General features: G+C 38.1%; 1 protein-coding gene, 1 non-coding gene and 1 pseudogene across 6 annotated transcripts; 1 reads left to right on the top strand and 2 right to left on the bottom strand.

The window, feature by feature from the left end:
- Positions 1-2,707: 2,707 nt before the first annotated feature.
- Positions 2,708-9,019, bottom strand: LOC114089123 (transmembrane protease serine 4 pseudogene; annotated as a pseudogene).
- Positions 5,284-86,645, top strand: Melk (maternal embryonic leucine zipper kinase). Of its 5 annotated transcripts, XM_027931014.2 has the most exons (18): positions 5,284-5,400; positions 12,038-12,133; positions 13,349-13,434; positions 17,134-17,250; positions 20,803-20,946; positions 22,333-22,401; positions 24,864-24,956; positions 29,755-29,853; positions 48,506-48,574; positions 50,315-50,413; positions 59,613-59,699; positions 68,154-68,270; positions 72,241-72,348; positions 73,206-73,437; positions 76,662-76,758; positions 77,737-77,905; positions 82,550-82,653; positions 86,130-86,645. In XM_027931014.2, exons 2-18 carry the CDS (start codon positions 12,076-12,078, stop codon positions 86,305-86,307), a joined length of 1,926 nt encoding a protein of 641 aa, XP_027786815.2. In that variant the 5' UTR covers positions 5,284-5,400; positions 12,038-12,075; the 3' UTR covers positions 86,308-86,645. The 5 variants fall into 5 exon arrangements, with proteins under 5 accessions (XP_027786815.2, XP_071456556.1, XP_071456555.1 ...); XM_071600455.1 differs by lacking the exon at positions 24,864-24,956; XM_071600454.1 differs by lacking the exon at positions 22,333-22,401.
- Positions 16,123-16,224, bottom strand: LOC114089334 (U6 spliceosomal RNA). The gene has a single exon (XR_003582158.1). It is a non-coding gene; the product is annotated as a U6 spliceosomal RNA (small nuclear RNA).
- Positions 86,646-144,179: the final 57,534 nt, after the last annotated feature.

Consider the following 144,179-nt stretch of genomic DNA (forward strand, 5'->3'; position numbering starts at 1 on the left):
CCATCTACTGTAATTTATTTCTCCCCCTTGTTTTTTTTCCCCCTTTCCCCTCACTTCCTCTTGTATGTAATTTTGTATAACCATGAGGGTCTCCTTCCATTTCCATGCAATTTCCCTTCTCTCTCCCTTTCCCTCCCTTTTTAAATTTTTTAAAAATATTTATTTTTAAGTTTTTTTAAGGTGGATACAATATCTTTATTTCATTTTTATGTGTTGCTGAGAATCGAACCTAGTGCCTCACGCATGCTAGGCAAGCACGCTACCACTTGAGCCACATCCCCAGCCCTCTGAGGTATTTTTGATAGCTTATCTTTTTCTTTTCCTTTCCTTTCCTCTTTATTATTTTTTTTTAAAGCCATCTCTTTTTCTACCAGGACTATGATCCCAAACTTAGTTTTGTGTGTCTTTCCTGCTCACTATTGGATTATGTATACAAATCAGGTCATTGTAGACTGAGGTTGGCTTACCTGGATGACCTCAGAAAACACATAGCAAAGCTATAAATGAGGTATTCAGACACAGGACTGCAACCTTTGTTTCTTGTTCCACTGATGACACAGTTACTCATGGCACTGAGATTCATGACATTCATTCTGTCAGCAGAAACACACAGATCTCACTTTGTCTCAGCAGGCCTAGCATACTCCTAGGATGCTGGTGGAATGGTTTTCACTGAAATGTGAATCCAAGCCAGGCATGGTGGTGCATGCCTGTAATCCCAGTGGCGCCCGATGCTGAGGCAGGAGGACCACCAGTTCAAAGCCAGCCTTGGCAATTTAACGAGGCCCTAAGCAACTCAGAGAATTCCTGTCTCTAAAATACAAAAAAGGGCTGGGGATGTGGCTCAGTGGTTAAGTGCTCCTGTGTTCAATTCAATCCTACGAACACGCCCCCCCCCACAAAAAAAAAAAAAAAAAAAGAATAAGATGCAAAATCCTTCATCTCCCTTTCTTAGTCAGCTGCTCTCATAACCATAGCCTGTGCACAAAGCCATTCCTTTCTTGGACACTCTCTATGTTGTGCTCCTCTGCTACTTACCAGCTCTACCTTTTATGCCACACCCCTCCCTGTAGGCTTTTATTTTGCTCCACCTAACTTGCTTTTCCTTCCTTCCTCCTTCCCTCCCTCTCTCTCCCTCCCTCCCTCTCCCTCTCTCTCCCTCTCTCTCTCTCTCCTCCCTCCTTTCTTTCTTTTTTTTAATATTTATTTTTTAGTTGTAGTTGAACACAATATCTTTGTTTTATTTATTTATTTTTATGTGGTGCTGAGGATCGAACCCGGGCCGCGCACATGCTAGGTGAGTGCTCTACCGCTGAGCCACAACCTCAGCCCTCTTTCTTCCTTTCTTCCTCTCTTCCTCTCTCTCTCTTTCACAACCTCAGCCCTCTTTCTTCCTTTCTTCCTCTCTTCCTCTTCCTCTCTTCCTCTCTTTCTTTTGTCTTTCTTTTCCCAGGAATTGAACTCAGGGCCACTAGACCACTGAGCCATATCCCCAGCTCTTTCTCTTACTGCGTTGCTTAGAGTTTTGCTTTTGCTGAGGCTGGCTTTGAACTCGTGATCCTCCTGAGTGGCTGGAATTACAGGGTGTGCCACTGTGCCCGGATAACTTGCTTTTCTACACCGAGACTTCTGAATGTTCTTCTTCCCTTGTCGATGTATTTTTTTTTCTTTCTTTCCTTTTTTTTTTTTTTTTCAAGGCCCAGAGCCAGTACAAAATATTTCAATCCCTTGGGCAGAATTAAATGCTCCCCCTTTTGAGTTCTAAACCTCATGGCTGCATGCACTTGTATATAGCACTACTATTTGGTCCTTTATTAGCATTGGTTATCTATTAGCTCCTGTCTTTGAACTCCTTCAAGCAGAAGAAACATCTCTTTTTTCTGGCATTACCTTGAACAGGACCCGGTTTAGGGTAGACACTGGTGACTGAAGAAAGAATAAATAGCACCAATTACCCTGTGTGAGGGGGCAGACATTCGGATATAGAGATTATGTATGTAAGTACACATTAATTGTTCAAAAAAATGTACTGGATTTTATTATTGCTGCTAATGGTGTTATTATTGATAGAGATGTTACATTTCTAATGGCCTGATCCATCCAGTTCATGACTCTCAAAACAGGGAGCAGTGGAACTGTAATCTAATCTATTTATTTATTTATTTATTTATTTTTACCAAAGATATCATTCTTTAATGACAACAACACTTAGAAGTAACAATAATAACACCTGTAGGTAACAGTAGTCACGCCAAAGGTAGGATGTGCATTTACATTACACCTGGTTTCTTGTTCCGGTGGGCTTGGGAATGGGTGGAGAAAGAGGGCTGGCCAGACCCTCTTCTTCTCCTCTCCAGCCTGGTCATCTGGGTTCTCATGAAAGAACCCTCTTCCATTCAGTAGAGGTGGAAAGTTCCTCCTTAGTGAGCAGTGCCTCTGAGATCTCTGTCCATAGCTGGCTCCGTTCAGCGGGCTGCATCTCTCCCTGGGATTCTGGAAGCACTGGGGATGACTGAGCTAGGGCAGCTGCCTTCCTTCTGGGTGCCTCCGGGGTGTGAGGGTCTTGCAGGAACGGAGGCCGTTTGCTGCTCTAGCAAATGCCAAGGCCATGGGTGGAGAGACGAGCCCCAATATGGGACTTCTGGGGGATCCCCAGTGGGCAGGACTGGAGAGAAGCAGCTCTGAACGCTGCAGAGGGACAGCAGCCTTACATCTCAGACTTCCACACACTGTAGATCCAGTTGAGACAGGCTGTGACCTTGGTGTACACTCCTGGGGTACTTGGGCCCCCACAGCCATGTCCCCAGCTCACAATGCCCACCACCTTCCAGTGGTCAGACTGGTACATCAGGGATCCACCACTATCACCCTGGCAGGTGTCCACACCACCTCCTGGGACGCCTGCACACAGCATCTTCTCAGTGACTTCTCCCTGGTAGGCATCCTCTGCATTGCACCGGGTGTGGTCAATGACCTGGACTGACGCCTGCAGCAGTGTGTCAGACATCTTCCCACCATTCTGCTCCGTAAAGCCCCAGCCGACAACCCAGAATTGGGTGGCTGGAGCAAGCTCCTTATCAAAGAACGGCAGGCAGATGGGCCTGATTGTACCTGAAGCAGTGGGCTGCCGTGAGGATCCACTGGGGATCCTGGATGCTTCCTCCACAGATGTGTTGCTTGTTGTACTGGAGGCTGACCTGCCAAGGCCAAGAATCCACCTAACCTCTTTATTGTTCATATGAGGATAGCCCCTAGAGGGTAGGGCTCTTCTTTCAGGTCTCAAAGCTCAGAGCTCCTAACTCCTGGCACTGGGTTGTTTTCTCTTGCTTATAATTGTCTTTAACTTAGTGATATTCAAACTGTTTTGGATATATACACTCAAAACAATCTTGAAAAATTTTAAGTAGATGTGTAAAATTTTTTCATCATAATTTTGAATAGTTGCAAAGGATGTAATTTATTGCAATTTTTTTAAAAAATGGGATTATTATAAACATTTTCAAAAAAGCTTTTTTTTTTTTTTTGTACTGGAAATTGAACTCAGGAGCACTTTACCACTGAGCTACATCCCCCATCCTTTTAATTTTAATTTTTAAAAATTGAGACAGGGTCTTGCTAAGTTGCTGAGGGCCTTGCTGAATTTCTGAGGCTGGGTTTGAATTTGCAATCTTCCTGCCTCAGCCTCCTGAGTCAATGGGATTATAGGCATGTGCCACCATATACAGTATATTGTAAATATTTTCAAATGTAGGTGTGTAACATCACTCATTTAAAGGTATGTAAGAAGTTGGAAATATTTGAATGATTTGATACCTACTGTCATCTATTGAAAAAAGATCACTGTACAATACACAGCCTCTTATTTTGCAGTGCTGCAGACTGAAGCTAGCGACTCACCCAAGGGTTCTATCGCTGAGCTACATCCCCAGTCTATATACTTTTTTTTTTTTTTTAAGTCAGGCTGTTACTTGCTACATATACTACCTCTTTAACATTCACTTATTTCGCCTTTTTTCTCCTAGTTCATATTTCTATCTCCCAGAATCTTATCTATATCTATATCTATCTATATCTATAAAGAACCTCAGTATGGTATTTAGGCTTCACTAGCCCCATTGTAATCATATGCAACTTTATCTTATTCTTTCTTTTGTGGTGCCAGGAATTGGACTCAGGGCCCAGGGCATCCAGTGGGTAGTAGGCAAGTGCTCTACCATGGAGCTACATCTCCTGGTCCCAAAATGCTATTATTATTATTTTTGCAGCCTGGGTATGAAATCCAGGACAGAATGTTATCTTCATGCAACATTTTTTTTTTTTTGCCTTACAATCCTTTATTCAGCACCCTATTATATTTTATTGTAATAAAAATATATAAATTTAAATTTAATATATTTTTTCTTTCCTGTGGCTATAATTCTTAAATTTTTTCTTTGGTCAGAGGTATCACTACAGTTATAATTTGTCCAGTCCATCAAAAATTATATAAATAATGGGGTGTGCTGGCTAACACCTGTAATTCCAGATACTGGGGAGGCTAAGGCAGGATGATCCCAAGTTCAAAATGGTAATTTAACCAGACCTTGTTCAAAAAAAAAAAAAAAGGCTGTGGGGGTGATTTGGGCTGTGGGGTCTAATTCAGTAGTAGAGACCTTGGCTAACATACCGAGGCCCTGGGCTCAATCCCCAGTACTGGGGGAAAAATTACATAAATAATGACCAAACAGTAAATATATCAGAAAACTACTATTGTGATGCTGGGTTGGTGTTTATGGTGGCATACGTTAGCTAATGGACGATTAATTTGGTTCCTGGGGATTTTATTCCTTGTGACAACAGATTTAGTAAGATTCAGGAGAGGAGGGTGGTATACCTGTCTTTTTGGGTGGGAAAACCGCTTTTAGGCAGCGGGAGGACGAAAATGAGAACTGTGACCACTAAGGACTTCTCTGGCAGATCACTTCTAGGGGAGAACTTAAAGAAAGTTAAGTACGTGGTAACTTTGCACGTCAATGCCAATCTGGGAAATCTTCACCCTCCGGAGGGTGCACACTCCAGTCCAAAGAAGAAGAGCTTGAGTCACTCCTCAGCCGTCCACGTTGGGGCGGGGCCAAGCAATTGACGCCCCGACACGTCCGCGAGGCCCCCGCCCCACCGGAATCCCGCGTCCGGCGCGCTCCCGAGAGCTGTGCGCCCCGCCCCTCTGGGACTCGGCGGCGCGCACGCCCCGCCCCTTCCGGCACGGGAGGTTTGATTCCTTTGGCGGGCGGAAGCGACCAGAGCCTGGCGAACGACAACGATTCCTAAGGTCTTCTGGCTCTCGCCGCTTGGCCTCGGACGGCTGGCGGGCTCTTCAGTCCTTCCGTCCGGCCCGACCCCGCCCGGCCCTCCGCTCCTCAGGTCAGTTCTCTCGTCTGTCTTCCGCAGCTGTAGCTGAGGGCCAGGGTCTCGGCTGTGCGGGGCGCGGGGTGTGGCCGGCCCTACCCGGTTCGCTCCCGGCTCCCGGGAGGCGGGAGGAGTTTTCTGGAGACCCACATTACCGGCCTAGTACCCGATGAGATTCTTGGCTCATGTGAACCTCGGTTTCTCCCCGGTGAGGAGAATGATGGAACCGGCTTCACAGGGTTATCTGTGCGTGCCGCCCAGGAGACTGATACATGTGAATTCCCATTCCTGTTTCCTTGACCAAAGCTGTGTCCATGAAAGAAGCTCCAAGAAGGGATTTGCGTTATTTCTTTCCGTACAACTCACTCCAGTGGTGTATTTCCGTTAAAAAAAAAAAAAAGTAAATATGTTGCCACCCCCTTTTCAGAGTCCAGATCCTTCCTCTCCCTTCACCTTAAAGTGGTGGTGTAAAAGGCTTACTAAAAGGGTGCATAGAAGGCTAAAGCAATAAACGCAGCAGCAGGTTACTTCCACCAAGAAGCCTGGGGGTGGGGAGGGCGAGGGGGAAGGGACACTCCCTGGAGAAGGCATCCCAAGAGAATGATCAAGCCCCGGATGAGAAATTGTTCTTGAGTTTCACCTTTGGCATTTCTCTTTGATTAATGTGATAGGGAGAAGGTCAGGGTAACAGTTTTTTAAATAGTTCTTAGTTGTCGATGGACGTTTATTTTATTTATTTATATGTAGTGCTGAGAATTGAACCCAGGGCCTCATTCATGCTAGGCAAGTGTTCCACCCCTGAGCTACAAGCTCAGTTCTCTCTCTCTCTCTCTCTCTTTTTTTTTTGTTTATGTTTTGTTTTCTGTTTTTCATGAGTGTGGGAGAAATCAGAAGAAGCCTCCTTATATCTTCATGGGGCTTGTTTCACCAGTTGATCTCACCATTCTGCATAACTACTATGGTTCTACTTAGATGGGCAGATGTCTCTTTGGTCTCCTCAGAAATCTCTGCAAGAGAGCAGGGCAGGATGCTAATTAACCATATTACAAGGCTGCATTATAAGCCATTCTGTGTTTTCAGTTGGAATTATTCTCATTAGTGTCTCATTAAACTCTCTAGATGTGATATTTGTATTTTGCAGCAGATAAATGTGTTTTTAGCATAGCCCCCAAAATTCTCTTAGTAACTAAACACCCCAATTTGTTGCTGCCCTATACAATTTAACCATAAACCACCTCCTCATTAATTCTAGCCAGAGAAGTTGAGTTCTCAGTTATGTATACCTCCAATTCTTCTATTTATTCACATCTGAAAAGGACATTCAGGTGTCTGATTAGGATCTAGTTTCCTCCTTTATTGTCTACAATGGCAATCTTCCACATTGACTAATAATGTAGTTAGGTTATCCCAATCACAACTCTTTCTGTGTTATATATTCCAGATTCTAGAGGATAACCAGGACACTTAAGAGTATTTAGAATGAGTTCCACATCCACAAAATTTAAAAATCAAGTATAATCTGTTATCAAGGTAGCAAACTACTTCTCGCTCTTGCCGCTTGGCCCCGGATGGCTGTCAGGCTCTTCAGTCCTTCCTCACCTGTAATTTCAGCTACTTGGGAGACTGAGGCAGAAGGATTGTGAGTTAGAGGCTGGCATGAGCAATTTAATGAGACCCTGTCTCAAAAAAATAAAGCTGGGTGCAGTGGCGCAAGCCTGCCCCAGCTACTCAGGAGGCTGAGCCAAGAGGATCATAAGTTTGAAGGCAGCCTTGGCAGGTTAGTGAGACCCTGTCTCAAATTAGAAAGTGTCCAGGCAGGTGGTGTATGCCTGTAATCCCAGCAATTTGAGAGGCTGAGGTAGGAGGATTGTAAATTCAAAGCCAGTCTCAGTAATTTAGTGAGGCCTAAGCAACTTAATGAGTCCCTATCTCAAAAATAAATAAAAATAAAAAAGGGCTATCGATGTGGTTCAGTAGTTAAATGCCCCTGAGAAGTTATGATGCCCTTATATCTCGAATTTGAGGAAGTGAATTCCAACATCATACTACAAATTGCATTTTCTTTCTGAGGGTGACAATTCAAAATAGCCCAGTTCTTTATGTGGAGGGCAGTAGTGGCTCTTAGTACTCTTCCTGAATCCTGCTATTTTCCCTTATCCATTTCCATCTTAATGGTTTTTCAGACTTTGAAATGTGTCAGCCCTGCACTGAGTACCCCAGTACTGCACTAGTTGGGGCTTTGCTCTCCAGTGGATCTGCTAGCTTATTTTTATAGCAGACAACTTTCCACAGATTAATAGTCCAACATTCCTCTATTTCCATTTCCCTGCTCTTTTTCTTTCCCTCATCAGGATCCCATAGATTTTTGAGCTTTGTGTTGACCTTTGGACTTTAACTGCTATAATTGCTTGTTTTAGAAATTCTGAGTCCTGTTTTCACACTTTTTTGGTGATGGGGCTCCACTTTATTTTCATATTTGTCCCATTGACTAATGCTTTTTAAAAGATTTCTGAATTAGTGTTACTATTAAGAGTGTTTCTAATTCTACGCCTTCAGGTGCCCAGTGAGAATTAGTATGTCCTCTGTGATTGTGATTTTTCCGGCAGAAGGAGAGATGTTTCATTTTTTATCACCAATTTTCCCTCAGCACCAGGACCTGACTTTGACTTTGCTTCTTATTCTATTCATGCAGGTTCAGGTAGATTAAAAGTTCAAGCTCCTTATTAAGTTGTTTCAGTGCCATTTCTTCCTGGGAAATGGCTAATACCTTTTAAATGGTGCCCATTTTCTTTTTCCATTTCTTCTTTTACATTGAGCCTAAAATGGTTTTTTTTTTTTTTTTAATGCTGTTTCAATTTTTTTTTTGCTGAGTTTTGTATTTTTTCTCCCAAAGCTTTTCTAGTTTTCTTCAGTGACTTTTTTTTTTTTTTTTTTTTTGTACTAAGGATTGAACCCAGGAGCACTCTACCATGGAGCTACATGCTCAGCCCTATTTTTCATTTTAGTCAGGGTCTTGTTAAGCCGCGTACGGTGTCCCATGCCTGTAATCACAGTGAGTTGGGAGCTGAAGCAGGAGGATAGCAAGTTTGAGGCCAGCCTCAACAATTTGGTGAGGCCCTAAGCAACTTATTGAGACCTTGTCTCAAAATAAAAATAGAAAGGGCGTAGTGCTCTTGTATTCAGTCTCCAGCACCATTAACTCCTCCTAAAACAACAACAACAAAGAAAAATATAAACAGGGTCTTACTTAGTTGCCTTCGCTGGCCTTGAATTGTGATCCTCCTGCCTCACCTTCCTGAGTAGTTGGGGTTATACAGGTATGAGCCACTATACCTGGCTTCACTGGCCAAATGTTTAAAGGCTTTTTACTGATAATAATTTACTTTTTCTCTTCAAGGAAAAGGATTCATGAAATTAGTGCTTTAGACATTTTGAAATAATATTTAAAAAATAATCCTTTGTAATTCTTAGAGTTTTGATAATTTTATTCAGATTTTTCTCTACTTCAATTTAAGAAGATGACCCATCCTTATTCTAATAAGGACCTACCTTATTAATCTGTCTTCCTTTATAAGCTCACCTCACTTCTGAGGTTGAATTTGTACTCTAGGTGTCCCAAATTCATGATGACCATTATTAATGTTTCATAATATGCTGGTAATTCAGCGTTAGATGAGGACAGGCTATAGAGCAGAGAACTTGAAGATAGGGAACATGGTGCTTGCCATCCATCAATTCCAGAACTTAAATGGGTTTGTGAGAGGTTTACCTGTTTATGAAATGAGACTGGCTCTAGAAAGAAATGAACATTAGTACCAACACTCCACCATTGAGAGGGAGTGATCAAGATGCATGGGCTTTGTTCTTTCTAGGTAGAACTCTGTCCCAAGTCCAGTTGGTTGTGCATGTGCTCTCTTAAACTACTGAAGTGTTAGAATGGGTTCCTGGAATCCTGAACCCTGTGCTGGCATAGCTAGTCCACTGCTAGGTCACCAAGGAATGGACCAGGCAAAGTAGGATTTCATCATTAAATGGGCCTTGGCCTCACACCCCTTTGTGAACTCTGGAGCCCCAGTATGTTGTGCAGGACTATGTGGGAAATTCTTTGTAACTGACACAGTGAACTTTCCTTGAGTCCCTGAGATTCCTGCTTGGCTTTCTAGGAGATATGGGGACCTCTCTTGCCATGGTTGGGATCCCAAGGCTTTTTTTTGCCATATCAGCTTTTGGAAAGAAGAGCCCCTTAGAGAAACCATTTCTGTATAGATTTAGAGAGCTTTAACCCCATGTCATATTTATATATAGAATGCTCTATTTTGTAGCACTTAATTTCAAGTCCTAGGATTTGACCAATGTAGCAGCACTTTTAGAAAATTTATTAGCTGTCTACTTTCTAGAAACTTTTTTTATTGAGTTTTTCTTTCCTTCCTGGTTTCCATGAAACTATTCTTCTAATGCTTACTTTTGTTAAGTATTCTTGTCTTGCCTCTTTCTTTTGCCACTCCCAGCTATAGATTTGGTATGAGCCTTTAAACATTTAAACATTTTAAAGATTTGTACCTCTTTTTCCCCCTCCCTCCCATACTGAGGATTGAGCCCAGGAGCACTTTGCCTCTTGTATTGCACATTCCCAGCCCTTTTAATTTTTTTTAATTTATTTTTTATTTGTTCTTTTTAGATACACATGTGGCAGTAGAGTGAATTTTGACATATTATACATACATGGAGTATAACTTATTCTGATTAGGATCCTAGTCTTGTGGTTGTACATGATGTGGAGATTCACTAAAGTGTATTCACATACATACATTGGAAAGTTATTTCTGATTTCTTCTACAGTTTTTCCTATTCCTATCCTTCCTCTCTTCTCTTCATTTCCTTTTGTCTGTTTCCCTTCCCCAACTTGTTGTGTTGTGTGTCAGCAAGCACCCCCTCCCCTGGCTTTTTTTTTTTTTTAGGTACCCGGGATTGAACCCCAGGGGCACTCAGCCACTGAGCCACATTCCCAGCCCTGTTTTGTATTTTATTTAGAGACAGGCTCTCACTGAGTTGTTTAGTGCCTTTGTTGTTGCTGAGGCTGGATTTGAACTGAGATCCTCCTGTCTCAGCCTCTGGAGCCACTGGGATTACAGGCATGTACCACTTAGCAGCAAGCCCTTTTAATTTTATTTTGAGACAAGATCTCCACATGTTGTCCAGTCTGACTTTGAACTTGTGGTCCTCTTGACTCAGTTTCCTGAGGACTACAGGTTTGACTTTCACTTTTAAGTCTTCATAGATGTGATTGATTTTATGTATGGTGTGAGATATAGAGACCAGTGTTCATTTTTCTATAAGCTAACCAATTGTTTAAGCTCCAAATATGCATTTCCATTTGCTTTTACCTCTAATAACAGTCTTTTATTTTTATTTTTTTAATACCAGGGATTGGACCCAGAGGCTTTATACCATGAGCTCCATCCCTTGCCTGTTTTTATTCTTTATTTTGAAACAGGGATTCCATAAATTGCTGAGACTGGCCTTGAACTTTTGAACTGTTGATCCTCCTGTCTCAGCTTTCTGAGTCACTGCTATTACGAGTCTGTGCCGCTGTGCCTGGCCTCAGACAGTTTTTATTCTTTATTTTGAGATAGAGTCTCACTAAGTTGCTGAGGCTGGCTTGAGCTTGTTATCCTCCTGCTGCAGCCTCCTGAGTCCCTGGATTACTGATGTGTGCCACTGTGCCCACAACAATATATTTTTTAAAGTTTTATCTTTTCATGTTTGAGTCTTTTTTTTTTAAATTTTTGCACTGGAGATTGAACCCAGGGGCACTTAACCACTGAGACACATCCCTAGCCAAACCCCCACTTTTTTTTTTTAATATTTATTTTTTAGTTTTAGTTGGATACAATACCTTTATTTAATTTATTTATTTTTATATGATGCTGAGAATTGAACCTAGGGCCTCGCATGTGCTAGGCAAGCACTCTACTGCTGAACCACAACCCCAGCCCCAACCATAGCCCTTTTTTATTTTTTGTTTTGAGACAGGGTCTGGCTAAGTTGCTTAGTGCCTCACCAAATTGCTGAGGGTTGATTGAACTTGTGATCCTTCTGCCTCAGCCTTCTGAGTCATGGGATTACAGGCATGTGCCACTGTGCTGGGTTCATATTTAAATCTTTTTTTTTTTTTTTTTTTGGGTACCAGGGATAGAATCCACTAAGTCACATCCCCAACCCTTTTTTATATTTTATTTAGAGACAGGGTCTTGCTAACCAAGTTGCTGAGTCTTTTTTTTTTTTAAACATAAACCAGTAGTGGTCATTTATTATAATATTAAATATTATATACTGTACATAATTGTACATGCTGTACTTTTTTCTTTTTTTTCTAATGCTGGCTTTTGAATTCACAGTCCTCCTGCTTCAGCCTTTTGAGTCACTGGGATTACAGGTGTGGGCCAATGTGCCTGGCTTATGTTTAAGTCTTCATTTGGAATTGATTTGTATGTGTGGTGTCAGATTGGAATTCAGGATAGTTTTCCCCCTATGGCTAATTGTTTTTTTCAGTATTAATTTTATACCTAAGTCATTCATATTTCAAATTCAAATGGAAGAGATAAACTGGCTCTATTTCCTTTATTGGTCATGTGGTATTTCTGTCTTACAGGTTCTTTTTGTCATTTTGAAAACACTTCCAGGTGGACTATGAAAGATTATGATGAACTTCTCAAATACTATGAATTATATGAAACTATTGGAACAGGTAATTGCTATTTTTTTTTTTCTTGGAGGCAGAGGATAGATCAACTATTTGAGAGTATAGTCTTTTGAGGCTTTTTAGTCTAACTTATGCTGTATTAAAATTTTCTACCTAAGAAAAAGTGGAGCAAGGGTAGAGGAAAGTAGTAGAAGGGCTTTATATTGCAAGGACTTTGACTTGTATCCTAAGTAAGTCATTGGCCAAAAAAAAAAAAAAAAAAAAAAGGGAAAGAAAGAAAAAAAAAATTAAGTCATTGGAGAGTTTTGAGCCAAGGAGTGGTGTGACCTTTGTTTTCAGTGGGTCACTGTGTTTTATGGTGAAAAGATTGTGGGGAAGAGGGAAAGGGCAAAGGCAGAGAGAGGTTAGGAAGCTATTGTAATAATTCAGGTAAGTGACTCTGGCAATGATGGTGATTTAGGTGAGGATGATAGTGACAGTGATGAGGTAGTTATTGAGGTATAACATCGTAAAACATGCGAAGTGCACTGATCTTGATAGGTTGATCAAATATATATATCTATTTATATTCACTCAGGTAAGAGAGACCATTTCTAGTCAGTACCTGCTTTTCCCCCATGTAAACATTAATATTTTTCCTCCACAGTAAACCACTGGGATTTGTTGATGTTTTGGCTGTGGGGTATTATAAAAGAGAGGAAATAAGGATGGTTCCAGGGTTTTGGGCCTGAGAGCACCTGGGAAAATGAAGTTGCTTCTTACTGAAATGGTAAAGAATTTGGAACAGGCTACCAGAAGCTTCTTTTTGGAAGTGTTAATTTGAAGATTGAGAAATCTAAGGAGAAACATTTATTCTGCTTTTGACCCAGTTTTAAAGCATAATTGCTTATCCTCCGAATTTTAAAACTGAGTGGAAGTTTTATATAATTTGTCTTTGGTCTCAGCAACTTTCTATTATGTTCTAGCAATGTTAATTATAAAACAGTTGTAGCTGGATGCAATGGCGCATGCCTGTAATCCCAGTGGCTTGGGAGGCTGAGGCAGGAGGATCACTAGTTCAAAGTCAGCCTCAGCAAAATCGAGGCACTAAGCAACTTAGTGAGACCCTATCTCTACATGAAATACAAAATAGGGCTAGGGATATGGCTCAGTGGTGGAGTGTCCCTGAATTTAATCCTTGGTACAAAAACAAAAAAAGTGAACAGGTGTTTCTGCTTGAGTCCTTGTTTATCTCTTTGTCATAAATTTTCTTGTGCATAGGTGGCTTTGCAAAGGTCAAGCTTGCCTGCCATATCCTCACTGGAGAGATGGTAGCTATAAAAATCATGGATAAAAATGCACTAGGGGTAAGTTTAAAATTGTTCTTTTAATATTCTCCTTGTAGAGCAATTTTGTGATTAAAACCTGAATATCCTAATTACTATTCTTAGAATAATATTTTTATGCCTTTAAAAAATGTATAGAGATCTGTGGTTTTAAAGTAGTCTGGGTGGGTGGGAGGGTTACTTTGTCCTTCAGATTTTAATGTAGGGCGTTTGAACTCTGTAACATTCATTTTTTTTTTTTGGTGGTTGTTTCATAGTCTTTTTTTTTTTTTTTTTTTTGGTGGCACTAGGGATTAAACCCAGGTCCTTGTGCATTTGGGGCAAACACTCTACCAACTGAACTATATCCACAGCACTGTTTCATAGTCTTGGAGGAGTTTCTGAGTATTAATATCTCCCATTTTTACCCTTTCACAATACTCTCACTCACGTTGATATATTTTGTAGTATAGGTGAGTAGATAGATAAGTCTTAGATCCCAGCTTTTTATTCAAAGTGACTTTAGAAGTTATCTAATGAATCCTTTTTTTAATCAGTATTTTTTTCCTTTCTGAGAATGCTTCCAGGTTTGAGTTGTTCATTACCTACTAAAATAGACCATTCAATTTGTGGTTTTGGCTATAATATATATAAAATTATTATTATTTTTATATTGAAGTAAAACCTGTTTCTATTGATGGTCCTTTTTGTGCGTTCTATGCCTTTCTAGTGTTTGAAGTTGTTAGGAGTCTTCATTTTCTAATTCCCTCTACCATCCTTCATGTGGTTTGTTTCTGGATTTAATTTTTGTTTCTAGTCTTCTCCTGAGAGTTAGTGAACTCTAACTAGTCTCTAAGTATATACCTGTGGCTTGCCCTCCCTCCCTCCCTCCCTCCCTCCCTTCCTCCCTCCCTTCCTTCCTTCCTTCCTTCCTTCATACTATTGGGGATTGAACCAGGGGTGCTCCACCACTGAGCTATATTCCCAGACCTCTTTATTATTTATTTTGAGACAAGGTCTGGCTAAGTTGTGCAGGCTGGCTTCAAACTTGGAATCCTTCTGGCCTTAGCCTCCCAAGATGCTGGCTGTTTCTTTTTTTTGAGGATCAATTTTGAAAATTAAGTTTTTTCTCTGACTAAAATCTTTTAAGTATTAGAAAAGAAATTTCTAATTTCAGACTAGCTGGGCATGGTGTTGCATGCCTATAATCTTAGCAGTTTAGGAGTCTAAGGCAGGAAGACCACAAGTTGAAGGCCAGCCTGGGCAACTTAGTGAGACCCTGTCTCAAAATAGAGTAAAAAGGGTTAGGCATGTATCTTAGTGGTACAGTGCTTGCCTACCAGATGCAAGGCCCTGGGTTCCATCCTGGTACTCCCCCCCCCCACCCCACCCCCCCAAAAAAAAAAGTTAAAGAAAAATGACTTTTTCTTTTGGATTGAGTTAGTATTATAATTATTCATAGTTTACACTTTAGTAAACAGTATAAACATTTTAAACCTTGCATGTACTAAGCAAGCACTGAGCTATGTCCCCAGTCCTTTTTAGATTTTATTTTGAGACAGGGTCTCACTAAGTTGCCCAGGCTGGCCTTGAACTTGTAACTCTTCTGCCTCAGCCTATAGGCATATACCCTGTTTGCCCAGCTGTAATATGCTCTTAATTATGAAACATAAAAAATATTTTTTAAATGTTTTCTTATTGTTGGAATGAGACAGGATTTAGCATTCATTAATCATTACCTTATTTTTTATTATTAAGGATATAAGCCATGATTAACATACATAAATAAGTCACAGGAAACTAAGGAGTTTTGATGTAGAAATGTGATTTAATTCTTTGAATTCTCTTCAAGATATATGTTAAAAAATCTGACAATTATTGTTTTTCTTTTTTTAAATTCTGATTTGTTATACATAATGGCAGAATACAATTTATTTCATATTACACATATAGAGTACAATTTTTCAAGACACTGATTGTACACAAAGTATTTTCATACCATTCGTGTCTTATACATGTACTTAGGGTAGTGATGTCTAACTCATTCCATTACCATTCCTATCCTCTTATCCCATCCTTTCTCCTTCCTCTCCTTTGCCCCATTTAAAGTTCCTCCATTCCTCTCATGCTCCTCCTCCAATCGCCATTATGGGTTAGCATCCTCATATCAAAGAAAACATTTGGCCTTTTATTTTTTGGGATTGGCTTGCTTCACTTAGCATTATATTCTCCAATTTCATCTATTTACCTGCAGATGCCATTTTATTTTAATGCTGAGTAATGTTCCAGATAATTTATTTTTAATAATCTGTTGAACAATAATTCAGTCTTCAATCTTTGTTTTTTTTTTTAGTTCTCAATACTATATTCATTAATCTAATAAAAGAACATTAAAACTCATTTTTCTTGGGCTTTTAAACATTGATTACAAATTTAATTTATTCTCTCGAGCAATTTAGATTTTAGTACCCCCCCTCCCCCTCCCTCCCCCCCCCCCCCTTCTCTCTCTCTCTCGTACAAGGGATTGAACCCAGGGGCGCTTAACCCCTGAGCCACATCCCCAGCCCTTTTTCATATTTTATTTAGAGACAGGGTCTTGTCTAGTTGCTAAGGGCCTCACTAAGTTGCTGAAGCTTGCTTTGAACTTGCACTCCTCCTGACTCAGCCTCCCAAACTGCTGGGATTACAAGCATGCACCATTGTGCCCTGCTTGCAATTGATTTTTTTTTTTTAAATATGGAAAGCTTCATGAATTAGCGTGTCATCCTTGTGCATGGGCCATGCTAATTTTCTCTGTACCAATTTTAGTATATGTGCTGCTGAAGCAAGCACTTGTAATTGATTCTTGATCAAGACCTGTTGTCTGGTTACATAATTCTAGATAATTGAATCTTGAGCCCTTGATGATTAGCTTGAGTCCATTTTTTGGAGGGCGGGTACTGGGGATTGAATTCAGAGGCACTTGACCACCGAGGCACATCCCCAACCCTATTTTGTATTTTATTTAGAGACAGGGTTGTGTTGTTTAGTGCCTCACCATTGCTGAGGCTGGCTTTGACCTTACAATCCTCCTGCTTCAGCCTCCCAAACCGCTGGGATTACAGGTGTGTGCACCACGCCTGGCACTTGAGACCATTTTTATAATAAGGTTTTACTTGTTATTTCATGGGATTTCTAGGTTTCTGTCTTTTCAAACATTTCAGCTTGGCTTATCTTTCTCCCTAACCAACTTTTATTTTTTTTGGATCGAACCTACATGTGCAACAACTCCATCCCATTTTGAGATAGGATCTTGCTAAATGACTGAGGCTGGCCTCAAACTTGCAATCTTCCTGCCTCAGCCTCCCAAGTTCCTGGGATTATAGGCCTGCACCACTGAGTGTGGCTCTTGATTGGCATTTTGTTGTTGTTGTTGTTGGTACTGGGTATTTAACCCAGGGGCTCACTGTTGAGCCACATCCCCAGCCTTTTTTATTTTTTTGTTTTAGAGAGGGTCTCGTTAAGTTGCTTAGAGCCTCACTAAGTTGCTGAGGCTGGTCTTGAGCTTGCAAACCTCCTGTTTCAGCCTCCCATGTCATTGGGATTAGAGGTATATGCCACCATGCCTGACCTTTTCTGTTTTTGAGCAGTTTGTTTTAGGGCTTTTGATAGTTTTTCTGTATAGTATTGAAGCTGCTGGTGTAGATACTAGGAACATTTCCTATTAAATTATTGCTCATTTGAAATGATGTTTTGTCACAGAGTGATTTGCCCCGGGTCAAAACAGAGATTGATGCCTTGAAGAATTTGAGACATCAGCATATATGTCAACTCTATCATGTGTTGGAAACAGCCAACAAAATATTCATAGTTCTTGAGGTTAGTAGTATGTTCCAGAGACCTAAAACTTTTGGTCACTTTATCAATAGTTGAGAGAAAATTATGTTTTACCTAAAAGATTAAAATAAATGTTAAGTGGTTTGCCTGTTTGAGTTCTGTCTCTAGTAATTTAGATAATTAAAGTAGGCATATATAACAAATTTATGGTATATGTACTCTCTCTAATATACCCCTAATGAGGTGGTTTAGATTATTGGATAAAATAAGCTAGAATTTGGTCCCAAAGGGAAGGATCCATTTCAGTTCTATATGGTATATTGATTTCCTAGGTCTAATAAATATCTACAAACCTGGTGGCCTAAGATAGTAAAAATTTGTCTTAGGGTTCTGGAGGATTGAGTTCCTCCCAAATCAAGACATGGGCAAGATTGTTTTTTCCTGATTCCTGGTGTTTCCTGGCAATTTTTGGTGTTCTGTGGCTTATGGATACACCAAACCACTCCATTCTGCCTTCATTTTCAAATGGTCTTTTCTCTTTTGTGTGTCAGTGTGTCTCCAAATTTCCCTCTCATAGGAACCCAAGTCATTGGATTAAGGCCCACTCTAATTTAGTATGACTTCTTCTTAATTGGGTTATTTTTACAAATAACTTTACAAATGAGGTCGCATTCATAGGTCCCACATTAGGGCTTGAGCATATCTTTTTTTTGGGGGGGGGCAGTTTAATTCACAGCATATACAGTTTCCAGTCTATGTGTTATGCAAACTAAACTCTTTCAAGTTTTAAACTGCCTTTTGTGGCATTAAACATAGTTTTGAGAACTTGTGTCATTCATCTCTTAGTTTTAGCCAAAGAATGTGTAGCTACACACTGTTTTTACAGATTAACGCTGTTTTAAATACATTTTAAAATTTGTGTTGAAAGTTTTGGACCTAGAGCTATTTTTATTTTACTATAGATCTACCCATATGGTCTGCTATAGTGATTTTAAAATCTTTTTCTTTGGAGGCAGGGTCTTCCTATGTTGCCCAGGCTGTACTCGACTTGAACTCCTATATTCAAACAATCCTTTCTCAATCTCCTGAGTAGCTGGGATTACAGTGCATGCCACCATACCTGGCTGAAATTCCTAAAAAAAATAAATGAAAACTCAAAATATTCATGAACCTTGGACAAAATTTAAAAGGTACAAGAGAATATATGTTAAAAATAAAATCCTCTCTACCCTGTATCCCATTTATCCAATTCCTTTTCCTCTGTGTCATTCCCTATTTTTCTTGTTTCTTATGGATACCTAGAAATATTTTACATATGTATGTGTATGTTTGTGTGTGTCTATGTATGTATAGCCTATGATCACAAACTATAGTACTTTGTACCTTGTGTTTTTCCCCACTTAACATTTTATTTATTTATTTTTTATGGTACTGAGAACTGAACCCAGGCACTCTACCACTGAGCTACATCCTCTGTTCTTTATGAAAATTTTATTTTGAGAGGTCTTGTTAAGACTGACCTTTAACGTGCTGTGTTCCTTCTGCCTCAGCTTCATGAGTAACTGGGATTATAGATGTGGCCACCAGGCTGGGCCCACTTAGCATTTTAGCTTACCAATTATCTATGTACATTCATGGAGATTTTAAATGTTTTTTTCTCTTTGTTGTTATTTTTGTATTTTTAAAAAAAATTTAAAATTTTGGATGCTTTTTCTATTTATTATTTTTTATGGAAAAATATGAAATAGTTTGTTTTCTTCATATAAATCTTATTGGATAGAGTTTTAAAAAATTACTATTGAGGCATAATTACATACTGTAAAATGCACAGTTAGGTATACTGTATATACTTATGTACTTATCACCTGACTCAAGTTATAAAACATCTCCATCATTCTGGAAAGTTTTCTCCAACCTTTTCAAAGTAAATTTTTATAGCAGTACTTGCTCTGCCTTTCCCAGTAACCACTGATTTCTTTCACCATAGATTATTTTTACCTCCTCTAGAACTTAATGTGAATGAATCATATAGTCTGTACTCTTGTGTGTTGTTTATTTTGCTCAGCATAATGCTTTTGCAAGTCACCATATCAATATGTTATACTCTTTTGCACTTTGCTTTTTTAATAATACCTGATATTGTCCCATATTAGTTTGTAAAGAGCTCTCTCTCCTTTTTTAAATTGTTGCTGTGAATTTCATTTCTTCTTTTTAAATTATTGCCACGAATTTCATTTTATAACTGTGACATAATTTATATAGTGCGAGCATTTGGTTGTTGCTATGGTATGAATGTCAGTGTCCCCACCAAATTCTATACTGGAATGTAATCTCCAGTGTGATAGTATTAAGAGGTAGGGCCATAAGGAGGAGGGGTGAGAACTCAATTAGTTCTCCTATAAAAGAAACTTCAGGCAACCTGCTTATTCCCTTCTGCCATGTGAGGACACATAGCTAGTGCCATCTATGAGTAACAAGTCTTCATCATACATAAAATCATCTGGCACTTTGGTCTTTGACTTCCTAGCCTCCAGAACTGTAAGCAATAAATTTCTGTTCTTTATAAGTTATCCAGTGTAAGGTATAATACCATGGATGGGCTAAGACAGTTTGTTTCCAGTTTTCTGCTTTTATAAACAGTTGTTGTTTCAGTGAATGATGTTTAATATGCATCATTGTCAATTTAAGTATATTTGTAGGAACAATTCTTTGAGGAACTGTGAGGTCAAAGGCTATATGCATTTATAATTTTAATTGACATTGCCAATATAAATTTTTTTTCCCAAAATGAAATAAAATTTTAATTGGAAACCGAGTTTACAAAAAGTATTGCTGCTGTAGAGAAAGGATGGAAAGCCTAGAGCTTTGAGCTCTGGAACCTCTTCTCCCCGCAAACACTGAGGTTCCTCTGTGCAACCCGAGTCTTTCTAATGCAGATGGAAAATCACTAGTCTTTGGACAGCAACCAACAATAATTACTGGAGAAATAATTATTGCTGCTTTAAAAAAATTCTTAGATAACTATTGGGCATGGTGGTGCATACCTGTTATCCCAGTGACTTAGGAAGCTGAGGCAGGAGGATTTTAAGTTCACAGCTAGCATTAGCAACTTTGTGAATCCCTATGCAACTTGGAGAGGCCATGTCTCAAAATAAAAAATAAGAAGGGCTGGGGATGTGGCTCAGTGGTAAAGTTCTCCTGAGTTTAATCCCCAGTACCAAAAAGAAAGAAAGAAAGAAAGAAAGAAAAAAAGTAGGTAACTGTAGTAAATGGAAGCATATTAAGATGAGAATGGGTTGTAATTCTTTGCTATAAAAATATAAAACCCTGAGTGAACCTTTTAAAACCACAGTGTAGTTAGTTCTACTTTTGTTTACTGTTAATAAAACTGTTCAAGAAAAGAGTTATTGTTCTCATTCCTGGAATAATTATTGACTTGTTTGATCCTTAGAGTGTATTTTTGAATATGCTCACTCATCTCCCTTGCCTTTAAATTTGAATTAATATCTGACTTCAACATAATTTTTTTAATATTCCTCTGAAGTTATTTCTGTAAGCTATAACAATATCTATTTGACTCTCTTGCTGTTGAAGTACTGCCCAGGAGGAGAGCTGTTTGACTACATAATTTCCCAGGATCGCCTGTCAGAGGAGGAGACCAGAGTGGTTTTCCGTCAGATAGTGTCTGCAGTTGCTTATGTGCACAGCCAGGGTTATGCTCACAGGGACCTCAAACCAGTAAGTGACTGTGACATACTTTCATATTCATCTGAGAGTTCAGCATTATCTAACTGGTGTTTTCGGGCTTCTAGATGTTCTGTTTAAGAATCTATCTAAGCTTTGCTTCTTTTTCTTTATTATTATTATTTTTTAATATTTATTTTTTAGTTGTAGTTGTACCCAATACCTTTGTTTTATTTATTTATTTCTATGTGGTGTTGAGGATCAAACCCAGGGCCTCGCATGCACTAGGCGAGTGCTCTACCCCTGAGCCACAATCCTAGCCCTACTTCTTTTTCTTTTGTTCCAGTCAGAATCTATCCCATTTCTTTTTTCCTCCTTTTGAATTATGGTAGACTGTTTGGATAGATAGCATTTTTTCTATCTGTCATTTATATATCATTGTAAAAGTCCTTGTAATCAGTATTTTATTTCTAACAAAAAAGAGTCATAGAGGGTTTCCATTTTGCTGTTTTTCTAACACTGTGCTCCTTTAATTTAAATCCATCTCCTCAGGAGTTCAATGGAATCAACAGACTCCTTTTTTTTTTTTGGACTGTACTGGGGATTGAACTTGGGGCTCACTACCAGTGAGCTATATCCCTAGCCTTTTTTTAATTTATTTTTTTTTAATTTTAAGACTGGGTCTGGCAAGTTGTGGATGCTTGCCTCGAACTTGGGATCCTCTTGCTTAAACCTTCTACAGACTTGACTTTTTAAGGATTGCGGAATAAAGATGTGAATATTCTTTTTAAGTCTGCAGGCTAGTGGGTGATAGTAAATATGGATTTAAAGGTTCAGGGACTTAGAATTGGTCTGAGAAGATATGGCAGTTTTGTTATCCTTTTTTATCTTTTTATACCCAACTTTTCAATTTGAAAATTACTCTTTAGGTTTAAACTTTCCTTTGGAACAAATTGTGTTTGCTTTTAGTTGGCCCTCAGAGTACCAGTGAGAAATGGTTTATGCTGGTGTGTCCTGTGGTGAAGTGGTATACTTATCAACATTCCTTATCTTTCTCCTTTTATATCTTATTATTTCACTACTTTCCAGTGATTTTTCATCTTATTGTACCCAGGATTTTCAACATTAATAACCTTAAATCATTTTAAGAAATGGCTAAAGGTGGGATGTAATATAAGGAAATAAGAATATAATTATTGCTGAGCATGGTGGCGCATGCCTGTAATCCTAGATGCTTGGGAAGCTGAAGCAGGAGGATCATGAGTTCAAAGCCAGCCTCAGCAGTGGCGAGGTGCTTAGCAATTCAATGAGACCCTGTCTCTAAATAAAATACAAAATAGGGCTGGGGATGTGACTCAGTGGCCGAGTGCCCCTGAGTTCGATCCTGGGTACAAAAAACAAAAAAAGAATATAGTTATCAAAATATCTTTGTTTTCCCAGGAAAATTTATTGTTTGATGAAAATCATAAATTAAAGCTGATTGACTTTGGTCTCTGTGCAAAACCCAAGGTAAGTGCAGAAATAAAAATGCATTTATTTCCTTGTAAATGCACCCCTTAATGTGTTATTGTGCTCTGACTTCCACTTGGTCTTCATTGAGCTTAATTGCCTCCATTGTGAAGAATGTTAAATTTGCCAGTCGTGGTGGCGCATGTTTGTAATCTCAGCAGCTCAGGAGGCTGATACAGGAGCATCGCAAGCTCAAAGCCAGTCTCGGCTATTAAATGAGGCACTAAGCAACTCAATGAGACCCTGTCTCTAAATAAAATACAAAATGGGGCTGGGTTTATGGCTCAGCGGTAGAGCACTTGCCTTGCAAGTGCAAGGCCCTTGGTTCCATCCTCAGACCACATAAAAATAAATAAATAAATAAATAAATAATAAAATACAAAATAGGACTGGGGGTGTGGCTCAGTGGTTGAGTGTCCGGGGAGTTCAATTCCCGGTACCAAAAAAACCCAAAAAGAATGTTAAATTTAATTCCAAGCATCAGTAATTTGTATAAATCCTTTAGATGATTCTAAAATAGGTAGCCAGGATTGACAGCCACTGGTCTAGGTCTAGTGTTGGTCCTGTTGAAGACCCCATGGGTAAGCTGTGAGAGAATTTGTAGCACCAAGGCCACATGAAGTCATTAGCATGAATGCTAAATAGATCATGTGCTTGCAGTTTGAGTGTATTGCCACTAGATGATGCCTTTGTTCATAGGGCTAGGAGTTGAGAATTTGTTATAAACCTATTTGTTATTCAAATGGTTATGTAACTAAGAATTAGTTATATTTCGTGAAAATCCCCTTTCCTTAGGAAAGAAGAAGGAAAATGTCCAGATGAACTTCTATATACCATTAGGTATTTCTCTAATTTGCATTCTGTAGTTAAGCACTGGTATTCTTCAGTATAACTTCTCTTTGAGGTGACTTTGAACTTCCCAGGTTTGCTTTCTGCAGCAGATCTCCTGTGTGGCTGCCTGTTGGAGGTTTCTTCTTGAGTTCTCTAATGATGGTAGTTACAGTCTCTAAAATGAGCTGTCTACACTCATTAAGAATGTCAAAATTGCAGACTTGTCTTGGCCCTTTGTAGTCCCATGATTATTTCCTGTCCCAGTCAGAATTAGCTAGGTGCAAAGGGAAGCAGATTTTGCCCCTTCAGTGGAATGTTTGATTCTTTCTGATCCTCTTCCCTCCCTTGGCTCTTCAGTGACTATCAGTGGAACCTTGTGTTTGGGAAGCAAATGCTAGAAGGTATTATTTTTTTCTAGACATATAAAGATTATACTTTGAACAGATAAGCTTGTTTGAGTCATGATGTCCACAGCAGGCAGTGGGAAATGTTTGTGACAGACTTCATTACCCTTTTTTTTATGGCTGCCACAGATTTGACCTGCATAGAGCCATCTAAGAAAGCGGGGGTGGCCTGGGAGAGAATTGCCTCCATCTTCTGTGAAGAACTCATTTCTGGGCATATTTCATTTATAAATGAGATCTCAGTTTCACAAGTCTTTTGCCAGCTGTAAGACTATAGGAGTTGGGCAGTAACTTCATTTTCATTGTCTTGATATTTCTGTGGGGGAGAGGAGCATGAGCAAATTTCTCAACAGATCTGGGAAGCTAAGTTGGTGATTCTCTTATAACTGAATCTAGAAATAGGTTGTCAAGGCCCTGTGCTACATACAGTTTTGCTTTCTTTCCTCTAAGGAGAAAGAAGCTCTCTGAATTTGTAAGGATTTAATATTGGAGATAGGGGCTGGTAAAGACATGATCATTTCTTTTTGAGTATTTAAGGGTGGGAAGACACAGGGGCTCGGATGTATGCTAGGCTGATTATTGTGCACAGGAATATCTAGGGAAGTATGAACCTGACTTGACTGAGTGAAGGAGAAAAATATTTCATTTGTGTCAGGTGGTAGTGGTATAGGAAATCCAGAGAAGCAGAGAACACATGTGCATATAGACATATATGCAAAGAATATCAGATTGGCTATAGAAGTCTTTTCCTTATTTGGGAAAATTCTTCATTTAACTTCTTTTTGTGTTCAAAGAGTGTTTATCAAGGTTCAATACTCTCTACTTTTTTTTTGGCATTGGGACTGCATCCAGGGGCACTTAACTACTGAGCCACATTCCCAGCCCTTTTAATTTTTCATTTTGAGACAGGGTCTCACTAAATTGCTTAGGGTCTTGTCAAGTTGCTGAGGCTGGCTTTGAATTTGTGATCCTGTCTCAGTCTCCCAAATTGCTGGGATTATAGGCATATGTCACTGTGCCCAGCAAGATTTAATACTGTTTAGGGCTGTAATTAGTAAGTGTTTCACTTAAAAAAAATATTTTTTAGTTGTAGATGAATACAATGCCTTTATTTTATTTATTTGTTTTTATGTGGTGCTGAGGATGGAACCCAGTACTTCTAGGTGAGTGCTCTGCCACTGAGCCACAATCCCAGCCCTAAGTGTTTCATTTTTATCTTATTGACAGGGTAACAAGGATTACCATCTACAGACATGTTGTGGGAGCCTTGCTTATGCAGCACCTGAGTTAATACAAGGCAAATCATATCTTGGATCTGAGGTAATTATTCATTGATTAAATCAGTATAATCAACATATTTATTGGTGATTTATAGTTGAGTGACTCAAGCACTGTGTATTGGGGATATAACAATGAAGTAAGTAATCTTGTTAATCAAAGAGTTTAGTCTGTTTGAGAGTGAGATTTATAAACTAGTAGATGGGATTAATAATTTGTGATAAATATAATAACCTGTAATATACTTTTGAAGGAGGGATATATTTCTGGTGTCCTTATTGTGGTTATTTTTGTATTGAACAATGCCATAGTTTGGACTGGTTCGTCCAACTGGGTAGAGTACAAGGTCAGGATTGCAGCCTTAGTTTTCAGAGAGGCCAATTAGCAGAGAGAAAACCTGTCTTTTGTCCATAATTGACTTTCCAAGGCCAGCAGTCCAGGCTTCACCGGCTTTACAATTGCTACTTCAAGCTCGTTAGTTTTTCCTGTTTTCTGCAGTACTAGTGTTGCTGATGTTAGTATCATAAAGTTTAAAAAAAAAAAAAATTAAGTCATCAATAGCTCAGAAAGTGCTGGGTGGAACAGTCTTCTTTTTTTAAAAATTAAATTTCTTTCTTTTTTAAGGTGTTGATGAGATATTTATTTATTTATTTATTTATGGTTCTGTGAATTGAACCCAGTGCTTCATACTTGGCTAGGCAAGCACTCTACCACTGAGCTACAACCTAGTTCCTGGAACAGTCTTCTTATTTCAGGATTTCAGGACATCTCCAGATCTTTAATATGCTCTTGTGCAATGTGATCCTTTGGGAGGGAAATGTCACAGGTAGCAGCTTGTCCTGATTTTATTTGCTTATGGAATTCACTTTTCATGTGGACTATCTTTTGGAACTACTTTTTCTGCTTTCTTCTCTCATGTAGGCTTTGATACATCTATGAAAATCTTTTCTATTATTTTCTTCATCTTTTAGTTTAACCCCAGACATAAAGAAACTTTTGGGAAATACCAAGTTCTTATTATTTTTTTCTTTTTGTGGTGTTGGGGATTGAACCCAGGGCCTTGCACATGTTAGGCAAGCACTCTACCAACTTAGCTATATCCCCAGCAATACGAGGTTATTTAGTTTGTAACATGAGAAGATGGGAACTAACTTGGTTTTGGCAACTTGATTTTGATATAATCTCAAAGGTATAGTATACGATAAAAATAGCATGAGGAACTTTGATATATTTTTATTCAAATTTACAATTGTTTATTTTTCCCTATTTGCTTTATTTTGTCTTTGTGTATACATATGTATATGCACATATTATTAATTTTCTCAATCATTTGAGAATAAACTGGAAGACAGGTGTGGTGCACACCTATAGTCCCAGAGATTTAGGAAGCTGAGGCAGGTGGATCACAAATTTGAGACCAACAAAAAAAGGCTGAAGATGTAGCTCAGTGGTAGAACACCCTTCAGTTTAATCTCCAGTACTCTGTTTTTGTTTTTTTTTTTAAGTTGTAGAGAGAGATAATACTTTTTTAAAAAAATCTTTAAAAAAATACCTTTATTTTATTTATTTATTTTTATGTGGTGTTGAGGATCAAACCCAGTGCCTCACACGTGCTAGGCAAGTGCTCTACCACTGAGCCACAACCCCAGCCCCAAATCTCCAGTACTCTTAAAAAAAAAAAAAAAAAAAAAAGTAAACTGGAGACATGTCCTCTTTTCACTAATTATGCATATCTTTCCCCAAAGCAAGGCTCTTTTCTTTTTCTTTTTTTTTTATTAGTTGTTCAAAACATTACAAAGCTCTTGACATATCATATTTCATACATTTGATTCAAGTGGGTTATGAACTCCCATTTTTACCACATATACAGATTGCAGAATCACATCAGTTACACATCCACGTTTATACATACTGCCATACTAGTGTCTGTTGTATTTTGCTGCCTTTCCTATCCCCTACTATCCCCCTCCCCTCCCCTCCCCTCCCCTCCCATCTTCTCTCTCAAGGCTCTTTTCTTTTGTAACTGTAATTATAAAAACAAGGGAATTTCATGTGGATGTAATTTATTCAGTTACAGTCTATGTTCAGATGGTGTTTCTTATGTCAATGATGTCCTTTTTAGCTTTATCCCTGCTCTCTGCTCCCCATCCAGGATCACACATGGCGTTTAGTTACTGTATCTCTTTAGTATTCTTTAGTTTGCAATACTTCCTTAGGCTTTTCCTTGAGCTGGTAACTGTGGTCAAGATTTGAACTGAGTGAAGGACTTTTCCATATTTGTCTAATCTCCCAGAAGGAGTGATACTCATAAGCCTAATCTTACAAGATTCTTAGAAGGCTGGTGATAAGGCCTTGCTAGTCTGAATGTGTCTGAGTTTTTTCCTACATAATTTTGTTTTATTTGTCCATATTAGTTGACTTTCCATCCTTCTAAGACAGTGCCTTTAGGACAGTGTACTAAGGAATCATCTGGGGTACTTGTTAAAGCATGCAGAGCTCAGAGCTGTACCCTTGGAAATTTTGGGTTGTTTTTGAAGTTGGGGATTTAAGAATCTTCATTTTAAAATAAGCAGTTTTTTAGGTGTTTCTCATGCTTATGGTCCAGATCATGCTTTTAAGGACATGTTTCAGGGTAATATCTCAAAATTCCTTTAGTAGTATCTCACAGGAAATGGTTTTAAGTCCCTCTTCTAGTTATTTTTTTATTTTTTGGTAATTGATAACTTATAGACTGGATTTGCTTTGGCTTATGATTTTAGTAGATTAATTTATTCTTACATCTAATTTGAAACTGACGGTGCTTTGAATACTTTTTCTGCTTTCTTCTCTCATGTAGGCTTTGATACATCTATGAAAATCTTTTCTATTATTTTCTTCATCTTTTAGTTTAACCCCAGACATAATGTCTCTGTTGACTTCTTACGGTACTTGACAAGGTCATGTTAGCTTACTCTTTCCTGTGTTGCCTCTTTGCTTTGAATGAGTGCCATGCCATCATGCCTCAATTTATAGATTAAATATTTGACAACTCTCTGGCATAAATTGTTAATTTCTGACCTCCTACAACTTGGAATCAAAATCACATGTCAGCTTAAAAGCACATTGTTCACTTGTGGCATCATAATAGAGTCCTAGTAATTTATGTGATTCAGTGAACAGGACAGAATAACCTGGGTTATTCTGGTATAGGTATTATCCAGATGTGTGATGCTGCCTGTTATTTAACTTTATTTCCCTTTTCTTTGTTTTTGTTTTATATTTTATTTTTTTAATATTTATTTTTTAATATTTAATATTTAGGTGGACACAATATCTCCATTTTATTTTTATGTGGTGCTGAGAATTGAACCCAGTGCCTCACGTATGCTAGGTGAGCGCGCTACCACTTGAGCCACATCCCAGGCCTCCCTTTTCTTTATATATATATTTTTTGTGATATTGGGGATTGAACCCAGGGGCACTCTACCACTGAGCTACATCTCCAGCACTTTTTATTTATTTTACTTTTTATTTTTGGACAAGGTCTTGCTAAGTTGTCAAGGCTGGCCTCAAACTTAAAATTCTTCTACTTCAGCCTCTTAAATCACTGGGTCCCCCTTTTTTACTTCTTTAAAAAAAGGCTAGGGTTGTAGCTCAGTGGCAGAGTGCTTGCTTAGCATGTGTGAGGTACTGGGTTAGATCCTTAGCACTACATTTAAAAAAAATAATAAAATAAAGGCATGTTGTCCATCTACAAGTACAAAAAAAAAAAGCCATCCTTCTTATCTCTTAAAATTTTTCTAAGGATCAAATGAGAGTGGGAACTATTACTGGTTGTGTAATACAACTTTTGCTGGTTGTGTCAATACTGATCAAGTCAAATCCTGCTTGAAAATAACAGTTACTGATTAGGGCTCATAGACACATGGATATCTCACATAAAGGTTAAACTCCATCCTTCAAAGACAATGTCATTAAGATATTGGAGATTTATAGGGCTATTTGTGCTGGCAGGCTAGTTTCTAGCCCCTATATTTGAAAAAGTCAATCATTGAATTTTTTAAAAAATAATTAATTTATTCCAATTAGTTATACATGACAGCAGAATGCATTTTGATTCATAGTACATAAATGGAACACACTTTTTCACTTCTGGTTATACATGAAGTAGAGTCACACCATTCGTGCAATCCTACATATACCTAGGGTAATGATGTCCATCTCATTCCACCATCTTTCCTACACCCATACCACCTCCCCTTTGCCCTTTCCAAAGTTCCTCCATTCATCCCATGGGCCCCCCCCTTAATCCCCCATTATGGATCAGCATTCACTTATCAGAGGAAACATTTGGCCTTTGGTGTTTTGGGATTGGCTTACTTCACTTAGCATGATATTAAAATTTCTCTAAATAGTTTTTACTGTGTAACTTAGTCACATTTGTAGATTGCCACGAAATTTTCAGACTTGTTTTGACATCCCCACACCTGTTTACATAATCCTCATATGTAACTGAGATCCTTAGTAGCTCTATAGAATTGTTTTCAGAATCTGAGACCTGGCCTCATTCTTTATCATGCCCAATCCATCCAAGCAAAATAATTTTTTTTTTTTTCCTATTAAGTGTTAGCATATAGCTAAGAGGAAAGTTCCTGGGTGGTCTGCCACTGATTGGGTGACTTTGGACACACCTGCCTTTCTAGACTTCAGGGTTCCAGACTAGAATGAGCAGGTTGAATTGGATGGTCTCTTAGCTCTATTTCAGCTTTTTAAAGATTCTGTGGTTTTATTAAGTATCTTATCATTCTGAAATGTGTTCTATATATTTTTTTTTTGAATGATTTTTTTTTCTTCCTCTTAGGCAGATGTTTGGAGCATGGGCATACTTTTGTATGTACTTATGTGTGGATTTCTACCATTTGATGATGATAATGTCATGGCTTTGTACAAGAAGATTATGGTGAGTATTACAAGGCATAGAATTTCTTTTTTTTTTTTTTTATAAGTTTATTTATTTCTTTATAAGTGGTGCTGAGCATCGAACCCAATGCCTTACTCATGCTAGGCACTTGTGCTCTACCACTGAGCCACAACCTTAGCCCCAAGGCATAGAATTTCAGTGTAAAAGTTTTTTACTTATTATACTTTATGCTTTTGGAATGAAGAAAAAATTCTGGAATTAGGTAGTGATGATAATTTTGTGTTTAAGCCTTTTTGTGTGTGTGTTGCTGGGGATTGAACCTAGGGCTTTGTGCAGGCTAAACACATGCTCTATCACTGAGCTACAATCCCAGCACCCAAAACTTTATGAATATATTAATATCTAGTAAATCATATACTTTAAAAGAATAAGCCAGGTGTGGAGGCATATATCTGTAATCCCAGTTACTTTGGGAGGCTGAGGTAGGAGGATTGCAAGTTTGAGGCCATCTTGTAGCATGTATGGGGCCGTGGGTTCAATCCCCAGAAACCCCGCCCCCCTCAAGTAGAAGTGCTTCAGAAAAGGATGTGGGTGAATGCATTCTGGCAGAGTAGACACTATGAGCAAAGGCATAGGGATGGGAGAAGTATGGGAAGGAATGGTCAGAGATTATTGTGGCTGGACATTGAATCTATACCATCTTTAGGTTAGAAGATTTCTGAATTAACTCTCATTTCTGGAATGTAGTATAGAGTTGAAAGTGGCAGTTGCAGTTGGCTTGTTGCTTAACCCCTAGAAAGAACATCAAGTCTAAGGGCACTGGGTTGTTTAATTTTTCTTTATTTAACTTAATTTTTTCCTATGATCTGTCTTGGAAAAAGTCTTTAAAATTGATTATTAAACTATAGAGAGGAATTTGGGAAGAGGTGGAATCACAGTTGTTCAACTCCTTAAAGGCTGAGGAGCTCTAATTCTGCTGGGTCAACAAAAAAGTAATGATAGCAATAGTGGTGTTACCACCCCTGCCTTGGGGGTTGTGTATGCATTTTTCTCCTTAGTAAGGTGAGATCCATGGGCTTGGGCTGGAAGCCAGTCTCCTGGAGTGTGCTGATGTAGCCAAGACAGCTTGCGTTTTCTCTCACTTTTCTTGAGATTCCTCCAATCCTTGGAAGGTAGCAGTTTTTGCTTTGGTTCCTGCTTGCTGACTATAGCTTTATGGGGAGCATTTGGGGAGCTGGTGGAGGGTTTGAATAGAGAAGTGCTATGATTTGGTTTAGTTTTTAATAGGATTGCACTGGTTGCTGTGTGGATAGACTGTAGGAAGCAAAGAGGAAAATCAGGGTTACTGGGGAAGCAAAGAGGAGAATCAAGATGACTGTTTGGGAGGATATTATAGTGATTCAGAGATGTTAGTAATGGAGATGGCAAGAAATGGATGGATTCTGGATGTCTCTTTTTAAAAAAATTTTTCTGTTAGCATAAAGTAAAATTGGCCTTTTTTTTGAGGTATTGAGTCTATGAATTTTATAGAGTTATGTAATCCCCCATCATAGTCAGAATGTAGAACTGATGTCTTTTGTCTTTTGAAGGTATAACTAACATAATTTGCTGATGTATTGAATGAGTGGAGTAGCCTGAGTGACTAAAAAGTTTGGAGCTGCCATTAACTGAGATGGGGAAGACTTGGTAGAGAGAGGGGATGACCATAATTCAGTTTTGGACATAAAGAATGTTTCTATTTTGTCCAGCTTTTCATATTCGTTGGCATAAGGTTGTTATTTATCCAGCTATAAAACCCATAACCTGGAGGTAACAATGTTAACATATTTATCAGATTTTTATGTTTTTTTTTCAGACTTTAGTCTATACATGTATATGGAATCATATATTTTATCCTTCCCTCCCTCCCTTACTTCCTTTTTTTTTTGTGATACTAAAAATTGAACCCAGGGTCTCAGCTTACTAGGCAAGTACCCTTCCACTGAGCTACACCCATAGCCTTTGTATTTTCTTGTTGGGTTACCTGCTTCCCAGTTTATTTTTGCACAGATGGCAGCATACCCTAAGCATACTGTTTTGCCTCTTGTTTTTCTCTCTTAACAGTGTATTGGAAATCATACCACTTCATATCTAGCGCAGAGCCTCTTCGTTGCTTTTGGGTGGGGGGCAGTATTAGAAATTGGACTCAGGGGTATTGTGCTTGCTAGTTAAGCACTCTACCACTGAGCTACATCCCTATCCCTATTTATTTTATTTAGACAGGGATGGCTTCAAACTTGAAATCTTCCTGCCTTAGCCTCCCAAGTAGCTAGGATTATGGGGATGTACCACCACACCTGGTTCTTCATTCTTTTTAATGACTGCACAGAACAGTATATGTTTGTACCATAATTTATTTAACTGATCCTATGTTAATGGACATTTAAGTAATTTCCCAGTGGTCATTTTGCATATTGTGAACATATCTGTAAGAAAATTGCCAGTTCTCAGTACTGCAAAAACGATAAACCAAAAAAAGAAAGGAAGAAAAAGAAAATTGCTAGAAGAGTTGCTGAGTCAAAGGATATATGATTAGAAATTTTCATACATATTGCCATATTACTTCCATCAAAGTTTTATTGGTTCATACAGTTACCAGCAATAGCAAGATGGTACCAATTTTCTGTACCCCCATCAATATAGTACATCACCTTTTTGCTCTTCATATTTAAGATTATTATTATTTTTTTTTTTTGCTGTGCAGGAATTTTAACTTTTGTATACGTGTGTGCAGTACTGGGGAATTGAACCTAGGGCCTTGCATGGTAGGCAAGAGCTTACCACTACATCCCCAGCCCTCAATTTTTATTTAGTCAAATTTACCAATCTATTTATTTATTTAAATTGTTTTTCTAATTTTCTTTTTTTAATTGATTTTATTTTTTAAAAATACATGACAGTGGAATGCATTATAATTATTATTACATATATAGAGCACAATTTTTCATATCTCTGTATATAAAGACCAATTCATGTCTTCATACATGTACTTTGGATATTGATATTCATCACATTCTACCATCATTGCTAACCCCCTGCCCCCCTCTCTTCCCCTCCCACCCCTCTACCCTATCTAGAGTGCATTTATTCCTCCCATGCTCCCCCACCTACCCTGCGATGAGTCAATCACCTTATATCAGAGAAAACATTCGGCATTTGTTTTTTTGAGATTGGCTAACTTCACTTAGAATTATCTTCTCCACCTTCATCCATGTGTAAAACCCTGAGTTCGATTCCCCAGCACTTTTCCTGCAAATGCCATGATTTTATTCTCTTTTATTGCTGAGTAATATTCCATTGTGTATATATGCCATATTTTTTTAATCCATTCATCAACTGAAGGGCATCTAGGTTGGTTCCACAGTTTAGCTATTGTGAATTGTGCTGCTATATAGTTTACCAATCTTCTATTGTCAAGTTTGGAAAGGCTTTCTGACTTAGGTTACTTTTTAGAGTTTACATGTTTTCTTTTTCTTCTTCTTCTTTTTTTTTTTTTTTTTTTTTTTAATGGTATTGGGTATTAAACCCAGGAGCATTCTACCTCTAAGGTACATCCTTATCACTTCCTCCCCACCCTTTTAAAAAACATTGAGGCAAGATCTTACTAAGTCACTCAAGCTGACTTTGAATTTGCAATATTCTTGCTTTAGCCTCCTGAGTTACTGGGATTACAGGTGTGCACCACTGTACCCAGTTTATTTTAGTGTTTTTATGGTTTCATTTTTTTTTATATTTAAATATTCATCTGGAATTTGCTTTGGTGTAGTTTCTTGACTTTAAACATTTTTTAAGCTAAAAAATTAAAGAAATCCCAGTGACTTAAGAGGCTGAGACAGGAAGATTGCAAGTTCAAGGCCAGCCTTAGCACCTTAGTAAGACCCTGTTTCAAAATAAAAAATAAAAAGGGCTGGGGATGTGGCACAGTGGTAAAGTGCCTTGGGGTTACATCACCAGTACAAAAAAAAAAAAAAAAAAGTTATAGTTTGTTTTCATATTCTAGATTCTGGTATGTATGATTTGAAGCTCCTTATTAATAATGTATGTAAAAATCCTTATTTCAGATAGTCTTGCTAATTTCAAGTTTTGTACACAAACTGTCTTGTCTAATTAGATCTTTTTTTAACCTCCTGCTCTGGATGATGGACTGTACTAAGAGTAAAGGTGTCAGTGCTGTGATAGTTGTTTGCTTGTGCTTGTATTCATAGTCTTATCTTTTTAAGACTTTAATCTGTGGTTTCTCTGCAGGAATCTTCTCTAACCACTTGCTATTTTGTGAGGATTTAGTTTATTTAAACCACATAGTATAATCTGTAAATCCATTTAACTATATTTATATGAAGCAAAGTACTTTACAATACAAAGAGTAGTGAAAGGTGGCACTACTGTGTTCTGTCATGTGTCACTGTTTCATTCAAGGAAGAATGTGCTGTTTCCATTTTCCTTAGGAGTATCTTACTGTAGGTTTTAGAGTGACTAGTGAGGGTTCACACCTCAGTACCTCAAATAAAAGAAAAAAAGATTTCATATATTGTCTGTATTTATACAATTATGTATACATTTTTGGGGGGTTTACATAATCCACACATTTTGTGGACTCTGCCCCCTCCTCCTTTAAAAATTGAAACATTTATTTATTTATTTGCAGTGCTGGGGAATTGAACTCAGGGCTTTACACATGCTAGGCAAGTAAGTGCTCTACCATTGAACTACATCCCCAGCCCACTTGAATGCTTTGTTTTATTTATTTATTTACTTATTTGGTATTGGGAATTGAACCCAAGGATGCTTAACCACATCCCCAGCCCTTTTCATTTTTTATTTTGAGATAGATTCTCATTAAATTGCTTAGGACCTCATTAGATTGCTGAGGCTGACCTTGAACTTGTGATCCTCCTGCCTTAGCCTCCTAAGCCTCTGGAATTACAGGTGCACTCCACCATGCCTGGCTGAATGCTTTCCTTTAAAGATTGCTTTACCTATGGCAGCATGTATAGATCTTTCTTCTTCTTTTTTTTTGTTTTTTGGTGGTGTTGGGTATCCAGGGCCTTGTTTGTGCTAGACAAGCTCTGTACCACTGAGCTACATCCCCAGTTCTTAAAAACATTCTTTATAAAGAAGTAACTAAGCTGGGTACAGTCGGGCATGTCTGTGATTCCAGCCACTCAGGAGGCTGAAGCAGGAGGATTGTGAGTTTCCAAGCCAGACTTAGCAATGATGAGTGCTAAGCAACTCAGTGAGACCCTGTCTCTAAATAAAATACAAAATAGGGCTGGGGATGTTACTCAGTGGTTGAGTGCCCCTGTGTTCAAAACTCGGGGGAAAAAAAATTGCTTCTCCAATATCCTTCTTCTTTCCTAAAATTCATTTACATTTACTCCTTACTTGTTTGCTCCATAATTACATGTGCTCAGTAATACAGCACATTCTCAGCATGTGCGAGACCCCATATTCAATCCCTAGAGCCACCCTACCACCACCCACACACACACACAAAAAAAAACTAAAGTTCCTTTGACTGCTTTCTCCAATATCCTTCTTCTTTCCTAAAATCCATTTACATTTACTCCTTACTTATTTGTTCCATAATTACCATTTTATATTACTGTGGTACATTTGTCACACTTAAGGAACCAATGTGGATATATTACAATTAACTTTGTACTCTGTACTTTGAATTTCATGATTTTTTTTTTTTTAATGTCCTTTTTCTGTTCCAGGATCCTTCCAGAATGCCATATTATAGTTAGTTATCATGCTTCTTTAGTCTCCCTCTGATCTCTGATAGTTTCTGGGAATCCAGTATATATTTTCTCAGCTGATTTATCTGGTTGTCCCGATACTATGCATCAGTAATTTATTGTTTTTCTAATTACTTTAAATGATAATTTGATTATATACTAAATTCCTATAATTCTTCCGTTCTTCTTCTTTTTTTTTTTTTGGTACCAGGGATTGAACCCAGGGGTGCTTAACACTGAGACACATCCCCAGCCCTTTTTTATATTTGGATACTGGGTCTTGCTGAGTTGCTTAGGACTTCACTAAATTGCTGAGGCTGGCTTTGAACTCACAGTCCTCCTGTCTCAACCTCCTGAGCTGCTTAGATTACAGGTGTGGGCCACTGTGTGAGGCTGTACAATTCTTTGTCTTTGCTTTTTTTTTTTTGTGATGGTGGTGGTAGGGTGGCTCTAGGGATTGAATATGGGGTCTCCCACATGCTGAGAATGTGCTGTATTACTGAGCTGTTCCCCCGACCCTTTGGGGTTTTATATTTCATTGCATTTATCTTTTTGTCTCTTCTTATATCTAATTGTTTCAGTTATTGTACCTTTTAAATATTGTTTATTAAATATCTGGTAGAATTAACTTATTCTGTTTTCTCCCCAGATTTTTTCTGCTATAATTGTTTTCCCTGGTGTACTTTTTAAATGGAATGTTTAGAAAGGTAGTAGATCCACAATTTCATTGAATAAAGTCTATTACATGTTAAAAATGGATGGTTTGATAACATATCTTTAGTGTTGATAATGGTGAATGAATGAGCCAGATTTGGAGACCTGGCCTTGGGTGGGTTGTTTTTTTTTTTTTTTGCATTGTATGAGGTTCAAACCCCTTCCAAGGTTCTGTATTCTCATGGCATAGTAATACAGTGCTGTTTGCTGTTTATTACTTGATCTTTTTATTTGTTAATGCCATTTGAATCTATGGGTCTTATTAGTACTTTCTTTTTTTTTTAGACAATTATTGTTACATTATGGTGTATCTATAATGGTGTATTCTACAGATATAAAAATGAATGAGGGGGGTTGGGGTTGTAGCTCAGTAGTAGAGTGCTTGCCTACCACATGTGAAGTGCTGGGTTTGAGCCTCAGCACCACATAAAAATAAATAAATAAAAAGTATTAAAAAAATGAACGAGGGACCTCTTTAGATGTTGATAATGAAATGGTGTCTAAGATACATAAGTGAAAAAGCAAAGAGTAGAGCAGTATGTGTAATGTACCATCAGTTTTGGGTATGGTGGTACATGCCTGTAATCCCAGCTATTTAGGAAGCTCTGACAGGAGGATTTCAAGTTCAAGACCAGTCTCAATGAGATTCTTTCTCAAAGTAAAATTTAAAAAGGGATTGTGATGAAGCTCAGTTTCAGAGTGCTTGCCCCAGCTTGGTTGAGGCCCTGGATTTGATCCCAAGCACCAGAAAAAAAAAGAGGGTATATTCCTCTTATTTGCTGACATATGACAGAAGGTGGTAGATGATGATAATTGCTATTTCCTTTGTAGAGGAAAATTAGAGGAGAGGGATAGAAGGGAGACTTCATTCTATGCCAAAGACTTTTAGATTTTGAAGCATGTAAATGTTTTTCTTCTTGTTTGTCTGGTTACTCTGGCTAGGACTTCCCTTACTATGTTGAATAGAAGAGAATGTGAGCATCCTTGTTTTATATTTCTGATCTTAGAGGAAAAGCATTTAATCATTTCATACTGAGCACAATATTAGCTATGGATTTATAATATGTTGAGGAAGTTTTCTTCTATTCCTAGTTTTTCTAGTGTGTTTATCATGAAAACATGTTGAATTTTGCCAATACTTTTTCATGTGTCAGTTTAGTTGATTGTATTGTTTTTTTCTTTGTTTTGTTCATGTGGTGCATTACATTGATTTTAGCATGCTGAACCATCCTTGTATTCCAGGAACAATGCCACTTGGTCATAGTGTATACTCCTTTTAATATGTTGTTGAAGTTGGTTTGCTAGTGTTGAATTTTAAAAAGTAGAATGATAAAGATTTTAGTGAGTTTGAACGCAAAAAGCTAATGGGGAGAGTAGGAGAGGTGACTTCTGCAGGTCAGGTCTGAGACTTTGTCTATAGGTGTACAGAAATAGAATTCAGTGGGACTGCAAATTGGTGCAGCTAATGTGGAAAGCATTATGGAGATTTCTTGGAAAATTGGGAATGGAACCACCATTTGACCCAGCTATCCCTCTCCTCGGTCTATATCCAAAGGACTGTGTCCCCAGCGTACTGCAGGGACACAGTCATATCAATGTTTATAGCTGCACAATTCACAATAGCTAAACTGTGGAACCAACCCAGATGCCCTACAGTAGATGAATGGATAAAAAAAATGTGGCATATATACACAATGGAATATTACTCAGCAATAAAAAATAATAAAATAATGGTATTTGCAGGTAAATGGATGGATTTAGAGAAGATAATGCTAAGTGAAGTTAGCCAATTCCCCCAAAATAAATGCCGGATGTTTTCTCTTGATATAAGAAGGATGATTCATAGTGGGGTAACGAGGGGGGAGCATGGGAGGAATAGACAAATTCTAGATAGGTCAGAGGGGAAGGGAGGGGGCATGGGGTTAGAAATGATGGTGGAATGTGATGGACATTATTATCCAAAGTACATGTATAAAGACATGAATTGGTGTGAATATACTTTGTATACAACCAGAGATATGAAAAATTTGCACTGTATGTAATAAGAATTGTAATGCATTCTTCTGTCATATATAAATAAAAAAATTTTAAAAAAGTAGAATTCTATGCTTTTTTGAGATGTGCTCAAATCTCTTCTGCCTAGAGCATCTGCACCAGTTTTTTTGTTGTATTTCTTTGTTGTGTTTTCTACTCCCCACCCGCTTTTTTTCCTCCAAAGGGATAGAGCTTTCTGAAGTGGGTATCTTGTTTATCTTTATGTCCCTTTGCACATGGTTGCTCAGGAAATAATAAATTGTTTGCTGGCATGCATATTCTTATTCCATTGTAACAAAAGTAATGCTTAATATTCATGAGCTATTGTTATTTGCCAGGCTGTGCTCTAAGTGAGGCATTTTCTATTATTGTTCCCCATCTATAGTAATTTACTCAGGGTCGTAGAGCTAGTAAGTAGCAGAGCTGGGATTTCAAACCATCTGTTGAAGCTCAACTTCATTCTTTCAGCTCTAGTCAAGCTCAGTGCCCAGTATTGTTTCTCAATTCTAGTTCCTAGTTTCATGAGAATCAGAAGCCTAGAGAAGTGCCTCCGAACCCAAGCTTCTTTTTGTGCCCATGAACTTGGGAGTGCTCCCAGTCATCCCATCTTTTCAGATTTACCTATATTATAAGTTCTCCTAATTCACATTAGTATTATTATGTACCAGCTTTTCTACTCTCTTTAGAATGTCACCCAGTAGAATACTTACTGGTCCTGTTTTTTTTTTTTTTGTATCAGTAGTGTTAAAGTATTGCAATAATCAGGGTCCATGTTTCCAGGGTCCATTCTAGCCCCGAGTAGCTCTAATTTCTTTGACTTCTATTTATTCACATTCTGTTTTTCTTGTTTGTTTCAGCCTAGCATTCTCTTATGTTAAAATTTTGAACTTGATTTTCCTGTCGTGTGGTGACAACTTTCTCTGTGAGCATTGTGCTACTAGTATATTTCTTAAATATTTCTGATCTAAGTTGTTGATTTAAAATACTGAATAAATCTTTCCTTGGTACTTCCCATGGAAGTAGTAGCATCCATCTCCTACTCTCAAAAAAAGGGTCAAGAAGTGTAACTGGCGCCAGTTAGGCTGGTAAGTCAAAAGTAAACATAACTGGTGGAAACCCAGACATATGAACGACAGGGTATGGAGAGATTCAAGGGTTGGATCTTGATGCTTAACAGTGATTATGGGGGAAAAAAAAAGGAAATAAAGCATGTGCTGTCCAGTGGCTTCTAGAAGTTCCTGGTCCATAGTGTCAAGGAGCTGGAATCTTCCTGTGCTGAGATTGCTTATAATGTTTTCGCTTAAGAGTAACAGGGGCTGGGGTTGTGGCTCAATGGTAGAGCTTTCTGAAGTGGGTATCTTGTTTATCTTTATGTCCCTTTGCACATGGTTGCCTCACATGCGCAAGGCCCTGGGTTCGATCCTCAGCACCACATAAAAAATAAATAAGTGAAATAAAGGTATTAAAAAAAATATGTGGACATAGCAACCTAGCAGGCCATCAGAGTCACCAATCACAATGCTAGACTGCACAGTGAAAAAATTGAATATATGGCTCAGCATGCATTTTATTTGTGTTTAAAATAAAAGCATTAAAACTGCAGGGAAAAACAGAAACAAAACCCAAGAACTGAATAGAACAGGACAACCCCTAAGTATTTGGGTATTAGTTTTTAGTCTGTCTCCAATATACCTTGTCAAGATTTTGTAGTCTTATCCCCAGAAAAAAATAAGTGATTCTACTGAAATTGAATTATATTCATGATATTCCTAATTTACTGACTTAAGCTTGAGGTTTGCTGTGTTTTTCCATATCCAAACTTTAAACTGTTATGCTGTTTATTTGTCTTCACTTGTTGTTACTGCAAGTTCATATTTACATGGCAGCCGTGGAATTAATGCTATTAATTATTAATATATTGTTTCCCCAGTGTATTTATTTATTTGAATGCACTAATGGATTCTGAATTAATCCTTTGGGGGTGAGTGCTTACCTTCAAATAATGTGAAACGTTACAACAGTAATGTCCTAATAGTAGATGCTAGATCCAAGTTTTGATATTTTTGGCAAATCCAATATCTTTTGCAGTGGAATGAATGTGGTAGAGAATGTCTAACACTTGTTCAGTAGAGATTTGGCCTTCCTAATTAATATTATTTACTAATACTGTACATTCTTTGTTTCTCCTGCTCTGAATTTCATTTTTTAGTTTTTCATGTATTTGCAAGTTGAAAATTGATTCAAATTAGGACTTTTATGCATTATTGTGGAATTTAATTTCACACATTATAGATTTTGAAATTTATTGTAATCTTGGCTCAGAACTATTGTTCCGAGTCGCAGTGTAATACAGTCTGCTGGTTGAATCTAATTAAGGTGTCGTATCACTTGCATGCAGTATGTATCTTTGCCTAGAATGTTCTAAAATTCCTCACTTGGGAATAACATTTCCCTCCGTTCTTGCCTTGATTGAAAAAAACCAGCAATATTTGACACACTGTATGTAACTCTTGTTTAAGAGGCAGGCTTCATTTATCTTTTGCATTTGTTCACTGTTTTAACCAAAATGCTCAACTGCAAATTCTGGCATGATTACTAACAGATTGAGTATTAATATTATTAATGTCACCTATATTCATTTGCTATCACTGCATTCAAAGACAAGCATGATGTACTCCAGTTCTGGTACAGAAATATTAGAATAGTATAAATAATTTAGTAAATGTAAGTTAAATGGCTGTAAAGTAAAATTGCTGCTGCTATGCGTGTGTGCGTGTGTGTGTGTGTGATTGTGGATCGAACTCGGGGACTCACCAGTGCCAGGCAAATACTCTACTACTGAGCTGCATACCCAGCTCCAAATTGCTTCTTAACAGTTATAATTTATAATTTTAAAGAAAATGGGCAAAAAAATAGGCAAGCTGTCTCTTTATAAGATTATATTTTTATAATAGAGTTACAGAGTTGATTGCAGTACTATGGTTATGTGTTGGAGAGATCGCCTGCCTTTCTTAGAACTATGTGAAAAGTGAACAGTTTTAAGCCTGCTAGAATTCCCAGGATTATCTTGCTTAGCCCACAGATCTTTTTTACCCCCTTCCACTTGGCTTTTACCCGCTGTTGCCCTTGCTCTCATTTGCAAGGTATTCATCCTTTAAATAAAGAAACAAAAATCATCCAAAGACTGTACAGAAACAAGGGTTAAGGGGCACAGCCTTGGTTGACACTGGGCATTTTGTTGAGATGCTCTTCCCCAGCAGAATTGTTCCCTAAGGTTTTTTCTGTTTGGTCTTTGGATATGTATTTTAATATTTAAATAAGTAGCCTTTCTCTTTTTACTTATAGTCTTTCTTGGACCTTCAAGCACAATACGATAGAAGAAGTATCTCTTCTGGTCCTACTTGGCTATTTTTTGCTTAATAACTGTTTCTCAATCTTGGCACTTTTGACTGACTTTTTGTACCAGGTATTCTTTGTTGTGTGTGTGTGGGGGGGACTGTGCTGTGCAGTGTACGATGTTCAACAGTATCTATGACCTTTACTGACTCAATGCCAGTAGTAGCCCCCAAATTGCGGCAATCAAATGTCTCTAGATACTTCCAGATGTGTCTTGTGGGACAAATGAGAACCAGTGTCTTGTAACATTGAACAAGTGATTAATCTCCCTTGCTGAGACTTAGTTTCCTGATTTGTATAATGTGGTTAATAATTCTTGCCTACTCCACAAGATAAAATACATGTGTTTTGTGCATTTTGAAGTGCTGTGTAGAGATAAAATGTTGGGTGAAGTCTGGCAGCAGAACCCAGCTCTGGACTCACTTTTTGATGATAATCCAGTGCAGAGAGTAAAGCTGAGAATGTCAGAGGATGGTGATGAGTCACAGGCCTCATGACTTGCTTGTGGATGGTATTCTGTCCAAACAGGGTAAGTGCGTGGGTGCATTTCAGGAGGTGATGTGACCAGAGCTTGACTGGTTGATACATGTTCCTTACCAGGCAATCCTGAGATTCTGAAGCAGTTGCAGTGAGGTAGAGCCCATTGGGCAGCATATAGCATTCCTCAGAATGGCCTTAGCCTTTTTTACTATACTGACTCTTTCGTCTTTGGCATACATGGCCAACATGCCCATCTTTAGAATACTACTACTCTTTTGAGTATCCCTATCTCCCTCTCCTATTTATTTTGGATTCATTAAACATTTATGGTTTCTTATGTGCAAGGTATATTGTGCTGGGTGCTTTCATATGCATACTCTTTTTATTCCTTTTTAATACTATAAGTGGCATTGCTTTACAGATAGCAACTGTTAGAATTATATAGTATTAGTGGTTGCAACAACAATAATAGAAGAAACTGACTTTCTGAGTTCTTACTGTATACCTGGCACTGTGCTAAGTACTTTATATATATCAAATCATTGAAGCCTAACAACAATTCCAACAATTCTATGCAATATATACTATAATTATACGTTTTATAGATGAGGGAACTGAGGTATAACAAGGTTAAATTGCTCCTCCAAGGTCACATTGCAAGTAAGTGGTAGAGTTTGAATTTGAACATAGGCAATTTGTCTTTGGAGCCTATTCTTTTAGAAACCAGGGTCAAAGAAATTAAATAACTTGTACAAGTTCATGGAGCCAGAAGGTGGCAGAACTGGGATTCACACATAATGCATGGCTCTAATCTGTGTCTGATGCACTAAACCCCACATTTTTTCACTTGTTCTTCCTGCTTCTTTCTGGGTAGAATTGCTAGCGTGGAGGTGGGCGTGGTGGTGCACACCTGTAATCCCAGTGATTTAGGAGGCTGAGACAGGAGGATCATAAGTTTGAGGCCAGCCTTAGCAACTTAGCAAGGCCCTAAACAACTTAACCTGTCTCAAAAAATAAAAGGGTTGGGGATGTGGCTCAGTGGCTAAGCGTCCCTGGGTTCAATCCCTGGTAACTAACACACACACACACACACACACACGCTTGCTAGCATGTGCTAGAGAAGCATAGGGAATCTCTTAAAATGATACTTCAAGAATTCAAAATGGGATGCTAAAAGGCCAAAAAAAAAAAAAGGAACTTGAAATAAGTCTAGTGGATCTTTCTTCATTCAATACTTTTTTGATACTAAAAAGTAATACTTTTTACTTTGATGTAAAAATACATCAGGTTCTGTGGAGTACTTCTACTTTTAGTTAAGAGTACTTTTGTTTTGCATGGTAGTTTCTGAACTTTAAAAAATAATTATTTATATATATATATATATTTAAAAATTTATTTTAGCTGTAGATGGACACAATATCTTTATTTATTTATTTTATGTGGTGCTGAGATTCAAACCCAGTACCTCACACATGCAAGGCAAGTGATCTACCACTGAGCTACAACCCCGGTCCCTAGTTTCTGAACTTTAAGGCATACTATTTCTTTTAATTTGGTGGTTTGGATTATGGGCCTGCTGTTTGGAGCAGATGAGAAAGAGCTGGAACCTGGATCCAGACTTATCCCTGTGGTGGGTAATGCTGGTGGGAGAGAAGTAATGTAAAGCCAAACCCTTATAGATGGTGAATCAGTTTCCTAGGGTTGTTATAACAAAGTACTACAGTGTGGTGGCTTAAAACAAGAAATTTATTCTTGCACAGTGGGGAGTGGGATATTGTTCAGCTCAGCACAGATGGGAACCAGAGAGTAAGCAGCAAATATCACTGCAAGTGGTCACTGTGAGGGAAGACCACCTGGAATACATGGAGGTCTTGACCAGTGAGTGAAGCATGAGGGAGGACACACTAGGAGCAGGCTGCAATCAGAAACTCAGGTAGGCCATGAGCATTTGATCAGAAGGGAGGAGGGTCCTTGTTCCAGGCTGGTCTCTATTCTCTGTGGGACCTTGGTAAGAGCAAGCTGAAATATTTGAGACCAGGCAAATGGGCAGTCTGCCAAGAATGAGAAAAGTCAAGTTCCCAGGGTTGAGATCATGAGAAGCCTTGCTTTCAGGAATAAGGAAAAGCTCAGCTATAAGAGGGGAGCCATCTAGGCCAGGGCCAATAATAGAACAACTGTGACTTAATGCTAAGTCCCAGAGAGTTGGCCCAAGCATCTAAAAATCCCTTCTTGATTTTTGGAATTAGGGATTGAATTCAGGGGCACTTAACCACTGAGATATACCCCAGCCCTTTTTATTTTATTATTTTTAATTTTTAAAATTTGTTTTATTTAGTTATACATGACATTAGAATGCATTTATGCATTTTGAGAGAATATGGTAAGCAAAATAAGCCAATCCGAAAAAACCAAAGGCCGAATGTTTTTTCTGATATGCGAATGTTAATTCACAATGGGAGAGGGCTAGGGAAGAATAGAGTTACTTTATTTTTTATTTTGAGACAGTCTCACTAAGTTGCTTAGGGTCTTGCTAAATTGCTTAGGTCCTCACTAAGTTGCTGAGGCTGGCTTTGAACTTGTGATCCTCATGCCTCAGCCTCCTGAGCTAATGAGATTGCAGACATGAACCACTGTGCCCGACTAAAAATCCCTTTTTTCTAGGGATATGTGTGGAACAGATAGTACTGGGCCTTCACATTGGGGTTCAGATGGCCATATAGGAGTGGCAATAGTAAGAAAAGAATTAGGAACTTCCTCACTGTAGTTCAGAAATCTTTAGTTTCTGACTCTGGCAAGAGTTAAGGCTCCCTGGTAAGAGTGGGCCCTCTGCATCATATTGAGTGCTTTAGATAGAGGGAGGATGAAATTTTTAATATTCAAATGTCATCTATAAAACGAAAGCAGTTCCCTTTCTAAAATATATTTTTTAGGTTAGTTTGTTTACTCTCATCAGAGTTGCTTTGACATTGGCATCTTTTCTGTGTAAGTTTGTTGCTTGTGCTTCTTTGGGACTCAGATTGCTTCTTTGATATGGAAATCCAACCTCCTGTGTGGTCTTAGGACTCTGAATGACCCATACCATCTGTTTCTTTCCTCAGTTGGACTGATTTTTGTAAGAATTATGTCCTAGATAGTTCATGAGAACACAGAAACCAAATGCTGATGTTAATCAGTTGCTTCTCCTATTTAGTGTCCTTTACTTTTTTTAATTTTTAGATATTCATGATAGTAGAGTGTACTTGGACATATACATCCATGGATTATCATTTATTCTAATTAGGATCCCATTTTTATGGTTGAACATAATGTGGATATTGTTTACATTTTTTTGTTTTTGTTTTTTGCTCTTGTCCTTGTTTCTCTGGACTAGGAATTTGTTTTATTAGTTTTGGAGACTTTTGGAGTTTGCCATATATAGTTCTTAGTTCTCAATTGCATCATAAACAATTCATGTTTCTATTCATAAGTTTTTAAAAATTTTTTTATTTTAAACATTTATTTTTTAGTTGTAGTTGGACACGATACCTTTATTTATTTTTATGTGGTGTAGAGGATCGAACCCAGGGCCTCACACATACTAGGTGAGTGCTGTACTGCTGAGCGACAACCCTAGCCCCATTCATAAGTTTTTGTATGCCAGATTATTTGCTTATGATAAATTGCTAGAAGTGAAGTTGCTGGCTCAAGGATATGTAATTTTAAATGCTCCCCCCCCCTTTTAATGCTTTTAATACATATTTCCAAATTACTTTTCAGAAAAGTTCATACTTTCTAGTTGGATATATAATCATTCTTGTTCCTAAACTCTTATGAACGCTGGACAATTTTTTTTTTTTAACAGTTTGTCAGCTTGAAAGCTGGATATAGTGGTGTATGCTTACAGTCTCAGCTACCTGGGAGGCTGAAACAGGAGGGTCATTTGAGCTCAGGGATTTGAGACCAGCCTGGGCAACATAACAAGACCCTGTGTCAAAGAAAGAAATAAAATTTGTCCGTTTGATAGTTTGATAGACAGTAAGTAGATCATATTTTTACTTAAATTGTTATTTATTGTTAGATTAATTGAACATATTTTTTGATTATTCACAATTTAAAAGTTTTTTGGGGGGGATTTTAACTGTGACTATTCTTTGTCCATTTTCTTCTTTTTTAAAAAATATTTTTCTAGTTGTAGATGGTCACAATACCTTTATTTTGCTTATTTATTTTTATGTGGTGCTGAGGATCGAACCCAGTTCCTCACACGTGCGAGGCAAGTGTTCTACCGCTGAGCCACAATCCCAGCCCCTCTTTGTCCATTTTCTTTTGTAATGTATGCTTTTTACCTCATTCCTCCATTTATTTAACAAAATTGAGCCCATGCAAGGGTCAACTACTATTCTAGGTGAACAAAATGGACAAAGTAGACAAAAATTGCTATGATTAAGGAGCTTATATTTGAATGTAGTGAGGCAGAAAATAAATAGAATATAATATGACATGTGGTAATAAGTACAGTAAAGAACATTAGATGTGAAAGGGAGATAGAGGATGTCTATGGGGCTCAAGGGGAGATCTCACTGACATCACTGGCATTCAAGTGGAGACCTGAAGATTAACGTACAGGCTCTGCTAATACCTAGCCAAAGTGTTACAGGCAGAGGGAACAGTGGATACAAAGGCCAGAAGACAAGACTGTTTTCTCTTCAGACTGTAGTTTGGTGATTAAGGGGGAGAATGAGGAGGTAGGTTTGAAAAGTAGCAAGGAGAGTGACTTTGGAGTCAGTATAAGGAATTTGGATTTTGTTCTGAGCAAGTTGGGGATCCATTAGAGAGTTTTAAGTAGTGACGTGACATGACTTAACCCAATGTGTTCAAAGAACACTGGTGGTGGTAAGTGGAGTCTAGACTTTGGGGAACAGTGGTGGAATCTGGGACTATTGCAGTGTGCCAGATGACTTGACTGAGGTTGGTGGTAGAGGGTAAGTAATTCTGGATGCATTTTGAACAGAGCCAGTAGATATTGAGTGTGGTGTGTGAGAGAAAGGGTAACAATGATTCCAAAGTTTTTGGCTTGATAAACTAGTAGAGCACAGTTCCATTAACTGACAGGAGAAATGTGGGAAGAAAATATTTGGTGGTGGTGGTGGTGGTGACATCTTTCTTATTTATGAGATCTTTTAAAATGGTTTTGTATTTTCACTTAATCTGCATGAAATTAATGATGTACTGTCAATGACAGTTCAACCTTAATTTTTCTCAAATAATTATCTTGTTATCCTAACATCACTAAACTTTTTTTTTTTTTTTTTTCTCTTTTGGTGCCATACCAGGGATTGAACCTAGGGTTGCTCTACCACTAAGCCATACTCCCAACCCTTTTTATTTTGAGACAGGATCTTGCTAAGTTGCCAAGGCTGACCTTAAACTTGAGATCATCCTGCCCAGCCTCCTGAGTGGCTAGGATTACAGACATGTGCCACTGCGCCTGGTACATCACTAAACAGTTTGATCTCTTCTGTGAGAAATTATTGTGTTATTTCCTCTGAAAAGGGAAAGAAGGATTCTAACATGTATGAGTGTTTAGCAACCCCTGGTCTTCTCTTTAGTTGATGACATTGTGATCATAATTTCTGAGTACACTGGGTTGTAAATATTTGTCTCCTGAGTCTTTTTCATTTCCCAGAAAAGGTACTTGCTTTAGAAAGTAGCTTTTATCAGTTTGTCTCAATGAGTATAAATTCTTCCTTGTGAAAGATATATGACTTATTTTTAATCACAGTCTCTGTCCTGCTACAAAATACACTTTGCTTTGCTTTTTTGCTATTTTCTTTTTTCTTCCCCTTTCCTTTCTTTCCTGGATTGAACCTAGATGTTAGGTAAGCACTCTATTATTGAACTTATTCCCATCACTCAGATTTATTTTCTATGGCTTCATTACTTTCAACTGATAATTGAGATTATAAACTGCAGTTTGCTTCAGCAATCAAATTGGGTACAATGGTTTACTTGTTGTCTGTGTACTCATACTATGAATTCTCAAGCCCTATAACATTTGCATTTTCTACAGTTACATTCTCTGTGTTCCAGTCCTTTTCTTTCATTTGAATAATTTAGAGGTGATGATGATATTTAATTTGCTGGATTTCCTTCTTTAAGGCAAGAAAATGGATTTCTTATTATTAATAATTTTACTGAATCTCCTAGTTGGGTAAAGTCTTCAAATTTGAAGCTAAACCTATAGTATATCATTACTTTTGAAATTTGGGTCAAGGCTGATTGAAAATAAATGTCTTCTTTGCTTTTTGTAGAGAGGGAAATATGATGTTCCTAAGTGGCTCTCTCCCAGTAGCATTCTGCTTCTTCAACAAATGCTGCAGGTAAACTTTGTTAAAAATAATAAAAGTCTATCATAATTGTTTGATTTAACTTTAAGGTATCTATTTTACTATCACATTTATCATTATCTATTAGCTTTAAGAGGATTCCATCTATCAAATCAACTTTGCAAATGTCCTCCACTAGTCCTGCCCCCTTTCCTTCCTTTCTGTTCTTTTTTAATGGGAGATTGAATCAGCGCCTCTCACATGCTAAGTCAGTGTTCTACCATTGAGCTATACCCCTAGCTGGATCCTTTCTTAATGATGTAACACCTCCACCCCCATTTTTTTGATCTGATATGGTTTTTCTTACTTTTTCTTGAGTGGTTTTTTTTTTTTTTTTTAATCAGCTCTTGTTTCACTTGCTTCCATTGTCTTGTTCCCACCCTTGTATTTTAGATATACAGAACACACTGAGCGAATGCTGGAACAAGATGGTATATAATTGAGGGAGTCCTGTGATCTAGTTCAGTGGTTCTCAAATTTTAGTGTGTGTCAGAATTGCCTGATGGGCTTTTATTTATTTATTTATTTGGGTATTGGGGACTGAACTCAGGGGTACTCGGCCACTGAGCCACATCCCCAGACCTATTTTGTATTTTATTTAGAGACAGGGACTCACTGAGTTGTTCAGTGCCTGCTGAGGCTGGCTTTGAACTTTTGATCCTCCTGCCTCAACCTCCTGAGGCACTGGGATTACAGGTGTGCGCCTCTGTGCCTGGCTTCAATGGGCTTTTAATACATAGCTTACTTGGCCCTATTCTTAGAGTGTCTGATTCAACAGATCTAGGGCCAGGCTGAGAATTTGCATTTCAAACAAACTCTCAGATGATGCTGGTGCTGGTGGTCTTGGGACCATACTTTGAGAACCACTGATTTAGTAGAATGAATCTCCAAGAGTGAAAAATAGGAGTACTGAAGTCTAGGTATCCACCCTACTCATCAAAACCTAAACTGGTGTTGATCTGTAAAATAGGAGTTTTGAGCCTGCCTCACTGCTATGCAGTATTAGAAGGATAAAATGAGATTGCTATGAAACCATTTGAAAACATGAGTATCTTACTAGTGCAATATTTTATTCATTATGTATTCAGGAATATCTTCTACTTTTTCCATCTATTAAGCCATTTCCACCTCTTTTATTCAAAATTTACCTCAGGCTCACCCACCTTGATTAAGTAGGGCCAGACCACCAAATCTCCATAATGAGATTGAAAACGCCTCATCCTTTCTTCTGGACTCCAAAAACTTAATCTTTGTTGATTAATTTTTCTCTCCTCACATTTGAAAATTACAAATGGGAAAGAAAGGTGTGCTTTTCAACTTGTTCTATGTGAATGTAAGCTCATCGGAGGTAGAGATTGCTTATTCAATATGAATGCCCTGCATTGTGACTGCTTGAATATTAAATTGGTGAATATTTTCCGTGAATAGGTTTTCCAGCAAAAGACTATTACATCATACAATAGATTGACTGAACTTCATGAATAATGTCCATACCAATGAAGTTCATGTTTGTTAAACATTTTTCTTCTAAGCCTGTGTTGGTTGCTATAGTTTTCTTGCCCCTATTGCCTTTTTAAAAGAATTTATTCCAAGGCCATTTTAAGGTCTTTGACAGCATTTTTGTGATAATAAAGTTTACATCTGTTCTGGTACATTTTGAGTTCTCAAGAGGAAAGGTGTTCTATGTTCTCTATTTGAAATATTAATCTATAGCTGCTTCTTAATGACCACTAGGTGGACCCAAAGAAACGGATTTCTATGAAAAATCTGTTAAACCATCCCTGGATCATGCAAGATTACAACTGTCCTGTTGAGTGGCAAAGCAAGAATCCTGTAAGTAAAATGAAATCCAATGGAATTTTAAAAAAATATTTGATCTTTGTGTGAATTCAGGATCTACAGTGATGTAATCTAAATACAAATGCAAATGCATTTTGTAGGTTTACTCATGATATTGTTATTTAGGAAACTTATACCTGATAATATGTTTGCTTGATAATCTCTAGTACATTGAATAGTTCCTTAACCTGGGCCACATATGAGAATCACTTGGGACCTTAAAATAAAACAATACCTACTCTGCACCCAAGAACACTTAATGAGTATTTTTAAAAGCTTCCCAGTGTTTCTCATGTGTAGTCAGGATTAATGCTCTGGGAGTACTGGGCAAGTTACTTAATTTTGCTAAACCTATTTATTCATCTGTAGAAAGTAGGTTAAATCAGTTCTACTTCCCCAAGTAGTTATGAGGTTACAATGGTTTTCAAACTTTTTTGTTGGGGACTCTTTTACATCTTAATATTTATTTATTCATTTAAAAGTAACAGTAATAAACCTATCATATACATATAATAATGTAGGTTTTTTTGTGTACTGGAGATTGAATCCAGTGGTTCCTCTCCACTGAGCCACATTTTTTTTTTTTTTTTCAGACAGGATCTCATTAAGTCATTTAGGGTCTTGCTAAGTTGCTGAGGTGAATCTCATACTTGTGATGCTCATGCCTCAGTGTTCTGAGTCACTGGGATTATAAGTATGTGCCACTGAATCTGGCCATGTCACAAATATTTTTATAAAGAAAAGAAGATTGCAAGTTAAGACCAGTCTCAGCAATTTAGTGTGGCCCTTAGCAACTTAATAAGACCCTTTCTCAAATTAAAAAGGGCTCGGTATGTATGTAGCTCATTAGTAAAGCACCCCTGGGTTAAATCCCCAGTGCTCCCTGGCCCCTAAAAAAATTCTTTTTTTTTTTTTTTAGCAAGAGTGGCATGTTTTACATCTTTGCAGTTTTTAAAAAAGTTTGGTTTAAGCAAGGTGCAGTGATGTGCACCTGTAATCCCAGCAGTTTCAGAGGCCAAGGTAGGAGGACTGCAAGTTCAAAACCAAAGCCAGCCTTGATAACTTAATGAGACCCTATTTCAAAGGAAACAAACAAACAACAACAACAGAAATGGGTGGGGATGTGGCTCAGTGGGTTTAATTCCTTGTATCACCAACAACAAAGTCTGGTTTAATAGAAGACACCTGTATAATTGACTCTTTCTGTATTCAGTCTGAATATGTTATTTTGATGAAAGAATACATGAAGAAAATGTAGCCTCATGCAGACATAGTAGGAAAAGAAGAAATATTTTAATAGCCCTTTCAGATATTCTTGATATTCCATTAAAACTTGACAAGTGGTGGTTCCTTCCTTCCTTCCTTCCTTCCTTCCTTCCTTCCTCCCTCCCTCCCTCCCTTCCTCCCCCCCTCCTTCCTCCCTCCCCCCCTCCCTCCCCCCCCTTCCTTCCTCCCCCCCTCCCTCCCCTCCCCTCCCCTCCCTCCCCTCCCTCCCTCCCTCCCTGGAGTTGAACCCAGGGACACTCAACCACCGAGTCACATCCCCAGCCTTTTTTTGTATTTTATTTAGAGACAGGATATTGCTGAGTTGCTTTGTGCCTTGCTAAGTTGCTGGGGCTGGCTTTGAACTCATGATCTTCCTGTCTTGGCCTCTCAAGCTGCTGGGGTTACAGGTGTATACCACTGTGCCCACCTTGGATTTTTAAAGATTAGTTACATGTGCAATCTGAAATATTATTAATGAATTCTTTATACTCTATCCCACAAAATCCACTCATTGGTCCTTTGACTCTTCCCCATATATTGGTCATTTGGGAAATTCTTGTTCACTGAGCTGGGCAGATCTTCCCGATGTTGATACATTTCACTGTACAGTATTTTTAAAAAATCACATTCCAACACTTCAAAAAAAAAATCACATTCCTTAAAAAATCGCTATTAATCTCATCAGAAAAATCTTTAAGTATTGGAAAGCTGTCAAGTTCATGGTGGCAGATACAAGTTTTCCAAAATTGTAATTAAAAAAAAAATCCAAATTATATCATTGGCAATAAATACTGTCAGTTAATTTCCTTGTAGTATCAAATTTATTTTAAATTTGATAAAATGTCTGCTAAGTATCCAAGTATAAATTAATAACAATAGTTTTTCAAATAAAAATAGTGTTCTATGAAAAAAAAAAAAAAAAGACTAATTGAGCTAGTAACAGCCACACAGGTGCTTTTTCCAGACAGCCATCACACTTTTGTGTTCAGAATCACATCATGCATACTTTGTGTTTTATCACACACAATAATAAAAACGTGTACTTGAGGTTGAAACTTAATAGGACTTAATTGTGTTTACTTTTTTGGGGGTGGTGGTGATTGAACCTTGGGCCTCACACATACTAGGTAAATGCTCTACCACTGAGTTACAATTCCAGTCCCTGTCAAGTATTTAATTGAAACTGGCTGTTACTGTAGTATGCTGGTTTTAAATCCTTTGGGAATATACCGAGGCATGGGATATATGGGTCAAATGGTGATTTCATTCCAAATTTTCTGAGGAATCTCCATACTGTGTTCCAGAGTGGTTGCACCAATTTGCAGTCCTACCAGCAATGTATAAGTGTACCTTTTTATATGCCAGCAAATGGATGGATCTGGAGACAATCATGCTAAGTAAAATAAGCCAGTCCCCAAAAGCTAAATGTTAAATATTTTCTGTGATACATGGAAGCTAACCCACAATTAAGGGGGTGGTAGTAAGTGGAATAGGAGTTCAGTAGCTTATACAATGGTGAATGGAGGGAAGGGCAGGGAGGTAGGAAAAGGAAAGACAGTGGAATGAATCTGACATAATTTCCCCATGTACATATATGAAAACAACACAGGGAATCCCACCTTCATGTACATCCGTAAGAATGGGATCCTAACCAGAATAAGATATATTCCTTGCTTGTAAATTGTATCAAAATATATTCTATTGTCATATATAGCCAAAAAGAACAACAACAACAACAAAAAGTTGAAAGCCATTAAAAAAAAGAAAAAAGAGATTCTGGCTTTTTTTTTTTTTTTTCCTGAACTGTGAGTACACAACAAAAAATACAATATCTTAGTACAGTTTGGTGCCACCACACTGATTTTTACTAAGGCACCAGCATTGTTATTCATTATTGCTTTGCTGTTGTACCATCAGTGCAAATGTCAGGACTTTGAAAAATGAAAAAATAGTATTATTATAAAAATAGTTTTGACTTTGGAGACCCTTAGGGTCTACAGATCACACTTTGAAAAACAGTCTAATATATAAGCAGGAGAATTCAAAAAGCATAAAGTGCTATTCATGTTTAAACAATTATTTAAATATTATTCCTATAAAATCTATTTTTAAACAAATGGCATCTTAATCTTGGTATGAAAGAATGTGGATACTTTGTTTTATTTGTTAACTATTGCTACATTAAAAAACAAAAAAACACTTTAAAATCTAGTAGCTTGGGCTGGAGTTGAACTCAGTGGTAGAGAGCTTGCCTCTCATGTGGCCCAGCAAATAGCTGGTCTTTTGAATGAGGCTTAGACCAATCACCCTTGCTAAAATTACCAGATGACTGAAGCCTCATGAGCGAAGCCACACAAAACCAGCGTGAGAACTGCCCAGTTAAACCCATCCCAAATTGCTAGTCCCAAGAATTGTAAATTGATATTATTTTAAACTACTAGATTTTAAAAATTATTTTTAGTTGTAGATGGACACAATATCTTTCTTTTTATGTGGTACCGAGGATCCAACCCAGTGCCTCACATGTGCTAGGTAAGTGCTCTACCACTGCGCAACAACTCCAGCCCATGATATGTTTTTTGATTGAAACAAATGAAGAAAATACAGCCTCGGATACATATATTATAGGAAAAGGGATAAGTATTTTGGAAGTCTTTTTAGATAGTTGGGGATATTCTGATGTTCCACCAAAAGTTCTGTAGTGGAGCAGGACATGCACATAGATCAACAGAATTGTTTATAGGAAAAGGGATAAGTATTTTGGAAGTCTTTTCAGATAGTTGGGGATATTCTGATGTTCCACCAAAAGTTCTGTAGTGGAGCAGGACATGCACATAGATCAACAGAATTGTTTAAAAGTGGTTTCAGACATGTTTGCTTTCTAGAATAATTACATCAATCCCAGTAGCCAACTGGTCTTGGAAAAAATAGACTTTGCTTGGTTCAAGCTCCTTCTCAGTCTTTTCCCCACAATTATCACCATGCAATCTGCACTAAAATCCTTCTTGATTCTCTTTTGGCTCTCAACTCCTAGAATTTCTTTTCTTCATATTCTTCCTGGCCCTCCATGATATCTTTAATAGCAATCAAGCAAACACAACTTAATCCTAGTAATTATCAACACTAAGAGCCTAAGGACTATGCAGGAAAAGAGCCAGCGAAACTGATGTGCTCCTTGTAAGGTAGAGAGTGGGCGGTACAAATGCCTGTGTTCAACCATTGGGGGTCATTGTTTCTCCATGTGTGGAGGGCTTTGCATATCTTCTCAGCCATGATCCTGACTGAATAGGATACACAGAAAAGATACCAAAATGAAGAAAGTCTCTTTCAAAAACCCAAAAGTTTTTTATTTGGTATAAAATAAAATACATAGCTTGGCATGGTGGCGCACACCTATAATTCAAGCTCTTTGGGAGGCTGAGGCCAGAGGATCACAAGTTAGAGGCCAGCATCAGAAACTTAGTGAGATCTTGTCTCAAAATAAAAAATAACCAGGGCTGGGGATGTAGCTCAGTGGTAGAACACCCTTGGGTTCAATCCTCAATACTGGGAAAGAATTTTTAAAAAGTAAAATATATAAAGTTTTGGGTGTTGTCAGAGTACATGGTTTTCCTTACATCTAATTTAATAATTGCCAATATTTGTTAAGTATTTATAATAGTTTTCTATTATAATAAGGGCCACTATAATTAGTAGAATAATTATACAACCCTATAATATAGATACAATTCTTAGAATAATATCTTTAAGAGTCAGGCATTGTGCTAGAGACTTTTTAAAAAAATTTTTTTTGTAACTCATTTAATCCTCACATTAACACTAGCCTTCTGAAGTAAGTATTATTTTTACCTCTATTTTTCAAATGGAGCAACTGAGACACAGAATCATTAAGTAACTTGCCTACACTCAGACAACTAATAAGAACAGAACTAAGATTTGAATCCAGACAGAAGGGCAGTGCCACGGAATCAATCTGATAGGTCAACTGGTTTAAGTTTGGGGCCTGTATCCTCTGCACCTGCATTCTTTGTGACAAGACATGCACACCTGGTCTTTACTAGAGCAGAGTCATAGAGAGGTGGCATTGTGGCATGATAGAAAAAGCCTTGGGCTAGAAATGAAAAAATGTGGTCTTGGGTGATATCAGTAGTCTTCATTTTATCACCTCTAATGTTGGTATTTTGATGTCAATCTCCTATGAATGTTTGGGTCCTGTTTTGCCACTTATAGAGTACTTTTACATGTAGTACCACTTCTCTATTTTGTCTGCTTTCCAGAGCTGTTGCAGGATCAAATGACTTATATACAGAAGAGCTATATGGGATTGTTGTTGCTTTTTGAAATTTTTTTTTTCTTTCAGTGTTGTTTTATCAAGAATAAGTTATAAAAAGTAATTCATATTTACTTGGATATTTAAGGTATACATGCTGTAATAACTCTGTACATGATTTCCTCTTTCTATTTCTATGCACAGATCTAGTACCCAAGTATTGTATCAAATAGAAGTTATATTCAGTTCCATTTTCTTCACTAGTGAACAGGAAATGTAGTAGGCACAGATAATCCAAAATAATTGATTAGATTTTTATATGCATTTTTGTTTTTAACCTAATTCGAATATATGTGGCTGAGAATTCAGAGCACATAAAACAAAGTATAGAGCCCCCTTGGAAAGCCCATCTTGATAAGCCATGGTTTTCGGACCCTTTGTCTTTTCTACCACCCCTTTTATTTTTCCAGTTCAGGAGCCCAGCAGAAAAGATAGCACCTTCTTCTTACCCTTGCTATACAAACCTTGTAGTAAAAGTATAGAGTAGGAGGCTGTGGAGAGGAGAGGATTTTTTTTTAAGGGAGTAACTTAAGATCATGGAGAGAATCCCTAAAGACTTACTTCAACAATGATGACAGGGATAAGAAGATACTAAACTGGGTGTTAAACTGTTTGGGCTTCTGAGGTTGAGATCATTCAAAAGGGAAAATCTACAGTTCTGGGAGCTGCCCAAAGCAACACAATGAAAACTTATTCTTAGCATTTTGAACTTGTATAGTACCACTATTTTAAACCTTTGTAGTCTTCATTTTGACTGTTACACATGAGGTTGTGCTTAAACCAGTCAACAGTGCTAGTTTGTCTTAGTCTATTCAAGTTGCTGTAACAAAATACCATGCATTAGGGATGAAATTTATTTCTCACATTTCTGGAATCTTCGCATTTCAAGATCAAGGTACTAGCTCATTTAGTGTCTGGTAATGGTCTGCATTCTTATTTATAGTTGGTTCCCTTGCACTGTATTCCTCCAAGGTGGAGTGAGGGATCTCTCTCAGGCCTCTTTTATAAGCCCCATTTCCTAATATTGTCACATTGGTTTCAACATATAAATTTTAGGGGGACACAAACATTCAGACCACAGCAAAGTCATTGTCTTTATTGTTTTTCTCTTTTTATGATGGCATGATGATTTTTCTCTTGAACCCATTGTTACTAGTATGTCCTTAAAAAGGGAAAGTCATGCTATTGTTCTGCTTTGTGCTGACCAAACCTCTTTTTTGTTTGGTTTTGAATACCTCATTGTTTTGTTTTAATAATTTTTAGTTGTTGATGGACCTTTATTTTATTCATTTATCTATATGAGGTGCTGAGAATCGAACCCAGTGCCTCACACACGTGAGGAAAGCCGCTCTACTACTGAGCCACAACTCCTGCCCACTGAATACCCATTTTGAAGATTGATGACAACCTGGCATTTGTGGTCTAAAAAAAAGTGGCAGCGGGCTGGGAATGTGGCTCAAGTGGTAGTACGCTCACCTAGCATGCGTGAGGCACTGGGTTCAATTTTCAGCACCACATAAAAATAAAATAAAGATATTGTGTCCACCTAAAACTAAAAAAATAAATATTAAAAAAAAGTGGCAGAATGATAAGTGAAGTTGGGGCTGGGTTGTGGCTCAGCAGTAGAGCGCTGGGCTAGCATGTGCGAGGACCTGGGTTTGATCCTCAGCACCACATAAGAATAAATAAATAATTAAAAAAATGATAAGAGAAGTTAATCATTTAAACAGTGGTTGAAGAAACTGGAAAATAAAAAACTTGCATGACTGGGGATATAGCTCAGTTGGTAGAGTCCTTGCTTCTCATGCACAAGGCCCTGGGTTCAATCCCAGCAACACATACACACACACACACACACACACACACACACACACAAAGACTTGGAGAGGAAAGTTTGCCTATAATAGCAATATTCAAATTTATGAAAGGGTCTTCTAACAAAGACGAAATAAACTATCAGTAAAAACAGTTAACCATTTTGTAAGGGCCTAGTGTGCTTAAATGTTGTACTGGGTACTCCCCATATGTTACATATATTGCAAAGACTGTACCATCTTCCTTTTACAGATGATGAAACTGAGACTTAGAGGTATAATCATGGTCACATAATTATAAAGTGATATCACAATTAAAATCAAAGTTTGTTAAATCACAAAATCTGGGCTGGTTGCCGTGGTGCACTCCTGTAATCGCAGTGGTTTGGGAGGCTGAGGCAGGAGTATCGCTAGTTCAAAGCTAGCCTCAGCAATTTAGTTAGACACTAAGCAACTGAGCAAGACCCTGTCTCTAAATAAAATATAAAAAAGGGCTGGGATGTGGCTTAATGGTACAGTGCCCCTGAATTCAATCCCTGGTACCAAATTAAAAACCCAACAACAGCAAAAGAAAATCTGTTAGCTGTCAGGCTATACCAACTCATAGTGGGTAGTCAAAGGGAGACAGACCTCAGGCAACAGGGAAAAGCTAACCATCTGAATGATTCTGAGTTTCTTGCATAAGAGGACTTGAAGCAGGAAGTAAAACATTGCTTCCTGGGGCTAACATGAAGAGAATGTCTTACTTTGGGAAGGTGAACTTTAAAATTACTTTCCTTAGGCTTCTCTTCAAATGTGATCATTTGAATTCCTTTCTAGGTCCTGCGTTTTTGTTCTCAGTGATCTGATTCAGTTCATTTTTGGCTCTATTTTTGGTGCAGTCCCATGATGCAGGGATCTTAATACTTTGACAATTTCCATCCCTAAGTAAAATGAAATTTATGTAGAAACTCTGATTCATTTCTTTAAAAATTATGGTTTTCTGTATATTCAGCACAGTGGTTACTGTGTAGCATCTATGGCATCATCAAGGGGACTCCTTGGATTGTGTTGATTGAAACATAACCTGAGGTACAATATGCTAGAGGTCTGAGCCACTTTTTAAACACACTGTTGTACCACTGACTTGATGGCTGCTCTTTGATAAAAATGTTAGTGTAGCTTTTACAGTTGGGAAGGGGTACAAGTCTCTTTGCTGCACAAAGACATTTTAACAATTGTTCAATTGACAAGTGGGATAAGAAGAACTGGGAAAGAAACCTATCATCTTGAAATGCTTATTGTTAATTGATTATATCTTAAAAAATTATGAGGAATGTTGGGCTGGGAATGTAGCTCAGAGGTAGAACGCTTTCCTAGCTTGAATGAGTTCCTGGGTTTAGTCCTCAACACTGCAAAACCAAACCAAAACCAAAATCAAACCAAAAAACCAGACTTAAGGAATGTTGATTTTCTTTCTTTTCTACATTTTTTTAAATTGGTTCATTGTAGTCATAATGATGGGATTTGTTGTTTCATATTCATATATGTACACAGTGTAACAGTATAATTTAGCCAGTATCGCTCCCCAGCACTTTCCCCCTCCCTCACTGCCTCAGCAGTGTTGATTTTCTTAAGGAATATGAATGCTGGGCAGTGATGTTGACCCCAAAGTTTGACAGATTCATATTGTTTTTAGCATGTTGGTGTTTGGTCTTATAAAACAATTATGCTGATTTTTAAGTTGGAAAACAAATAATTTGTAATTTCTTGTTAATCAAATTTACAAAATTCTTTTTTGTAGTTTATTCACCTTGATGATGATTGCGTAACTGAACTTTCTGTACATCACAGAAACAACAGGCAAACAATGGAGGATTTAATTTCATTGGTAAGAAATACAGCATGAATTTAAGAATAATATCTTTTGTTTCATTGTTTATCTTATTAGTATATTAAAATAAGATAGCATTTCCAGACCTGTAATTTTGTCATCAATGTAAATATTGTACTTATGTATGGTTTCAATGCAATTTTTTTTTGTCTACATGAATACTCTTTACTTAAGACATTGATTAAAGATACTGATAGGGAATAAATAATTAAGGAACAGAGCAAACTAATCCACAGAGAATTGACAGTTCTTATTTTCACTACTTTAAAGTTCTTAACATAGAAATGTGGTTCTGCTGTAAAAAGTGAGTTAAATACAGCACAGTTTTCTTCTTAACTAAAAAACAACCTGGTAGAAACATAAATACCATGAAATTATCAAGATTTCTGATGTTGCATCATTTAAAAATGTTTTAGATGCTCAATGTCTGGATTTTTCCTGGATTTTTCCCCTAGAGACAGGCATTCACAGTTGTCTTTGAGTGCAATCTAATGTGATAGGCGAGGATCATACCTAGCTTTGCTTGTGTTTCATACTATGTCTTTTGTCACTTATGATTTGTGTTTGTTTTTTCTGTACTCCAACTTGGAAGGTAGAAATTTTAATTAGATTTAAAAAAATTGAATAAAGCTTTACTTAAAGCATAATTCTTTTTAGTGATTAAAAAGAATTATGCTTTAAGTATAATTAAATGAATGATCTAATGAACAAAGACTCTGAGATATGAATGGAAAATCTAAGTATTTACTGTTTCATGGGGAATGCCTTTAGAAGAATGGCAAGAATTGGAAATTGCTGGAAGATATGATGTCTTTATTCTTGTAACAAAGAAAATTTGAAAAAAAAATTATGCCTTTCTCTTTGGGATGATCTTAAATAGAAGACTGTGTTTCCAATACAAAAATTTTCTTTTAAAATTTTAGAAGTTTTGAACACCTACAAGAGTAAAGAAACTTGTGTTAACAATGAGTTTCAATGCACTCATCACCCACTTTCCACAGTTGTTAATGTTTTGCCAGTTTTAACTATATCCCAACCACTTCTCCCTTCACCTTTTCTAGCTGGAATATTTCAGAGAAAATCCCAGATATTGTGTCATTTTATCTAGGAAAAATTTTATGAGATCCACTGATTTTAAAAATCAGAAACTTGAAAGTAACATACTCAGCTAGGACAATGGTGCATGTGTGTAATCTCAGCTGCTCAGGAGGCTGACGAGGGAGGATCACAGTTTTTTTTTAAATTTGTTCTAATTAGTTATACATGACAGTAGAATGCATTTTGACACATCATACATAAATGGAATATAATTCTTATTCGTCTGGTTGCACATGATGCAGAGTTATACAGGTCATGTAATCATATATGCACATGGGGTAATAATGTCTGATTCATTCTATCATTCCTACCCCCAAGCCTCTCCTCTCCTCCCTTCAGTCCCCTCTGTCTAGTCTAAAATACCTTTATCCTCCACCTTATTGTGAATTAGCATTCGTATATAAGAGAAAATATTTGGCCTTTGCTTCTTTGGGATTGACTTATTTTGCTCAGCATAATATTCTCCAGTTCCATCCATTTACTAGCAAATATCATACTTTCATTCTTCTTTAAGGCTGAGTAATATTTCATTGTGTGTATATACCACAGTTTCTTTATTCATTTGTTGAAGGGCATCTAGGTTGGTTCCACAGTTTAGCTATTGTGAATTAAGTTGCTATAAATATTGATATGTCTGTGACACTGTAGTATGCTGATTTTAAGTCCTTTGGGTATAAAACAAGGAATGGGATAGCTGGGTCAAATGGTGGTGTCATTCAAAGTTTTCTGAGGAATCTGCATACTGCTTTCCACAGTGGTTGCACCAATTTGCAGTCCTATCAGCAAGGTATGAGTATGCTTTTTTGCTCACATCCTTGCCAATATTTATTGTTGCTTATATTTTTGATGCTTTCCATTCTGACTGGAGTGAGATGGGATCTCAATGTAGTTTTGATTCACATTTCTCTAATTGCTAGAGATGTTGAACATTTTTTCATATATTTGTTGATTGATTATATTCTGTGAAGTGTGTGTTCAGTTCCTTTGCCCATTTATTGATTGGATTATTTATTTTGGTGATGTTGAGTTTTTTGAGGTTTTTATATATCCTGGAGATTAATGCTCTAGAGGATCAAAAATTTGAGGCCAGCCTGAATAACTTATCAAGACTCTTTCTCAAAATAAAAAGTAAGAATGGCTGGGGATGTAGCTCAGTTTAGAGTGCCCCTGGGTTCAATCTCTAGTACTGCCAAAAAAAGAAAAAAAAAATTTACATGGTATCCTTTATCATAAAATCTCTATATTCCAAACTTAAAAGTAAAACATGAATTAATTGCTTTCCTTACTTCGGTTTAGAAAAGATAATGAAGCATATTAAAGATTATTTTCTGTTGGTATATCTCTCCAAAGATCTTTTTGAGTTGGTGTTGTGGTTCAGTGGTAGAGCACTTGCTCAGCACATTCGAGGTCCTGAGTTCAATCCTCAGTACCACATAAAAATAAATAAATAAATAAATAAAAGGTGTTGTGTCCAACTACAATTGAAAAATAAATGTAAAAAAAAAAAAAAAATCTCAATTATTCTGAAAGTTAAATACGACTGATATTGAGCCTGCAAGTAATAGTTTTTCTTCTTTTATATTTTTATTCTTTTTTAAAAAAGATTTTTAAGTTGTAGATGGACACAAAAAACCTTTATTTATTTGTTTTTTTCCCCCTGTGGTGCTGAGGATTGAAACCAGTGCTTTTCACGTGCTAGACAAGTGCTGTACCACTGAGCTTCAACCCCAGTCTCTATATTTTTATTCTTAAATATATGTTTATTCTCATGTCCAGTTGTAGGGATGACTAGGATACAGGCTGCTCCCTGTAGGTCAGATATTCTCAACCTTGGCTGTATATTGGCATCATCTGGCATCTTTAAAAAAGAATTCTGATTTGCAAGTCCCATCCCCAGAGGTTATACCTCAGTTGGTGTGGGGTATGACCTAGGCAGTGGAATTTTTAAAAAGCTTCTCATATTATTGCATTATGCAGCTAGGAGTTAAGAAACCCTGTTTTAGTTTTTTACTATTCAAAGTGCAATCTAGGACCAGCAACATCAGTACCCCTAGGGTGCTTGTTAGAAATGCAGAATCTCAGGCCCCTGCATAGACCTACTGAATCAGAATCTGTATTTTAATAAAATTCCCAAGTGATTCACATGTACATTAAAACTTAGGAATGTTGGTCTAAGTCAGTCTTTCTTAATCAGGAGTGATTTTTGCCCTCCTCGGGGTATTTGTCAATATTTGAAGACATTCTTAGTTGTAAGAGCTGGGATGTGTGGGTAGAGGCCAAATTAATTAATTAATTAGTGGGTAGAGGCCAGAGATGTTGCTAAACACCCTACAATACACAGTACAGTCTTTTATAATAAAGAATTATCTAGATCAGAAGTTAGTAATACTAAAGCTCAGGTCCCTAGTCTAAGTAATATCAGAGAATTCACATTAGTTTTAGGTATTTTCTAATGTGAAGAGCCCTGAGAAAACCAAATTTGAGATTAGGTATGGCCTATTATAATTGTGGCATCTTGGAAGCTCTGCCTTTACTTTGGGGGCTTATTAGGACACAGAGAGAGTGATACATTGTGATCCATGCTGGTCTGGTACTGCTGATCTTTGTGTAAATACAGAAAAATATTATTCCCAAATATCCATCTCTTGCAGGACTCTCACTTTATATTATGTATGTGAGCACTTCTGAACTGCTTTTTATATGCAGTAGTCAGAATCTCCTGTGATTCATGATTTTGAGCCCCACTGGGATTCTTAACACTGGTGCCTGAGCTTTCCATTTACTACTCTCCTTACTTTCCCCCATTCCTTCAGCAGCAGGTGGCTCTAGATTGTGGGAGCAGCCAGTTATCTGAAAGGGGAAGTTCACTGACAGTCAGGTGTGCATGTGAGAACATGTTCAGACCAAGACAGATCCCTTCCCTCACCTCTGTGATGCAAACACCCTTATGTTTAAAGATTGAGGGTCTCAGGAAGAGGGTCAGGTGAGGGGTAGAGGGCTACTCCTCAATTTATCTAACCCTGCTTCTTTAGCCAGGTGCCTGTGAACTTATTTAACATTTAATTGATGGTTTAAAAAATGTTTTAATTTTCTAGAAATGGAAACTTCTTTCTAATAGGGTAAATTATCACCTTTATACATTTGACTTTCAAAAGAGGGAACTGCCTAAAAGGTAAGGGAGACGTTAGTTGTGTTAGGCTTGTGGATTGACATCACCTGAAAGCATAACTAATGTGTTGATTTATCTGTTATTGAACACAGAACTCCCTTGTGCATTTATCAAAATGGGAAGTATACAGTGGCTCTGCTAAAGAAGTTTATAAAAAGTTTTTTGCTTTTTTTAACTGAGGGAAAAGGGAGTATAGAGAATGGTTGTGTATCTCCTAGGCATGCTTAGGGGAAACCCATCTATCTGGGTGTGGTGGCACACGCCTGAAATCCCAGTGGCTCAGAGTGTTGAGGCAGGAGGATCACAAGTTCCAAGCCAGCCTCAGCAATTTAGTGAGGCCCTAAGCAGCTCAGCAAGGCCCTCTCTCAAAATGAAAAAGGGCTGGTGATGTGGTTCAGTGATGAAATATCCAGTGCCTTGATAAAGTTAGGCCATTGCTGATAAGAAAGTGACCGCTTTTTTCTCATCCATTATCTGTAATCAATTTGCAGCATCTCTTTCAAAAAAAGTTGGCTAGCACACAGGACACAATAGATGTGGGAGATGGGGAAAAATCTTTAATGTAGTTGTGGGAAAGTTGAGGGTGATTATAACTATTTAGTTGTCACCCAATTCCCAGGTACCTTCTCCATGAAGCCTTTTCTGTTCTTCTTTCCCTCTGCCTTATCTGGATGAAAGGTAACATTCTACAATAATTTGTCATTGGTGTTTTATACTTTACCCACTAGATTGGTTGGGCCATCTTGTAAATTTCAGAGCATGTACTATGATTGGGGCCATTTAAAATATTAAATGATAAAACTTATTAATAAAAACAGTTGGTAGTTGACTTATTTAAGTCATGTACTTTGTGAGGGAATGCCACAGCATTAAATACTCAGTACTGACCATTTATGGTGGTGCACACCTTTAATCCCATCACCTTAGGGGCTGAGGCAGGAGGAGGACAGCAAGGTCAAGGGCAGCTTGGATAGCTTGGTAGGGTCTGTCTCAAAAATAAATGAAAAAAGAATAATTAAAAAGTACTGGGGCTATATAGCTCAGCCCATAGAGTGCCCCTGGGTTTTATCCCCAGTACCACAAAAATTAAAAACCTGCATTAACATTAAAAAAAAATTTCAATACTGTTAAAATTTAACACTGTTGTTTGGCAGAGCCTTCTGTCTTACGAGTACATTATTTAGAAAGTTTCAACTAAAAGTGGTGGATTGAGGAGATATGTTTCCACCTAATACATCCTGAATACTCACTAAAGCAACAAAAAGGGATTTTTTAAAAAAGGAGCAAAAAACTCACAAGGACAGGGCTGGGGTTGTGGCTCAGTGGTAGAGCGTGTGTCTTGCACATGTGAGGTGCTGGGTTTGATCCTCAGCACCACATAAAAATAAATAAACAAAATAAGGATATTGTGTCCGTGTATAACTGAAGAAATATTTAAAAAAAAACAATGACAAAGATAATGAAAGAGGAGACAAAGGGATGTCAATAAAATTTTCAAAGTTAAAAAATAGATAAATGGTAACTGATTCAACATTTTAGGGAAAGTGGAAAGCTCAGTGCCTAAAGTGGGAAAAGGCAACAAGCAAATTGATTAGTGCCCAGGAGTTCCAGAAAGGCTCAGGAACCAGAAGTACCCGGAACCTCTGAAGTTAGGAGGTGAGAAGGACTGGAAGCAGATTGATTGAAAGTCTATATTAGGAGCAGTGTGGACCCTAGATCTCTTTCTGTATTTTGTGCTGCATGCAGCCACTTATTCCTCACCCAAGTACCCCCCGCAACAAGGTTGGGGATTTTTACCTCTTGAACCGGACATAGCTCAAGTGGGGGTGATCAACCATTCTAAAACAGATGCATGGACACATAAAGTTTTTATATTGAGCAGCAAACTGCCCTCTCTAAACCCTTTCCCTATTCAACTCTGAGAATGCTGGAACCAGGGTTTTATCTTATTTTCAATGAGGGTGATGAAAATATTGTAAGATTTATCTCTAGGAAACATCCAGGAGGAAAGACTTACTTACCAGTGGTTATGTGTTCAGATTCTTGTTTGTTCACCTTAGAGAAAAGCCCTCAACAGCACTCATCCTACCCATTGAGGCTCTAATCAGCCATGTAATATAATTCTTCACTTTTAAATAGAGACAGATAACCAAAGATCAACAGACATTTGAGGAAAACCTCTAACATGAAAGTCAGAAATCAAAATAAATGGAGTAAGGTAGGTGGGAGGAAGATGAAAAGAAAAGTAAAGATAATCAGAAAAGACATAATACAGGGAATGGGAAAAAATATCTTAAAAATGACAATATTTTCAGAAATGCGAGAAGCTGTTTTATTCTCGAAATAGGAAATAGATAACTAAAAGAAGCAACTTTCAAGTGACAGTTTTTGCAGATCTGAACTATGCCCACAGAAGTGAAAACTGCAGTAGAAATGTTTGAAAATTAAATCATAATGTAGAACCTAAAAACAAAGAGATACAAAAATAGAAGAGAAAGAGTAAGAAATGTCCAATATATAAACAATAGATGTTGCAGGAAGATAAAACAGAAGGAAACGGGAAGAAACCATCAAAGAACTATTGTAGAACTAAAGTATAAAATTTCCAAGGGTGAAGTGGGGATTAACTAGGGCTTGCCATAGTGGATGAAAATAGATCTATACCAGGCCTTTTCTAGTGAACTTTCAGAAAGCTGGGGAAAAAGAGATCTAACAGGTTTTCAGAGACAAAGCAAGAGACTTGGGGATGTGAAAGACTAGATTTTTCAGTAGATATATTAGAATCAAGGGGTCCCTAATATCTTCAAAACCATGAAAATTATTAGCAACCTAGAATTCTATAATTGGTCAAACCAGAATCAAGTATGAGGTTAGAATGCTTTCATGTATTTGACATGCAAGATCTTAAAAAGTTTCTCTCTCTGGCACCCTCAAAGTTACTGAAGAATGGCTTCCATCAAAACAAGAGTGTAAACCAAGAAAGAGGAATACTTAGGACCTAGAAAAGTGGGGGTGCATCTTAGGATAGAGGTGAAAAGTATTCCTAGATTGACAGGTGGTAGGCTGAGTAAGAAGCCAGTTCAGGGTAGAACATGAAATGCAGTTTTTGGGTAGAATGTTTCCAGAAGGGAGGAGACAGGTTAGCAGATGTGCTGTGAACATATTGAGAGGAAGTCTTTAGTGTTGAAACTCCTGGTTAAATTAGAACAATGGACTCTTTAAAAATTTTTAACCACAGAAAAAACAAAGTTTTGTGAAAAGAAGAAACAAACCATAGCACCCTATGCACCCTATGTAGTTTAGCTTCTGGGCTGATACTTCATATGGCCATATTGATTGTTAAAATATCAATAGCGTCTTGGGCCTGGGGTTGTGGCTCAGCGGTAGAGTGCTCGCCCTGCATGTGTGAGGCGCTGGGTTCAATCCTCAGCACCACATAAAAATAAATAAAATAAAGGTATTCTGTCCAACTACAACTTTAAAAAAAATACTAGAGTCTTTATATTCTGATGGGTATAAAAGCAGTACCACAAGTATGCTCCCTGTTACCTTTCTTAAACACCTAGGCACTACTTTCTCTACATCCCACAATTAAAAGGTTAGTAATTGTTATGGCAGGAGTCCCTGGGTACCCTGGTCACTGCTTGGCCTCTTTTCTGATTGGTTGGTGTCAGTGTACCAATTAAATATTTAGAAAATTATCCCTACTTAGTTATGAATAATATTTGTGTACTCATAATGTAAATATTAATCCAACTAAAAATTATGATAAAATTACAATAGGAGGATTCAGAGAGATGTGTATGGAAGGGAATGTCTTATAGTACAGCTAACTTCTTATTTTCCATACTAGGAAATCTATGGATAACATCTGAAGCTGAAAAAGCTTAAAACTATATAAGCAGTTAATTTAGAAATTTAGAATTAATGGCAGAAAAAATAGCTAAGTGTTTAGAAATTGTTCTTCCTGTGAAGTGAAAATTATAAGAGTCTAGAGGTGTGGTATAAAGGATTGCTATTTGTCATTATATGCCTTTGTAAAGCTGTCGACTTTTAAAATCCTGAATGTCTAGATCATTGAGAAAAAAAATTAATAGTGTTTTAGTAGATATTAATAATGTTTTAAATAGAACATTAACAAATAATTTTAGTCATCTAAACAGCTTGATTTCTTTTTCCTCCAGTGGCAATATGATCACCTCACAGCCACTTATCTTCTTCTTCTGGCCAAGAAGGCTCGGGGAAAGCCGGTTCGTTTACGGCTTCCTTTTTCCTGTGGACCTGCTAATGCCACCCCAAAGGTAAATGCTAGAACCTCTCATGTGGATGCTTGCTAGTCTTGCCATGTACTACAACTCTGATGTCAAGGAGCCAAAGATAAATATTTTAAGACATAAACATTTTCAAGAGGAAAATAGGAAGTTTTGAATTTGAATTTTTTAAAAAATATTTTTTAGTTGTCAATGGACCTTTTTTAAAAAAATTATTTATTTATATGCAGTGCTAAGAATCGAACCCAGTGCTTCACACGTGCTAGGCAAGCATCTACCATTGAGCCATAACTCCAGCCCCTAAATTTGAATTCTTAAAGTTTGAATGTTAATGTGGCTTTTTGAAAACCTTCTCCCTCTACCCTTTTTACTCACAAAAGCAACTCATAATTATTGTAGAAATAGATTAGCTAAAAGGAAAATAGAATTGACTTGTAAACCTACTATGTATAGATGACATAGCTAATATTTTACTGTCTCCAATCTTTTCTAGTGTACTTGTTTATATAACTTATGCACACACAAGTCTTTTAGAGGATGTGCAATTGAATTGTAGGAAACAATTTTAAAGATCTGTGAATACAAGGTATATATGGCCCTTGTCAATCATGTGCTACATGATTGTGTCGTATGTCTCAACCAGACCTAATCTGCTTCTCTGCTTCACTCTGTAGTTGGTCTTTTTTTTTTTTTTTTTTAATATTTTTTTAGTTGTCAATGGACCTTTATTTATTTACATGTGGTGCTGAGAACTGAACTCAGTGCGTCACATATGCTAGACAAGTGCTCTACCACTGAGCTACAACTCCAGCTCCTGTAATTGGTCTCTTGACCAAACTCAGAACTAAAAGTATAGTGCAAGTGGCTGTTATGTAAAGAGATCTTTGAAGTGAGATAATCTTATTCCTAGGATGGTGTTCTAGCTATTTTTGGAATTTATTGGGTTGGTGAATACCCCATGCCCAGACAGATCTTTTGTGTGTTGACTCCATGAATCAACCTATCATCCTTCTGTCACAGATTCATTTAGGTCCAGGAGGATACAAAATCATGAGCTTTGCATCTGATTAGGTAATTGCAGAAAGGTATTAGATTCCTCTCTACTTAGGATAATCACTTAGCTAAATTTTAAAATTTATAACACGTCAGTTAAGTTGTCTGAGACATTTTCCTGAGTCATTGGATTTTCTTATATTTGACTTGGCATGATCTCAGTTGAGATACTTAAACATGATTTGTAAAGTATTCAAGTGAAAAATATATGGGAAGATATTTACTCTTATCTTCCATTTACCCTATAATGAACATTTTTTCTAATAATTTCATTATTGGGTTAGTCATTGAGTCAATTTTTATAGCAGATAGACTTGTGTGTGTGTGTGTGTGTGTGTGTGTGTGTGTGTGTGTAGTTGTAGATGGATAGCATGCCTTTTGATTGTTTTTATGTGGTGCTAAAGATTGAACCAAGTGCCTCACACATGCCACGCAAACATTTCTGCCACTAAGCTACAGCCCTATCCCCTCAGATAGAAGTTTTTTTTTTTTTTTTAATTTATTTATTTATTCTAATTTATTATACATGTCAGCAGAATGCATTTCAATTCATAGTACCCATATAGAGCACAATTTTTCATGTCTCTGGTTATACACAAAGTAGAATCACACCATTCATGTCTTCATACATGTACTTAGGGTATTGATGTTCATCTCATTCTACCATCTTTTCTACCCCCATGCCCTCTCCCTTTCCCTCCCTCCTTTTTGCCCTATCTAAAGTCCCTCCATTTCTCCCATGCTTCCCCTGACCCCCATTATGGATCAGCATCCACATATCCCAGAAAACATTCAGCCTTTGGTTTTTTGGGATTGGCTTACTTCACTTAGCATGATATTCTCCAACTCCACCCATATACCTGCAAATACCATGATTTTATTCTCTTTTAACCATAGATAGACCTTTTAATGTCAGGATGTGAAATTGAAATCAAATTTGGGGTCTTTTTTTTGGTTTTCGTTATATTTATTTATTTTTTCTTTAGTATATATGACAGTAGAATCCATTTTGATATAGTTGTACAAGCATGTACATCTTATTCTAATTAGGACCCCATTCGTGTAGATGTACACTTTGGGCCTTCTTCTGATCTTTATTCAAATCATTGAGCCTTGAAGCAAGCCACATGATCTATTTGTACTATTTTCTCCTTTGATAAAATCACCCTTTTCCTCAAAAATTCTGAACTATCAATCAATAGATGGCACATTCAGTGAAACAATAATACAGTCTGATCCAAGATTCATAAAAGATCACACCATCATCAACATTGTTAGCATTTCAGGCCCCATGCTGGATCTTGGGAAACAAATCTATATAAAGTGTGATACTTGCTCTTTAACAGTCAAGTTGAGGTATGATTGATCTATCTATCTGACTATCTGTCACACTCTATTATAGGGCCAGATGGTTGCCCGGTAAGTGGCTAAAGTTATGCTGTAGGGGATTTTGAGAGCAGGAGTGATAACCATGAGAAGTTTTGTGAAAACCATGAAAATGAGTTTGAAACTGGACTCACTTTGACTCAGCTGAGTTTTAAAAAAAGGAAAAGAAGGAGCATAGTAATCAGGATAAGATAAATAGAATTAGCAAAAGCTTAGGCACATCATAATGCTTAATGTATTCTGTTGACAGTAACTAGGCTTGTTTGCTTAAAATCAAAAGTTCAAGTAGGGGAAAAGTAAGAATGAGAGAACAAGAAAGTTGGAAGGGTGGGGAAGAGCTAGAATGCAGAGAGCATGTCAGAGTTTTAGACTTTGTACAATAGGTAATTGAGAACCATCAACTTTTTTTTTAATATAAAGGTTTTTCTTTCTTTCTTTTATTTAAGTTGTTGATGGATCTTTATTTATTTATTTTTTATGTGGTACTGAGGATCGAATCCAGTTCCTCACACATGCTAGGCAAGCATGCTACCACTGAGCCACAACCCCAGCTCAGGAACCATTGATTTTTGAGCAAGGAAGAGATAAGACTATGATTTTGAAAAATTTACCCTGTGATATATAGAATTGTTCAGTCAGGGATGGTATGTGTTTAGTTATTTCCTATTGCAGAACCCATGACGGCCATCATTTATACAATACTGAACTTTCCCCCACTGAGCCTAGACTTAACTTTAGTATTTTCCTCATCTTTGCATTACATGCAGCCAGTTCTAATTGGGCAATTCTGTAGAACTCTGTCACCTGGTTGAAAGGGTGGGGGTGGAAAGATAGTTAGCAAAGCCACATTGTCTGCATAGTTCAGGTATAAGCTTTGTCCTGGAGTAATGGCAGTGGGTCTAGAAAAGAAGGATGAGGTATAATAAATTCAGGTAAACTTACTTGGCCAGATTAGCATGATGAAGGAAAAGGAAGGAGGGAGAAATAAAAAAAATACAATAATACTCCATACTCTTAGACTTTAGGGTGAACGTGGTATACCCTTTGTTTATAAAGGGGAAAGAATGAGGGAAAATACGTTAGATGCTGATGAAAGTGTTAGCACAGAACCCCAAGTGTCATGTCTGTGGGAGATGTGTCATAAGACTAATTTACTCCTGGTAGAAACAGTTAATGTTTTGTATGTTTTTATGTAAAACACCTGAGTTTCAAAAGTCATTTCCTTTCCATCTTCTGCTTTGTCAAAGCTTTTTATTTGTAAATTTACAAACAAGTTGTCTGATATTGTAGTGATTGTGTGATACTGATAAGCTAAGTAAGTAGTATGCCATATAACTTAAGAATGTTCTAAGACACATTGTTTGAGAGTGAAAGAGTCTCCTGAAAATTAAAATAAAAACTTTTGACTTGTTGTTTTTGTATTTGATGGTGAGCTCATCCAAATTCCTATCTTTTATTTGTTTCTGCTTCCAGGACCTTCCTCTGTGCCTGGAACATACTGTTTTAAAAATCAAACAGTGTTGCTATTATCTCTAATTTCTTTTATCTTTTAATTCAATAGTCAAAGAATCTGAGCTTGGAAGATGTGACAAGTGATGAAAATTATGTGGCTGGACTAATAGACTATGAATGGTGTGAAGACAATTTATCAACTCCCCCAACACCACAGGTTAGTAGTTGTTATTACTATTTAAGGCAGAATAGGTCTCAATTATAAAAACACCTAGACTAACATGATGAGATCAAGTGTGTGACTGCAGATTTATTGAATAACAACTGAAAGTATTATTGAGAGATTATTGGAATATTAATGAAAGGGAAGGCAATTATTAGCAAGTTTAAAAAAACCAAGATTGAGCCAGGTGTGGTGGTGAATGCTTATAGTTCTAGTGACTCAGGAGGCTGAGGGAGGAGGATTGTAAGTTTCAGGCCAGCCACAGCAACTTAATGAGCCCCTGACTCAAGATAAAAATTAAAAAGGGATTGGGCTGTATGTAGCTCAGTGGTAAGGCACCTTGTGTTCAATCCCCAGTACCAAAGAAAAAAGAAAAGCCATGACTCCATTTTGTAGCACTATATTCTTCCTTTAAAAAAAAAACTTAAACATAATTTACATGTAGCTAAGTGGTTAAATCCTCCCTTCCTGGTATATAGATCTATGTTACTTGTCAGTAGAACAGACTAAAATAAAATAATCTACATGAATTAAAAAGAACTGGATATACATTTTCAAATTTCCTGGTATTGCCAATAATAACCTTTTTAAAAAAAATTTAAAATTTGTTCTAATTAGTTATATATATGACAGTACAATGCATTTTGACACATTGTACACAAATGGAGCACAGATAACAACCTTTTGATAGTATCTGATGTTTAAAATGTGTGGTACTGAGGTTTGAACGCAGGTAGTATTTAATTTTAATAAAAATAGTGCAAGGTAATTTGGAAGTGATTTAAGCATGCTGCAAAAAAATTGACTTTTCTTTTTCAGTGTGCTTTGTCTGGTAACTTTCTTTTTTCCAGTTTACCAAGCACTGGACAGAATCAAATGATCTGGAGTCTAAATCATTAACTCCAGTATTATGCAAGTCATCTGCAAATAAATTAAAGAACAAAGAGAATGTATATACTCCACAATCTGCTGTAAAGAATGAAGAATGTTTTGTATTTCCTGAGCCAAAGACTCCAGTTAATAAGAACCAGCATAAAAGAGAAGTACTCACAACACCAAATCATTACACTACACCCTCAAAAGGTATGTGCTAAGTGAATTAGGCAATGATCAAAATGTTTCAAATTTCATTGTTCTTACTGTGTTAAACATATATCAGGTCAGAAATTGCTAGCATTGCTGTCAGGAATTTCTAGAAGTCAAGTTGCTTCTTATTATATGCTATTTGTATTATTTGAAATGAAAGCATATTAGTTAACTTATAATCATTCTCAGATAATACTGAGGGTTTTTTTCCCCACATTTAAAATATTGAATCATAGCATCATAGGGTAGCACAGTAGAAAGAGCGAGTTAAAGCTTGTCTAATCCAACTCTCATTTTTTCACATCTTAGAAACCTGACTCAGAGGGCTGAAGTGATTTTCCTAAGGTCATATATTCAGGTTTAGACCTTGCTTGCTTAGTTACTCCCATTTAGAATGACTCAAACCAAAGTCTCTGCAGAACCCTTCTGGATACTCATCTGGATCTCCACATCTGGTTTCTGGTCCTGTTTTCCCTGTTGTTATTACTCGCCAAACACAGTAGATAGGGTAAATCTGTGATGTCCCTCTAGGTATCTAAGTCTGTGTCTAGTAATCACAACTCTCATTGCCCTTGGTTTTCTCTTTAGTTTAAATATCACCAGTTATTTAAACGGTTTCCCTTAACCCTTTGGTTACTGGCCTCAGCTGGATATATTCTACTTTTGTCAATGTGCCTGTTAAGATATGGTACTTAGGACAAAAACCCAATTTTCTAGGGTTACTAAGAAAATTAAACAAGATAAGACAGTCTTACCAAGATAAGGTAGTAAGTGTCATAACAGCAGACTCAGTCATGTTTATTATAGCTGCGCATAGTATGTAGTAGGGTCATATTTGCCAAATGAAGGAATAAATTAGGGCCTAAATGAATTTTATTTACCTTGATCCAGTCCATGTTTCTTTTAAAATGACACCTAAGCTTTATTAGCCTTATTTGTACTTATAACCTAGTACAAAAAAACTTTAAGAATTAGAGTCTTTGTTTTATTTTAAAATCCTGGGAACTCAAATTCTGAAGCATTGCCTTGTGAACTGCTGCTAAACTGCTTTTTACCATTGTGCTTCTAGTTTGGTAATGGAGTTGATAACCAGTTTCAGTGGTCAATCTATTATCCATAAAGATGTTATGGAAGACTTTGCCTGATTATTTGCTAGAAGTCCCATTATTGTGTTAATGGCATTTTTATTTCATCAATTCAAGTCCCAAAAATGTGAGGCCAGTTTTGTGTGATGAGTGTTTTTGTTTGGCTTCCTGTGTTACAAGGGTTCAATGTGATAACAGCTACATGTAGTAGGATCCCAAGGTTGCTATGATTTTATCTTTTTCCAATGAGGTATCTCATTCCTCTGTTATTTCTCTCAATATAACTATAGTGTCCTTTATGAGTCATAGATTGGTCAGGGAAATAAGATGAACCTTAGCTCACCTTATTTTATTAGTGGATTTTTAAAAAACCTGTTGACAATATGATCTTTACCATTATTGATACTTTTTATGTAACTGAAGGTTTTTAAATGTGAATGGTTTGAAATTTATTATCTTTTTAAGTGTCATCAGTTAACGTATCTTGTCCCTGTGAGATTGTGTTGGTCAAAAAGCTTTTATTAGCTGTTTTTCTTTAAATGTAAGAGCTGCCTAAGAGGGAAAGTGGCTGAAGCTATAATTGATAGCTTCCATTAGTGTATTTTATTTTTGCTGTGAGTTATTTTTGACACAAACATTAATTTCATTTTTGTGATTCCTGCACAATCCAGTCAGTGAGAGTTTTCAGAGGACAGCTATGTGTAGTAGCAGATACTTTCAGAACACAAAAATGAAAATTATTTTCATGGGTACTTCTGATTGCTCTTATTTTCTTCTTATTGTGGAACTAGAGAAAATAAAGCTTAATATTTATAAATAAAATCAAGCCTACAATCTCTCTTGAAAAACTTGATATCATATCTTTGTTATTATAAAGTAAATATTATTTCTAAAAGGTATAAAACTCTTAGATCATGAATGAAAAGTTAACTATTTAGTAGTAACCAGATTTGTTACTGAAAAATTGATACAAACTATCTGAGATTCAAATACCCTAAATAAAGTAAAGCACAAAATTCAGGAATTGGGAAATATAAAAAATAATGGATCTCATATTTCTTTTTTTTTTAAGTTTATTTAATTTATTTATTTTTATGTGGTGCTGAGGATTGAACCCAGTATCTTACATGTGCTAGGCAAACACTCTACCATTGAACTACAACCCCAGCCCTCATATTTCTTTAATAATTTTTATCAAGCATTTTCAGGGGACTGATCACTTTGCCTAACAGAAGTTGAGTAGGGCTGGGAATGGAATTAACACCTTATAATGCTACATCAATTATGGCATAAACTGGGGCCCTTGAATGAATATAAATTGATTTTTATTTGTAGAAGGAAGAATTATTAATCATGAAATTTATATTTGAATGATCTTTTAGATGTATCATAATAATATCATAAAATGTATGGCCTCAGTTTGCAGGAAAGAAAAGAAGAGCCACACATCAAAGACAAAATGATTTTGTTTTTATTATAAAACACATGGATATACTTCCTTTAAAAATTTGATCTGGGGCTGGAGATGTGGCTCAAGCGGTAGCGCGCTCGCCTGGCGTGCGTGCGGCCCGGGTTCCATCCTCAGCACCACATACAAAGATGTTGTGTCCGCCGAGAACTAAAAAATAAATAAATATTAAAAAAAAAAAATTTGATCTGGGGGGCTGGGGTTGTAGCTCAGCAGTAGAGTGCTTACCTAGCATGTACAAGGCCCTGGGTTCGATCCTCAGCACCACATGAAAATAAATAAATAAAATAAAAGGCATTGTATTAAACTACAACTAAAATATAAATATGTTTTAAAAAATTGAGCTGCGTGCAGTGGCAGTATACCTGTAATTCCAGCAATTCAGTAAGCTGAGCCAGATGGATTTCAAGTTTGAGGCCAGCCTTAGGTATTTAGCGAGACCCTGTCTTAAAACAAAAAAGACTGGGGTTTAAGACTGTGGTTGTAGCTTAGTGGAAAGCACCTCTGTGTTTAATCCCTAGTACAAAAAAACTTTAAGAATTAGAGTCTTTAACATCATTGGGTAAATAGTAACAATATTTCAAGTCAATAGGTAATATATACAGTATTGGTAGAAATTTTGGAACCATAGTACATCATCTACATATGGTTTTTGTTTTTTCTAATAGCTAGAAACCAGTATCTGAAAGAAACCCCAGTTAAAACACCAGGAAATTCAGCAGGAAGAGACAAGTTAATGACAAGTGTCATTAGCCCTGAGAGGCGGTAGGTATTCAGTTTTTCAGACTCTGAGATTTTTTGCTATATGTAATGAGATTTCTCTTTTTATCTTTGATAACTTTAATTAAGGGGAATCATGACATATATGTTCTATAGCAATGTCTGCAAGATGATGGTCTGTGACCATTACCAGAGCTGTTGGCTCTACCTTCTTCATGAAGTGGAATTATAACTGATTAGCAGTGGGACTGGCACCGTTTCTTAAAGTACAGATGGGAAGACAATGGCCCTGCCTCCAGCTATCTAGAGTTCCCTCTCTGAGGCCCATCTTTCCTTGCTCATCTGCCAGTAGAGCATAGGTATCTACTCACAACAGCTTCCCCCAGATAGTAGAGATACTAACTGGGTATTTGAAAGAAAACCCACCACTGTAGGATGAAATATTCTGCAACAATAAGGGCCGCTGTCTTTTATAACTTTTTAAAAAGCATGATACATTTTGGTGGACAGTTACAGTGATTAGAACGTGTAAATGACACTGTAGAATTATTACTAATTTTCTTGATGTGCTAATGATATTGTGGTTATGTAAGACAATGTTCTTATGGAAATGTATACTGAAATGTTTCAGAGTGAAGTGTCATGGTATCTTCAGATATCTCAGCAAATATTCACATACATTTAATGTATTTATACACATTGAAGAAAACCAATGTGATAAAATACTAACAGTTGTTGAAACTAGGAGGACATATAGGTGTTTGTTGTATTATTATTCCCATTTTTTAGTATATTTGACATTATTAAAAAGGGGGGGGTGTAGTTTTGTCAACTAGCACTTGCTTGGGGTGAGGGGACTGACTCCTCTCCAGTGGGATATGGCTTTAGTTCCCCCGAGGATGAGATGATCTGGCCCAGGCACACCTGATTGAGGCACTCCAGTGTGTGTAAAGGGACACAACAGGGCCTGTAAGGGCCCAGCAGGCGGGGAGCCCAATGCTACTTGTACTTTGTTTTTTTAAGGTGCCGCTCAGTGGAACTAGATCTTAACCAGGCACATATGGAGGATACTCCAAAAAGAAAAGGAACCAAAGTGTTTGGGAGCCTTGAAAGGGGGTTGGATAAGGTCATCACTGTGCTTACCAGGAGCAAAAGGAAGGGCACTGCCAAAGATGGGCCAAGAAGGCTAAAGGTAAGTGTATTGGAATTCTCTAATATAGATTTCAGAAGATGACTGCTTTTTGTTGTTATTCTTTTTTTATTTTTATTTTATTTTTTTGTAGTTGTAGATGGACAGCATGCCTTTATTTTACTTATTTTTGTATGTGGTGTTAAGGATTGGACCCAGTGTCTCATACATGCTAGCCAAGTGCTCTGCCACTGAACCCCAGCCCCAGCCCTGTTATTGTTTGTTTTTAAGAAAAATACTGAATGAACTGATTGGTGTTTTTTATTTACTTATTCTTTCCCCTGAATTTTGGAGCACTTACTATATGCATTTTCCTATGCAGTGGACTTTGGGAATGTAGAGGTAAATCACATAAATTCTTTCAAAGAGCACATGACTATAATTCAAATATTAAAGATCAGATGGAGGGATTAATCATCAAGGCAACATGGAGGGGGGAGGTGTGGGGAATGAAGAGCTGCCTTAAGGGTGGGGGCTGGAGCTTAATTGTTGTATCTCTGGCACATAGAAGAGTCCCTGCCACATAGGTACCTTGGCAGGCCCTCACAAAATATTAGCATGTGTGAGAAGTTGATTTAAACTTTGAATGTCAGGTGTGTGAGGAAAATAATGAGGAACAGGCTGGGAAGGAAGGCCAGGAGGTCCTAAAGGGCCTGGCTGCCGCAGTCTGGCTGGGCACAAAATCACGAGCCACTCAAGCAGGAACAAACTTTATTTCTGAAACTCCTGCCAATGCCATGCACGCTCCCGGGAAATATGCCGAACCACACACCTGGTGTTCTCCAAAGCCACACTACTCCAACAGGAAAATCCCTCCTCCGGAAATCCCTCCTACCGCACTTCCCCAACCAATGGGAACTCTCCGGGAGTCCCGCTAGAGCTCCAAAGTAGCAGGCCAAGGTGGACAGCAGGGGTCTAATATCCAATTGAATGCAGATCTTAACATAATCATATCATCTCAATGGCTTGCTGGCATCACCTTTCAACCAAAAATGCCATGCATCATTCCTAGTTGGCTATGGCTCTCAGCACCTGGCTAAGAGGTTTGGATCCTTTTTTGATAGAAGTGTCTGCCTTAAAATGGGTTAATCTGTCAGTAGTATGAACAATATATTTAGTAGGGAAGGAAAGGAAAAATAAACTGTTAGTAGATATAAAATGCTTCTTCTTGGATTCTCTCTGAGCATTCATTCAAACATCCAATGAATGGTGTTTCTATTGGGTGGAAGGGAAGAAGTTAGTTTAGAGGTAAAGGGATGAATAAGACACAGCTCATTCCCTTGTGGAACCCATAGAGCGGCAATGAAAACAAACTAGAACACTGCTCTGACACCCTGGGTTCAGTGCTGTAATAACTATAAGTTCCAAGAGGGTGGGACCCAAAGGAGGGATGATAGTTCTTGTGATTTGGGGACTGGGTCTGTGTTTAGTTTTTGTACCAAGACTCTGAGTAATTTTGCATGGTCTAGGAAAATGCTGAGCAGTTGCTCAGAAAGGTGCTTGTGAAGAAAATGTTCTGTGGTCCCATTTATGCCCTGCCTCAAAATGGAAGATGGGACTTGCCAATTAGTATTGGTTGTTATCTTGTTGAATTGATAGTACACTGGGAAATTTTATGTAATGTATGGCTATTTATTCACTATACGTATTTTATTCTTTTATTCTGAGATTTCTTTATTTGGAGACAGGCAGTATTTCAAATTCTAACATTGGGATTAAGAAAAACGTGAAATAAGTAAAATTAAAGAAAGTTATCCAACTACAGGTATTATTGAGAAGCTAAGCAGATATCAAATATTAACGGGTAATATTCTAAAACTTTACCTATGTATATTGTTTGGAACCTCACTGCATTTTTCAAAAAAAACTGCTGTGGTGTAAATTGGTGTTTCAGGTAGTCTCTGAGCACTTCCCCCATGTAGAAGAAAAACCATGAAGATTGGAGATCAGGAGACCTGGGTTCTAGCACAAGTTTTATATTGTATAGTTTGGACAAGTACTTTTATCCTGATTTCTTTAGTTTCTTCATTTGTGTAATCTGGAGATAATGCCTACCCTGGCAACCTCATAGAGCTGAACTGTACAAACAAGCTGTACAATTGGATATGGCATTGCACATGGAATGCTTTATTAGTATAACATATCATTCCAATGTTAGGGATTTTTATCATTGTTGAGCATTTTAACCCCAGTATAGCAGAACCATAGTCTTAATTAGCACAAACCGAAGATCTGAAGCTTGATATAACTTTGCATTTTTGAGTCTTTTTAATGCTGTAAGTTTTTGAAGGCCTGAAGGACTGGCTTTAGGAAATCTCATTTTTTTCTACTAACTTCTTATATTAAAAAAATAAACTTATAGAAAGGTTCTAAGAATAGTAGAACAATTAGTTTTTTTTTTTTTTTTTTTGTGGGGGGGGGGTGCACCAGGGATTGAGCTCAGGGTCATTCAACCATTGAACTGCATCACCAACCCTATTTTGTGTATTTTATTTAGAGACAGGGTTTCACTGAGTTGTTTAGTGCCTCGATTTTGCTGATCCTGCTGTCTCAGCCTCCTGAGCCACTGGGATTATAGGTGTGCACCCTACCCTAATTTTAGTTTTTAAGATAGCAAGTCATATGCAGTTAAAGCCACTTTTAGGAAGCAATCTATTAAAAAAAAATCTCAAATTTAAAGAGATAAATTAGGATTATTCTTTATTTTATGAAAGCAATAAATTGTGATTTGGAAATGTGTGATTTATTATCATCTTAACAGAACTAATTTAGTTTGATGATGAGCCTTTGATTGGAAGCTAAGAGATAGATGGTCCCATCCTGATTGTGCTGCTTATTCCCTTTGTAATTTGAAGCTGAGGTTCCCAAACTCCAACCATTTAACACTTGCCTTCACAACATTTGCTTATTGACATATCCTCTGTACTATTTTTGATCTGATATTTTGTTTATGGTGATCCTCTTTTAAAAAATAGATTTATATAGGTATTATTGACATATAATAAGCTGTACATATCTGAAAAGTACAATTAATATGCTTTGGCATTATATTTATATATGCTTGTAAACTTAACACAATCGAAACAACTACCTTTTTTATTTTTATTTTTAAATTTTTTATAGTTTTTTAAAAAATCTTTTATTGATTTTATTGTCTTCAATAAAATAATAAAATAATAAATTTTAATTTATTATTTTAATAAAATAATAAAATTTAAATTTATTTAAAAGAAGACTGTTATTTGTTTTTGTTAATTTTTATAGATAAGATTGAAACAAATATGTAAATATTAAAGTAAAAATATTTTTTCATGTGCCATCTGGAGTTTTCTTGGATATCTCCAGTGATAATTTATACCCCACTATGGAAAACTCTACCTTAAATTTACATTCTTTCTTTGGGGCACATAGGTCTTAATTTTGAAAATTAAGGAAGCTGGTTCTTTTCTACCTCAGCACTTTGTTATTTATAAAAGTAACTCAAATCTCAAAAAGACATAGAAAATATGATTTTGGCAGTAAGAGAACTACTAGGAATGTGCAGTTTTTGTTCTTTTCCAATACCTAGTAAACAGAGCCTATCATGTGATAAGTATCCAATATATCAAAAAATAGTTGTTTGCTTATTTATTTATTTATTTTTTTGTGGTACTAGGGATTGAACCAAGGGATGTTCTACCAGACCTGCATCCCAGCTCAGTCTTGCTAAGTTGCCCACTTGTTAGGTGTGCACCACTGCACCTGACTCTAGTAAATAGTTGTTGAATAAGTAGTTATATGGATATCAATTATGAATGAATATCTTAGAATTATGATCTCAGTCAATGAGGAACAAAAATAACATTACTTTTTTAAAGGAGTACCTATTATATTCATTTCCTTATTGAATTGTCATAGAATCAGCTCCTAGAATTCTGTAATAATCTTTTTAAAAAAATTTTTTTTAGTTGTAGTTGGACACAATACCTTTATTTTTGTTTTTATTTTTATGTGATGCTGAGGATCGAACCCAGCGCCTTGCGCATGCTAGGTGACTACTCTACCCCTGAACCACAATCCCAGCCCCCTATTATATAGTCTTTGAATATTCCAGAAAGAATTAAGGAACCATCCAACTGTATACAAGCAAACTTTCTAGGGCATTTGTTTCATATTCCCACAGTTTACATTTTAGGACTATTAATGTCTTTATCTTGATATGAGAAGGTAGAATTAGGTACAGCTTAAACAGGTAAGTTGAGGCTATTAAATATTTATGTCTTAAAAAATATTGATTAGGTCTGGCATGGTGGTGAATGGGCTATTGAGGTTCCTGATACAGGACTGCAAATTTGAGGTCAGTCTCAGAAACAGTGAAACCTCCTTGGGGGACGGGAAGGAGGGAGGAGGATGAAATTGGCAGGATAGTAAGATGGAAGTATAGAGTGGAATAACTTGGATGAAGTTCCTAATAAACATTGTTTCTCCAAGCTTCCCTAGCACCATCTTAATAGAATTAACCGAGTTCGCTGTCAATTCTTTCAGTATTTTTCTTGAAATATTTCTGCTTGAAAAGATGTTATATTGAGGAATTTTGGATCTCTAGATCAGATAGGATGGTCTTTGGGCTTATGTAAAGGTTTACTTCTTGTTCCTTTTTTTTTATAGCTTCACTATAATGTGACTACAACCAGATTAGTGAATCCTGATCAACTCTTGAATGAAATAATGTCTATTCTTCCAAAGAAGCATGTTGACTATGTACAAAAGGGGTAAGAAGCAAAATTAGAGACTGTTGCATTTATTACTCTGTATTGGACTTTAAAGAATGTGAGTTGATTCTTTTCCCATCTTACCATTTAAAAAAATTTTTTTCCCATCATTTTTTGAAAAGCTTTTATGGTAGTATCATTGTTCATAATTTATTCTCTTCTATTTGAGATATTAAGCACCCCCTCTTTTTTTAAGCATTTTAAAATTTTTTGATAGTTTTAAATGGAATTACCGCATGGATGCAAACACAATGGTCTTGATCATTAACCTGCTCAAAAACTGGAGAAAGTTGAAAGCTACTAATATCTTCCCAGTTTCGGGTGCCTTTCTAACTTCCCGCTGGAATGGAGTAAGGAAGGTCATCATCAGTTCAGAATACCTGTTAAAATTTGTCCTTCTAGGGCTGGGGATGTGGCTCAAGCGGTAGCACGCTCGTCAGGCATGCGTGCAGCCCGGGTTCGATCCTCAGCACCACATACCAACAAAGATGTTGTGTCTGCCGATAACTTAAAAAAAAAAATTTGTCCTTCTAACAGGGAGCGGGCAAATTTGAATGGCCGGAGCAGGCCCCATTAAGCATAATTTGTTAAAATTCCCCGGTAAGGGCTGGGGTTGTGGCTCAGCGGTAGAGCGCTCGCCTCGCATGTGCGAGACCCTGGGTTCAATCCTCAGCACCACATACAAAAATAAACAAATGAAATAAAGGTATTGTGTCCAACTACAACTAAAAAATAAATATTAAAAAAAAAAAATTTCCCTGGTAATTCCTCACTTCATTGTCTGACTCCCCTCTCTCAGACTGGACCCTTCCGTGGGCCTTTCCCTGTCGCCATCTTGACTCTCCCTCCTTTTTATATATATTTTATTTTTTAGTTGTAGTTGGACACAATACCTTTATTTTATTTATTTATTTTTATGTGGTGCTGAGGATCCAACCCAGGGCCTTCCACATGCTAGGCAAGTGCTCTACCGCTGAGCCACAACCCCAGCCCATAAGCACCCCTTTTGAAGTTAAACTTTTATCTTGGAATGAGAATATCTGAACTACCAGTTTTCTTTTAAATCCTGTTTTCCTTTGATTCTTTATTCTGCAACAATATTTATAGATATTTATAGTGTGTATAAATTTTAATGTAAATGAATTAGACACTTTGAATAAATCAAAGATTTATAGAGAATCCTTCTTTTTGTGACTGGCTATCTCATAGTACTGGGTTTTCAGTACTTCAAACTTAAACTTTTTTCTTGCTTTTGAGTACTCTGACTCCTTGATGACAGTCTCATGGTCCAAACAGCCAGACCTTTTCTGCTTATCCAAGATCTTCATATTTCTAAGCAATTTCCACTAATTTATGTCTCTAAAATGTTTTTTTTAAAGTGACTAAGTAGATTCACTGCATTTGTTTTGCATCATCAAGACAAATTTGGCTCACAGGATCACATTTCAGTCCATGGTCATCTGGCTCCATTGCTTTGGGCCTGAGGCAAGGCAGAATATCATGGGAAGGGCACGGGAGAGGGAAGTAACTCACCTCATGGAAGCCAGGAAGCAGAGAGAGGAGAACAAGACGTAGTCTTCAAGGGCATGCCCCCAAAGACTAACTCCCATCCAGGTCTCACCTCCTATAGTTTCTACCGCCTCCTAATAATTCCATGAAATTGTCCTCAGAGCCCTCATGATTCAATCACTTCCCAAAACCCTATTACCTCTGAATATTGCTGCATTGTGGACAAAGCCTTCAAAGTATGATCCTTTGGGGGATACTCCAATCCCAAATATAACAGCTGTTAAAAGATTTAACAAAAATGTGTAAATAGAATAGTTAGTAAAGAGTAAGATTTTAAGAGACTTTTTTTTTTTTTTCTCCCAAACATAACTTTACTTGTTTCTGTTTGCAAATGCTGACAAACATTACTAATGTGAACCTGGGTTTTCTTCTTTTGGCCTCTTTAGAACACATCTCTCTAACTTACTCTGTTCTCTTCATGCTTAGGGGCATATCTGTGATTCCAGAACTTCTGACTGAGTCTCTGTCACAAGGCTTTGGTTGATCATTGCTTCAGCATGTGATCTGATGTTAATCATTACTTTGTCTTCCTAACTTCCTGAGCAACCACATGGGTCTCTTCCCTGACCCTTTCTTTGTTTTTCAACATCTTTGTGACAAAGTAGAAAGAAAAGTTTTTTCATTGTTGTGATATTGTAATCTCTGCCATATTACATTATTATCTTTTTCCAGTTAAGATAAATTGCTTTTAAACCAAATCATTTTATGCTTCATCTTTTTATCAAGAACCTTAACTATAGGGTGCTCCTTTTGGCATTTCTGATATTGACTTCTTATTTATTTTTATTTGTTTGTCTGCTTATTTTTAAGTGATCAAGCAACTTTCCCAAAACACTTGACTAACATAACTAGTAGGACAAAGAATGATGATAATTTGTGAAACCTCATAAAACATAACAGATTAAAAAACAAAACAGTGCCCAGTTATAGCTTTTAAATATTTAGGGAACCTAAATTTAAAATTAGTCCTTGTTTTTATTGGAAATTAGATAAAACTCTAAAATCAATGTAATTTAAACATAGTGTTGTTTATATGAATTCACTTTATGTAACTTTTCAAGATCATTTCTTTTTTAAAAAATATTTATTTTTTAGTTATAGATGGACACATATCTTTATTTTTATGTGGTGCTGAGGATCGAACTTAGTGCCTCACGCATGCTAGGCAAGCGCTCTACCTCTGAGCCACATCCCCAGCCCCAAGATAATTTCTGTTTCTTAAGATGAATTTAAAGCTTCACTTAACTTAAACTGGGCCTTTCTGTGAGGGCAGGTAATGTGGCAGTTCTAACTATAAGTGCTCTATGTTTCAATTGTGGGGATGTATCATATCCTTAGACTTTCTTTTGCTTTCCTTTCTGCTATAAAATATTATAATGATCATTACCTCTTACTACCATTAGAAAATCCTCTAAAATACATGTTCTGTTGGGTTGGTGGCTTCTGCTTCATTTATAAGAAAGAAAGAACTGTCTAACAAGGTGCAACTACATAAAATATTTTTAATCTTCCTTGTACTTTTCTTTGTTGGGAACATTGTGGAAATGTCCTAATGTTCCTGGATTATACTGCTGAAAGGATTACATGGAGAATGCCAGATTTCCTGAGCATGAATGGCATGCATAGCTATGAAAGAAGGGCTTTTCTTTGGAGCAAGGGAGAATTCTGGTAAAGCCTTTTCATCCTTTTCTATCTTGGATTTTCCTTTAGCTTCTGGGAAAACACCAGTCATACTCTATCACTAAAGCATACCTAGGCCTTTTGGAAACCATAAGCAGTAATACATTGCCTAACGTGGAATAATGGCTTATTTCCCCACCAGCCTTTTAGAAGCTTAGAAATCTCTTGTATTATCCAAAATAGTCATGATTTTCCTACTAATTGGTATCTTATCTTGTTTTTCACAGCTATACACTGAAGTGTCAAACACAGTCAGATTTTGGCAAAGTGACAATGCAGTTTGAATTAGAAGTGTGCCAGCTACAAAAACCTGATGTGGTGGGCATCCGGAGGCAGCGGCTTAAGGGTGATGCCTGGGTTTACAAGAGATTAGTGGAAGATATTCTGTCTAGCTGCAAGGTGTAATTGAATGGTTTCCATCCTGCTTTGACAAATGTGGGTGTGATACATAGAGACTGATGTGATTGGTTTGAATTTAAAGTCCATTGGAATTACCAACTCATTTCTAAAGAGCTATCTTAAAGACTAATATAATGCCTTTTTGTTTTTAAGAAAAAGGTATAATTTTGTGGATGAATCCAAGGCAAGTCTGTCATTATCTGTTACTGTCTTTTTTAATCATGCGATGTGTATATTAATAAGTATTGACTTTTCTTGATTCACTTTCATATGTGAATGTAAGCTTTTACCTGTCCCTTTTAATGTGTAATTTCTTTCTGAAATAAAACTGTTCGTTAATATAACAGACTTTTCTTCTTTATATTTTATTTTGATCCAAATAAAATCTCTAATGGTTTCCTGACTATTAAGTAGAGACTGTTTGAGTGTGTTTTATCTGTTATCAAACATGCCTTGGGCAGAAAAACAGATAAGAATTCATTTGCATAATTTTTTTCCTGTCTCTTATTTAAGTAGGATTTATTGAAATCGTTAACTAAGTCACAGCTGTGGTTACCAGAGTTAAACAACATATTTAATATGTTGAATAAAAGAGTATTGACTTTAGTAAGTATGTTCAGTCAACAATGGTAAATATCTAAACTATGAACCACCATGAAATGTTACTTTATGGTAATTTCCCTAAGTCTCAATGTTGGCCCCAAATTTGTATTTTTATTTCATTTTATTGGTCTCTAAAGGCCAGAACTCAAGTTACATTTGTATAGATTTTACCAATTACACTAGTTGGAGAAAAATTAATACTATTTCGGATCAGTAGCGATTGAGTGTTTTGTCATGTATTTATTTAGTAATCATTTAATAGGTGCTTCTAAGCATTGAGTCCTGGAGCTTAAGATGATACTGTCTTGTAAACTTAGGGAGTTCAAACTCTACTATCGGGGGCAGATGTGTAGACCAGTATTTATAGCATAGAGGAGATTATCTGAAGGTAGGAAAGATTTCTTGAAACAGCATTTGTGGGGCTGGTGTAGTAGCTCAGTGGTAGAATGCTTGCCTAGCACATGTGAGGCATTGGGTTTGATCCTCAGCACCATATAAAAAAACAGACACAATACCTTTATTTTATTTATCTTCAACTAAAAATATTAAAAAAGAAAGAAAGAATGAATGAATCAGCTTTTGTTCTTGAAGAATATATAGGAGTTTACCACAAAGGGAAGAGTGGAGTATGCCGTTCTTGATGGTGAAAAGAGTATGTGTAAAGGCATGAAATTATAAAATTGAATTAAATGTTTAGAATCAGAAAGTGGTGCAGGGAGGAACAGTAGGAGATGAGGACAGAAAGTATAACTCATAAAGGAATTACAATACTCTATAAACTTAAGTTTTTTTTGTCAGGGGAGAGCCATTTAAATAATAAAGGGAGGTTTAAGTTTTTCATATTAGCTTTATTGAGAGATAATTTACATATTGGAACATTGGCTTCTTTAAAATGTGTACAGTTCAGTGGTTTTTTAGTATATTCATAGTTGTACAACTATTATCACAATTTAATTATGTAACATTTATCCTAAAAAAGAAACCACTGGTGATGGTCAGTCTCCTTTTCCCATCCCTCAGCACTGGCAACCACTAATTTATATTCTGTCTCTAAAGATTCACTATTCTTGACATTTCATGTAAATAGAGCCATACATGTATTGCCCCTGGAGTCTGATGCATATTGGGGAGATTGAACCCAGGGGTGCTTTACCAAGTCCTTTTACTTATTATTTTGAGACAGGGACTCAAAATATGATGGTCTTGCTAAATTGCAAAGGCTGATTTTGAATTTGCAATTCTCCTACCTTGGCCTCCTGAGTTGCTGGGATTATAGTATGTGCCACCTCACTCAGCTGGCTTTTTCTCTTGACATGAGGTATTCAAGATTTATCATGTAGTCATATTAGTACTTCATTCCATTTTGTAGCTGAATAATATTTCATTATATGGATATATCATATTTTACCCACTTATCAGCTGAAGGATATTAAGTTGTTTACACCTTCTTGTTATAAATAATGTTGGTGTGAACATTTGTGTATTTTTTTGTGTAGACATGTTTTCAGTTCTCTTGTTTATGTATCTAGAAGTGAAATTCCTGGGTCATTTAGCATTTTAGGGAACTATCGTATTGTTTTCAAGTCCATTTTACAATTTTATTTATTTATATCTATTTTTTTATACATGTATTCTTTTTTTGCATTACAATTCTTAATACACATATATACCACAGTTTTTCATTTCTCTGTTTGTATATAAGGTATGTTGACACCAAATTCAAATCTTAATACATATATTTTGTATAATGATGACCATCACATTCCCTCATCCTTGCTAATCCCCTTCCCCATCCCTTTCCCTCCCACCACTCTTCCCTATCTAGAAATAATCTTCCTCCCATGCTCTCCTTCCCTACCCCACTTTGAGTCACCCCCCTTATGCCAGAGAAAACATTCGGCATTTGTTTTTTTTGGGGATTGGCTAACTTCACTTAGCATAATCTTCTCTAACGCCATCGATTTACCTGCAAATACCATGATTTTGTTCTTTTTTATTGCTGAGTAATATTCCATTGTGTATAAACGCCACATTTTTTTTTTTATCAATTCTTCCGCTGAAGGACATCTAGGTTGGTTCCACAGTTTAGCTATTATGAATTGTGCTGCTATAAACATTGATGTGGCTGTGTCCCTGTAGTATGCTGTTTTTAGGTCCTTTGGTATAGTTCGAGAAGAGGAATAGTTGGGTCAAATGGTGGTTCCATTCCCAGCTTTCCAAGGAATCTCCATACTGCTTTCCAAATTGACTGCACCAATTTGCAGTCCCACCAGCAATGTATGAATGTACCTTTTTCCCCACATCCTTGCCAACACTTGTGGTTGTTTGTCTTCATAGTAGCTGCCATTCTTACTGGAGTGAGATGGTTATCTTAGAGTAGTTTTGATTTGCATTTCTCTGATTGCTAGAGATGATGAGCATGTTTTCATATATTTGTTGATTGATTGTATATCCTCTTCTGAGAAGTGTCTGTTCAGGTCCTTGGCCCATTTATTGATTGGATTATTTGTGGGTTTTTTTGTGTTTTGTTTGTTTGTTTGTTTTTGGTGCTTAGCTTATTGAGTTCTTTATATACCCTAGAGAGTGCTCTATCCGATGTGTGACGGGTAAAAATTTGCTCTCAGGATGTAGGCTCCCTGTTCACCTCACAGATCCTTCCTTCCTTCCTTCCTTCCTTCCTTCCTTCCTTCCTTCCTTCCTTCCTTCCTTCCTTCCGTCCGTCCGTCAATGGACATTTATTTATTTATATGTGATGCTGAGGATCAAACCCAGTGCCTCTCACATTCTAGACAAGCATGCTACTGCTGAGCCACAGCCTCAGACCCACAGATTATTTCTTTTGCTGAGAAAAAAACTTTTTAGTTTGAATCCATCCCATTTGTTGATTCTTGGTTTTAATTCTTGTACTATAAGCATCTTATTAAGGAAGTTGGGGCCTAGCCCCACGTGATGAAGATTAGGGCCTACTTTTTCTTATTACACGCAGAGTCTCTGGTTTAATCCCTAGATCCTTGATCCATTTTGAGTTAACTTTTGTGCATGGTGAGAGATAGGGATTCAATTTCATTTGTTGCATATGTATTTCCAGTTTTCCCCACACCATTTGTTGAAGATGCTATCTTTTCTCCAGTGCATGCTTTTGGCACCTTCGTCTAATATAAGATAGTTGTAATTTTGTGGGTTAGTCTCTGTGTCCTCTATTCTGTACCATTGGTCTACCAGCCTGTTTTGGTGCCAGTACCATGCTGTTTTTGTTACTATTGCTCTGTAGTATAGTTTAAGGTCTGGTATAGTGATACCACCTGTTTCACCCTTCCTGCTTAGAATTGCTTTAGCTATTCTGGGTCTCTTATTTTTCCAGGTAAATTTCATGATTGCTTTTTCTATTTTTATGAGGAATGCCATTGGGATTTTGATCAGAATTGCATTGAATCTGTACTGTGCTTTTGGTAGTATGGTCATTTTGATAATATTAATTCTGCCTATCCATGAGCAAGGTAGATCTTTCCATCTTCTAAGGTCTTCTTCAATTTCTCTCTTTAGGGTTCTGTAGTTTTCATTGTATAGATCTTTCACCTCTTTTGTTAAATTGATTCCCAAGTATTTTATTTTATTTTTTTGAGGATATTGTGAATGGGGTAGTTTTCCTCTTCAGAGGATTTGTCACTGATATACAGAAATGCCTTTGATTTATGGGTGTTGATTTTATATCCTGCCACTTTGCTGAATTCATTTACTAGTTCTAGAAAACTAGTAAATGAATTCAGCAAAGGTATAGAATCATATCATCAGCAAATAGTGCTAGTTTAAGTTCTTCTTTTCCTATAGTTATTCCTTTAATTTCTTTCCTCTAATTGCTCTGGCCAGTGTTACAAGAACTATGTTGAATAGAAGTGAGAGAGCATCCCTGTCTTGTTCCCGGATTTTAGAGGGAATGCCTTCAGTTTTTTTCCTTTTAGAATGATGTTGGCCTGAGGCTTAGCACAGATAGCCTTTACAATGTTGAGATAAGTTCCTGTTATCCCTAGTTTTTCTAGTGTTTTGAACATAAAGGGGCACTGTATTTTGTCAAATGCTTTTCTGCATCTATCGAGATGATCACTTGGTTCTTATCTTTAAGTCTATTGATATGATGAATTACATTTATTGATTTCCTTATGTTGAACCAACCTTGCATCCCTGGGATGAATCCCATTTGATCATGGTGCATCTTTTTGATATGTTTTTGTATTCGATTTGCCAGAATTTTATTGAAGATTTTTGCATCTATGTTCATTAGAGATATTGTTCTGAAGTTTTCTTTCTTTGAAGTGTCTTTGTCTGGTTTTGGAATCAGGGTGATATTGGCCTCTTTTTCTATTTCCTGAAATAGATTGAAGAGTATTGGTATTAGTTCTTCTTTACAGGTCTTGTAAAACTCGGTTGTATATCCATCCGGTCCTGGGCTTTTCTTGGTTGGTAATCTTTTGATGACTTCTTCTATTTCTTCACTTGATATTGGTCTGTTTAAGTTGTGTATATCTTTCTGATTCAATCTGGGCAGGTCATATGACTTTAGGAATTTATCGATGCCTTCACTATCTTCTATTTTATTAGAGTATAAGGTTTCAAAATAATTTCTAATTATCTTCTGTATTTCTGTAGTGTCTGTTGTGATACTGCCTTTTTCATTACACGTCATTTTACCATTTTATAATCCCACTAGCGATGTATCAGAATGCTCATTTTTCCACATTTCCTCCAACCCTTGCTGTAATGTTTTTTAAAATTTTAGCCATTCTAGAGGGTTTGATTTACTTTTACCTAATGATTAAACATCTTTTCATGTGCTTATTGGCCATTGGTATTTTTTTTTTTTTTTGAAGAAATGTTTATTCAGATCCGTTGCCTATTTTTAATTGGATTGTTTTTATTATTGTGTTGTAAGAGTTTTTTAAATAATCTAGATATAAGTCCTTTGTTAACTATATGATGATACATATGACAATGATATGATAGTAAATATATGCAAATATTTTTCCCTTTCTGTGAGTTTTAATTTTTTTCTATTTTTAGTTTTTTTAACTTTCTTGAGAATATATTTTGAGGAACAAAAGTTTTAATTTTCTGAAGTCTAAATTGTCAATTTTTTTGTAAGATACAAGATAAGGATCACTTTTAACTATAGAATATGACACAATCTGAAACACCTCATAATTTTTTTAACCATGAACATAATGCAAGCAAGTACACATAATGTAAGCACTTATACATTACTAGCTCATTTGGGCTTTGATTTGCATTTCCTTAATGACTTTGGAATATATCTCTGTTAATAGACAGACAAAATATTTATATATAAATATTTATATATAAATATTCATGTATTTACTATAAGTGATTCTGTTTTTTTTTAAAAAAAATCTATTTCATAATTGTAACATTTAAATTGGAGTTTTAAACTTTACTTTAAAATATATTTTAGGGGAGATCAGGCTTACTGATGTAATTCACCTTTTTAAAGTACATATTTTGATAAATCTATGTAGTTATGTAATTATCACCCTGTAGTTGAGATTAGAATATATATATATTCTATATGTATAATGTGTGTGTGTGTGTGTTTGTGTATAGTAGTTGGACACAATATCTTTATTTTATTTATTTTTACGTGGTACTAAGGATTGAACCCAGTGCCTCACATGTGCTAGGCTAGCTACCACTGAGCCACAACCTCAGCCCTGAGATTAGAACATTTCTATCATCCCCAAAAGTTTGATCTTGCTCTTTAGTCAGTCTTTCTGCTTCCCATTCCCTGGCAATTGCTGACCTTTCCTTTTCTACAGTTTTGTTTTGTCCAGGGTGTTACATAGATAGAATCAGTCACTGTGTGGAATGTTTGTGTATAGCTTCTTTCACTTAATATGATGATTTTGAAATTTATTTATGTGGTTGCCTATCTATGTTAAAAGCTCATGGTTTTTTTGTTGTGAATAATAGTCCATCAGTTGAATAATACCAGTTGAATATTCCTAATCTGATAATCTAGAATGTTCCAAAATTTGAAACTCTGGCAACATAGTAAGTGCTCACAATAGTTTAGATTTCACAGTCTGGGAATGTTGGTCAGTGTACTTGCCTATTTTTGTGAGACCTTGGATTCTGTCAGTACAGAAAAAAAAAAAATCCCCTTCCCCACCCCAGAGCATTTCAGGTTTTAGATTTTTTTTAAAAATTAGGATACTTTTTTTTTTCCAGGATACTTTTTTTTAACTTGTAGATGGACAGCATGCCTTTATTTTGTTTGTTTGTTTATTTATTTATTTATTTTTATGTAGTGCTGAGGATTGAACCTAGTGCCTCACACATGCTTGGCAAGTGCTCTGTCACTGAGCTACAGGCCTGGCCCCATAAATTAGGATACTTAACCTATAAAATCTATGTGCATATCCCCCCCCCCAAAAAAAAAAAAAACAAAAACTAAAAATCTGAAACATTTCTGGACCCAAGTGTTTCAGATAAAGGATTCTCAACCTATTCCAAAATATGTTTACCCACTTACCAGGTGAAGGACTTCTGAGTTTCCATTTTGGGACTTTTAGGAAAAAAGCTGCTGTAATCATATATGTGCAGGTTTTGTTATATGTATGTTTTCATTTCATTTGGGTAAATATCTGGGAATGGAATTGCTTAATCCTGTGGTCAGTGTATAATTGTATAGGAAACTATCAAAAATTACTTGAACATAAGAGAAATAATACACATATTGAACCATTGTTTATAATAGGAAAAAAATCATAAATTAACCAAACATGCATCAACATGGTACTAGTTTAAAGGAATTTTGACAGTGGTGTGTTATCTAGCTGTGAAAAAGAATCAGAAAGATTTTTACTGATGAGACATAATTTATGATAGATTATTTAATGAGAAGAACAAGGAGAATAATGTCCATAGTATACTTGCATTTATTTTTTAAAGGGATGAAAGACTATAAGATGCATACATATATAGTAAAAAATATAAACGCCAATATAAATGACTGTATACATGTGATTGTTTGCATGAATAGAGCTGAGGCAAAAGAAACCAATAATATTGGTTGCTTTACAGGAGCAGAATTGTGTTTTGGGGACATAGAGATGAGAAAGTTTTTGAGGAAGAAAAGTTTATTTTGGCACATGGTTTCAGTTTGTGGTCAGCTGGCTCCATTCTCTGGGTCCAAAGTGAGGCAGAACATCATAGTAAAAAGATGTAGTGGAGGAAAGATATTCAGCTCATGGTAACCATGAAGCAGGGAGAGGTAAAAGTGCTAGGTACAAAATAAAAACCCCAGAGGCACACCCCCAATGATCAGTGACCTATTTCTTCCAGTCATGCCCTTCCTGCCAACAATTACTGCCCAGTACAGTAGTCCTTTCAAACTATTAATCCACCAAATGTATTAATCCACTGTTAGGTCACAGTTGTCATAATCTTATAATTTCACCCTGATTATTGCTTCTTTGTCTCCTGAGCTTTTGGGGAGCATCACATATCAACACTAACATTTTTTCCCTGACCTCCAAAAGCTCATGCCCATCTTATAATGCAAAATACATTTAGCCCTTTTCCATGGGCCCCTGCAATCAACAGTTCCAGCTTTGTCCAAAGGTCCAGGTCCAAAGTCTCATCTGAGACTCAAGACTCAAGGCTATGAGACCCTGTGTAAAGATTAAAAACAAGTTACATACATCCAATACATAATGGCACAGAATAAGCATTTCCATTCCAGAAGTAAGAAGTAGGGCTATGGAAAGAAAGACCAAAACCCAGCTGGGCAAAGTCCTATAGTTCCATGTCCAGCATCTGGGATGCATGGTGATGAGATGTGATCCCTGCAGGGCTTGTGCAGCCAAGTGCCTATGTCCTTGCTGGTTGCAGCTCACATGTTCTCTCTTTGAGACTGGCTCTGTCTGTAACAAGTAGCTTTCCTCAGCAGATGTCTCTCTTTTCTGGCATCTCTTAATTCAGAGGATCTCCATTAGCTTCAGCTTCATTCTCACAGCTTCACACATTGTCCACTCAGAGGCTATCCACAGAAATTCTGAATCTGCTTCACTTTACCTGGCCCCAGGCTTTCCTTTGAAATCTCAGTGAAAGCCTCCATGACCCCCTACTTCCAGCATCCTGATTCCTGCAGAACCAGCACCATGTTGATGATGCCAAGGTCTGCCTCCAGCTTGAGCAGTAGTTGGACCCTCTTTATCACAGCTGCAGGGGCCTTTGAGTGGGCAGCTCTACACAGTGAAATGAATCCAGGGGAAACAACTTTCTAGCTCCCTTGTGTGAGCTGAGTACACCCATGCTCTCTTTTTAAATGAGTTTTCACTATTACACCCTTGAATCTGCTATGGTTGTGGTCTTTCTGATTCCTCAGGTGCCTTCAAGGCATTTTTCCTATTGTCTCTGTACAAAGTACTTAGTTTCTTTTTAGTGACAGTGATCTCTTCAACAACCACACCTTCCTTGGCTCCAATTTTGCATGTTATTCTGTGGCCAAGCTATGGTTTTTTCAAATCTTTCTTCTTTGCCTTGTGCTGTCAGTGTTCAGAGTAAACCTAGCTAAAAGCTGCCAACAATACACATGCTACTACCTGAATACTGTGCTGCTTTGAAATTTCCTCCATCAGATTAGTTAGTCCATCACCTTTAGATTTGGCCTAACACAGTGTCTCAGGACATTAGCAAAAGGTAGACAAGTTCTTTGCCAGAATGTAAAATGAATGGACTCTAGTCCATTTCCCAATAGGTTCCTTGTTCCCCTCTGAAACTTTATGAGCACAGTTTTTACTGTCTGCATTCCTGTGGGCATTCTGAATGCCTACAAAAATAACCCATTAAGTCTGCTTATTTGGGCTGGGGATGTGGCTCAAGTGGTAGCGCGCTCACCTGGCATGCGTGCGGCCCGGGTTTGATCCTCAGCACCACATACAAACAAAGATGTTGTGTCTGCCGAAAACTAAAAATTAAATATTAAAATTCTCTCTTTAAAAAAAAAAAGTCTGCTTATTTTATTCTAAGTCTTCTTTAGTCTTTTGCAAACTCCTGCAAACCAGTTCCAAAAGCTTCTGAAGCACATGGTCAGATTAATCACAACAAGAACCCCACTTCTTGGTACTAATTTCTATTTCAGCATCTTGTTGCTGTGACCAAAATACTTGACAAGAACAACTAGGATGAGGAAAAGTTTATTTTGGGCCCACAGTTTCAGAAATTCAGTCCATAGTCGGTGAACTCCATTGATCTGGACTCAAGATGAGGTGGAACATCATGATGGAAGACCCTGGTGGAGGAAAGCTGCTTAGCTCACAGCAGCTAGGAAGCAGAGAGATTGCATCTTTAATGCACCTTTGTCCCCTTGCTGCCCGTTTTTTGCAACCAAATGAATATATTCCATTTTCTAATAATAAAATTCCAATTAAGTAAAGGATTGTGCCTTAAAAGGGAAGGAAAAACAAAATAAAACCTCTACTAAATTGTTTACCAAAGTGGCTGTATTATTTTTTCCTCTCCAACAGAGTGTGTGAACATAACCATTTCTTTATATTCTTGTCAGCACTTTGAATTGTCTTTTTAAAAAAATATTTAATTTTTAGTTATAGATGGGCACAATACCTTTATTTTATTTATTTATTTTTATGTGGTGCTGAGGATCATACCTAGCACCTCGCATACTAGGCAAACACTCTACTGCCGAGCCACAACCCCAGCCCAAATTGTCTGTTTTTTAAGGAGTTTACCCATTCTATTATATATGCAGTAGTTCTCACTTTGTCTTTAGTTTATATTTCCTAATTACTAATAATGTTGAGTGTCTTTCATGTATTTATTTGCCATTCATATTTCTTTGCTGAAGTATTGTTTAAATCTTTTGTGTCCTGCCTTTTAAATTTTTAATACTGGGGCTGGGGTTGTGGCCCAGTGGAAGAGCGCTCACCTAGCACATGAGAGGCAATGGGTTCGATCCTCAGCACCACATAAAAATAAATAAAATAAAGGTTTAAAAAAATAAAAATAAATGATTAATACTTAAAAAATTTTAATTAACACATAATAACTACATATGCATGGGGTACAGTGTAATATTTCAATACATGTATACAATGTAATAATTAGATCAGGGTAATTGGTATATCCATCACCTTGAACATTTCTCTTTCTTTGTGTTGAGAACATATTTTGAAATATACAATTAATTTCCAACTATGGTTATTTTACTATGCTGTAGAAGGTATCCAACAGCATCCCTGTACTCATTGACCATCCATTCTTTTTTCTCTCTCCCCTTTCAGTTGTGCCTTTTTATTGGGCTGTTTGTTTTTTTATTAAATTTGAGCTGTGAATGCCTTTATTCCCAGTGACTTAAGAGACTGAGGCAGGAGGATCACAGATTTGAGGCCAACTTCTTAGTAAGAACATTTTAAAAACAAAAGCAAAAACTAAAAGTAGATGTTGCTCAGTGGTAGAACATACCTGGCCCAACCCCCAGCATAAAAGAATGGAAGGGAAAAAAATTGAGAGCTCTTTATATATAATTTTATATAAGTGCTTTATGAGACACATGCTTTTCTCCCATCAGGGACTTCATTTTCTTAAAAATGACTTTTGAAGAGTAAGAGGTTTTAATTTTGATGAAATTCAGTTCATCAACATTTTACTTTTATGATCTTATGCCATATCTAAGAAATCTTTGCCTAATTTAATAAGGTGATATAGATTTTTTTCTGTTTTTCTTCCAAAAATATTTATCATATTAGCTTTTATATTTTAGGCTGTAATCCATTTAGAGTTGAGTTTTGTAAAGGGGGTGAGGGTTTTTTATTTTTGTTTTGCATGTTGGTGTCCAGTTGTTTTAACACCATTTATTGAAAAGATGTGTCTTTTTTTTTTTTTCCATCAGCATCTTTGTCATAAGTCAATTGTCTGTGTGTGTGTAGATCATTTTCTGGACTTTATTTTGTTTCATGTTTCTGCATGTCTTTCTTTACACTAATATGTCTTGATTATTACAACTTCGTAGTAAGTTTAAAGTCAAGAAGTATGGATCTTTCAACTTTGTTCTTTTTCAAAATTGTTTTGTTGTTTCCATACAGACTTTAGAATCAGTTTGTCATTTCACATAAGAAAACCTGCTGGGATTTTGTTTAAGATTATATCAAATTTGGAGCTGGGGTTGTGGGTCCGTGGTAACATGCTTGCCTTGCATGTGTGGGGACTGGTTTAGATCCTCAGCACCACATAAAAAAATAAAATAAAGGTATTGCATTCATCTACAACTAAAATAAATAAATAAATAAAAGATTATATAAAATTTGAAGATTTATTTATAGAGAATTAACATCTTAATGATATTGATTTTTTTGATTCATGATCATGGTATTTGCTTTTATTAATTTCATCAATACTTCCATGCTTTTTGATGCTTTGAAAGTGACATTTTAAAAACTTCAATTTTTAATTATTCATCACTACTATGTAGAAATGCACTTGAGTTTTATATGTTAACCTTGTGTTTTGTGATTTTTAAAAATTCTCCTGTTTTATTAGTTTTTAGGGGGTAGATTCTTAAGGATTTTCTGTGTAAATAATTATATCATTTGTGAATAAAGCCATTTTCTTTCTTTCCTTTCAATCTAAATGCCTTTTCTTTCCATTTTTAGCCTGTTATATTGACTAGGACTTCTGGTGTGATGTCAAAATAAAAGTGATGAGGAAAACATTCTTGTCTTGTTCCTGATCTTACCCATTCTTTCACCATTGAGTGCATTCACTATAGGTTTTTCACAGATGTTGGATTTCAGATCAAGGAAGTGCCCTTCTATTCCTAGCTTGCTGAGTGATATTTTTTTCCATGAGTGAATGTTGAATTTTGTCATATGCTTTGCCTGCTATACTGAAATAGTTTTTCTCTAAAATTTGTTCATGTATAGCAAATTTGCTTTTAATGTAACTACTGATATAGTTGGGTTTATAGCTACCATGTTACTATTAGTTTTTCTTTCATCTACCTGTTTTATATTCATCTTTCTCTTTTTTTCTTGTCTTCCTTTGGATCAAAAATATAAAATATTATTTGTTATCCATTAACTTGTGTTAATCAGCCTTTTGTCACAGAGACTAAAATATCTTATAAGAACAACTTAGAGGAGGAAAAGTTTATTTTGGGCTCATGGTTTCAGAAGTCTCAATTCATGTTTGGCTAACTCCATTGCTCTGGGCTTGCTCTGCGCCCAAGGTGTGACAGCACATCATGATGGATGAGAAAAACTGCTCAGCTTGTGGCAGCCAAGAAGCATAAGTGGGTGGAGCACAAGAGTCCAGGGACAAAATATAAACCCCAAAGGCATGCCCCCATGGACCTACTTCCTCTAGCCATACCTTACCTGCCTGCAGCTACCACACAGTACAGTAGTCCTTTCAAATTATCAATTCATCAAGTGGATTAACCTAATCATAATCTAATCATTTCACCTTTGAACATTACTGAATTGTCTCATACATGTGCTTTCAGGGGACACCTCAGATCTAAACTATAAGCCATATTCTACAATTGCTTGTTCTCTTTTTAGTAGTCATGCTAGATTATAAACATATATCATTACTATAGTCTACATAGCACTTTTCAAACAAAACAAAATTCTTCCAATAGCTTAAATACATTACCTCCTCTTGCTTTTTGTACTATTGTCTGCATTTCAAATTTCAAGAGACAATTATTGTTGTTTCACAGTCCTTACTTATTTCTATTACACATTTGCCATTTTTGTTGCTCTTTATTCCTGCATTTCCATGTTTTCCTCTGTGGTCATTTTTTGGACTTTGTCCTTTGCCAAAAGAACTTCCTTTTATATTCCTTTTAGTACAGATTGGTTGGTGGTGACTTCTTTATTTTTTAAAGACTTTTTTTTATCTTTTATTTTAAAAGATTTTCCCACTGGGTATAGTATTCTAAATGGGCAAGTTTGTGTCCCTCTTTCTCCATTCAGCAGTTTAAAGATGTCATTCCATTGTCTTCTGGATTCTATAATTTATTTTGAGAAGTCAGCCATAAATCTTACTGTTATTTCTTTGCAAGGCAATGTTCCTTCTAGCGTCTTAAATTTTTTTTGTTTTTGACTTTCAATAGGTTGATTATGATTTAGGTAAATGTTTGTTTTGTTTCTTGGAATTTCTGCTGGTTGGAGATTGTTGAGAAACTTAAATCTTTATTTTAATGTCTTTTTTTTTTTTTTACCAGTTTTGGAAAATTCTCAGCTATCATCTCAAACTCTTCTGCTGCATTTTCTATCTTCTCCTGGGGATCCAATTACTTGTAAGTTAAACCTTTTCATTGTATCCCATTTATTATTTTTTTTTAAGTGCATCATAGTTACACATAATAGTGGGGCTCATTTCAACATAAGCATACAAGCATAGTATATAATGTGCTTCACTTCAGTTCCCAGATCCTCTTTCCCTCCCTTCATTTATCTTTTATATACCTGTATATTTCCAATTCTCCTCTGTGTGCTTCAGTTTGTTTATTGACATGTCTTCCAGTTCATTAATTTTGTCTTTGGTTATGCTAAATCCACAATCATACTCATCTATTGGTTCTTAGGCATGGTAACTGGCTTTTTTAAATGTTTGTTTTTTGGTACTGTAGATTGAACCCAGGGCTTCCTGCATGCTAGGCAAGTGCTCTAACTTTGAGCTCTTTAAATCCTCAGCCTGTTTTAAATTTTATTTTTGAGACAAGATCTTGCTGCATTACTCAGGCTTTGATTTATGCCCTCCTGCTCAGTCTCCCAAGTAGCTGGTAATGGTATTTTTAGCTTTTAGATTTTCATATGACTTTTAAAAAAATAGATTTCAGTTATTTGGTGAAAACTTCCATCTTTTCATCTGTTTTCTTCATTTTGTCTTCTATTTTCTTGAACATATATATCAGAAAATTTTAAAAAGTCTTTGATAGTTCACAAACTAGAATCAGTATGGGTCAATTTTTATCATGTTTCCCTCCCTGTGATTTTCAACATGTTTCTTGGTACATCTAGTAATTTTTTAATTGAAAGCTAGACATTTTATATTAAAGACTGTCAAAGCTCCAAATCATATTTCCTTCAAAAGAATTCATTATTTTTTTTTGTTGAGCAGAGAGGATCAAAGGTAATCACCTTAATTCCATCAGGACTATGCTGATGCTTTCAGTTGAATCAAAGAATTCACCTGAGATCCTGCTGTGTTCACCAGGACTCATCCTCCCAGAAGGTCCTGAAATCTGTTTTATCTCTTCCACCCTATAAGATTGTATAGAAAACTGATTTCGGTTAGTTTTTGGATTTTTTTTCTTTTTGCTTCCAGCTTCACATGGCTCAAAATTTGTTAATATTTTCATATCTTGATGGGGGGAAACTGACTGGGTGTTTGAAACACCTCAAGTCCCCAGTTAATTTACTCCAGCCCTGCACAAACTTTGTTGCTTCTCTGGTATTCAGCAGTCTCTCTCTCTCTTTATGGACAAGGACTGGACTCATCTCTCCACATATCTCTCCTTTCCAAGATTTTAGCTGTTTTAGTCCTCATTGCTTCAGCAGTTCCCTGATGCTTTTAAACAAAGAAAATAAATTAATGCAATTTTCTAGTTGTTTGCAGGAACATTGATCTGTCACAAACCATTTCATCTTACTTTGAGAAGTTCTATTTTATTCTTAAATATGCAAGTTGAAGTTTACTGAATTTATTTTATGACCCACTGATAGGTTGCAACCTGTAGTTTATAAAATATTGGTTTAGAATGGGGGAACTTGGTGGCTGAGAGAGCAGCTAGGTAGCTGTTGCCTAGGGAAAAACCCAGGACATGGCTAGAATTATCAGAATTTAGGAAGTGATAGTTTATCAAAGGGGAATTAGATGGTGAAATAAAGAATGCTCTGATGTTTCTGACACACATGTAAGTAGATAGGCAAACCATGTACAACATAGAGAATAAATAATACAGGAAAAGATGTGTTTTAGGGAGTTAAGTTCACTTTCGCACACATTGAGTTAAAATGCCTTTATAACACCCAGGTGGAAACTAATATGTGGAAAGAAATATGTATTTGAAACCCAGAAGAGATGGGAGCTGGAGATGTGAACTTGCTATTCATTCATGAATAGGTAGTTTCCCAAAATCAATTTTATGTATTTTTATCATTCATAACATTAATTCAGCTTAGAAAGGCTATTATTAGTTCTACTCATCAGACTAGATCAAGTAAAAATAGGTACTCTGACAGTGCTAAATCTTGCTTAAGAAAAATGAAATGTCAATGGTTCCCATATTATATAAAATTTATCACTTAGCTCTAATTCTGTAGGACCAGTTGGAAGATTAAAGGGATATAGAGGTGAGCTGAAGAAACTTAGAGGAGGAAGAGTTATTTGGGGTCACAGTTTCAGAGGACTCAGTCCATACATAGGTGACTCCATTGCTCTGGGCCCAAGTTGAGGCAGCATATTATGGGAGAAAGGTCACAGAGGAAAACATCTCATGGCAAAGTCAGGAGGCAGAAAGAGAGAAAGAGGGATGGGGGGAGGGAGAGAGAGAGAGAGAGGAAGAAAGATGCATCCTGCCAGGGCACGCCCAGTGACCCACCTCCTCCATCCATACCCCACCTCCCTATAATTACCACCCAGTCATTCAAACTAGGATGGATTGATTAGGTTATAGTTCTTACAATCCAATCACTTAACTTCTGAGCATTCCTGCCTTAACACATGAATTTTTGTGGGGAACTGGACACCGTACATCTGAACCATCACAGAGATAAATATGATTTAAATTGTTGACCTTAAACTAAATTGATAGTTATGAGTCTGCTTCACTCTTCATTAACCAGTTACTCCTGGACTTCTTTGTAGGGTATCTATGAATTTTATGCCCAGAAGAAGAAAGTATGAAGAGATGATATAGGAACTTGTGAAAAATGGTTGAAGGAATTGGGAGTTTGGAACCTGGAGAAGACTTAGGGCATTCCCCTCAAATATATATATTTTTTAAAACTGGAAATTGAACCCAGGAGCACTTTACCACTGAGCTCCATCCCTAGTCCTTTTTATTTATTTATTTTTTATTTTGAGATAGGGTCTTGCTAAGTTGCTGAGGGTCTCACTGAATTGCTTATGCTGGCCTTGAACTTTCGATCCTCCTTCCTCAGCCTTTTGAGTAGCAGGCATGACAGGTGTACACACCCAACCTCAAATACCTGAACAGCTGTCATTTGTAGGAGACTATGGGACTAGTTTTGGATGACTGACAGGCAAAGTAAGTCCAGTGAAAATTTGGAGATAGGTCATACTTTTGTCCTTTGTATTATTTAGAAATGACTAGAATATAGCAGGGGACTTAGCATATATTTACAAAGCTGAACCATATTGACCTTAAGCTCACTATAAAGAACTTCCCAAACCACTCAAAGCTACATGAAAAGAAAGGGCTTCTTAGAAGTAAGAGTAGTTTCCCTATCACTGGCAATGTTCAGGCATGTTGGATGACAGTTTATGAGATATGTCATAGAAGGGACTTGAGTATTGAACTAAACCCCATAGTCCCAAAGCTCCTTTTAACTTTAACATCTGTTATCTAGTAACAATATGGAAGATAATGAATTAATTGGTTGGATTTGGGAGTAGATTGAATCTGGAATCTTTGGTAGCAGCATTTTAGATAGTTTTGAATTTTATGGAAATTGGAAATGATAAGATGATGAGTGAGTTGCATAAGGTAAAATGATTGTGTTTGTTGGCTGGAAAGAAAATAATCATTTTGACAGCTGTCATGTATTGAGCACCCACTATTGCCATATAGTATGCTAGACAAGTTTAATTAAGATCTGGCCAATTATGTCATGCCAGTAAGCTTGTGGCCTCTTTTGGTAAAGTTTTGTTGAAACACAACAATACTCATATTGTCTGTGGCTGCTTTTGTGCTACAGTAGTAGAGCTGAGTAGTTTGGGCAGGATTTGCGAAGTATTTACTATGTGAGCCTTTATAGAAAAAGTTTGCTGATCTCAGATTTATATAAATGCTTTCAAGTCACCACCACAACCCTATATATTGTACCTATTAATTCATTTAAATCTATACATGAACTCTGCAAAGTAAGTCATTTCTTTTTTACAGAGGAGGAAGCTGACACACAGAGAGGCAAAGCAATAACTCTCAAGGTCATAGAACTTATAAGTGCAATCGGTTTGAAACAAGTGTGACAGGCCCCAAAGCCTATATTCTTTCCTAAACTAGCAATAAAGAACTACCTCTCTCCTGAAGCTTCACTGTATAGGAAATTATGATTGTACATAATATTTATGAAAAGATTACTTCTCCATAGCAGCAGTCTTACATAAACTGGTAAAACATAAGAAGACTTCACTAATTCAGACCATATTAAGTGTAATAATATATAATTGAATGTGTTATGTGATTCTTATTAGTAAAAGCAACAAGTTCAAAGTGTCTTCCTTTGAATGAGGAGAAAATGGTCCACTAAAAAAATAAGAATTGAAAGATTTTCAACTTCTGGATTCCAGAGTCATTTCATGCATTTCAAAGATTTTCTTGTTGTTTAACAGAGGTCTGAGGTCCTAACACTCTTCCCCTACATTTAGTGTCTATCCTACTAACATGTTTAGGGTTCTAAATTATCAGGCTAGTTTGTACATTCCAAAAAACCTCAGCCATTTCCTTGATAAAGAGAAATAACTTGCTTTGAAAGATAATCCTAGTTACCATACACAGAGTCATAGAGCAGAAAGACGTAATTTCACAGGAGATTTTCAAAGAGGTATGGTGGTTAATGGGACATTTCTTGCATTTGTCCTGAGAAATATAACTGTCCAGAAGGCCAGGGTGTACTGAAAGGTGAAGGTGGTGTGCTTCAATGTTTTAGTGTTTGGATAAAAAAAAAAGATGGGGAAAGGGGCATATGTTAGGATTTAAAGTTTTAATTTGATTTTTACAATTTAATGTACATTTAATGATAAATTTGATTTTGTTTGGGGCTAGGTGTTAGGAAGCACTGACTTATAGAGTCAGAGGGGCCCTTAAGAAGAAAGTTTATCTCCCTGCTCCTCATCCCCTCTCCTGTCCCTGCCATGTCCTTAGCTGAGAGGAAGAGTTTTTTTTTTAGAGAGAGAGAGATGGAAAGAAATCACAGGGGACAAGTCCAGGGTGACAAGATCCACCATCCATCATGGCTCCTGACCACGAACAGTTGGAGCCTTTCTCTTTACTCTGTGAGTTTTTTTTTTTTAATTAACCTTTTTTCATTTTTCCTACTTTAGAATTTCACATTATGGTCCTTTGTTCATTCTCCTCTTTTCTCTAGATAATGAAAATGGATATAATATGAACTTAAACTCACTTGCCCTGGGTCATTGCCAGTGCTTAATAAAAGTGTATTAGTATTTGTAGTAATGATAATAACCCACAGATAATGATGTCGCTAAAGACCAAAGGGTCCCTTTGTATGAGATGCACCCCCCCTTCCAGTCACCTAGCTTTGCCAGATTTAACGGAGACCTTGACTGCTTCAGATAGTCATTGTCCCTTTTAAATTATCAAGGTTTCATGGAGACGAGCATTCTTCACTTAAGGGATTTCCAGACTGTCTGATGTGCTGGGCTCTGGATAACCTTGTTCCTATGTCATCATATGTCATGCTGCCTCTTGGAAATTGTTTCCGATGTTTGCAAAAATGAACTACTTAAAGGAAAACTAAAAGAAATTCCCTTTGTTCATTTAATACATACTCGTGTGCGCACACACACACATTCACTATTAGAAATGGTCACACTTAGATAAATGGGTGAAGGTCTTTACGGGGAATTGAAGCTACTTGGTGAGAGGATGGTGAAAGAAATGGAGGTGGCCCAGCTTTCCAGAAGTGAGCATGAGGAGCAGATGTAATAGGCATCTTCAAATATTGGAAAATGTGTGGAAGAGGGATTTGGCTGCTTCTGGGTAGACCTGTGGGGTAAAACGAAGACCAAACATGTGGGTGTAATAGGAAGCTAGGTTTGAAAGGGCTAGGGATGTGGATCAGCGGTAAAGTGCCTGCTTAGCATGCTCAAGGTCCTGGGTTCAGTTACCAGTACCTAAAAAAATAAAAGAAGTCAAGTTTAATGTGAGGTAAGACTTTTCCCTTAGTTCTCTGAGAAGGAAAAATGCTTGCCTTATAAGTGGCAAGTTCCCTGTCCCAAGATTCTCAAGCAGAAACAGGAGAGCCCCTCCACTGAGTCTGTTGAGGAAGGTTATAATCCTTACATGATGTTCGAACTCAATCATTTAAGGTTTTCTTTGAACCCCAAGAGGCAATAATTCTTTGAGATACTTGATGTGAGAATCTAGGTCCTGGATTTTAGGTTATAGAGTGGGAACCCCAAGGGATTCTTTTTTTTTTTTTTCGATTTTTTTTTAAATTTTTTTAATATTTATTTTTTAGTTATCGGCGGACACAACATCTCTGTTTTGTATGTGGTGCTGAGGATCGAACCCGGGCCGCACGCATGCCAGGCGAGCTCGCTACCGCTTGAGCCACATCCCCAGCCCCCCCAAGGGATTCTTAATGAAAGCTTCAAGTTTAGGAAATGGCTTTAGAAAGAGGAAACTGGGCCCTTTCCAATGGCCAAATGTCTCTTCTTCCCCAAGGTTATATGAATGGGTCTAAGTCCTAGGAAAACTACAGCTGGACTCATGCATTATAAAATATGGCCCTAAAAAATAGAGTTCAAGGGAGATGGGAGAACAATATATCAGCAAAGGCAAGAACAAAGAACTTTGAAGGAGGAATAGGCAACAGTAGGAAGCTGCAGAGGCCGAGGAGGCTGAGGAATGAGAAGAGGGCATTGGGTTTGTCCTGGACAAACTGGGGGACATTTCTAAAGTGAAGTAGGGGTAGAAGCTTGACCTCAGAAGACAAGGGAGGTGGAGGCAAGAAATGCAGACCATATGCTCCTGATTTGGCTAGAATGATTGAGGTGGAGGCTGGACCGGTAAGACTGATAATAATTGATGGCAGAAGGGAAGGAAGATGGAGATGAGAAATTTCTCTGTTAAAGATGGAGAGGCTGGTAGATTGGGAGAAAGAGAGAGGACTTCAGTATGGTATTTATAGTTTGTAAAGTACTTTTCAGGTCTGTGATGCAATTTGATCCCTTTAATACTATAAAGCCTTTAAATTTCATATCCATTTTTCAGATGCACAAACAGACCTCATGCAGATGGGACTAACTTTAAAGGGAAGGGGCGAAGTCTTGGTTTAAAGGGGCTTTTAGAGCATGGCTGTGGAGGAGACTGCCAGAGGTGAAGAGTTTCCAAGTGCATAAGTGACTTGCTAAAATTAGTCACTCTTCACTGCCTCCAGCACCAATGACCATGACCTCCATTTGGGGGTTTTTCTGCTTGGAGCTTATCCCTTACCCTTGAATATTAATTTTCATCTTCTGACTTTGACCCTCTTCTCTTTGTATTATTCTCATTTCTCTGGATGAGCTCATCTATCCTATGGCGTTTTTTTTTTGTTGTTGTTGTTTGTTTGTTTTTTTTTGTTTTTATTTTGTTTTTTTTTTGAGGGGCCTGAGCCTTTTGTACCCAGGGCCTCGTGTTTACTAGGCAAGTACTCTAACACTGAGCTATACTACATCCCCAGGTCTTTTCATTTTGAGAGAGGGTCTTTCTTGCTAAGTTGCCCAGGCTGGCCTTGAACTTGGAATCCTGCCTAAGCCCCCTCGGTAGCTGGGTTCACAGGTGTATGCCATCATACCCAGCTTGTCCTATGACTCAGTGGCTCCCAAATCTGTACATTTGGACTACAACTTTGGTCTCAGTTCCAAACCCATGTCCATGTTTCCACTGTTTAGCTCCATTTGAATACTTCATAGGCACCTAACAGCCAATATTGCTAGACCTGAAATTATTATCCCCTCCAAATCCCTGTAGGGTGACATACATCTTGGGTTGCCTGATTGAGTCCCAGTCTCTGTTGTCCCTGCCTGATATTAATAGTACTCCCTTTTACTTCACAAGTGTCCTGGTTTATATAGCATATCACATGGTCACTCAATGCATTTTGGTTTGACCACCCACTCAAATGCCCATTTTTATTCTTACCCTTCTCTTGCTTGCCCCATATTCTGTATTGTTGATCTCATTTCGGCCACTGGAGGTTAGGGGAGTGTCTTATTCACTTGATATTCTTTGTGCCAAGCATAGAGTCTTGCCTAAACTCGATAAATGTTTAGTTAAGAACATGAAAACGGAGTTAAAAGGATTAAGTCAAGAGCAGGGAAAGTTATAGACCTAATTTCTCATTCTACAGCTAAAGAAATTGAGGCCTAGTATGGAAAATGGACATGACCCAGGTCACATGGTCAGTTAAGGCAGAGTCAGCATCAGACCCAGATTGCTAGAACCTCTTCGAGGCTATTTTCTAGGTGGTTTAAATCTTTTCCAAGTAACTAGAGGGACAGCTCAGCAGTCAACCTTCATTAGGGGTGTGTGTGTGTGTGTGTGTGTGTGTGTGTGTGTGAGAGAGAGAGAGAGAGAGAGAGAGAGAGAGAGAGAGAGAGAGAGAGATGGAGGTTTGGGATGTGGCACAGAGGGGAAGAATAGATGTTCTTGCTTCTGACACTGGGCAAGGAAGCTGAGTTGCCCTTTCATGGGTTATTTGAGAGGTACCCACTAGATTCCTTTGGGAATGTTTTCATCATGTCGTTGCCAGGCAGGAGTAAAATCAAACCTGATCTCACAGTATCTCAAGTGTTGTTGTTGTTGTTGTTTTTTAAACTAAGATGCAGATGCCATGAAATACATCCTTACACGACCACACCCTCAGTAGGCAGCTTTGATATAATTTATTGCTCAGGCTGACAACTGAGCATTGATGGATGTGAGGACTCTAGAAAGAGGTTAATGATTTTGATTTTGAAAATATCACTTCCCTTTTTTGAACCTTGGACACCTCATTTGTAAAATGAATGGGTTGTACTATATACCCTCACAGTTGCCTCTGTCCCGGAATCCCATCATATTAAAGTTCTTCTTCCCACTGCTTTTGAAAACTTAACACATTCATATACATCGCTTTTTACATCTCTAACATATATAGTTTAAATATATATAAATATATAAAAAATAAATATATAAAAATAAATATATACATAAATCTGTGTCTCTGCTTTGTTCCTGAATATCTCTCCTTTTCTTACATTTGATACTCAAGCTCATCATTCTTAAATGTTGAATCCTCTTTCTTTTCTAAACACTCTAATAAAGCTTATTATGTCAACCATTTATATTTAACATTAAAGTTTAATCATGAAGTTGTTAACCATAGAAAATTATTAAATAAGTGAGTTTGAAATGAACATAGAACAGCTGAAAAAAATGAGTAAGTATTTCAGAATGAGCACTTTGAAAAAGAAATTTATGCATAGAAAACAATGGAGAATTACAATTAAGAGCTCTGGGGATCTCGAACTGATTTGTCCAGCTATTACATAGTCATTTCAATTTAAATTAAAATTGTAACTATTTTCTAGTCTACTAAAAATATGAGGTGTCACATTAAGAGTTTTAATGGTGCGTTCTCTAGGGAATGCAAAAATGCAAGATTGTAGCACATAAATAACTATATAGTAAAGAGCGAATAAATTCTCTGCCAAAAATGAATATGATAAAAGCAGAAATGACAGTGGATTATTTTATCCCCTCTAGTGAAGCGCAGCTCACACATTAGAGCAAAGAAACAGTTCACAGGGTGTCTAACTCTATATCACTTTGTCAGAGCTGATGAAAAGAACACCACAAAAAATTTTAACTGGTTGATAAACTCAGGCGTAAATGAGGCCATGTGTTTTGTTCCCAAAGTAAAAGTATTTTTTTAGCCACAGAAAGTAGGTTGATATTAATATTTGATATTCCTAATGAGAAAATTGGATTAGTCAAGGTTTCAACCACTGTAGAACATGTTTAAAGCAATCAAAATTCTGGAAGAGGTTAAAAAAAGATTAAGTCAAGAGCAGGATGTGTGACTTCCAGGAGTAGCAAACCCTGGAGGGTGTGTGTATATGTGTGTGTGTGTGTGTGCGCACATGCATGTGTGTGTTCATGCACATGTATGTGTGTGTACCTGTGTGCTTGCCCATCTTAGAGTGGTCAGTCGAGGTGGGGAGAAGTTCTGTTGATAGGACACAACTTGGAACTTTATTGGAATATAAGTATAAGTTTAAAAGAAGCAGCATCTGGAGAAAGAAGAGAGTTAATTGAAGTGAGAACCTATGAGTTTGGTTGAGCTTCCTGGTAGCCAAAATAAAAAAGAAAATAGAGAATTTTTAGTTATTGTTGTCATAATGTTTTCCTACTTCTAACTTCTTGGAGCAATGATTCTCAAACTTGATTATATTTTAGAATGATCTGGACAGTTTTAAAAATACTTCCCAAGAAATTCTGTTTGATTTGTCTAGGGTGGGGCATGTGCATCTAGCTACTTTTTTTTTTTAGATGGGGTCTCTCTAAGTTGCCCATTATGGCCTCAACTCACAAGCCTCTCATCTCAGCCTCCCAAGTTGCTGAGGTAACAGGTGTGAACTAACCACACCCAACTGCATCCATATTTTTAAAATACTCCTCAGGTGGGTTGGGTGCATGGCCAGACTTATGGCTCAGTGGTTTAAGGGAAATAAATGAGTAATCACTGTTCTATAAGAGATGCAGAAATTCTTTTTTTTTGGTACTGGGGGTGCTTAACTACTGAACCACATTACCAGCCCCTTTTTTATATTTTATTTAGAGACAGGGTCTCACCAAGTTGCTAAGTGCTTTGCTAACTTGCTGAGGCTGGCTATGAACTTTCAATTCTCTTGCCTCAGCCTCCCAAGCTGCTGGGATTACAGGAATGTGTCACTGCGCCTGGCTAGATGCAGAAATTCCTTTTTTTTGATGGTGCTGGGATTGAATCCTGGGCCTTGTCTATGCGAGGCAAGCACTCTACCAACTGAGCTATATTCCCAACCCCAGAAATTCTTAAGGTAGCTAATTTCATATTGATTGTTAATATAAAAGGAGTATTGATTTGTAATTCAGTCGAGGTATTTCTAAAACAATTCAAATTTCAGGTTTCCCGCCACGTGAAATTACCGGCATTTGTACTTTCAGTAATCCATCTCTGAAAATCATATACTTTATATGAAAATATGGACTGGCAGCCTATTTTCCATTATTTTAAATGGGAAGCAAATACAACAAATTGCTTGTCAACTCAAAACCTTTAACTGCATCTTCCTAACACAGCTAACACACAGCCAGATGCCTTTATTTAGTCACAAACAATCAAATTGGGGTGTAAAAATGCTTCCAATATCTCTTCTCATCATCAAATGAGCAATAGTGTTGTTCATGTGCAACGACAAGACTTCTTTTTTTTTTTTAATATTTATTTTTTATTTTTCGGTGGATACAACATCTTTGTTTGTATGTGGTGCTGAGGATCGAACCTGGGCCGCATGCATGCCAGGCGAGCGCGCGCTACCGCTTGAGCCCCATCCCCAGCCCACGACAAGACTTCTAGTACTAGCTTATCTGAGATGTGCCTCCCTTTTGCTATTTCCTGGTATACTCTTCAAAATTCTGCGTGAAATCCTGATGGTCTCCAAACTGAAGTTGGAATATAACTTGAGACTTTTTTGTGCATTGTTTTGTTAATAATGTCACCGTGAGTTTTTTTGAAGTCATATATGTATAAAATTTTCCTGTATGAATATTGGCTGAAATAATATATTGGAAGATATGTATGTTTTGTGAAATTTAGGAATAAAAACTATTGGCTGAAATAATATATTGGAAGATATGTATGTTTTGTGAAATTTAGGAATAAAAACTAAGACATTCTAAGATGGATACAATGGCATATGCTTGAGGCTAAGGCAGGAGGATTGTAAGTGTGTAACCAGCCTTAGAAATTTAGTGAGACCATGTCTCCAAATAAAAAGTAGATTAAAAAGGGCTGCCAGGATTGGGGTTGTGGCTCAGTGGTCAAGCGTTTGCCTAGCATGTGTGAAGCACTGGGTTCAATCCTCAGCACCACATATAAATAAATGAATAAAGGTCCATCAATATCTCAAAAATATTTTTAAAAAGACTGCTTATATAGCTCAGTGGTACAGTACCCCTGGGTTTAATCCCCAGTACTGCACAAAACAAAACAAAAAAACTAAGATATTCTATCAGGAAAATGTTAAACAGAAAGACTTTCTGCATTTTTGAACTCCAACATGGATAACCAGTGCTGAAAATTGAATAAGGATTTTCTTTTTTCTGTTTTTGACTTCAAGTAATAGAACATCCTCATTAAAGTGGGTATTCATAACACAAGTCAAGAAACGGACAGTCACAGAGTTGGTCCAGTAGCAATGTGATCAAGGGCTATTGCCATTCTCACTTGCTTTATGCTTTCCCACACTCACGGTGTTGGGAATATCTCTCTTCAGGGCCAAAATATGGCTGCATCTGCTCAGAGCACCACATCTGCTGTTAACAGAGTCCAGAAGCAGGAAGGAAGGGCAATGCGAGAACTCCATCCTATTAGTCTCTCTTTATAGTGGGAAAGAAGTATTTTTCACAAACCCTCAAGCAGAATTCTCCTGACATCTTGCTAGTAGAAAAGGGTTACATGACCATTTGTAGCTAAAAAGGAGACTGGATTCTGCAATCTGTATTTGGGGTAAAATTGGGAGTTCAAAACCCACCTGAATCAAATGTATGAAATATGATATGTCAAGAGCTTTGTAATGTTTTGAACAACCAATAAAAATAAATAAAAATAAATAAAAAGGAGACTGGAAAGGAGTTAATTCACATCTTCAGTCTCTGTAGATGTGCAAAGAAGTTGGATAGAGGGAAGGCTGTTGGAAAGGTCAGTAGAGGAAATTGTCAGTAGGCAAATTGTACATCCTTAGACAGGTCTCTTAACCTCTACAGGTTGACATGGTTTTCTGATAGCACTTTTGTTTGAATTTGAAGATGTCTTGATTAGGAAAAAGATTCTCTGGAGATTCTTGGGGTACGATGTCACATAAAATTCTCCAAAAATCTTGCAGTAAAGAAAACAGTTTAACTTTCTTTTTACAGTCAACTCAGTGTTTCCAAAATATATTTGACCACAGTACCTTTGAAGTTTTAATCAGTCAGAAACTTGTTACTATGCTGTGAATCCAATGTTCCATGGGAGTTTTCAGGAAACACAACTCTTTTTAGATTGAAATATCCTTTTTTTTTTTTTTTTTTTTTGTACTAGGGATTGAACTCAGGGGCACTCAACCACTGAGCCACATCCCCAGCCCTTTTTTTTTTTTTCATTTTATTTAGAGACAGGGGCTCACTGAGTTGCTTAGCACCTTCCTTTTGCTGAGGCTGGCTTTGAACTCAAGATCCTCCTGCCTCAGTCTCTCAAGCCACTGGGTGTGTGCCACCATGCCCAGGCTACATTAAAATATCTTGAAGACAGTCTTCATCTTTAAATTTTCAGAGTACTCAGTAGAGTTTCCAGCTAACTGTTTTTTATTTTTCAGTCACAGCTTCAATCTCACCTCCTCTGGGAGGACATCTCATCCATCCAAACTAGGTTTACATGGCGTCTCTCTATCTCCTTCTCTGTGTTTATCTCTGGACCTGGTTTGTTACCTATCCTGTCTATCCTCTTCTCCTCCTTCATAATACCACATTTGCAATAAATTATCAGGTATGATTGTGTCTTCTGTCTTGCTAGATAAACTGTAAGCTACCTGATAGCAGAGGTAGTGTTTTGTTCACAGCTTTATATCCAGGGCCTTCCACAATGGCTAGTTCACAGTAGATGCTCAGTATATGTTTTTGAATCAATGTATATCTCACACATGGCAGAATATAGAAATATTTATATATTGAACACATTTTGTTTTATTTCCTAGCATGATCTCCCCCAATCCTCTTCTAGAATTATCCCCTAATCTCCTATTCTATCCATATGATGGTTCCCACTGGTAATTGGACCTTGAGTGGGCCAGTAATCTCTCTCCAAGAACTTTAAAAATTTGGGATGGATGGGTGGCCAGGTTTTTTCCTCCCGTGGATAGACATATAAGAGGCAAAGCAGGAATTCTTGGCTGCCATATTTCTTTCTTGTTAAACTAGAGAACTGGAGAAGACTTATCTGGAAGGCATGTGTGTGTGTGTGTGTGTGTGTGTGTGTGTGTGTGAATCATAGCTACCCATCCAGAGAGAGATAAAGAGAATGTTCTGATAAAGTCTGAGCTCCCAGGTTTTGCCTGTTTTTTTTTTTTTCATGATCCTGTTCTTGTGTTCCATGGATTTCTCTTTTTATCCTTATAATAACTTCCTCAGTCTTGCTTAAGTTCGAGTTGGTTTCTCCTACTTGTGAATCCTAACTTACATAGTTTGCTAAGGGAAGTAGTTAGTGAGCATGATTCAAGTGAACTAAGAAAGGGGACCTAGGGCGTTTGGATTTGTGAACATTTATCAAAGCAGTGAGCAGAGGGACTGAGTGAATTCAAACTGAGTGAACCAGGGCTGACGCATGGCATGTCAAGAAAAGGACATATTAATCTATTTGTGTGCAAAGTGGTTTTGAGGATCTAATGAGTCAAGAGGTGCGACTGTGCTTAAACACTGACATAGAAGGGAATTTTATGATGAACTCAGAGATTCATTCTGGGGTGATAAAAGACTACAAAAATCCCAAACCACAGGCATTATCAAGAACCTAATGGCCAACATTCTGTAACTGTCTTCGTCCCATCTAATGCCCAGACCTCTTCTGCCTTCTCCTTGAAGAGCACTCAGTCGCACGCTGCCAAAGCACCTGGCTCATCTGCATTCTGTAGGTGTGTTCAAAGTCATTCAGCTTCTTGTTCCTTGTCTGCCCTACCTGGAGACATTCTCAGATTGTGTGAAGGACACTATCAGGCCACTGTAGGGTGACTTTGTGGCTGAATAATGCATGAAACCAGCAGTGGCCAAGTGGGAGCCTCCCCAAGTGAATGGTGGGTTGAGAACAGGGTCTAGCCTCCATCTGTGGGGACCTGACTTTTCTATCCATGGGATCTCTCAGACTGATGGCTCAGTCCATATGGATGAAATATCTTTAGTGTTTCCTTAAACGTGTCTTAGCTGGCTGGAAGGGGAGTATGGATGGTTGAATTAGTTAACAATGCTTAATAGTTTCCAAAGGATGCTTATGTCTCATTCATATGGGCCCCATGGTAGCTGTGGGAGACTGAGGGACCAGGGATTGGTAACAAACTATGTAAGTTGACAAGGAAACAGAGGCCTCAAGAAAATAGGACTTGCTTAAGAGAAGTTTGATCTTCTGGGTGGGCTTTTCTTTTAATACTTCTAGATTAACTGAATTCACAACATTTTCTGTTCTTAGGGCAAATTGGAATGTAAGGATAATTTCTCTAGAAAAAGTGTGGTATTCTGGTTCCCAAACCTGTCTTCAAACCAAGATAAACAAGGGAGATTTTTAAACAGGCAGATTACTGAGACCTATTTCTGGAAAGAATTTGTATTCCTAGAAGTTTCCCTAGGAGTTGCTGATGAACAGCAAGGTGTGGGAACTATTGAAAGGGTGAGGGAGGCATGGTGTATCGGTCAGGCCCCTTTGTTCTGCTGTGGCTTTACACTGACCCTTTGTGGTCCCTGAGCCTCATTTTGTTCATCCATACAATGAAGGGATTGACCTAGAATGGGCAATCTCAAAAGTTTCATTCAGTGTTTACTGTCTGCATGTCCTGTAGGCTTTGCAAATTTCTAGTCCCTGGAGGATCTAAAACAAAAAGAACCCTGATAAAAATGGTTGGAGCAGATGTTTTGGTTGCATTCCCAATATCTGTTCTCTTCTCTTGTCTAACAGAATTCCAGTATTTTTTTTTTCCGGATTTCTCTTGTGGCCATGAGCTTGGGGGAAAAATGACTCCATCTTCCCAGTCATGAGATTGACCTTGGGTGTTATGACCCATTTCTGGTCAATGAAAGAGGAGGAGTGTTTTCTAGAGGCTTCTGAGAAAGAAGGGTACTCATTATTCTTGGAGAACTTTGGGAAGTGACCCTCTCTTTCTTAAGTGACCTTGGGTATATGACCCATTTCTGATCAATGAAAGAGGAGGAGTGTTTGCTAGGGGCTTCTGAGAAAGGAGGATACTCATTATTCTTGGAGAACTTTGGGAAGTGACCCTCTCTTTCTTAAGGGGTATAAACAAGGAAGCAGACTGTTTGTCTTGGCAGCTGTTTTGCAAGCTCTTTCAAATGAAGCCCGTTATTGACTACAGAGCAGGAGGACTGCATTGGTCAGGGTAATTATCCTTAGCTGTTTCTTTCACAAACCCTCAAATATCAATGCCTTGACACAATGCCTGGTTTGCTTCTTGATCACCAGTTGGAAATCTGGAAAAAATATTTCATGTGATATTATGGATTTTGTTCTCCCAAAATTCATTTGTTGAAATCCTAACTCAAGTATCTTAGAGTGTGAGGTACAGAAGACAGGTCTTTGAAGAGGTGATTAAGTTAGAATGAGGCTGTTAGGGTGGGCCTGACTCTAGCCTGACTGACTGTCCTCATGAGAAGAGGATACATAAAGATATAAGATAAGAAAGGATACATAAATTATGATACATAAAGAGATGCCAGGGCTGTGCGGGCACAGAGGAAAAGACCATGTGAAGGTACAGTGAGAAGGCAGCCATCTCCAAGCCAACAAGAAACCAAACCTGTGGACACTTTGGTCTTGGATTTCTAGTGAGAAAATACGTTTCTGTTATTAAGACCACCTGTCTGTGGTATTTTGTTACCGCAGTCCTAGCAAATTAATCTGTATGGTCATTGAGGAAAAGCAGCTCCTTCCTGCAGGTGGTTCTGCCATCCCCTTGCACTGGGTTCCTCTGGATCTGGTTGGAGATAAGAGAAACCACAATGGAGGACTGGGTTAGAGAGGTTTCCATGAGCCAGGTTTGGGGGTGGTGCACACTCCTACCCACCTTCCATCAGCTGGGAACTCAAAGGGCCACATCAACAGAGTACTCTAGCTGCATGCTCAGGAAATGTACTCTAGCTGCATGCTTAGGAAAAAGAGAAAATGGGTCAGTGAAAATCCAGTCTCCACAAAGAATGTCAAGCGTATGTGTTGGCAAGGCTGATCCTCCAAGGTGACCCACCCAGGAGTCTGCTCTACCTCTGAATCCAGTGATGGAGCCTGGGTATCTCCTTGTTGTTTAGGCCAGCTTGCGCCAGCCTTGCTGCTCGGCAGTGCTGAGCACTTCCTAACCAATGCCTGTCTAATCTCTTGTTTCATCGCCCATTGCTGTGCTGGGGGCTGGGGGAGGGGCCGGGTTGTCATTTGAAGTGAAAAGCAGAATGACGGGGAGTGGATCTGGGCCTTTCTTTCCTAATAGAGTTGTAATATAGAATGTGGTGTCCTATAAAATGATTCTTAAACCTGATATCATAAAGCCAACAGAGTGTAAATTATTAATAAATTAAAAAAATTCTTTTCTGTATATCTCTCTCTTCCACAAATCCCAACATCTGATATCACAGTTACATATTTGTAGAGTGGATGAGAAAATGAATGAATGAAGTTTTTTTTTTTCTTATTTTTTGGGGGGGTGCTCCGGACCAAACCCAGGGACTTGTGCATGTTAAGCACATGCTTTATCACTGAGTTACACCCCCACCCCTGAATGAAGGCTTTCTTGATGACTTTCAACCTTATTTTCCACCTCATCATTGTCACCTTACTTCTACCTCCTCTTATGTACCTTCTACTCCAGCCAAAAGGGTATGTATGTTGTGGGGACCAGGTCGTCCCTTTGCCCGTGTTCTTTCTTGTGAACAGAGAGCCTTTCTTCTGTTCTTTCAGGCCTGAAAATCCAGTCTTCCCAGAGACGGACTGTCCAGGGTATGTGTTGGTCCCCAATAGTAGAATGGCAACTCCATGAGGGCAGGTGTGGTCTCATCCACATACACCCTGTACCCTTGGACCTTGTCCTCTCAGAACAGGGCTCAGTGGCTGCTTCTTAGAACCTAAAGAAGCAGATGGACTGGAAAACTTCCTCGTAGGAAATAACCAAACAGCACCTAGCTGCTGAATCCAGGGCTTGCCCCTCGAGCAGATGACTCAAACATCTTGTCTGTTCTCCATTTCCTATTAATTTCTCCCCTTTTTCACTATGGTAAAAGATACATACAATTTACAATTGTAACCAGTTAAGCATGAAGTTCAGTGGCGTTAAGTATATTCACGATGTTGACAACCACCATCTTTACCTATTTCCAGACCTTTTTATTGGTCCCCATAGATATTCTATGCCCATTAGACAATGACTCTCCATTTCTGCCTGTCCACTGTCCCTGGCAACTACCTGTCTACTTTTTATGTCTATGAATTTGACCATTCTGGGTATCTTATATAAAATAGGGTCTTATAGTGTTTCTCTTTTTGTGACTAGCTTATTTCACTTAGCATATTGTTCTCAAGGTCCACCCATGGTGTAGCATGTGTCAGAATTTCCTTCTTTTTAAAGGCTGAATAATATTCCATTGTATGTATTTACTACATTTTATTTATCCATTTATCTGGCTTGGACACTTGGATTGCTTCCACCTTTTGAGTATTGTGAATACTGCTGTTATGAACTTGGGTAGATAAATATCTGCTTGAGTTCCTGCTTTCAATTCTTTTGGGTTTATACCTAGGAGTGGAATTGCTGAATCATATTATAATTCTATGTTTAAGGCTTTAAGAAGCCGCCATACTGTTTTCTGTAGCGCCTGCACCATCTTACATTCCCACCATCCCTTTCCTATTTTTAAGCCAGAATTCATCCTCTGCCACAGCTCTCCAGTATCCCCCATTCATCTCCCCTCCCCAAACATCTACCCTGTGTACAAAGCGGATGCGACTGTCCCACTTATTAGAGAAAAAAGTTGCATTAATAGTTAAAAGTGGTATTATGGTCGGGGCTGGCAGTGGGTGATTGATGGCCTCCATTACACCCCATTAGATATTTTATTCTTGTTAAATGAAGAGCAGCCAACTTTGTCAAGTATTTTTAGTTCCCTCTGGTCTTATTGGTCCGATCTATTCTTCAGGATGGCCTGTAAATGGCCACATATGGCTGAGTGTCTGCAGGACGGATGGCCGTGCAGCTGGCGTTCATTGGCCACCAATTTACCCTGGCCCCCTTCATTGTGAGCCTGACAGCGCTGGGGAGCCTTGTAGATCTAACCAAATATATCTATTTTCTAATTGTCTATTTATCACCTTCTGGGGATTTGTGGGCCTCCTATCTGCAGGCAAAGGGGGGATGGCCTTGAACAATGATCCTTGTCAAGTCTCTCGCTCGCTCTAAATTAGGGCCTAGTTGCTAAATAACTAATTTAGTCCTGCTATCAAGCTGAAAAAGTGGGTATTCAGCGCAAAGTGCCAGCTGGGGAATTGATTATGTCTTCTCTCAGCGAGTGTGATAAACCTGCAGCCTGAGCCACTGTGGAAGACCAGGGATGGCTCCCTGGGGGTGGCACATTTCATCACGAGTGAGGCCGGGTCCACTCCCTGCATGGCAGCTGAAGTCTGGGGGCACAGGCCTGCCCGCCACAGAGCCTGTGGGAGCCTGCCCCTCACGGCACCCTCCTGATCTGTGGCTTCTGCTTGGAGCTGTGGGGATGTTTGCATCTGTCAGAGACGGGGACCAAGGTGAGAATCAGGGAGGGGAGAGGAAGGTCACCCTGACAGCCCCAATTTCCAATTAGAGTGAGATTATTGAAGGTTGGCCCAGGCCCGGGCGGGGGAGATGGGAGGAAATAAATGGGAATAAGAGGCAGTTAGGAAAATGTATTAAGAGCAACAACAAACAGATTTTGAGCACAGAAGAGCGGGTGGTAGCTGAGAATAGAGAGTTCAGGTTTACTGCTTGAGAAATCTAATAATGACGACAACCATTGTTTACTCAGCCCTCCCTTCTGCCAGGCGCTCCACCAGCAGACTCCAGATCCAAGATCTCCCTGTGTCCTTTCCCGTCCAGGCAGATGGGGGTTCCTGCCAGAATTTGTATTTGGAGAAAAGGAATTTCAGAAGCATCACCTAATCCCCTTGTCTTAGGCTGAACTCTGGCTATAAATCTCTCTCTCCCTCAAATTCTTTGACAGTGTCTGGAATGCCTCCATAATTCTTCATTCAACCGATCTTTACTGAGAAGTCTTCTGCGTGCAGGGGCTGCAGTCGTGAGTCACCAGACCAGGCCCTGCCTTCACGGAGCTGATCTTCTGGTGGGGAGGGGAGGCCAAACACATTGATAATACAATTTCTAAAACTGCCCTTTATCATCCTGAAATTAAATCGATAAATACTATATTCCACTTATTCACGTAATTAAAAAAATAAATATAGCATTTAACCTGTCATAGAATGGGAAAAAAAAGGAAAGTAATTTTAATAATATATATTTCAATATTTAAATATTTGGTCATAATTATGCAGGAAAAAATAATGGAGCTAATTAGGCTCTTATATTTAACTTACCATGAATGTTTGAATTTAACAAAAAAATATTTTCTACTGAATGTTGATGACATTTTTCTCTTAATCTTTGACATCTTGAGAAAAGAGGTTAAGAAAAAAAGTATATTGGCAAATATACTTAGAAATGCTTTGAAGATGGCAGCCACAAAGGCAGCCTGACCACAGAAATAGTGTCAGTGACTCAATGTCATGTGTGGTGTTCCTGATGATGATGTCATCTTCTAAAATGATGAAACTCCCAAGTTGAAGAACACAAAATAATCTCTTTAATAAACAAACAAACAAACAAAACCACTCTCAGCTTCCATGTTGGTTTTATTCTTAGAAAAGTCATTATAAATTAAACCAACCATATCATCATTTGTGTTTGAGTGTGAGATGAGATAAGGTGGATTCTAGGGGAAGATAATTATAAAATGGTTTTGACCTACAAGGACGTCTTGTTAAAATTGGAGTGTTGTGAGGATATGAGACTGTGATACCTTGTGGGATGGTTAACATCCTGCCTCCCAACTGCTGACAACCAAAATACCTTCTTGGGGTTAGTTCTGCCCCATGGAGGGTCTCCAAACTACCTAAAAGACAAGCAAATAAAGAAAATAAGTGGCAGTAATTATAATGATCCAAATAAGATTGACTTGGTCTGCCTGGGGTTGTAACTCAGTGGTAGGATCTTTGCCCAGCATGCATAAGGCCTTGGGTTCCATCCTCAGCACCACAAAGAAATTTTTAAAAAATAAGAAATTATTAAGACTGAGTAATGGGCTAGAGAGAGAATTAAAAGCTAGTTTGGATGGGAAAGTCAGTGTTTCTGGTTTGGCAAGGGTTCCTTCTAAACCCATATGCTCCTGGGAAAGAGGAATGTACAGGATTCATTTTACCATGAGGAGAAATAAAGGAGAGCCAGGAAGTTGGCTGCAGTGGGGGCCAGCCACTTTTTCTTCATGAACCTCAGTTTTCTCATCTGTCAAATGGAGAGAGTGATCATAGCATTGTCCTACTGCCAAGTTAATGAGAAGATCTCATGTGATGGGAGCAAGTGCTTTAATCACCATAAAGTTCAAGAGATCTTGGTTGTACTGGGAAAAATTAGAAACAACTCAAATGCCTCCCAAAAAGGGGATTGGTTAAAACATAGCATGCCATAACCACTCAGTTAAATGTCATGTAATCATTATAATGATGTGAAATAATATTTAATGCCAAAGAAGGATGTTGATGAAGTGTTGACTCAGAACAACAAGTTCCAAAATAATGGGTAGAATGTGGTCCTGTGTTGGCTATTTAAAGAGGAAAAGCAGATAAGCAAATTAACAAAAACCAATAAACAAAAATTAGTTGCATATGAAAATTACAACTGAACCCATCCCTGGGAATTAGAGTTTTTGCAGTTTTATTTTTGTGTATAATGAGATGTCTCATTCATGTTTGGAATAAGAAAAACAAGCCACAAACATGATTTTTAAGATGCTTGTCACATGCTGAGACCCCTACTAATCATTGGTACTGTGTCTGAGTGGGTGGCCAGTTTAGTTTTGAAAGCCTGTCCTCTTTCTTGTAATTCACATGCACAAAGGTAAACAGTGTGGTCACTCAATGTCCAGGGAAGCTATGTCCCTGTGAGGAGCAACTGCCTTTCTGTTTATTTGGTTTTCTGTCTTCAGAGCTCATGTTGGGCCCTCCAGGTTCTTATGAACACTACTTATGATTCAGTGAGTTGTGTTAGGTATTATTATTATTATCATCATTATTATTACTATTCCAAGGGCATTGTGTGTGCTAAGCACACATTCTTCCATTGAGCTACATCCCCAGCCTCGGTACCATTATTTAAAATGTTTTTTTCTTTACAATGTCAAGGTATTTCTTTTCCAGATACCATTATTTTAATCCTCATGACAACCCTATGAGGTAGACATTGTCACTTCCATTTTATAGGTAACAAAAGTGAAGCCCAGAAAGATTAAATGACTTGTTGCTGGTCATATGTCTTCTAAGTGGAAGAACAAGGATTTAAATCTGAGATGTCTTACTCTAAAGCTAGCTCTGAGCCAGAGGTTTGTAACCACTTGGGAGATTAATTGTTGGCCAGTTTTTTTGTATCTCTATAAATGTGGTTGAAAAATGACTAGAGTGTCAGTTTCCTCATTGCTAAATGTAGATAAACAGCCACTTCACACCAGGCTGGGAGACTTAGCAGGGTAGCAGATGAGAACAGTTCTGGTACACTGTTTGTACAGAGGAAGTGCCTGGTACACACTGCTGCTTTTCCCTGGCTGGGGTCTGGGCTGGGATTATAGTCCTTGCCACTGGTCTCTCCTCAGACTGGAACCTGGTGTGCTGGTGGTAAGTCCCAGGAGGGCAGCCCTCAACCAGCCTCAACCTGGACAGGTTCTTCTACTCAGCCTAAATCTCTCAAATTACAAGGCTTATTCTCAGCCACTTAAATTTCACCTCCAAAGCACTATTTGGGAAAAACATATTTGTTCAAAATAACTCCAATCCATGCTATGTTTCTGATAAAGGTCACTCTCTGGAGTCAAAGTGGAGACAAAAATGCCAAGTACAGATTTAATAATTTTTCCTTATAATTGCAAGTGTTGGATGTTATAAACAAGTCTCTTAAAGATCCCTTTAAAAAACAATACACTAAGTGGTTAGTTTGCAGAGCTCATGAATAGAGAATGGGTACTTGGGGCCGGGAGTATAATTTCCAGTGACAGCATCATGCATGGATGAAAAACGTCCTGTATCTTCAATGACTTAGATGGAAGCAAAGATGATGTGCTCTAGCAAGCTGTGAGAGGACTTGAGAAGTGGCTCTGGTGATGACAAAGATATCAATGTCAATGTCAAAGATGTATATGAAGAGTGAGTACAATTGCTTCATGAAAGAACACGGAAGAAATTCTTTGAACTATACTTGTCATTTGCATAAGACTTTATATGTTAATTTCCAAGTAACATATTAATTTCTAGTCACCACACCAATATGTGTTAATATATTTTATGTATTGAAATTAAATTCAAAGTGATCTTGTTTGTACTGGGAAAAATTAGAAATAACTCAAATGCCTCCCCAAAAGGGGATTGGTTAAAAAATAGAATGGCTGAGGTTGTGGCTCAGTGGTAGAATGCTTGCCTGGGTTCAATCCTCAGCACCATATAAAAATAAATTTTAAAAAAAGTATTGTGTCTGTTTACAACTAAAAAATATTTTAAAAAAATAGCATGATATAACCACTCAGTAGAACATTATGTAATCATTAAAGTGATGTGAAATAATAGTTAATGCTAAAGAATGACATTACTTAAATATACATGTAACTAATTTTAAAAAATTAATTAAAGATTATGAGAAGATCTTGGGTTATCTTGTCTATATTCCTAAATGTTTATATATGCAAGTTGGTCAAAAGCTGTTTTGGAATTTCCAATGGGGAAAAGATGAATCTGCCTACATTCAGGATTGTCCCATGGTTAGGCACATTTACTATAGACCTACTATGTGCTAGGTGTGGTGTCAGAAGTAGAGTGAGGGAGCTTGGATAGAGGAGAAGCCAGAATCTCAAACCACCAAGGAGGCCTCCTCTTTCTCTATGGAAAGAGGCCTGATGGAAGACTTTCATGTGCCTGACATTATCACTGGAGGGCCTGGAGGGAGGTGAGCACTTGCCTACAGTCACACGGAAGAAAACCCAAGTCCTTTGACAAGGAAAGAAAGGACAACAGAAAGCCAGGCAACTCTGGTCTAGTTGTCAAAGACTATCCTTCCCATAGAGCAACGTCCTGACCCCTGAGCCTGAGTTTGGCCTGAAGAGAAGCAAGGGTCCAAAGGGGACCTGCATTCTTTTGTGTCATGGGAACATCCACTCACTGGGATGAGCAGGTCTTTAAAGTGGGGCTGACAACATCAGTGGAGTCAATCATGATTGCTCCATGCTGCCAGAGATAATTTTGAAAATCTATGTGTCTTTGGATACTTTTAAATTGACATCTAGAATATAATAATTTTAAATAATTACAAAGGTTGTAATGTCTAGTGTATTATGAATATATACATTGTGAGATAAAATTCTTACATTGCTTTTTAAATGTATCCAATAAAATACAAATATCATAGCAAATTGATACCACCATCCTTTAAAAAAATACATGAATGAGCTCTTATTTAACAGCAGGAAATTGTATTTCCAATCCACTTCCCCCACAGAATTTTATCCTAATGTAATGTATTTTTATGCTTGAAAGTCTTTTATTGATTTTTCTATCACACTTCTCTACAACAAAAAAGATGTATATAAATTGAATTTTAAAAATTTCTTCTGACCATAATCCTATAAGTATTAGAAAAAATTCTTCTGGATTGAGTTATTATCTCAAATAGTAATAATGCAAACTTGATAAAAACAACATGAATGTATGTACATGTTGTTAAACAATTATTAAAGAGTTAAATTGTATTAGAAATGTGTCGCTTAGTGAGATGGATGGGGGCAGGACAGCCTTATGCAGCCAAGTGGGCTATGAGCTACAAAACTCTAGGGATAGTCATTCCCATAGGGTATGACATAAGTGGCAACCTCTGGAGTTTTTTTTAGTGGACAACCTATACAACTAATATGGTGGCCCTGGATTTGGGAATGTGGTGATTGTAGTGCCTTGATTAAAGATAACATAGAGAACACCATTTCTTAAATTGTCTCTTTATTTGATCCCAGAATTTGTGACTCAATAGGACGATGCACAAAAATGAGGTTCAGGGTGAAAAAAGATGTAAAAGTGTTTGTAGTGAAGAAGGAGAAAAGGAAGGAGAGGTGGGAATGGAAAACCGCATGATGCTTCCACCACGGGCAGACCATTTTAAGGAAAGAACTCATATGAAGTTGGGGCCCAGGAAATTGATTCCTTTAGCATAATCTGTGCTGATTATTCTCGGAGGGTAGACCCCCAGGGGGCTGGGAACCTCTGGGACAGCTCCATTCCCCAAGGCACCATGCTGATGGAGCTGTCCACGGTGCTGACCACGCAGGCGGGGCTTTCCACCAGATCCAGAGTCCATTATAAACCCTGATCCTGACTGTGAGCCTGGTGGATATTTCACCCCAGGCTAAGGAAGAGAATAATTATAACAGCACCCACGTGTTAAGAAATGAATAAGTTCTGTGCAATATTCTCAGCATTTTTCTAATCGCATTTAGTCCTCCCCAAGCAAATTAAGAAGGTACTATTATTCCAGCCATGAGAAAACAGAGGTTTTTGGACATTAAATAACTTGCCAAAGTCATACAAGGGTATGTGGAGAAGGGAACTTTCAGACTACTCAGATCAACCTAGTACTGAAGCCCAAGCCTTTTTCTACCCCACCACGTCTTTTTAAAAAGATTAAAGGAGAATGAAACTACTGTATTTATGAGCCTACTATGATCCAGGTACTTTGCACATTGTTAAATTTAAATTCTACTATAACCCTGAAAAGTGACTATGATTATCTTATTATAGAGGAGGAAAATGAAGTCCGAGGTAGTAAGCAGAGGGCCAGAGCTTGACCCAGGGTACCCCCATAACCAAACAAAAGCCCTTTTCCTCCATTAGGATAGCCCTGCAGCCACAGCCCAACCCAGGTCTGAACCCAGAGCCCAGGACCCTTTACTATAAGTCCCTTGGTATAAACCACCCCAGATTTCCCTAGGAAGAATGAAGGATATTGAAACAACAGCAACAACAGCCACTATTGGAATGATTGGCTTCTGAGTCCATTTGGCCCAGGCCCACATTCCCACGACTATTTAATTTAATCTTAAGAATGTTTCTAAGCCTTGGCCATTTGCCAGATACTCAGCCAAGTAGTTCTGGCGGCACTGATGACCTCCGTTGCTGCCACTTGACATGCAGCCTTGTCTAAAAGTCCACAAAGACAGGGTCAACATAAACCTACAGGAGTTTGGTGAGGCAGGGATTGATACTGGTGGGGCAGCTGGGAAGATGCTATGAATGTGGCAGACTCTGAAAGGGACATCATTGCCGTTTAATTAACTCCCTCGAAACAGGCAGCTTAAGCCGAAGGATCTAGAAAACTGTGACCATAGGTCTCAGCGCGGGATGTAGTGGCTGAGCCTCTCTAAGCCGCTGACTGGGTGAATCCTGAGCTATGTCAGTGCAGGTCTCTAAGCTTAATAATTTACTATTAAGATGTTCACAGTATTATTTGGTGAAAACAATTACAGCTAAGTACACTTTGGCTTCTGATAGGATTACAAGAATCAGTTCTTGACCAGGTCCCTCTCCTCATTTCCCTGGCAAGTAGGAACACTCAGGGACGCTGCTGAGTGGAGTCACCCCAGGGTCCTGAAGACCTCAGCAGCCCCGTGGGATTGCCAAAGTTGCTGTCAGCAAAGTCCACCACTCTAGCCAGCCTGCCCTGCGGACGTGCTCCATTGCGCGTGCTCTGGAGACCGCCTTGGGAGGACAGTGCCTCTCTGGCGCCCCCTGTGGCGTGAAGTGAAGCTTCCTCACCAAGGGCCCTTCTGCCCCTGTTCCACACCCAAACAAGTGGGGGCGTGATGCAGAACCCCTTCCCCGCCTAGTTATGAAGAGGCGGAGGCAGTGTTGCCTCAAGACCCCACAGCATGACGTGGGAAAAGGCAGCCCAGATTCTCAAAAGCAGCTCGAGAACCATGGCTAGCACTTTCCATGTTGCAACCAAGTCTGAGTATATGTGTTCTTTCTTTTTTTTACATTCCTTTTTTTCTTTCCTTCCTTCCTTTCTTATGTGTGGTGCTGGGAATCGAACCCAATGCCTTGTGCATGATAGGTGTGAGCTCTACCACTGAGCTGCATCCTCAGTTCTTATTTTATTTTGAGATAGATAGGATTTCACTAAATTGTCAAGGCTGTCCTCAAACTTGCCATCCTTCTGCCTCAGCCTCCTGAGTAGCTGGGATTACAAGTGTATGCCATGGTGCCAGGCCTGAGTATATTTTTTTCTGCAATCCTGGGCCATTTAACTTCTCTGAATAAAGATACCAAGTTTTGGGGCCACACTGATTTCTTTCTGTCAGATCTTTCATTCTTTTCCATGATTTTTAAATTTTGTTTTGTTGCCATTTTTCCTTTTGGGGTAACTTAAGAATTTCTAGGCAATGAATTGAATAATAACACGTTTATTGAGTTTCTACCATGTCGTAGGTGGTTTTCCTGAGATATGTCATTTCATTCTGCAGAGTAGGCAATGGTGGCTCCATTTTACTGATGAGGAAACTGAGGTTCAGAAGGTGGAGTGACTAACAAGGTTTCAGCTGGTCTTTGGTAGAATTGATATTTGAATTCAGGTCTCTCTGATTCTAGAAAGGATGCTCTTGCAAGTTAACTCTTGAGCAATCTCCAGGCCTGTTTCATACCTTCTCTGCAACCTTTAAAGCATAACATCTGTCACTAAAAGCAGTCTAGACTTCTGTTGGTCCACATATGGCATTAATCCACCATAAGAGCATACCCATTTAGCTGTGTGGTCTTGGCAAGTCACTCACCTTCTCTGGATCTGAGGTACCTCTTCTGTTAAAAAAAAAAAAAAGAAACACATGGAATGGACAATTTCTCAGGGACTTTGTGTATCCCAAAGTCCTGTGCATCAAATGCCACAGTAAATTAGGGACTTTGTGGAGCTGCAGCCCTTGTGAAATTCTCCCCAACTTGACCTTTTTTTAAATTCATTTCATTAATTCCCTTATTCATAAGAATGCATTTTCATTTCATGGTTCCTATGTTTAGTGCTTTCTCCTGATGATGCTTCTCTTCCCCGGTATAATTTTTTGTTCCATTAATTTCCAAGGACCATTTTGCCAGATCAGAGTGTTAAGAATCATTCACACCTCTTCCATTTGTCTAACCAACCGCTCATCCATTTCTCTCCAGAAATAATTGTATATGGTTCAATAAGTTTATTGTTCAAATCTGTTTACACTTCAGGATACATCTCATCAGGATTTGCTATAAAGGGTGGAAGCCAGTTTCCAATTATCATTATTATATCTATTTCTACAAGTTTTCCAAATATCATTTTCTTCATCTTCAAGAGCTGTTTCTATTTTTTCTTTAATTTATTTTTCTTTCCTGCGGAAAACAGAGCTGAAGAGAGGAAAACACTGATTCTTTTAGATACTTATTTGCCTGTTTTCCCAACTCACTGGGGCTAGTGAGTCACCTGGGTGTGATGTAGTTTTTTTTTTCCTCTGTTGATAGCTTGCATCTGCCTGTATTTTGAGAAGTTCCCCATGAAGGGGGCTTTGGACTCTATCAGGCTGTGGAGAGAGCAGGTGGGGAAGGGAAAGTGGGGAGAGAAGAAAGAGAGGCATAAAAGTAAATGTAGCAACAAGAACAGAGGAAAGAGATGTTACAGCACCCAGTTTCAAGACAGAATGCCAACCAGTTGCTGAAGGAGACCCAGGTCTGTGTGCTTCTGAAATGCAGGATCCAGGTGGTGGATAAGAGCTTGGCGGTTGGGGGGGTGGTGAGGTGGGTTCCTGTTCTGTTCCACCAATTAGTAGTTGAACACTGAGTAAATTGCTCAACCCCTCCTGTTGGAGCCTCAGTCCCTCAACTGTGAAAATGGAATACTAATAGTTCCCATTTCCTAGTATCAGGTGGGGATTTATGTATCTATCTATTTATCTTTTAGGTTCCTACAATGTTCCAAGCTCTGTACTGAGTCCTGGGAACATAGCAGAGGGCAAAACACAGACCCTGTCTCTGTATTTTTATGGTTATAATCAGGTTAGGGCAACATATGTCCATTTGTTAATGAGTCATGTAAAATGTACAGGGACTACAAGGGACACCTGATGCCCTGGATTCAGTGAGCCTGAGAGCCCTCAGGTGAGGAGCAGGGAGGCTGCTGAGGACAGAGGCAGGTACGTTGGTATAACTGGGATTTATAGGCAGCTGTGGCTAAAGGCACCAACGCTTCCCTTGGGCTGCAGCTATATCCTCTGCTACCTGAAACCTGGGGTCAGCTTTCTGCTCAGCTCTGCAGGTGGACATCTCATCATTTAAGGAGTGTCTCTCTAAAAATGGTAATATAAGGCTGATGAGTCCTAAATTTACCTAACCTGTCTTGTCACCAGTCAAAGCTAATGACACCAAGATAAGAGTAATTTAAGATGTTTTCAAGTTTCCAGGAATAGCAAACTCTGTGGTCAGTTCATCCCAGGATGGGAAACATGGCTGCCTCCCAAGAGGGAGGAATCACATCATGATGGGAACCAATCTGCCCCTCAAGAATAACAACTTCCCGGGAGCTAGCAGAACCTTGCAGAACAAGACCTGAGATGATGATTGACTGGACCACAGTTGAACCAAGACTGCTTGACTCTGCAAGCATGATTCAGACCCCTGTTTTTTTTCCTTTCCTATATAATCTGATGCTTTTGTGGGAACCCTGACATCAGGACTTAGGACTCTGATGTCCCTGCTTCCTAGTGTGGCCACACTGAGTAATAAATTCCTGTCTTGCTTTATCTCTTCTCATTTCTCTGATTGGATTCTCAAGGTGGTGGGTGGCATTACCTGTGGGGAGAGAAAAAAGAAAAAGAAAACGTAAGTGTAGCGGCAAGAGGGCACTGGGGAAGAATAGCGTTACCTTAGATTGGGTAGGGGAAGTGATGGGAGGGGAGGGGTGGGGATGTTGGGATAGGAAAGATAGTAGAATTAAATAGACATTATTACTGTATGTATGTATATGACTACATGATCAGTATGATTCTGCAACATATACACTCAGAAAAATGAGAAATTATATCCCATCTATGTATGATATATAAAAGTGTATAAATGCATTCTAATGTCATGTTATAACTAATTAAAACAAATTTTAAAAATTAAAAAAAAAGAACAGAGAAGAGCCAGGCATGATGGGGTACTCCTGTAATCCCACTGGCTCTGGAGGCTGAGGCAGGAGGATCACGAGTTCAAAGCTAGCCTCAGCAACAGCGAGGCACTAAGAAACCCAGTGAGACCCTGTTTCTAAGTAAAATACAAAATAGGGCTGGGGATGTGGCTCAGTGGTCGAGTGCCCCTGAGTTCAATCCCCAGTAAGCGCCCCTCGCCAAAAAACAGAAAAAAGAACAGAGGAGAGAGATTGTACAGCACCCAGTTTGGGGACAGAATGCAAACCCGTTGCTGAAGGAGACCCAAGTCTGTCTGCTCCTGAAATGCAGGACCTGGGTGGTGGTAGCATGGTGGATAAGAGTTTGGGGGTCCAGTGATGGTGATGTGGGTTCCTAAATTTGTGACTCAACAGAACTGGGACTCCAGTAATATCTGGGGCAGAGCAGGTAGGGAGCCTAGTTTGCTGGGAAGCTGGTGGAAGAGGACACCTAAGATGCACACATGCAGTGAGTAAAAGCAGTGCTTTCTGTAGGTCCTTGCACTGTGTCTACAGGTCCTTTCTGGGGACTCCAGCCATTGCCCTGAGTGGGAGTAGAGCTGGTGAACTCTTTTGATCTAACCGCAGGACAGCACGGACATGCCCAGGAGGAAGGAGCTGTGGTCAAGGGTCTCAGAGTGAGGGGCATTAGGATTCTGGGCCCAGCTGCAGGAGGGTCTGGAGTAAGGTGACACATGGGGTAGGAGCCAAATGATGTTCTAGAGCTATCTTCATCAGAGGTTTATATCTTTAGCATATGAGAAGCATTTGGGGAGCTTACTTAAGATGCGGATGTCTCTGGGCCCCAGAAACGAACTGATCAAGTTTGGGCTTGGGCCCAGGAATCTGCATTGTTATAAGAGCATTGGAGGGAGGATCCCACTGAGGAGCTCTGCTCAAGGGCACCTTGGCCTTCTGAAAAAATCCATGGGTCTTACCCGGATTCCTACAGCCTTAGTCAGGGCAGCTGGGAGGCTTCTTGAATGCAAGAATCCTTCCTGTCTGGGTCTGAATGTGCTAATATTAGCAGCATCCCAGAACCTGAGAAGACTGAGCTTCTTGTTAAATCCATGTAGCAGCAAGAAACAGGAAACAAGGAGCTATAGCATGGTATATAATTTCAATGAAGCTGTGAAAACCTGATCAGATGTTCCACCACCTGCAGCAACAGCCCAGCAGGTCCTGTGAACATCAGCAGGTCCAGTGTACAACTGGATTTGGCCTGTGTTGGTGGCAGACACCCAGGGAAGGAGGAACATTTGCAGCTCATTCAGAGAGGAACCCAAGCCCTGGGGATCCTAGTCAGGCGCAAGAGCTGGCCAGGGCTATGTTTAGGTGCAGGCTTGGAAGAGGCAGTACAGAAGGAAGCAGGCAGAGAGGGACAGGGGAGGGGAGAACTCGTGGACTTTGGTGATAGGGTGACCAACCATCCTGTTTTGTCAGGGACTTTGCTAATGTCAGCACTGAAACTTTCATGAACCATCCCCTTCACTCCCAGATCAGGGCAAACCAGGGTGGTTGATCACTATTTGGTGGCTAAGGAATTGCATTCTGGAAATGCCAGATTTCTTTGTGGTATAGCAGAAACTACATCTACCCAGAGCTGGAGGTCGAGTCTGGCTCTGCCATCGCTGTGTGAGCTTGGACAAGTGCCTTCGCCGCTCTTGGACTTAGTCTTCTGATCTGTGAAATGAGTATAACAACGGCTCCTTCATAGGAGAAATTAGGGAAAGAGCAAATGAGATGATGCTTATAGAACTTTAGCAAAGTTGTAGGCACATTTATTTATTTGACAAATATGATTTGGCCACTGTGACCATATTTTACCATATTTCATTGAGTCTAAGATGCCATCAATTGATTGTATGCTGTACAATAATTGTTTGACTAAGGACAAATATGCTGCTGATTACACTCTGATCTGTTATATACCCATCTGCAAGTTATATTCCAATTTCAAAGATGTTAAGATACGAGACAATGCAATAGCTAAACTTAGGGAACCAACCTAAATGCCCTTCAACAGATGAATAAAGAAAATGTGGTACATATACACAATGAAATATTACTCTGCCTTAAAGAAAAGTGAAGTTATGGCATTTTCAGGTAAGTGGATGAAATTAGAGAACATCATGCTAAGTGATATAAACCAATCCCCAAAAACCAAAGGCTGAATGTTTTCTCTGATAAGTGGATGCTGATCCATAGTGGGGTGGGTCTGGAAGAAAGAAGAAACTATGGATTGTGCAGAAAGGAGTGAAGGGAGAGGTGGGGCTATGAGGATGGGAAGAACAGTAGAAAGAGACAGACATTATTACCCATATACATGTATGATTACCCTACTGGAGTGACTCTGTACCATGTACAGCCAGAGAAATAAGAAATTGTGCTCCACTTGTGTACAATGTGTCAAAATTCATTCTACTGTCATATATAGCTAATTAGAACAAATTAAAAAAAATAGAAGGGAGAACAGTAGAATAGAAGAAGGGGATTGGGGGGAGGGAGAAAGGGAAAGGGGATATACTGGGAAATGAAATTGATCAAATTATATTGTTTTATTGTGTGCATATATGAATATATTATAATAAATCCACCATTATGTATAATTAAATGCATCAATAAAAAGGGGAAAAAATAAAAAGATGTGAGAAAGTGGCCGGACATGGTGGTACAAAACATCTACTCAGAAGGCTGAGACAGGAGGATTACAAATTTGAGGCCAGCCTGGGTAACTTAGTGAGAGAGCCCATCTCAAAAAAAAAAAAAAAAAGAAGAAGAAGAAAGAAAGAAAAAGAAAAGAAAGAGGGGCTGGGGATGTGGCTCAAGCCGTAGCATGCTCGCCTGGCATGCGTGCCGCCCGGGTTCGATCCTCAGCACCACATACAAAGATGTTGTGTTCGCCGAAAACTAAGAAATAAATATTTAAAAAAAGAAAAGAAAAGAAAGAATGTGAACAAGTGCCCACCTTGAGCCAGCTACCACACTGGCAGCCTCCGGGGCCCCTGTGAGGATAAGGCCGTTGCAGTCTCCACCTTAGCTCAATTAATTAACAGCTTGGTGCAAGCTTCTGAGCAGAGATTCTTTTCTTAAAAATCCTGAAGTGTAAGTACATCTCCTTGAGGAATGTGACAGTCATCTTGTGTTCTCTTTAAAATGTCATCATGTCCTCACATGCAGTGTGCTGGAAGGGAAAATGCTTGGTTCTGTTGCGACAAGATCCGACTTGGATCAGTAATCATGTGAGGTTTCTGAGCCTTCTGTGTAAAAAGAAGGGTTCATTCGGGTTCAGAGACCCTCCTGGCTTTATCTTCAGGGACCCATGGCTTACAGAATGGCAGAGGGCCCTCCTTCAGTTTCAGGAGGAGCTTCGGACCAGTCACGGTCTGGTAAGAGAATGTAGCTGTCAAGGGGGAGGCCACCAGGCAGGGAGGGGGGAGGCAGCTTGTGGTGGGGTGGGCGGGGAAGCTCTGCTGTCAGAGGACTCGGCCCTTACTTAGAGGGCACTGGGACTGAGGGGGCTTCAGGGGGGATTCGCTGACTTCTCCATCTCTGTTCCCGCTGCTGTTTTGTCATAGGAGACGCAGTTTGTTCCTTCATCATGGGTTCCTTTTATGGAATGATCCCGTTTGTTGGGCTCCAGAACTGTTCCACAGAACTCCAACAGCATCTCTCTCACCTGTGGGGTGCTGGGTCATCCTCCAGAGGAAGCTCCTGGAACGTTAGGTTCTGAGCTGTTTTCACCCTGTTATGGGGAATGTGAGGTTGTCACAAACTGCAGGGACAGTGGCTACTGTCTACCTTGGCTCCTGTTATGGGTTAGATATGAGGTGTCCCCCCAAAACTCACATGTAAGATAATACAAGAGCATTCAGAAGTGAAATGATTAGATTTTGAGAGTTGTAACATGGATTACATTAACCCACTGACATGGACTAACTGGGTGGTAACTGTAGGCAGGGAGCGGGTGACTGGAGAAGGCTTTTAGGCTTATATTTTGTCTCTGGTGAGTGGAGCACTCTCTACCTCTCTCTGTCTCTGCTTCCTGATTCCCATATCCTGAGCTGCTTCCCTCCTCCACACGATGCTGCTGTGATGTTCTGCCTCACCTTGGGCTCCAGAACTGTTCCACAGAATTCCAACAGCATCTCTCTCAGCTGTGGGGTGCTGGATCATCCTCCAGAGCAATGGGGCTGTCCCATGGACATGACCTCTAAAACCATGAGCCCCAAAATAAACGTTTCCTCCTCTGCATATATATATTTTATTTGCAGACAGACACAATATCTTTATTCATTCATTTATTTATTTTTATGTGGTGCTGAGGATGGAACCCAATGCTAGGCAAGACCTCTACCACTGAGCCACGACCTCAGCCCCTTTGTATTGTTCTTGTCAGGTCTTTTGGACACAACGAAGAACAAGCTAACTCAAACAGCTCCCAAGTAGTATGGAGCTAAGGGCTCAGAGAAATAATATCCAGGGCTGAGAGTGTTGTTTGCCTGGAGATGAACTCCAAGGTATTTAGGGGCAGATTCTATTTCTCATTAAGTAACCCCTGAAGCCCAGGCATGCCAGCTAAGTAGGGAGTGACCACTGCAGGCTGAGGGTGGGGTCACCTTCTGGAGTCCCTTCTGTGGTGATCTGGGGTGGTTATGAAGGGACAGAACTGGAAACCTATCCCAAGACTCTGGTTGAAGGCAAAATCATTCCAGGTTGAAATGGGGCTGAGAACTGGACAGCTGATGTGGCAGTTGGAAATATACACTTACTGATGTTTTCCTCTCTCTTTTTTTTTTTTTTTTTAGAGAGAGAGAGAGAGAGAGAGAGAGAGAGAATTTTTTAATATTTATTTTTTAGTTTTCAGCAGACACAACATCTTTGTTTGTATGTGGTGCTGAGGATCGAACCCGGGCCACACGCATGCCAGGCGAGCGCACTACCGCTTGAGCCACATCCCCAGCCCTCCTCTCTTATTAAAGTCCTGTTTTTCATTGTACATCTAGAGTAATGCTAAGAAAAACATAAAATAATAAAAATAAATCGGCAACCCCACAATCAAGAGTCAATCTTCTTTAAAATTGTGGTGTATTTTGTATCTGTATTATTTTTTTTCTAAACACAGTGCCAGGATAAGAGTACAGCTGGAGTCACACAAACCATATGTTTAAATATTTAATATCTAGATCATTTTTCTACAGAGTTATTTTTCTTCTAACATAGCCAAAGTTTATCCATGAAGATGGAAAGGCAAAATTCAAATCACAATTAGTAAATATTAAAAATTTAGATAAAAGTATTTCAATAAAGCAGATTTTAATTTATTTTTTAAACATTTGATTAAAGCTGATTAAATATTAAAAATAATAAAACTATGCTATTTGATTGTCAAGGTCTATCTAGTTTTTAATATAAAGAATAGGTATTGTGCTTCATGCATTGTATATCTAGAGCTATGCATAGACAAGTTTAAGAGTAAAATGAATTATTTGGGATTGCAAAATATTCCTCAGCTGTTATGTGCAGCTGTTGCAAATATCCTGCTAATTAGCAGGCACCTTTGGCACCATGAATTAGAACTTGAAGAAAAAGCAAGAAAGGACACTTGGCACTACTGGGAGATGATATTCTGTTATGCAAGAAAATCTTGCATTTCTTGCTATTCAAGAAACGATATTTGACAAATTAAGTTCTTTGCTTTTATGTGCAAGAATCTTCCAGGCACTCTGGAGCCATGTCCATCTCTGATGTCAGCAGCAGCACAGCCCACCCAGGGCTGTGGCACTGGGATTCAGACCTGCTTTGTCTCAAAGACAGGGGGCGAGAGCTGGAGACACATTTCCTGGGGTTTGAATGATGTTAGTCCCGAGTTGATGTTTAGGGTTATGCCATGCAGCACTGAGCACCAGATCCCAAGTAACAGAAGTGTACACATCTTGTCTTCTGTAATAGCTATTTGTCTGTGTGTATTCATGAAATGTGGAACCTCCCGTACCATTGGACCTAAGGCCAGGCCTAATGTCTATGGGTATATAAATATATATTCACACACACATTATATATGTCATATATAATTCACACATAGATGTTGTATATAATATATGTTATATGACATATATATGTAATTTAAAATAAATATATTTACTTTAAAATTCTAAGATGTAATTTTTATTCATTTTATTGTAATTATGAACACATCTAAAGTCTAATTTTTAACTAGTGGTAATTATTATCTTTGAAACTATGAATATATCTATGGGATAAATATATATGTATATAATTTTTATATGTATATATATAATTTGAAGATATTAAAATATATAGGACATATTATTTCCCCAGTTTTCTAGTACGAACATTTTTTTCATAAATAAGTATTTATATATTTATTTTGTCATACTGGGGATTGAACCCAGAGGAACTCTACCAAGCCACATCCCCAGCTCTACCTTTTTTAATTTTTAATTTTGAAACAGGTCTCACTAAATTGCGGAGGCTGGTCTCCCTCCTGCCTCAGCCTTCCAGGTTGTTGCGATTACACATGCACATCCCTGCACCCATCTAAATATTCTTTAAAAAATTTATTTGTAATCATTGTACAATATTCCACAAGACAGATATATCATCATTTGCTAAACCAGCTCCATACTGGTTGTTTCTGATTTTTTCACTTCATGACATCTACTCCTGCTTCCAATTTTTGTGTTTATAAGTTTTCTCTCCTATAAACATTGTCGCAGTGAGCATCCTCTGGGGTACATTCCTGAAAGTGACATCAATTGGTCGAAAGGGATATATATGGTGTACTTATAATTCAGCCAGGGACGGGTCTATTAAAAAGCCTATATTGAAATAATAAGCTCTGTTTGTGTCCCAGGGACATGACACCTGCAGCCAGCAGTAGAACTGGCTCAGGGAATTCAGTCTGGAGTTCTGGGTCCCAACTCTGTGTGAGTGTGGCCCAGCTCCTTTCCGTGTCCAGGCCTCAGTTTTTCTGTCAGTACAAAGGAGAGTTGGACTAGCTGTTTCCTCAGAGTCCTTTCGGTGGGAGATGCCCTGGTTTTCTCTCTCCTTGCTGGGTGAAACCAGGCTCACCCCCCAGGGCTCTGTCCTTGAGACCACTCTGCCCCCTGCTGGTGGGTTGCCAGATGCCAGCCCTGTTTCCGACTCCCTCAGGGAGAGTCCCCTGCCAAGTCAATTGTTCACTGTGAAACCTGGAAGCGACAAGAGGTTGAGAAGATGGTGACATCACCATTAATATTGGTGACATCACCATTAATATTTGCTTGGCCATCATCTCACCATAGGAAATCATATTCTTTGTGCTTTTCTTCCGAATGTCTCATGTCATCCATTTGTCCAGCAAATGACCCCAAGTTTCTCCTTCAAGCCAGGGCTATGTTAAGGGCTAGGAATTTGGTTTTGTCCCTGAGGAATGCCCAGGCTGAAGGGGCAGCAGAACTGGCCACAGGTTATTACTATACAATGCAGAAAGAAAGACATGGAGAATGTGCTTTGGTCGTTCTGCTCTTTGGCTACTGTGGGACTTTGAACTCTTGCCATTTGTTTGTTTGGGTAAAGATCCCAAATAAATATAGACTGGGTTGAATGGTGTCCTGCCCCCCACCCCAGATTCTTGTCCACCCACCCATGAATGTGATATGGGGTCTTTGCAGATATAATCAAATTAGGACAAGCTTATACCAGTAGGCCCTAGGTCAATGGCTGGTGTCCTAAGAAGAGAAAACAGGCACGGAGAGACACTCAGGGGGTGCCATGGGCAGGCAGGCGGAGATTGGAGAGGTGCATTGCCAGCCAGCTGAGACAAGGACTGCCAGGAGCCACCAGAAGCTGGAAGAGGCAAGGAAGGGCTCCTGCCCGAGCGTCTTTAGAGAGAAGCTGACCTGATTTCTCTGAAGAGGGTAATGGTGGGCTTAGCCTCTGGAACCATGAGACAGTAAATTTTCGTTGTTTTAAGTTACCTAGTTTGTGGTGATTTGTTAGCCCTAGGAAACTAATAAAACAGTAACTCAGAGAGGAGGAAAATTGGCAAAGTGTGCAGAACTAGAAATCAAAGTGTGTGTGTGTGTGTTTGTTTGTGTGTGTGTGTGTGTTCACACACTGGTACCTACATGCTTGAGTAGGAGTATCTGGAAGGCCTGAGTTGTAGGCTCATCTCAGCTGCTGACTGGCTGTGTGACCTTGGGTTGAGTCCCTTCCCCTCTCTGGGTTCAGGTTTCTTTAACAATAATTTTTTTTTCCTTTTTTTGTAAATGGATGGAATGCCTTTATTTGTTTATTTATTTATTTTTAATGTGGTGCTGAGGATCAAACTCAGTGCCTCTATGCTAGGCAAGCACTCTGCCCCTGAGCTATAGCCCCAACCCTAATGGTTTCTTGGTTTGGATAGAAAGGTTTGAATTAGTCCAGTGGTTCATTCATTCAATTGTTCATTCATACAATTCATTCTGTGTCTGATTAATGTCTTAAAACTACATCTTTAGGATTCTGCCAAAAACTATTATTTCTTTTTTAAGAATCAGAGCCCTTTTTCTCAAATAAATATAAATATAGGGGTTTATATATAAAGGAGTATAGGTAAGCTATACCAGCCAGAAGACTGTTTTCTTTTTGAGAATCTTGGACCCTTCTTGAAGGACTGAATCCTATACTGTCCCTCTGGTATTGAAAGGGTGACATTTGCTGTCAAATGATTGTGGGCAACAAAATAGAAGGGAGCCATTTCTTCATTATTATTTTTTAAAATTTTTTTAGTTATAGTTGGACACAATACCTTTATTTTTATTTTTATGTGGTGCTGAGGATCAAACCCAGTGCCTCACACATGCTAGGCGAGTGCTCTACTGCTAAGCCACAACGCCAGCCCCTTCTTCATTATTTAACAGAAAGCTTTGTTTAGTCTTTGGGGTTTGTGGAACTTTCACATGGGTTCAGAGAGGGTGAGTGTATTAGTATTCTGTGGCTGCTGTAACAAATTATTATAAATCTGGTGGCTTCAAACAATAAAAATTTATTATCTCATAGTTCTGGAGGCCCGAGTGCAAAATCAGTTTCTCTGGGTGGAAATCAAGGTGTTGGCAAGGTCACAGGCCCTCTGGAGGCTCTAGAGAAGGTCCACTCCTTGCCTCTTTCAACTTCTGGTGGCTGTTGTTTTGTGGCTCTGTCCCTCCAACCTCTGCCCCTTTGACTACATTGCCTTGTCCTCTCTCTGTTAAGCCTCCTTCTACATTTCTCTTAAGGACACTTAAGCCTCTTTAAGCCTACCCACCCCAGAGAATTGAGGAGACTCTTATCTCAAAAGCCTAAATCTGGGCTGAAGATGTAGCTCAGTGGCAGAGCACTTGCCTAGCATATGTAAGGCACTGGGTTCAATCCTTAGCACCACATAAACATAGACAAATAAAATAAAGGCAAACTGTCCATCTGCAACTACAAAAGATTATTTTTAAAAAAGCCTAAATTTAATCATACTGGCAAAGTCTATTTTGCTACATAACATGTACAGTCTAAGCCAATTCGGAGGTGCATGCCTGTAATCCCAGCAGTTAGGGAAGCTGAGGCAGGAGGATTGTGAGTTCAAAACCAGCTTCAGCACAAGGTAGGTGTTAAGCAATTCAATGAGACCTTGTCTCTAAATAAAATACAAAAAAGGGCTGGGTTCAATTCCTGCTACCAAAAAAAAAAAAAAAAAAGGGATGAAAACCTAGTCCAGGGATAAAAACCTGATATCTTGGGGTGCGTGTTGGGGGGTGGGCATTTACTTTTAGCCTACTAGAAAATGATGTGTTGGGTGGGGTTGTGGTTCAGGCAAGCGTGGTAGAGCGCTTGCTTGGCATGCGTGAGGCACCGGGTTTGATCATCAGCACCACATAAAAATAAAATAAAGGTACTATGTCCACCTACAAATAATACACACACACATATAAATTATATATATTTAAAGATTATATAGGAAAAAAGAAAATGATGTGTCTATATGAGCCATGGCAGAGACCTGTCCTGTTGATCTCCCTCTCTCTCATTGTTCCCATCCACACTCTGCCTAGTAAAGAAGTTTTAGAAGGAATTTGAAGCCCTTTTTTAGATAAGAGATGGAGATAGGGAGTCGGGAGGAGGCACTGTCTGCCATTAGCCTCCTAAACAGCTCCTGTTGAGCTCAGGGTATGCAGAACTATTCTGGTGGGGAAACAGAACAGGGCCCAATCCAGTGCCATGTCCAGAGGCAGTCCTTTGTCAAAGGTTCATTCAACCAGGAAGAGAAATTGCACATACTGAACAAAGAGCTTCCCACTCTCATTTCAACAACTCTTTGAATGAGAATATTAGGGCCACTTTATAGATGAGAAGTCTGTCTGTCTCCCAGAGAGAGAGAGAGAGACTCACTCATGGCTATGTAGCTGGTAGATGGATGGTCACATTGGGATCCAGACCTTGCATCTCCCCATCCTCAGTGTGAAGGCTCTTGAGTGCACACTTGGGTCTGAGTTTCTGCTGCTCCAAAGCAAGGAATGTGCTATGAGCATGGTTGGATCATACTTTAATTAACCCCTAATGATCTGCACTATTATAAGCAGAACCTGGAATAAAATTACTAAAATTCTTACATCTTTGCTGACACAGTTAATTATTTTTTCCAGAACATTTTTTAGGTTGGGAGCTGCAGTGTCGAAGGGTAAGCTCATGTTGGCAGCCGCACCTGCCTTCCACAGAGGTTGTTCTGATCTACATTCTGTGCAGTGGTGTTTGAGGGTCACTGTATCTCCCCACATTCACCAGTGCTGGCTTTTATCAACTTTTAATCTTTGTCAATTTGATTATCAAAAATGGTCTCCAACTGATTTATTCTGTGTTTCTAAGATTATTAAGGATCTGTGTTTATAGGCCAAGCAGATGGCAATTTTCCTATTTCCCCCATCGGTGGGTTTGGGTGGAAATCTGATAGATTCCTAAGCCTATCTGGTGCGTGAGGACAGGAGACAGTGACTCCCACTTTATTGACGAGGAAGCTGAGGTTCATTGAAGGTAAATGACTTGCCCAAGGTCACTGGAGCAAATAAGTGCTGGCCCTGAGACACTGAGCTCTGGAGTCATTCTCTAGTACTTTGTCCACTGCGTCACATTGATAAATGACCCTCTCCTATGGTTCTGGGGGGGGGGGAAATCAAGCCTGCCTTGTTTCAATTTAGTCTTGATTCTTAAAATAATCTATCCTGTAACATACAGTAGAGTTAGCAGAGAAAATATGTTCTGCCACTTATTGCTAAAGGAGCCGGAGATCCACGGTGGGCTGTGACCCTTTAAGAGCGTGCCCTCCATTCTGATAAATCAGGTCCTGGAAGGCCATGTGTGGAGATTAGTGCTGACGTGTGTGGAGACGGGTGGTGCAGTTATTAACAGGACACCATGGCTGCAGATGAGCTGGCTCAGGGCGCACATGAGCACCTGGACTTCCCAGGGAGGCCTGGATGCTAACAGCAGCCTGAACTTGGGGATTATTCACCCACCCAGGGGAGGGTTGTGCCCATTCTTCCATCCTACTCTGTCCTGTTGGTCTTGTGGCCACTTGTAATGCTTAGAGTGGGGGGATGAAAGAGCTGAGCCCCAAATCTGGCTCTGTGTGGTTTTATGTGTGACCATATTCAACTCCCTGCTCCCCTCTGCCTTAGTTTCCCTCATGTCCAAAGGCCTGAAATGGTAGTCTCTTCCAAGTCTAAGTCGCTTGGTGTCCTCCACTGCCTGTCTCTGGCCTTTCTGCCTCTTGGCCGTCTGAACACTGGGAGGACACAGAGTCACAGAATGTGGCGCTCAGTGGTACCTTCCCATCCTGTTATCTAATCTCAGGCCACAAACTTGGGTTTGTGAGAAAGGTGACTTATCTTTCACTGTCAGGCCTTACATTATCTTTTGAGTCATTCAGCTATATAGCAGGAAGGTCATCTCAGAGAACTGCAAGTCATCTGTTTCCTTCAAGGTCTCTTCCCACACTGCATCTGTCAGATTGTGTCTAAATTTTGAGTGGGGTTCACTCAGTTCCTTGGCAAAAGAACTGGGGGCCGCCTGCATTCTGGGAGACACCCATTTCTGCTGACAGCCTTTGAGCCACAGTCCTGCTGGGTCCTTGGTCAATGCCCATGGGCTGCTGCTCCATTGTCTGGCACCCCCAAGACAGACCTCTTCTGAAGGGACATGGTCTCAGTTACCTGCCCGACTGCTAAGGGGCACTGCTCTCTACAGATGGCCATTTCTACTCCATCCCTCCCACAGCACCCTTAGTCCTCTGGAACAGGCTTGTGTCTCCCAGGTCTCTCCCAATTTCAGACTTTTCCAAATCCAGCTGAGATTTGCTCTCCCTACAATCCCAGGCTCAGACCAGCAAGAGTAGAGTTTAGGGCTGTTCTCAGGGACTCTCTCCCCAACCCATGCCCAGATGCTCAAAGCCCAGCTTTCCTTCTGATAAAAAACCATCTTCATACTTTCTACTCTTCATGCTTCTCTTCTAAGGCCAGAGCCTGGGCAGCCAGGGAGTGCCCATGGTGTTGGCAGCTGCCCAGATGATATGACTCAAGAGGGTGATTTGCCATCCTCTCTGCCATTGCCCCTAGGCCAACCTCCTGGTCACACCTTCTCTGCCACTCCCAACCAGCCAAAAAGGGGTGGAGCCGTGGCTCAGCTGGGGGCTGCAGTAGTCTCCACTAATTGGCTTTGGTCATCATCTCAGATTTGACTCTGGACTCCACACTTCATGATTTTTAAAAAAGCCTTTATTGTTTGCTTTTATTACTGCACAAGTAGTCACAGTAGTGCACATTATGAAAGAACAGACTGTGCTATGATTTGTCCTCTCTGAAGCTCATGTTGGAGTTCAGTCCCCATTGTGAGTTAGGAAGAAGACAGAACCTGATGATGGAATAGAGGTGGGGCCTCTGGGAGGTGCTTAGGGTTAGAGTAACCAGGGTGGAGGCCTCATGATTGTCTACTGGTGACTATGAGAGGGGAGTGAGACCAGCACATGTCTCTCACCAGGTGATGCCCTGTGTCACCTCAGGACTCTGCCAGCAAAAAGGTCATCACTAGATTGGGCCCCTCAACCTTGGACCAGAATGTGAGCCAAAATAAACTAAAGTATACCTTACCCAGTCTGTGGTATTGTTATTGGGAATAGAAAATGGACATACAGATAAGTAAAAAGAAGAAAATAAAAATCACACATAATCTCAACCTCAAGGGAAAACATGTTTCAATATCTTGAAGTCTATCATTTTCTCTGCATATATATTTTTCATGTTTATACAAAAGGAATCAGAATGTATGCCTTATATTTCACTTATTATAATTCTAAAATCTTTATGTTCTACTAAATAGAATTCTGCAATATTATTTCCAACAACAACATAGTATTTTAGATGGGGAAGAAATGTAGCCAACAATCGCTATTATTTGATATATGGGTATTTCTAATGCCTTAATTTTGTTAAACTGAACAATATGAAATTTCTGATTTTTTTTGTTTTGTTTTTTTGTTTCCAGGGATTGAACCCAGGGGCATTTAACCACTGAGCCACATTTGTTATTTTGAGACAGGGTCTGCTAAGTTGCTTAAGGCCTTGCTAAGTTGCTGAGTCTGGCTATGAACTTGCAATCCTCCTGCCTCTGCCTCCCAAGCTGCTGGGATTGCAGGTCACCACTCCCAGTGAAATTTCTGATGTTTGATTCCA

This window comes from Marmota flaviventris, chromosome 13, assembly GCF_047511675.1.
Source record: "Marmota flaviventris isolate mMarFla1 chromosome 13, mMarFla1.hap1, whole genome shotgun sequence".
Classification (NCBI taxonomy): domain Eukaryota; kingdom Metazoa; phylum Chordata; class Mammalia; order Rodentia; family Sciuridae; genus Marmota; species Marmota flaviventris.

Excerpts from the sequence above, each read along its gene's own strand:
- Melk (XM_027931014.2), top strand. The coding sequence starts at position 12,076 with ATGAAAGATTATGATGAACTTCTCAAATACTATGAATTATATGAAACT. Across the intron at positions 20,947-22,332 it reads CTCACAGGGACCTCAAACCA|GAAAATTTATTGTTTGATGA; the intron begins GTAAGTGACTGT and ends TTGTTTTCCCAG. Across the intron at positions 29,854-48,505 it reads CTTTGTACAAGAAGATTATG|AGAGGGAAATATGATGTTCC; the intron begins GTGAGTATTACA and ends TGCTTTTTGTAG.